General features: G+C 44.2%; 3 protein-coding genes across 7 annotated transcripts in view; all 3 read left to right on the top strand.

The window, feature by feature from the left end:
* Positions 1 to 1198: 1198 nt before the first annotated feature.
* Positions 1199 to 43108, top strand: Slc22a16 (solute carrier family 22 member 16). The gene is made up of 8 exons (XM_057759834.1): positions 1199 to 1251; positions 6229 to 6708; positions 10935 to 11052; positions 15537 to 16068; positions 18306 to 18433; positions 22893 to 23002; positions 32864 to 32954; positions 42854 to 43108. Exons 1-8 carry the CDS (start codon positions 1199 to 1201, stop codon positions 43106 to 43108), a joined length of 1767 nt encoding a protein of 588 aa, XP_057615817.1.
* Positions 43109 to 55291: 12183 nt separating this feature from the next.
* Ddo (D-aspartate oxidase) lies at positions 55292 to 72636 on the top strand. Of its 2 annotated transcripts, XM_057763226.1 has the most exons (5): positions 55292 to 55341; positions 56608 to 57216; positions 58410 to 58518; positions 62683 to 62859; positions 69703 to 72636. In XM_057763226.1, exons 2-5 carry the CDS (start codon positions 57045 to 57047, stop codon positions 70268 to 70270), a joined length of 1026 nt encoding a protein of 341 aa, XP_057619209.1. In that variant the 5' UTR covers positions 55292 to 55341; positions 56608 to 57044; the 3' UTR covers positions 70271 to 72636. The 2 variants fall into 2 exon arrangements, with proteins under 2 accessions (XP_057619209.1, XP_057619210.1); XM_057763227.1 differs by lacking the exon at positions 55292 to 55341 and having other exon boundaries at positions 56501 to 57216.
* A 36323-nt stretch (positions 72637 to 108959) lies between these two features.
* Positions 108960 to 144179, top strand: part of Mettl24 (methyltransferase like 24) — a 130264-nt gene continuing 95044 nt past the window's right edge. For 3 of the 4 annotated variants that reach the window (XM_057762312.1, XM_057762313.1, XM_057762314.1), the window contains exon 1: positions 108960 to 109373. In XM_057762312.1, the coding sequence (XP_057618295.1) occupies positions 109068 to 109373 (306 nt within the window). In that variant the 5' untranslated portion in view covers positions 108960 to 109067. Of the gene's footprint in view, positions 109374 to 113421; positions 113461 to 144179 lie in introns of those variants that run through there. The other variant, XM_057762315.1, reaches the window with a different exon arrangement.

Genomic DNA, 144179 nt, shown 5'->3' on the forward strand with positions numbered 1-144179 from the left:
CTGTCATGGAGATTATATCTTACAGAACTGAGATCAGGTGCTACATGTTGTATTACATGTGTGATCAGGTTGAAGAAAAATAAAAAAGGGGTAGCTGAAAAGAGGCTAGGCAGTAATGATGATTGGTGTTATAGGAGCAAAGTCAACATCTAAACCGTGGAGCGACTGAAGAGCCAAGAAGTTTCAGGCAGAAGGAGGAGTGAGGGTGAAAGTCCAGAGTTTCAGGTGAGGGCTGTGTATGAGGTTCGTGAGGAGGCCAGAGTGAGGCAGAGTATAGATGAGTCAGAGAAACATTGGACGGGGGATAGGGGTGGGGGAGGAAGGGAGGGAAAGAGATTCTAAGGGCCAGAGGTGTGTGTGTGTGGGGGTACCTGATCAAAACAGTATTGTCTGGGTGTGATAAGACCATTGTACCCAACAACTAATGGCCTCTGTGGTTCCCCATACAAGCACAGAGGGGGAGTTTACCAGTTCGTTTCCATTTGAAATTATCCATGTGTCTATATCCGAGTGTGTGCAGGTGCCTGTGGAGGCCAGAAGAGTGCGATCAATCCCCTGAACTAAAGTTAACGCCTCCAGTAGCTATTGCTCCAAGCAAGCGCTCTAACTGCTGGGCCATCTCTCTCTGGAATCTCAAGTTCTATTTTAAAGGTTGAGCAACAAGAATGTTCTTCAAGAAAAAAAGGGTATGGAGTGTGAAAGCAAAAGGGATTAAAAACCAAGTTGCCCTGCAGTCCTAACACTGAGGGCTGGTGTTGGGGGTGAGGAGTGGGCAGGGCAGGCAGAGGCAGGAGGCTCCTGAGTTTGACGAGGCCAGCTTGGCTACAGGGAGTGGAGTCAATAAATAAACGAGCACTTGAAACCCACTATACGGTGGATTCTTAAGCAAGACAGCTTAGGAAGCAAGGACGTGTCATGCTGAAGATGGGATGCTCTTGAAGACTCGAGGCTGAGTCGGGCTGGTGCTTTCCTGGATCATGGGGATGTGCCAGGAGCGTGGAGGATACGGGAAATCATTCGGCAAAGTTGAAGGCACATGCAATGGAGTATCAGGCTGTGCCCCGCGCTGCCACCCCAAGACTCGTGGGCTGCTGGGAAGGAAGGTGGGGGTGGGGCGGGGGGTGCAGGGGCATCCTGGGGGCAGGGCCGGTGGGGCTTGGCGCTCACAGCCCAGGGCATTCCGATCCGCCACAGGGATATGGAGTCCTGCAATGTGGAACTGATTTTTGACCACGTGGGACACTTTGGCAAGTAGGGAGGCGGAGGATTTGGGGCCAGAGTGGGTGCGGCACGCGTTGGGGCCGCAGAGGTGTCTGTTTCTGTCAGTTGGGATGGAGTTCTACAGCTTCTCCACGCCCTCTTTGCCCAGCGCTTGCAGAGGTCTCGCCCTCAGCCCATGGCCTGGCTTGTCCTCTTGGCCACAGGAGGCGCTGGAGTCCGCTTGGACTTAGTGGGTGCAGGCAATAGCTGTGCCCCTATGGGGAAGTTGGGACTTGGGGTGCTCTCTAGACCATCAGCTGGAAAATCACCATTGGGAGGAATGGTGACAGGGCCAGTAGAAACCCTGCCAGCGCACTGGCTTCTCTTCCAGTGTTCAAGATGACTGTTTCTGCCCCAGCAGGCTCTCCCTCTGGGCCTGGTCTGTTCTCTGGGCTGGTTGCCACACAGATACCCGACATGCGCCAGGTACTCTGTAGGGAGCTTACACACAGGTCTTAATTTGATGCTCACTGCAAAAGACGTGTTGGAGTCTCTGAATGACTGGGAAATGGAGGCTGTAGGGTTAAAGGCCCACCGCGGAGTCACATAGAGAGGAAGGGATCAGCGCCCACGTGTGAACTATAAATGGGCCCGAATGTTTCATTGGCTACTACTCATCTGTAAAATGGGGCTAATAATGTACTTTGGACGCTTACAAATAACTCTAGAAATAATACGGCCAGACATAGCACACACATGTAGTTCCAGTTTGGGGGAGGTGACAGACAGAAACTGACAGAAAGCTCTAGGCCAGCCTGAGCTACCTAGAAAGACACAGTTTTAAAAGGGATCGACAAAAAGAAAAGGTTAGCATGGGTTTCTATAGACATGTGGGACCCACAGCAGCCCTGTAAGACAGGAGGTATAATGCCTTATTTTCTCCTTGTGTTTAGGAGCTGGCTAAAGTAGGCATGTAGTAGTCAGTGTTTGGTTAAGGTTCCAGCTTAGAAATCACTCAATGGCCAGGTGTGGTGGCTCATGCCTGTAATCCCAGAGAGACTGCTCAGAGTGTTTGAGGCCAGCCTGGTCTCCACAGTGAGTTCTAGGCCAGCCTGGACTGCAGAGAGAGGGTCTCTCCCAAGTGGACTGTACCCCCAGATTACTCAGGGACCAGGCATGAGCAATGCTGCTGTCACCAGCAAACCCCCCTCCCCAGCAGCGGTTCCCATCATCCTCAGTGTCAGACACTGCTCCCTGGGTGGGAGAAGAGGATCAAAGCCTTTGTAGAAATGACTTGTAGTTGGCCACAGTGATTCAGGTAAAAGTCTTACAGTCTAGTAAGTTCTCAGTAAGTCCTGGCTTGCCCTAGTTCCCTAGTCTCTGTTATGGTGAGCAGGACTGACTCGGAAAGCAGCTTGTCAGATGCCTCTAGCAGAAAGTGAGGACAGTGTGCCCATTAGATGCCACCCACCTCCTGTTTTATCCATTTGTTCTAGTTGGCCCTTTCATTGTTTTTAAATTAACTTTATTTTGTGTATGTGTGGTATGGATATGTATGTATCTATGTGTGCCCATGTATGTGCAATTGGAGACCAGAGGTCAGCTGTTGGGAGTCTTCTTCAGTTGTCCTCCAATGTGTTTGTGTCCACAGAGGCTGGGGGCAGGGTGGGTGTCATATCCCTTGGAACCAGAGTAAATAGCATTTGTGAGCTGCCTGCCTGATGCGGGTGCTGGGAACTGAACCAGGGTCTTCTGAAAGAGTATCAAGTGCTCTTATCTGCTGAGTCGTCTCTCCAGCTCCTCCATCTTGCCTCTTTGTTTGTTTTTTTTTTTTTTTTGTTGTTGTTGTTTTTAATTTTTGAGACAGGGTTTCTCCGTAGCTTTTTGGTTCCTGTCTTGGAACTAGCTCTTGTAGACCAGGCTGGCCTCGAACTCACAGAGATCCGCCTGCCTCTGCCTCCTGAGTGCTGGGATTAAAGGCGTGTGCCACCACCACCCGGCTTCCATCTTGCTTCTTAAGATGGGTCTCTCACAGGATCAGGAGCTCACTGAGAGGCTGCCCGTGGTCAGCAAAGCCTTAATGTCTTCCTGATCACCAAAGCAACATCCGTATTATACCTACTGGCTGCCTCACTTGACTTTTTAAGAGAGTGCTGTTGATCTCAACTTGGGTCCTTGGTGTGGGAGGTCCTTTTGTATACGTGTTGCTTTTATTGGCTAATGAATAAAGAAGCTTCTTGAGCCTATGACAGGGTAGAGTAGAGCAATGCAGGGATTCCAAGCAGAGATAGAGGAGAAAAGAAGGTAGAGTCATAGAGATGCCATATAGCTGCCAAAGGAGACAGATGCCCTGGAACCTTACTGGTAAACCATGAGCCTCATGGTAAAATATAAAATAATTGACATGAGTTAATTTAAGATATAAGAGCTAGCTAGAAATACGCTTAAGCTATTGACCAAATAGTATTGCAGTCAATACAGTTACTGTGTGATTATTTTGGGTCTGGGTGTCTGGGGAACAAATGAGCAGTCCTGCCTACAGGTCCTTCAGCTTGTGTGGCAAGTTACTTTACCGATGGAACCATCTCTGATTCCACTAAATTTATGTTTAATGGTCACATAAAACAGGGCAGTATAAATCTTTCTAGGGCAGCATATCCTTATTACTTACAGATAGAAGAGGAAGCTGTGTGTGATTGTTTAGTTTCCTACAGAAAACTAGGGAACACACTATGTGACAAGCCCTGATTTCCCCTCTTGACTCAGTGGGTGTTGCTAGGGGAAGCACTATGTAAATCTCTGTTGAGACAGATGTGGAGTATCTCATCCAATAGGATGAGACTGGTTAGATACAAGCCCAAAGGTCTCAGGTAAACAGCATACATAGTTTTCTCTTATTGTTATGATAAAAATACTGACCAAAACCAGCCTGGGGAGGAACAGCTTTATTGGGCTTAAATATCTTGCTTGGGTCATAGTCCACTGAGGGAAGCCAAGAACTCAAGGCTGGAGCTCTGAGGCAGGAGCTGATACAGAGGCTATGGAGAGATGGCTTACTGGCTTGCTCCTCATGACTTGCCTGGTCTGCTTTCTTACACGCCCAGGACCACCCAGTCCAGGGATGGCACTGCCCACAGTGAGGTAGGTCCTCCCAAATCAAGAAAACCCACCAAATAGATGTGCCTACTGGCGAATCCGTTGGAAGCATTTTCTCCATTGAGATTCGCTCTTTTCAAATGACTCTTGTGTCAAGTTGACAAAAACAGTAATGGGGACACTGCTCATGGCTCTCTTTGAATTTCAAGCCCAGAGTCTGCATCTCCCAGGCTGTCAGTGCCTGCCGCTGTAACTTAACCATTCACTCACTGAGAAACAGTTAAGCTTTCAATGTTCTGTCAGGGACCAGCCACGACAAAAATACCTCTCGCCAGGGTAAAGGCTTGGGGATTAGAAATGTAGTAAAGAATATGAAGATGTGAATGAACATAATAAAACAGAGAAACATATAGGATAGTATCAGGAGGGAACTCCAGTGAGTACTGAAAATTCACCCGTGTTTAATTTCCAACTGCTTAAAATATCCCTGACCTTAAAAGGCAGGAGTAAGATAAAAGACTGCATTACCATGATACGAGGAAATGAACAGACAAGTTGAAAGTCGAAGGCTACATTCTGTTTCTAGAACAAAACAAGTCTTGCTTACACCCTAGACCAAAACTGTAGGCAAACCACTCCCTGGGTAGAATCCCAAGTTATCTCCATAAAGGGAACTGGAACTTGGATCCTTAAAGTCTTGTTTGAGGTAGGAACAATCTACTTCTCTATTCCTGGAGCACAAGGTCTTGCCACACCTTGAGAGAGCAGAACTCTCTGTTGTGTCTAGGTGGTACCTTTGTTTGAGGTAGAAGCACAATAACCTTGAAAAAACTAGAGGCAAGTCCGAACTCTCTGACCTTTGGTCAGTATGGAAATAGGCTCAAATTTTCGGGCCTCCACAACATTCTGTGGTTAGAGGCAGAACGAACAAACTTAAATTTGGGGCCAAGGATGTTGATCTCTGGTCACAGTGCGAGCAGGCTTTATTACCTTCAAGGGTAAATGGTGACACCCAGTGCTTGAATCACAGGTTGAAAAGTAGAGATACGCTCAAGTTTTGAAAGACCCGGATAAATTCAGACCACTCTAGCAGAAAGAGTAGAGCCAAAAAAAAATCTGGCGGGGAGAGAAGAACCAAAAATCTAGGTTAGCCAGGTAGTGACTCTGTTCCAGGAACTAGCTGACCATACAGTTAGATTGTAATCTTGAGAATCATCTTGAGAAACAGGGAGTTACCCCCTTGTGATTATCACTGTTATTTTTGGACTTTTCCAATGATCACTGGTATTTTCGGAATTTTCCAATTACACCCTCTCTATCCCCTTTGGGTTATTGGGTTATGGTTTCTTCCCTTAAATATCCCTTCTCCCAGCTACTCGGGGTCAAACTCCTCTACCCCTGCATGGGAAATGAGTTTTGGCCCCAGTGCACTGGTTTCTGTCCTGTCAATAAACCTCGTGGATTGGAGCAAGGACGGTCTCTCGTGAGTTGCGGGGTGGGAGGGATCGGGGGAGTGGGGGGTCGTATTATCCTGAGATTTGAGTGAGAGTCTCCCCACTCAGGGGGTCTTTCAGTTTGGTTTAGAAAAATTAGTACATATGAAGATTTTTAAAGTTAAATTGGCTTTCCAATCTTTTCTGTGACTTATTATGGACAAAGGTTGATTGGTCCATAAACTCGAGCTAGTTAGCAAGCTTGTATATTGGAATGACCTAATGAGATGAGGGTGTAACTAGAATTTGGTGCATTACTTGAAATATATACATATGTAATACATATTTCACTTGTATGAGAGAGAAGCACCTACAATTATTTTTGTATTTACCTATCTATACATGTATAAGTGTATTAAGGTTGACCAGACAGAATCCCTCCATACTTGTGTCCTTGTCCCATCCATAGGCCAGCTATAACAACCTCTTTTCTTTACAGGTTCCAAATAATCCTGTATATGATATGTGCCTACCAGAACATCTCCTGTGGCATGCACTACTTGGCTTCTGTGTTCATGTCGAGCATCCCCGAGCATGCCTGCAGGCCCCCAGGCAAGATTCGGAGGGCTGTTTTCCATAACTTATCTGCTTGGAGGTTGGAGGATGTACTGGCCCTGGGGTCCCCAGACCAGAGAGATCACATTACAGTGGAATTGCAGGATGGGCAGATCTGGGAGCTCACAAGATGTAGCAGGACCTGGAGGGAGAACAAGTCACACTTGAACCACGAGTCCAGTGGCTATGGGCTCGACAGCCCTTGCTCTGATGGCTATGTGTATGACCAAAGCAAATGGAGAAATTCTGTGGTGGAACACTTGAACCTGGTCTGCGAACGGAAATGGTATGCATACATGATCCAGCCCTTGTTTATATTTGGCGTGCTGCTGGGATCAATTATTTTTGGCTACCTTTCTGACAGGTAAAAATGAAATATTTAGCACTGTTGCACGGTGTAGGATTCAGTTTTCTGTCTGGGTTTCCTGGTGGGACAGAGCATCATGCCCAAAGCTCCAGTTCTTTTCACACACCCTGTCTAAAGTGCACCCTCCTGCTGGCCCTTCACTTAGGAGTGCAGAGTAGACCGTGTTAAGATGACTCACTGAGCAGCCTGTCTGGGTATGGATGCTGCTTGTGCTGCCAATCAGCTGTGCTTGCTGGGAAATCTGACTCACTCACCTGTTTCAGAATCCTAGTTTATAAGCTGAGCACCCCCTCCCCGCCCCACTTATTCCCCCTGAAGCTGAAGCTTTCTTGAAATGAGAAATACAGAAGAAACTACTTGGGACATATAGCCACTTGATGGATAATGGCTATTTCTTTGTTTGTTTTTCCCTTAAATAGACTTGATTTTAAAGAGAGCTAGCCTGGCCTTAGGTCCTAATATCTATAAATGTGAAAATCTGGCTGCCTGGTTTGTTGCAGTCTTTTTGTGCTGCCTTAGCAAGAATGCCACATACTGGTAATTTATAACCAGCAGGGATTTATTTCTCACTCTGGGGACTGGGACGTCTGAGATAAAAATGTTAGCAACACGAGGACTGTTCTCTGCTTCCACGATGGTGTCTTGTCACTGAAGCCTCCAGAGATACAGCATCCTCACAGAGAAGAAGGAACATGAGGACTGGAGAACTGTCCTGTCAGTCTTGAGACCTTTTATAAGGAGGACGGAGTCTTCATGACATGATCATTTCGAGCATTTTTGGGGATTGTATTTCACCATTAATTTTGGAGGGCATGCCATCTTGCAAAACACAGAATAGTCATATTTTTAAGCATCCACACTAAAATAAATGTAGAACTCTAAAACAAAGCGAACTTCGTGTGGAGATACAGACCCTGCTGCATGCCTTATGTGCCTCTGCCAAAACAGAGATGGATATTTGGTCTTCACAGCTGTGAGTTTATAAGCATGATTTGGGCCCTGGGGACTTAGAGACAGCAGCTTAGATCAGCAACCCTTGGCTCTAGGGAATAGCAGCCTAAGACAGCTGTGAAATCTGTCTGAAGAGAAATGTCGGGGCTCTGTTGTGGCCAGGGCCATTTCTATTCCTGTGAACGCTCATAGGTGCTGAGTATTGCTGTTCTCATCTGGCAGATGGGTGTACAAATTATCTTCTCGGCATTTTCTGTTGAAATGTGTTCAGCGCTCGAGGCTGAAATGAAACATATTTCAAGCAGATGCAGTCTGGGCACCGAGTAAATGTGCTGAAATTCCTCTGCTCCTAAAATCCCGCATCAGAGAACGAAAGATGTGAACTCAAAGCAAATTGAGTTCTTTCCTTTGTGTCTGGTAGATGCAAGGAAGGTTTGGATGGCAGAAGAAACAGGTGGATGCGAAACGACCAGATACAGAAGCAGGGCCAGCAGAGTTTACTTTCTAGAGATATGGGTGGTGCCGTGGTGTGAGGCGAGAGAGACCAGCTGGAATCAGCGACGTAAGCAACGGAGGGTTGAGGGAAAGACGAAGGCGTTTCTGGGAGGCATTTTTAAACTGAAATGATATAGTGATGAATATACAGGGAGCAGGGGAGGCTGGTGTGTGTGTGTGTGCGTGCATGTGTGCGTCCCATGCGTGTGTGTATGCATGCATGTGTGTGTTAAGGTTTAGAAGCCTGGGTAGCAGGTGATGTTGCCAGAAAATACCCGGAGAGAGAGAAGGGCATGTCTGGATACTTTCAACAAGTGTGCACTGTCTCTGGGTTATGGAAAGGATAGGGATGGGGGATTCAAAATTAATACCACCTATAGAGTGGGGAGGGTAACTAAGGCTGGAAGACATGAAGATAGGTAGCAGCCAGTGGTGCGGTCTGTCTGTTACTGATGACGAAGTAAATGCAAGGTTGCTGAAGATGCCTTGGATTCAAGAGAAGGTTATCATTCAGGGTGATGAGATTCAAACTGGAAGGAAGGGGCTAGAAGAGAAGGAAAAGAAGAACCAGGTAGATCGGGGCTAGGAGGAGGTGGAAGGTGCTGACTGTGCAGGCAGGTGGGCAGGACAGGAAGCTGAGGGCCGTCCTCTTTGATGGTCTGTGGTCATTCAGAGGTGGCTGTGCTCCTGCAGAGAGTGAAGACATTCGCGTGGTGGAAGGGCTTCCCAACAGCAGCAAACAATGCTTTTCAGTGGCCTTCAGGTCTCAGACAGCACTTCCCGGTGGGAAGCTCCCTACCCATGACTACAGCCAGTCGTCCCTGTCCTTGCTGATGTGTGTGGACACTGAGGAGCCCGAGGAGAGCTGTGCAGGACACTTTGTGTCAACTTCACACAAGCTACAGTCAGCTGAAAGGAGGGAACCTCAGCTGAGAAAATGCCTCCGTAAGATCTGGCTGTAGGGCATTTTCTTAGTGACTGATAGGGGAAGGCCCACCTGACTGTGGTGGTACTACCCCTGGGCTGGTGGTCCTGGGTTCTATAAAATGCAGGCTGAGCAAGCCACGGGGAGCAAGCCAGTAAGCAGCTCCCCTCCATGGCTTCTGCATCAGCTCGTGCCTCCAGAATCCTGCCCTGCTTGAGTTCCTGTTGTGTAGTGATGAGCTGTGCTGTGGAGGTGGGAGCTGGATGAATCCTTTCCTCCTCAACTTGAGAAGGTTCTCGACACTGTGAATCATTAGAAAAATGTAACTCGAGGCCATGGTGAGATAATGGCTCATACTCACTGGTGTGGCCACAGGGAACCCACAGGCATCGGTGAGGGAGTGAAGAACTGTGACTCTTGCTGCTGGCTGGATAGGAAAACCAGGGCAATCATCTCTGAAAACAGTTTGGCAGTGCTACGAAAAAGTCAGATGGAGTGGTAAAAACAAAATCCTTTCAAAATCTTGGTCTTGAATGCTCAGGACAGCATTGAAAGAGTTAAGCGTGTGCTCCCTGAGGGGTAGAAAACCCGAGGAAATATTACTGAGCTGTAAAAAAGGACTGAAGAGCTGAGTCATACCGAGAAAAGGAGTGAAGTGCTGAGTCATGCCGAAAAAAGGACTGAAGTGCTGAGTCATGCCGGAAAAAAAGACTGAAGTGCTGAGTCATGCCAAAAAAGGACTGAAGGGCTGAGTCATGCTGAAAAAGGAGTGAAGTGCTGAGTCATGCCGAAAAAGGAGTGAGGAGCTGAGTCATGCCGAAAAAAGGACTGAAGGACTGAGTCATTCCTTAAAAGGACTGAAGTGCTGAGTCATGCTGTGATAGGTGAATCAGGAGACCATGACACCGAGTAAAAGAGAACAGACAAAGGCCACATATTGTTTGCTCCATTTATATGAGATTTCCCAAAACAACAAATGAGAGAAAATGGATTGGTGGTTTCCAAAGGCTTGGAAGACAGGGAATGGGGTTGGTGTCTCCTAGGCACACAGGGAATGGGAAGTGGGTTCCTCAGGTCACATCTCCTGGGGAGATGATGTTTAGGTCTCAGAACAAAACAGAAACTGTGGTTGTCCAACTTTGCAAATCTACTAAAAGCCCCATGTTTACCTGGGAAGGCTTTATTTTAAGGTATTTGAATCATATGGAAATGTCAGGTTTTTTCTTTTTCACTCCCAAAAATCCCTCTCCCAGTTATAATACCACTCAGGAGTAGAAGCTAGCAAGATGTCAGTTTTGTTTGGAAAGATTTATTTATTTTAATTTTCTCTGTATGAGTGTTTCACCTGCATGAGTCTATGCACAGCATGCATTTGTGGTGCCACAGAGCCCAGAAGAGGGTGTCCCGTGTCCTGGGACTGGAGTTACCGACAGCTGTGAACCACCATGAAGGTCCTGGGAGGTGAATCCAGGTCCCCCACAAGAGCAGCCAGGGCTCTTAACCACGGAGCCATCCCTCAGGCCCCAGGGACCATGTTTTAAGGTGGTTAGCTGCTGCAGCCTCGATTGGTGGAATCAGCTAACAGAGAAAACAAACAGGGTAGAGGGCTGGGAAGGGGCGAAATTTCCCTTGGTCCTAAGTGCAAGGCCCAGAGTAGTTCCATGTGCATCTCAGTAGCTTAGCTGGAAGCCTCCCCGCCGAAAGGCTGGTCTCCTTAAGATGCGTGCTGACTCAAGATTTGTTCAAAACAGAAATGAAACGCACGATGTCAATGCTCGTGTTTCAGGGACCCTTCAGGCAGCTCAGACTGTGACAGCCACGCCGGCACTCCCACTGTGCTCTCGTTTTTCAGATTCGGAAGACGGATGGTTCTGTGGTGCACGAGCATCGCTGTGTTCTTCTTTGGAATAGCGTCCATCTTTATATTAGATTATTTCAGCTTCATGGCGGTACGCTTTTTCCTTGCCATGGTGAGTTGTGCTTATAGAATAGTAAGCTTAATGCCTTTAGGTTTGTTTTTCTGTTAAGAATCTACTGAAGGAGATCACGGGTCGACCAATCTTCATCCACTGCAGAAGACTTGCTGTGGATGTTAATCCCTTCTGTTTAGAATGGCACTCGTGAAAAATGCTGCTGCTTATTCAGGAGTAAATCTTTTTTTTTTTTTTTTTTTTTTGATTCTGCTTGGCATATGGCCTGTGTTAAGAAAGCAATAATTCCTAAGTGAGTGTTTTGGTCTAGTTGGAACCTGTGTGCATACACCAGACAGGTGAAGGGTACTCAAAGTCATTCATGTAATGACCGCGGAATGAATAGGAGACAAGGAAGCCTGTGCTGGTTATGGAGAATAGGGGAGAGCTGTACGTAGGTGTGGATTTGACAGCTTTGCCCTTCTGAGTACAGGTTAGTCCCTCTAAGCCACAGTTTATAGTCTATAAACATTAGATGATTAAACCCGTCTCATCGGATTGCTGATGGACTCGGTGGGAGGGAGTGTGAGTATCCACAGAGAGGGAAGCTGACACAGGGCAGGTGGCTGCATGGTACTGTCCTCGGAAGTATGTCAGCGAGCAAAGATACTTTTCCACGCTGGCTGAAATTCTAGACAGGTTTCCTGCTGCAGCAGCACTGATTTTTCTAAAAGATTTTATTTTTAAAATTGTGTGTTATGTGAGCATGAGTGCACACTGTTTTTTGGTCTCGAGACAGGGTTTCTCTGTGTGACAGCCCTGGCTTTCCTGAAACTCATTTTGTAGACCGGGCTGGCCTTGAACTCAGAGATCCTCCTGCCTCTGCTTCCCGAGCGCTGGGATTAAAGGCATGTGCCACCATTGCCTGATCGAGTGCACAATTCTCTTATGTCAAATAAATAAAATTTGCACACGAAAGCACACAAACTATAAATGTCTCAAGTCAGTGAGATAACTCAGCTCGTACTGTGGGTCTAGCCAACCTCCTAGGGCTGGTGGAATTTTCAACCCTTCAGGAGACTCGGCTGCCACCACTTTCCTAGCCCAACATAGCCCCTAACTGTGTTCTAGCACTGATCCTCATACCCACAAGTCTGTGTGTCTCTCACCCCATCAAAGAAGCCTCTCCCTGCAGCAGACACAGACCGCCACAGACACCCCACTCCTGGTCACAATGTAGAAAACAACCGACCACGGAGTGCCTAGCAATACCTAATACACCTACAACACCATCCGGGAATGTCACCGAAAAGGGGTGGAAAGCCTGGAAGAGCCAGAGGGTAGGGAAATCGGCTTTGAGATAATCTTCTCTACCCAACGGGGAGGTGTACCCACGAAACCTTGACGGCCTGGTCACCTAAACAGTCTTACACAATGACAGCAGCAGTTGACATTGCGATGTGGATGGAAATAGCCCAGGCCCCCATCCCTAGATGAATGAATGAAGGAAATGAACGACTACTGAGGGGCGGGGGGATGGGGGGACGACCGCGCTCTTTAAGGATGAGCCTCCCTGGGAGGTTATCAAATCCAAAGGGGTCAACCTTAAGCACAAATGGATACCAGCAACATCAAATTAGCTCAGCAGATTGTGTGTTTGTGTGCGTGCGTGCGTGTGTGTGCGTGTGTGCATGCGTGCGTGCGTGTGTCTGTAAAACAATAATTGAAGACAAGACCGTGAATTTGAGAGGGACATGGAAAGGGCTGGAGGGGAAGAGGAACAAATATATGGAACCTATGTATGAAATTCTCACACTGGAGGATGAGGAGGGACCTTTGGGAAAATCGGCGCTGCTCTAGGAGAATTTGGCAATAAATCAATATCTGTTCTAGTTTCATCTTTATTGCTGTGAAGAAATGCCTCCTTCCCCAAAGCAGCTTTAAGTAAGAAAGGATTTATTTAGCTTATGATTTCAGATTAGAGCCCACCATTGTGGGGAAATCAAGGCAGGGACTTGAAGTAGCTTGTGGCATCCGTAGGCAAAGGTAGAGATTTAATGTGTGTATGGACTGGAGAGATGGCTCAGCAGTTTGGAGCAGTGACTGCCCTTCAGAGGACTTAGGTTCAATTCCCAGCACCCACAAGTCAGCTCACAACTGTCTAACTATAGTTCTAGGGATCTGACACAATCTTTTGGCCTCCTTTGGCAGCGGGCATGCACTTTGGCTCACAGACATAGACAGGCAGAATACCCATGTATATAAAACAGCAGCAATAGTGAGAGCGATACTTACATGTCTTAGTTTTCCTGCTTCTCTTCGACTGAGTCCAGTCCACGACCTGGGGGAGTGATGCTGCCCACTTTTAGGCTGGGTCTTCCCATGTCAATGAACGTAATCGAGATAATCTGCCAGGCACGTCTGAAGCCCAGCCTGCTCTAGAGAATCCCTCACTGAGACCCACTTCCCATGTGATGCTAAGCTGTGTCCAATGGACAATTGAAACTGACAGCAAGCAATGCACACTTGCGTTCATTTCCCTCCGCTCCTGGCGGAGGAGACGTGGCTAGCTGTTTGAAGTTCCTGCACTTTGACTGTCCTGTTAAAACAGACTGGAACCTTGAATTGTAAGCGAAATGAAGTCTTTTCTACCCTAAACAACCCAAACCCAAACCAAACCAAAATCCTAGCAATTCCATTAATTTTATTTTTTGTTGTTACAGTCCAACACGAAATAACTATAAGAAAAATTCATATCTGCAACCTAATAATTCGTTTTGTATTTTTTCTGCTACAGAGGCTTACTATGCAGTCCTAGCTGGCCTTGAATTCAGAGAGCTGCCCCTCTCTGCCTCCCCATGAAAGTCATGTGACTCCGTGACCATCTAGAACTGATCATTTGATTCGATCTTTGCTCATCCCAAGAACACGGAGAACACTGCTTTTATAATCTGAGTTTTGTTAAATTAAAGTTAGGCATATTTTACCAGGGTTGGTAGTGCAGGCTATACTCTCAGCACTGGCAGGAAGATCACAAGTTGGAGGCTAACCTGGGCTATGTAGTGATAAACAAAACAATGGCAAAACAACATTATTTTCAAAATAAAACAATTAGCAAGTTTCTATTGAGGTAAGTTATATCTAAGTACGGTTGTCCTTTACAAGATCAAAACTCTTTGGCCATTAAACAGTGATTCATTCATAAGCACGACATTTTGTCTTTGCGATGCAGGCTGCTAGACACTATCTCCAGTGGTACAGGATAACTTTTGTTCTTTTGTAGCTCTTCTTGTTTCACTTGTGCAATATCCTCCAATTAATTTATCTTTAATATAAACCAGATTTAATTTGCATTTAAGACTGCCCAGCGGTTCTCTGTGTATCCACAGATGTGTGTATTCATCTGTGGATAGACATCCGGATTGCTTTTGTATTTCAGCCACTAGGATCTTGCTTCCCTTTCATTTATTGCAGGAAGTTATATACTAAGGAGTGGGATTATGGGATCTTGTAATATTTTTAATTTTTTAAGGAATTGCCATACTGCTTTCCACAGAGGCCATTTTACATTACTATCAAGGGCGCACAATGATTCCAATTTTTCTGCATCCCTTGCATTTCTTTCTTGTTTTTTTTTTTAAGTAGATATCTCTGAAAAATATTTATTTTTATTTTATGTGTATGGATGTTTTGTATGTCTGTGTACCACATGTGTACAACACCCTCAGAGGCCAGAAGAGAGCATTAGATCCCCTCAAACTGGAGCTACAGACACTTGTGAGCTGCCATGTGGATAGCGGGAGTCAAACCCCAGTCTTCTGGGAGAGTAGCCAGTGCTCTTAACCACTGAGTCATTTCTCCAGCCCCTGGGCCCTGTCTCAGAGGATGTGAGCCTGTGTCACCACAGATGTGGCCTGCATCTATATAGCAGTGATGTCAGATCCTTTGTATGTGCTTTTGGCCACTTAGATAGCTTTTGTGAAATGCCCTCTCAAAAGTCATTTGTCTGTTTTTGAACTGAATTGGTCTTCTGAATGCTTTGTTTTGCTGTAGGGGTTCTCTTCAAAATCTTTTACCAGACACATGTATTTTTCTCTACTTCTGAAGGAGGTCTTTTTACTCTGTTGGCAGTATTGGTAGTATTTTTTTTTTTTTGAAATACAGAAGTTTTGACTTTGATCAAGTCCAATTTGTTTACTGTTGTTGCCTATCAAAATAAAGCTTTAACTGAGTCTACTTTTCCTCCCATGAGCCCCCATAAAATCTTGTCCCTGTTTTAAGATTAGCGTATAACAACGACATACCGGTACATTGGTACGTGCTCTCAGGAGAAACTGAGAAATAAGTCTGCCTTATACTGGAACTCTTATTAAACAACATGGCATTTAATATGTTTATCATAAATAGCCTTTCAAGGTTGCTAATGAGGTAGCGAGGGACGTGCATAAAGAAGAACAGTATTTCTTTCTAAAATGGGTTTGTGAAGAACTCAAACCCCTTAGTCATTGTAACTGTACCCTAATTACTGTCTTCTTGCCTCTCAGGCTGCCAGTGGCTATGTTGGGGTGGCCTTTGTCTATGTGATGGAGTTCATCGGCAGGAAGTCTCGCACATGGGCATCCATGCATCTGAATACTTTCTTTGCTATTGGAGTAATACTGGTGGCTTTGGTAAGCTCCTTGGTCAACGCTTGGTGGCTTTATCAGATCATCCTGTGCACAGTGACCGCCCCTTTCATCCTGTGTTGCTGGATGCTCCCAGAGACCCCTCTTTGGCTGATCTCAGAGGGAAGATACAAAGAAGCTCAAGGGGTCATCAATGCCATGGCCGTGTGGAATAAATCCAGCCCTTGTGACCTGGCAGAACTTTTATCACTGGACATGAGTAGTTCCTGTGATGAAATCTGTCCAGGCTTCAGGAAACTCAGCCTGGCAGATCTGTTCCATGATTGGGATGTCTCAAAAAGGACGCTCATTGTTTGGCTGGTTTGGTTCACAGCAAATTTCGGATACTACATATTTTTCACGGAGGCTATTTGGAAGAAGGAAGATGAGCACCTGTACCTCTTCCTAGTGGGTGAGTGGGAAACAGATGTTCCTGATGGCCACGAAAGTCACATTTCTGCCGTGTTTTCATTATCTTCTGAAGCCCCGGTGTTGAAAGAACAACACCGGTGGCCGCATTAGTGTGATATCTTTCAGTGTCATTATTCTGTAGGACGAAAGTCATATTTGTCTGGAAAAAAGGACGAGTAACAAGGGCTTAGCTCCTCTCTCTCTCTTTTTTTTTTTCTTTAACTCCTCGTTTTCCTTCCTGGCTTGCTTCCTTCATCCCTAACTTGTAGTTCTTTCCAGAGAAAAAGTCGAGGATGTTTGGCTTGAACAGCCCTCAGCTCTCTTTCTTTGTGTCTCAACCTACATGCACACAAATGCTCCATGGCTTGGCTTGAAGACATCTTTTACTACCCACTGTTCAGTTGCCTTTCTTTTGATATCATCTGCCTTGAGGCCATCCATATGCCCTTAATTTGTAAAAAGAACTCCATTACAAGCAACTATTTATTTTAGTAGACGCTAGAATGATTTAGATAGGGCAGATTGTAGCTCCAAGGATAGCCAAATGTTAGCTAAATGGACAGGGTGGGGAGACATAGATAGACGTTAGAAATTTGTGTTTCTCCATCTGGTCTGCACTGGTTGTTTCTGTGTGGGCTGCTGCATTTTATATTATCCTCAGAAAAATATTGCTTTTACATTTTTGTACGTAGACATCGTACTTTCTCATCCAAGTACCCCGGTGACGCGTCTATTTTGTTTATTATCATTCAGCAAGAATTATGAGAAAAATTATTTTAAGAAGCACATGTTTTTGGGCAATGTAAGAAAAGCTCACCAAGCTGGGTGGTGGTGGCGGAGCACGCCTTTAATCCCAGTACTCGGGAGGCAGAGGCAGGAGAATCTCTGTGAGTTCGAGGCCAGCCTGGTCTACAAGAGCTAGTTCCAGGACAGGCTCCAAAACCACAGAGAAACTTTGTCTTGGAAAAACAAAACAAAAAACAAAAAAGAAAGAAAGAAAAAGAAAATCCCACCCCTATTCTGTCCATCAGTTTGAGAAATGATGTAGCTCTTCTGGAATGGCAGCAAACGGCAGCAGAGGCAGGGGGAGTGCAGTGTCCATGGAGGGGTTAGGAAGTTTCGTGGTACAGGCGTATCCAAGAGTTTCACGCTTTGGATCTAAGAGGCAAGCTTTGGTCCTATAAGGCAAGGGATTTTTGCATGAATGGATCTGTACATTTATGGACTCTGGCTTTCCTTTTCATTATAGTCAAGTAAAGAGAGATTAGAGACAAAGACCCCGCTGCAAGGAGATTATTAGATTTTAAACGGCTTTATCTTAGGTTTAAAATCTAATAAACGGGGATTCGGGTTATAGCTCAGTTGGTAGAGTTCTTACCTCGCATACTTGGAGCCCTGAGTTCCGTGCCCAGCCTTACATCAGTAAGGGTCTGGTAGTTTGCACCTGTAATTTCATCACTGGGGAGGTGAAGGTAGGGGATCAAAAGTTCAAGGTCATCCTTGTCCTTGGCTAAGCAGTGAGTTTGAGGCTAACCTGGAGATGCGTGAGACCCTATCTTAAAAAATGTTTATATATATATATATATATATATATATATATATATATATATATATATATATGAAGTAGTTGCTATTAATGTATTGAGTTCTTACTTTAGTTAGTAGCTTACTAATTTAATTTTGCCAAAAATTTAAGTTTAGGAGTTTATTGTTCAACAAAAAGATAGTTTTGAAGTGAGAGACAGCAGTGTTTAAAATGCAAAGGAGGAAGCATCTTGACCTCTACTATGACCGACTGGCTATAATGTAATGCCAACCAACGTTCTTTTCAGACGAGGAGTGCTGTTGAAGTGGGTGTATCTATGGTGGACTGGTTTGACTTCATCCATCTCATGACCATAACTATGTCAAACTGGCCTTGTGTTACTTTTGAGAGCAGAGACCGATGGCAGGAATCAGGGTGGTTGAACTAAGCTGTCTCTGGGCAGCACACAGGGCGCTAGCGAGCTCAGCTCCTAGGACAGCGTAAAAGGCTCCAGTGGATTTTGTCAGCCTAGTGATTTCACAGGAAGCACTTTGTTTTGCCCAAGTGAGGAAGAACGTTAGCCATTGTGCCAAGGCTCATTAGTGCTGGGAGTCAGGGAGGGGGCTGCCGGCTCCTTCTGGGTGGTGGGCCATTGTGGGGGTGACCGCGTGTCTGGGCAGCAGTCTCACACACGCTCTTCGGTTCGATGACAGGTGCTTTGGAAATTCCCGCCTACTTCTTTATATGCATCTGTTTGGATAGGGTGGGAAGAAGATACACCTTGACCTCCTGCCTTTTGCTGGCCTCCTTCATCAGTGTCGTGTACATGGCCACGCCCCCGGTGAGTCACTCTGTTTGTTTATGGAATGGCTGTGGCAGTTTCACGGAAAGACTTCTAGTGTCTTTAAGTGTGAAGATCAATTCAGCCACATAGACAGAAGAAACAGTATTTAAAGGTGTCTTCTTAAAAAAAAAAAAAAAACCATTCTTTGTCTTCATGTGTTTGAACCCCCACACTAAAGAGGGTGCCTGCGGTATTTTAGAAATGCAACAGTTTCCTGGGAGAGAGGTTGATTCCATCTTCCGGGGACTCTGGAACTTTGTTTCCTGTGGCTCAGGCTGGCCTCAGACTCAGTATAGAGCCAAGGGTGACCTTGAACTCCTCACCCTCCTGTCTCAGGATTGCAGGCTTACACCATTGTGCCCAGATGTATCTAGTGCTTGAGATTGCTCCTCAGGGCCTCACGCATGCCCAGCAAGCCCTCTGCCAACTGAGTCATTCTCCCCTCAGGCCACCGAATGGCGCTCGACACCATTCCCTGAGACACTCAGCAAGGGTGGGTCCAGCAAGAATCCTGCAGCGTGAGAAGACAGTGAGCCAAGGTTCTGTAAATGAAATGGAAAGCAAAAGGGACGAGGGCAAGGGAATGACTGCATATTTGTAGGAAGTGTGAATCAGAGAGGGAGGAAGGGGCCTAGGGCCATAGGCCTCTCAGAGCTGACACACGGTCAGCGATAAGCTAAGGAGAGCATTGTAAGAGCCTGCACTTGCTTACCTGGCCAACGCCACCTGATACGGCTGCGAGGAATTAGAATCAGGTCAGGTTGGAGGGCCACAGCATAACTGAGGCTGTGACAATTTTATTGAGAGCAATCGACATTTTAAACCTTTTTCAGAAACAGAACATAATGGCGATTGCCAGGGTCAATACAGTTGTAGCTGCCAGGATACGATGAACTTTGCAAGCCACACAGGGTACACAAGATTAATGTCAAAGACCAACTGTCCTGTCAAGTTTCCAGGCTTCCTTGACTACTAAGGGAACATACAGAGAAACACAAAGCTGCCTGGGTGCTTCACTGCCTGAGGAAGTACACTGGTCTCTCAGGACTGATGTCCTGATGTCCTGAGACACACTGTGCCCCAAGAGCCATGGACTCTAACCTGAAAACCCATGAGGCAAGCCTCTCAAGGCAGCTAGGTCAGGTCAACCCCATGGTTCCCTGCAGAGCACCACACAGTCAAGTAAGGGGGCTGGCACAGAATCCCATTCAGGTATGAGACCCATTAGAATGGATGAACCTCAAAGCTATAACTGGGCTTCAGGGTGGGAGGTGGGGCATTAGATAGAAACAGGACAGTGTATGCGCATCTAAACATGGTAGGGCCTTAAAGGAAAGGGGAAACTTCTGGAGAAAGGGGCTTCATTAATTGTGAGAATGAGAGAGAGAGAGAGAGAGAGAGAGAGAGAGAGAGAGAGAGAGAGAGAGAGAGAGAGAGAGAGAGAGAGGAGTCTCCAGCTCTTCGGAGCAGTTCCTTGACCCATGTCTCCCACCCACACCCTGAGAAATCTCTGGAGCAGTCACCTGAACAAAGCAGAAAGCTGGCTTTCAGAACCTTCTAGAGGTAGCAGGAAGTTTCCCATCATGTGATCTAGTTCAGCAATAATGTATGTGCCAAGGAGCATGGGGGAGCCAAGACCCAGGATTGGAGAGCTGCCAAGGGACAGCGCAGACTGACTTTGATCTCTGTCTCAGAGAGAGCTGCAGGAGGGTGTGTCTTAGTCTGGGTTGTGGGATCTAGCCTGAACACACAGGTCAGTTTCCTAAGAGTCAGAAACCTGAATACAGGAGCCGCGGGGACATCTGAATGACCTGATGAGTCAAATATTCAGATCATTTCTGCTGCCTTTCCCATAGCCAACCAGTGATTTCGAGTGTAACACACATCAATCATCTGAGAAACTTGGATTTGAATAATTCTATTTTACTACTTAAAAATTATATGAATGTGTGTGTATATGTGCCTATGTGGAGGCATGTGCATGGTGCCTGTGGGGCCTAGATCCCTCTGAAGCCAAAGTTATAGGCAGTCCTGAGCTACCCGATAGTGCTGGGTCTTGAACTTGGGTCCTCTACAAGAGCAGTACCCATTTCTAGCCAGGGAGCCATCCCTTCCGCTCCCTACCCCAAACCATGGCCTTTAAAATGCAGTTTAATGAGAGGGGCTCCTTGGCACAATGGAAGAAGCTTTTCCGCCCCTTATTTCGGTGAAGCACAGCACATACAGTAACCATGGCATCTGGAAGACCCTGGGCCAGTGCTAGGGGAGCCTGAATTTTAACCCCGATTTGGAAACTGTGGTTGCCACAGCTATTTTTTAGAATAGTTTGTATCATTTTCTTTAGAAAATATTGAATAATAATGCAGCAATGTTTAGAGCAAAGCATTTTAACTTTTGCATATTGCACGAAGGTCAGTTTAAGCTGTAAGCGGCATCCTTCCATGGCAACACGACCTAATTACCAGGGCCAATGAGCCAAATGTTTCACATCACTGAACTTCCAAGTGATTGGCACACAGTTACTACGAGTAAAACTACTCAGGCAGGGAAGTCGCTGCCTGCGTGAGAGAGCTTTATCCATCCCTTTGCAAAGGTGGCTGAGCTGGCTTAGGGGCAGCCGCCTCTGGATCTAGCAGATTCTCAAAAACTTTCTATTTCTTAGTAGTAGGGAAGAAAAGAGAGCTTTTGCTGGAAACTTCTAGAAATAAAACAGTGACTCGCAACTTTAAATATATTTCCTATAAGAGAATTTCTCCCTCAAAGATAATGTCAACATAGTAAAAATAATGATTTTTTTTTATTCATGCTAATTAGGGCTGTAGCTTAGTGGTACTGTGCTTGCTTGGCATGTGGTCCAGCACTGGGCAAGCAGAAACAAAACAGGAACCAATTCATTTAACAAATATTGCCCACAGTAACAGGGACACTAGCAGCCTTAGAGGCACCCCAAACCTTACGACGTAACATAATATGAACTATATATATGCTCAGAGGAAGTTCGTGTGGTGTACTGATTAGCTAGCCAGAGTTAGGAAGGTCCTACTTGGCTCCAAAGAGTCACTGGGTACTGCCGTTATTATTATTATTGTATTTCCTGTGTAAGGGTGTTTTGTCTATGTGTTTGTCTGTGTACTATGCGCATGTCTGGTGTGCTGGGATGCTAAAACAGCATGTAGTTCCCAAGAATTGGAGTTACAAATGATTGTAGCTGTAGTAGGAGCGATGGGCTGTGTCCTGCCACCCAGCTAGCTTTACACCCAAAATAATTACACGGAAACTGTATTCTTTTAAACACTGCTTGGCCCATTAGTTCTAGCCTCTTAATGGCTAACTCTCACATCTTGATTAACCCATTTCTAATAATCTGTGTAGCACCACGAGGTGGTGGCTTACCGGGAAGGATCTTAACCTGCGTCCATCTTGGAGAGGAGAGCTATAGCATCTGTCTGAGGCATCTGCCTCACTTCCCTTCTTCCTAGCATTCTGTTCTGTCTACTCCACCCACCTATGTTCTGACCTATCAGGCCAAGCAGTTTCTTTATTAATTAACCAATGAAAGCAGCAGATAGACAGATGACCCTCCTCCATCATGTAGCTGCTGTGTTGGTGCTGGGAACCAAACACAGGCCTTCTGCAAGGGGAGCAAGTGTAAGTTGTCCCCATCACTCATCTATCATGTGGCAGCATGGGGGGGGAGATGCCCCCATCAATGTCTGAGGCAGGTGGGAGAGCTGGCCCTGAGGTCACAAGAGTGGGAGAGCTGCCCCTGCCCCCCCCTTTGTTCTCTTCCCATCTCCCTCTTAGGCACATACTTACTGCCAAGGTGATACTAGGACTATCTTCTTTCAAATAAAACTTTGAAGGGCTACAATAGTGAAAAAACCAAAACAACAAAGACCCCAAAGAGTTCTCCAGCCTCAGGGCTACCATCTGAACACAGGAACCCTTAGGTTAGAATACTTGACATCTACCTACCAGATAAAGGAGAGTGCAGACCATGGACATCCTCATGAGGCACCCTGGAAGTGGAACACATTGGAGATGGCAGAGAATGGGTCGGAGACCGGGAGTGAGAGCTGCTGAAGGAGCTTGCCAACGGGTGTGTTTGGAGATAACTTGCAAACCTGGTGTGCTTTCCCCAAATGCACACTGTGCTCCGAGGGCTCCTCCCAGTCTGCTGGGTCAGTGACTGGTGCTGGTACCAGCCATCCGTACCATTCAGGTGACTCTCACCCCAAAGCCTTCTTCCTGACAGGCTTCCAGTTCCTCCAGGGTTAGGGGAGGGCGCCGTTTCCCTGAAGGTTCATGATAGAAAGCTTTTGCAGTCTATGATTTGAGTTTACAAAAGAAATCCAAATAGGAAAATTAAAACTCTTTGTTGTTACAAAACATATGGGTGGAATAGGAAAGTTTTAGGTCATTTTGATGATGTCATATTTCCCTTATGTGCCCCCAGAGTCACAAGACTTTGAAGACAGTGGCGGTTTTGGCTGTCAAAACTGCTACAGGATCAGCATTAGCCTTCCTTTTCATTTACACAGCGGAGTTGTATCCCACAATCGTAAGGTAAGGGGTCGTGGTTTTAGTTGGATTCCTGTTGCTTTTCACTTTGTCATTTCATCATGTTTGTCTTTAAGTACAGGCACTCTTTCCGTGGCTGGTCCCCATCTTTAAATACAGTTGCATTCTTTCTGTGAATGGTCCGCCAGAGCTCTGAGTTATGGGAATATTACACGATGGTGGTAATTTTGACTTCGAGGCATTGTTTAAAACTCATTAGCGAAGAAATTAAGGGATTAATATGAAGTAACACTGTTATCCTAACACCAAACCTCAAATAAAATAGGTGTCTGCTGTCTTTGGCTGTTTTTCTCAGATGTGCCTCTCAGTGTTCTGATGGTGGTCATATGAACTTGCAAGGGTGTGGGTGGCTAAACAGTAGACACTTTCCCATGCTTCAGTAGGCACAAAGCCTCTGGTCAAAGTGTCCGGATACTGGGGGTCACTCATGGCTTATCTCAGGCATCTTATCACCATGTCTTCACAAGGTCTGAGCTCTGCGGCCACTCTGGGTGGCTCTCTGCCTTCTAATGGGTACCAGTTCTATTGAGTTAGAATCCTTTATTTCAACATAACCTCTTCTTTAATGACCTTGTCTCCAAAGTCTAAGACATTGTGTGGGGGAAGAGTAAGGACTTCAGCACCTGCATTTTGAGGGGACATGTTTAGCCCCTGACAGCATGTCCCTGGGCTCCCCGAGATTACCTCATCGGGAACATCCCCCCACTATAAGAACCTCTGAGGCATCTGATATACAATCTCAGTCCTGGGTCTCCATAGTATACCCGTAGCCCCTCCAGGAGGAGAGCAGGATGCTAAGTATGAAGGTGATTCTGAGTTGTCACTGGCTGTCTTGGAGACTGTCTCAGCAATCCAGGAGTCCAGGGCCCTTCCAGATCTTGGAAGACTCTTCCCGCCATTTCTCATGAAAACGACACAGGTCCTTTGGAAGCTCTGGTCAGGTGCTGGAGTCTCCATTTGTCTCGGCTCCTTTATTCTGGGTTGTTACATGTCTCAGGTTTTCAGTGGCTTCGAAGAAACACCGTGACCTAAAAGCAACTTGAGGAGCAAAGCGTATGTTTGGCTTACGCTTCCACATCACTGTTCATCATTGAAGGAAGTCAGGACAAGAATGCAAACAGGAGAGGAGAGGAGGCTCTGCATCCTCAAGGCAGGAGCCGATGCAGAGACCATGGAGGGAGGCTGCTTACTGGCTTGCTTCCTCTGCTCAGCTGCTTTCTTTTAAAACCTAAGAGCACCAGCCCAGAGTTCTTTCAGTGTCTGCTGAGAGAATGTGTATAATATGCAAAAAGACAGTAATCTAAACAAACCATGTTGGTTGGCTTTGCCATTACGTATATGATTTTTTTTTTGTTTTTTGTTTTTTGTTTTTTGTTTTTCGAGACAGGGTTTCTCTGTGGTTTTGGAGCCTGTCCTAGAACTAGCTCTTGTAGACCAGGCTGGTCTCGAACTCACAGAGATCCGCCTGCCTCTGCCTCCCGAGTGCTGGGATTAAAGGCGTGCGCCACCATCGCCCAGCATGATGGTGTTTTTTTTTTATTACTTTTAGTTAGTTGGTTAGTTTACAGCAACAGGTACATGTCCTCAAAAATAAGCCTGCCAAAGAAGGAAAAAGGAATAAAGGAAGGAAGGAAGTGTAGTGATATTTTGTTTATGTTTTAACAAATAAAGCTTGCCTGAAGATCAGAGTGCAGAGCTAAGCCACTAACGGCCAGGGAGTGGTGGCATGCACCTTTAATCGCAAGACTCGGTAGACAGAGGCAGACAGATCTCTGCTAGTTCAAGGCCACCCTGGGCTACATGAGATTGAATAGGTACAAAAGAGAAACAGAGCTCATGGAAAGATGATCCCAGCCCTTGGGATAAGACACCTTTAATCCCAGAACTAGAGAGGTGGAGACAGGAGTGATATGGCTGGGTGGAGAGAGGAATATAAGGCGGAAGGTGACAGGAGCTAAGGGGAATCTGAAGTTTGGTGGAGACAGTTGCAGTCTGAGGTTTGGTAAAGACAGATAGAATCTGGAGATATAGTCTGAGGACAGGATTACCCTTTCAGTTCGAGAATTGGTAGAGGTAAAAGAAATCTCTAGTGACTGGCCTCTCTGCTTCTCTTCAGCACTAAACCCTATATTTGACTCTGGGTTTTTATTACTAATACCAATTAGAATTTGTGCTACAAGGAAAGGAGGGAAGGAGAGAGGTAGGAGAGCCAAGTATGTGAATATTTAATACAAGTAATCTTTAACAGTTCTGTAGGCGTCCCGAACATCTTAAGATTATCTGTGAAACTACTTACGTGTGAATTCTCAGAAGAGGGTCACACTTGAATAAGTTAGTTATTTACCGATGTGTATGACCTAGAAAAGATGAAGTACCACTGAATTTTTGTTGGCAGTGGTCCTTTGAGACAGACTCTCACACTGTACCCCAGGGTTGGCTAAACTTGTGGCAATCCTCCTGCCTCAGCTTCCTCACCAAATGCTGGGACTGCAAACATGAACAGCCATGCCCAGCAGTACCAGTGACTCAAAAGATTCATGTGGAAAGCCATCTTCATTGGGCTGGAGGGGGGGCTCAGGGCCAGAACATCTGTGTTAGATTCAGTTCAAAGCTTTCCCCAGTGACACCCTTCATCTAGCAAGGCTTTACCTCCTCAGTCCCCTATCTTCCTAAACACTGCCGCAAGCTGGAGACCGAGAGTTCAAACAGAAGAGTCCACAGGAGACACTTCCTATTGAAACCACAACATTCCTTCCCTGGCCACAAAATGTTTATGGCCTTCTCATGATGTTTAGCCAAACCTGAAAAGTTCTTGTAGTCTTTAATAGTCCCAACAGTGCTTAAAAGTCCCAAATCTCCTAACTGTGACACACTGTAAAAACAAACAAACAAGACCAAATTGTCTACTGTCAGTATATGCTGTCATAAAGTGCACATTTCCATTCCCAAAGGGGAAATTGAGACATAGTGAATTGAAAGATTGGACCAAAGCTAGCCTGAATTCAGCTAGACAAGCAACAAATCCTGTAGCTTCGTGCCCAGTTTCTAGAGACTCATTTTCAAAAGCTTAGGTGGCTCCACCCATCCAGCACTGTCGCCTGCAACACCCCTCTCTTTTTATTGTGCTGGCTCCACCCCGTATGCAGCACTCCTTGGCAGATACCCCACAGCTCTGGCATCTCACAATCTTGCATCTTTCGTGATTCCAAAATCAGAGTCATGGAAACAGCACTGACAAGTTCCGCTTCCAGCTGCGGGTGGAGGCCGGCTGCTGTGAACCACGGTTTCAGCCCCTTGCACGTGCTCAAGCTGGTTGAAAACTTCCCTGACAGTTGCTTTCCAGGGCCAGAAATGCTGTAGGGCTCCCTGTCCACACCCAGTCCACAAGCCTAGGACGGGGGCCTTGCCCTCAAGGTAACTTTTCCTGTTCCAGCGAAGAGCAGGCAGCATCTCTTTAATACAGCCTCTTTCTCAGAACATGCCCTGGCCACAAATGTAAGCTTCCTAGAGTTATTTCCCTCTCTAAGCTGCATATTTTTTGATTACTTTCTGCCCTATTAATTGCTCATTTTAACTACAGATCTGCAGAAGAGTAACCAATAATATCCTTCCACTGACTCAGTGTTATGCGGTCATGAAATTAGTCTATTATTTTTACATCTGGTCTCATGTAAATTCTTAGAACATGAACAGAATGCAGCTAGATCCTTTGCTAAAATAGCACATGAAGCTAGTTCTCAGCTCAATTCTCATTCCCCTCTCAATTCCTGAGCTGGGCATCCTTCTTAGTTAGGGCTTCTATCACTGTGACAAAACACCATGACTAAAAAGCAAGCTGGGGAGAAAAGAGTTTATTTGGCTCCCACTTCAGCATTGCTGTTCACCACTGAAGGAAGTCAGGACAGGAACTCAAACAGGGCAGGGTCCTGGAAGCAGGAGCTGGTGCAGAGGCCATGGAGGGGAGCTGCTTACTGGCTTGCTTCCCACGGCCTGCTCAGCCTGCTTCTTAAAGAACCCAGGACCACCAGCGCAGGGATGGCACCACCCACCATGGGCTGGTCCGTCCCCTATTGATCACTGTTGGAGGCACAAGTATCATACAGTAAATGTACAGCGGACAGATTCTTAGACAGATCTACAAGTGTACAACTTGTGGAGAACCCATAAGTTCAGCAGAACTGCAGGAACGCTTGTCTTTTGGATACGTCACTGTGAATTCTGCAAAAAATCTTGTGAAATCATGGCATTTTTCCCTTCAAAATAAGTTTCATTCCCAAAATACCACAGCAGTATAACCTCCTCCTGCACGGGCAATGAAATGACCTTCCATGAGGTGTTAGAATGATAGTATTTTCTCTTTGTTCTAACAGCCAAATTTACATAAATCCTCCAATCCCCCACAATTACCTTTGCTAACAGACCATATAAGAATTTCAAAAAGATAGGCGGACGAGTGCCAGACAAACAGGTCTGGGCATGGGTGAGTCCAGGGTTAAGGGATGGTTAGTAACTTTATCTAATGGCTGGGAATGTCAGGTATTAGCTCTTGGATGCTGGCTCTTCATGAGTGTTGTCACCTGTTCCCGGATCACTGCTTTGTCAGGTTCTACCTTCTTTTCTATGACTCTGAAATGTATATTTATATCATCATTTTTTCCTATAAAATTATTTTGACCATGTCTATAAAAACTAAAAACCTGGTGGAGGTCACCCCTTCTCCTTCTCTGTGATAGTGGCATTTCATTAGTATTTTAATAAATAGAGCTTACCTGAAGATCAGAGAGTAAAACAACCCCACTGCTCAGCCTTACAGAAGAGGAAGTGTGTACACACCTTTAATCCAAGAAGCCACACTAGTTTGAAATAGAAACTGGGTGGTGCATGCCTTTAATCCAGGTGATGCATGCATTTAATCCCAGCTTTAGAGAGGAGTGTAAGATGGGAGGAAACAGCTCTCAGACACAGTCTCATTCTGAGATTCTTTGAGGCAGGATCACCATTTCAGACTGAGGTTGAGGTAAGAGCCAGTGACTGGCTGCTTTACTTTTCAGATCTTCAGGTTGAATCCCAATTTCTCTCTCTGAGCTTTTATTAATTACACTTCATTTGGTGACCAACATTTGGGGCACTAATTTATGAAGAAGCTGTTCACCTAAGACTTTTTAGCTACCAGCCCAGGCCAGAGCTAGAATTGCAGTTTCAGCTCTAGGAATTGAAACCCAAACCTAGCCACCTGGATTTGGGAGGAACATTAGTGCCCTAGCTCCCATCCACCGTGGCATAGCTTCTTCCCCTCCTGTACCTGCCCTTGCTGCCACCCCATAGGGCACCTACATGACTTCCTACAGCCTTTGTGGATCCTGTAGTCCCATGACTTGCTCCCAGTCCCATGTATGTGGCTCTCATGTGGCTACCACAGCTTCCCCTGACTATTGCAATCCATGTGCAACTGCTTGCTACATGGCTGCCCCGTCCAATTCTTTTTAACAAAATTCTGTTCAGTTTGCTTTTTAGTTCTGCTTAGAAATTCTGCTGGTTTTTCTGTCCCACATCATTATTACACTTTAAAAGTCTCAACTAAACCAATGTTTTAACAGAAGTAAGCCATCTGCTAACTATAATTTTTTTTTTGCAATTTGTAAACTACTCCTAAGATAATTACAGATATATCCCCATCCAAGAATTTAATAACCTTTTTGTTTCTATTATGGTTGGAATTCTGAGAGGTGTAGGACCTGCCTGGGACTTACACATCCTTAGCCATAGCTGCTATCATTTTTATAATTCCTATTGTATCGTTAAAGAAATGATTTGATAACAGAGTCAAGAATGAGAAACTTTTAGAAATGATACAGACTTTATAGACTAGTAATGAGAAGTTGGATGAAAGGATTCATACCATTGAAAATGATAACCATAATTTGACAAATAAAATTCAATCCATATCAGTGGATTATGAAACCTTATAGGATGGTACTGAGAGATTATCCAAAAGGAGTCATATTGTTGAAATTGACAATGAAAATCTGTGGAAAAGTTATGACAAGCTAGCAGACAGAACGTCCCTCTTGAAAGGCAATCTGCATGCCATTCTCTCTAAGGGTGAAAAAATGTAAAATGTTGGACACTTGTGCAGAATGAGAAGCAAAAATTAATTGATTTGATGTAATCATTAGAAATATCCACAGGTCAGGAGACTCGGACTTTATAAAAGATGGTGATAAAAAGATTTGAATCAATTGAGGAACTTGTCAGAACAGATAAGCAAAGAGAGGTGGCACAGGCAAAAGACAGTAGTAAAGATTGAGCATCATCAGTACCTCTCAGAGTCCGAGATGACTTACCAAGAGCTTTGGCTCCTTATCCTGTTATTACCTCTGAAAAGCCAGCAAATACTCAATACCCCAAAGGATATACAGAATGTATATGGAAACCCATATGTATGATCTAAAAGATGTTAAGCAAGCAGTAGTATCTTATAACATACATTCACCATATGTAAGGGAGTTGGTAAAGACATGGGCTTCAAGAAATAAGGTTACTCCACATGATTGGATTCAACTAGTCTCAGCTGTACTAGGCCATGGTCCACAGCTTCAGTGGAAGAGTTTTTGGAGAGAAGAGGCTGAGGTCCTTGAAAATCAAGGTAGAGTCAGAGGTTTCAAGGCTTCCCAAGACCAAATTCTTAGTGAGGGCCTTTACGCTAATCCAGATAGTCAAGCTACATACAGCCAACACATATTGTCCCTATGCCATACAGCAGCCTTGAATGCTTGGCACAAGATTCAAGAACTAGGAAAAATAATTGAATTGTATGCTAAGGTTATACAAGGCCCAAGAGAACTATTTAGTTACTTCTTGCAAAGGTTAACTAAAGCTGTACAAATAGGGGTAGCAGATGCAGAAGTTTAACGAGTCCTTTATTAAATTTCTAGCTTTTGAAAATGCTAATTTAGGATGCAAAAAGATACTTGGGCCCTTAAATGTCAGATCAGCACCAATGAACCGATGGATCCTACACACACAGACAATGTTGAGTCCTTTGACTATAACATGGAAACTTGGGTAGGAGAAGTGATTTCCAAAATAACAAAGAGACATCAAAATACAAAATGCTTTAATTGTGGGAGAATAGGCCATCAGAGAAGGGATTATAGACAGGGCATTCCTAGAAATAATGTTTCTTCTGGGAATCACCCAAATGGAAGGCCTCAACCTCTAGGTTATGCAGAAGATGTGGCAAAGGCCGATACTGGACCAATGAATGTAGAGGAAAAAGAGACAAGGCAACCAGTTATCAGGAACCCCTTGAGGGACCCCCTCACAGCCTTCCATGTCAAATGTGGTCCAATCATTCTCATTCATTGTAAAATACATGCCTCTCCAGGAAAATTAGAAAATCCAACGTCTGTTATAAAAAATTGTGCTGCTCTGAATGATAGAATAACCATGGAGGATGAATAAAAATTCCAACAGAAAATAGTAAACGTATATTTTTGGTAGACTTCTATAAATGATCAAAGACCAAAGCTGAGAGTACAAATAAATAACATTATAATGGAAGGATTATTAGACACAGGTGCATATGTGGCTATTATTATTACAGAATCATGGCATCTGAATTGACCTCTTCAGGATGCAGATGTTCAATTCTTAGGAATTGGAACCCTATCTAAGGTAAAACAAAGCATGAGATGTGTTGAATGTGTAGGGCCAGAAGGACAGAGAGGAAGGCTAAGGCCATGTGTGGTTAAGATAGCAGTGAATCTATAGAGTAGTGATTAGTTACAACAATGGTATACCCAGATAAACATTCCTGCAGGCTCAGAAACATACAGCAACTCATGTTTTTGGGAAGGATAATATAAGGTACTATAAAAAATAGATAGTGGCCATTCAGGCAGTATACAACCACAGAACAATAACCAGCAAACTCTCAGAGGTACCAACGGCTCTACCTTTAAAATAGGTGACAGAAAAACCTGTATAGGTTAAACAATGGCCTTTAACAATAGAGAAACTGCAGGCTTTAGAATAGCTGGAACAGGAGCAATGAGATTCTCAAGCCTATTGAAGAATCAACCAGCCCTTGGAATTCTACTGTATTTGTTGTTAAAAAGAAATCTGGAAAATGGAAACCAGATCTAAGAGCTTGTTAATAAGGTTATTCAACCAATTAGTCCTCTACAATTTGGAATTCCTTTGCCTTCCCTATTGCCTAAAGGATGGCCTCTTATAGTAGCTGATTTAAAAGATCGTTTCTTCACTATACCTTTACAAAAAAAGGACAGAGAAAAATTTGCCTTCACAGTGCCTACTTATAAGAATTTTCAGCCTGCTAAAAGATATCAATGGAAGATTCTCCCACAGAAAATGTTAAATAGCCCCACCTTATGCCAATATTTTGTGAGTCAGCCATTGGAAATGATATGTAAGAAATTTCCTCAATCTATAGTTTACTATTACATGGATAACATTATGCTATCTGATTCAAATGTAGATGTTTTAGAAAGAATGTTTGAAGAAGTAATGAAAATTTTGCCTCATTGGGGATTAAAAATTGTTCCTGAAAAAATACAAAGAGGATATTCTATCAATGATCTAGGTTATAAAATAGGTTTATAGAAAATTAGAACACAAAAAGTGCAAATTAGAAGAGATTTATTGCAGACTCTTAATGACTTCCAAAGTTTGATAGGAGACATTTCCAATCTGTGGCCCACTTCTAGAATAAAACCTCATCAAATAATTCATTTAATCCAAACCTTAGATGGTGACAAAGACTTAAATGGTCCCAGGGAATTACCAAGCTGAGAGAAAACTGGCTTTGATCAAAAAGAAATTATTGGAGGCACACGTGAATCATGTGGCTCTGAATCTTAACTGCATCATGGTCATATTACCCTCCAAACATTCCCCTACAGAAACTTTAATACAAAGGGAAGATATTATCTTAGAATGGATCTTTTTACCACATAAACCGAGTAAAAACTTAAAAATTTATGTGGAAAAGGTCTCTGAATTAATTCTAAAAGGAAAATTGAGACTTTGTCAATTGTCAGGAATAGACTAGCAGAAATTATAGTACCTTCTCTACACTGTCCTCTTGAGTTATATCCTGAGTCAAAGGGTAACCTGTGCATCAGCCCTTACAACTTCAGATCATAACTGTAGCTCCAGGGGACCAAACACCTGCCTTCTTCAAAAAATAAAATCTCAAAGATTTGTTTGACATTAATAGAGCAGTCTATAGACAAATATTTTGTTCTTTCAAGTTACCATACCCTACCCTAAACAAATCTGTCTAGTCCTTGACATTAATCTGGGTCTGTATACCTATGGGCCTCATTTAAACAGCAGATTAAAGATGGTTTATGTCTTTCTTACATGCATGTTTGATGCGGAAAGCCTTGTTAACCAATAATCTTTAAGAGGTGGGTCTTAGTTAAGGTGCGGCTTTGCTGGGACCCAGGTAAAAAAGGTGTGCACCTCCATGTGCACCCTCTCTGCACCTTTTCTTGTGGGACATTGATGTGCTTGGATTTGTCGTTTCCTGTTTAGTGAGTTTTCTCCTTATAATAAATAAAACATAATTGCATAATTGTTTTATCCTTAGCTAGCCTGGTTATTTCCACACATGCTCATATACACAATTGTCTCACAGAATGAAGGTAGAAGTCATAGCTGACTTGGGAAGCGTCTGACTTATTTCCGAATTTTATAGTTTCTCCTCATTGTGGGAGAGTGAGAAGGGGGTGGCAAGTGGTGAATCCATCATCCTTGGCACCCCTTTGCTTTGCTTTTCCACTGTTGCTACCAGTGTCTTAATTCTTCTGGTGTTTTCAGGTGTTTGGCTGTGGGGAGCAGCAGCATGGTGTCACGAATGGCAAGCTTCATCATCCCTTTAACCAACCAAGTCTGGATCGTCCTGCCACAGGTCCTCATCACTGTCTAGACACTGGGATAACCAAGAGGCGGGGCAGCCAATAGATACTGAATTAGCAGAGAGGTAGGGCAGCCAACAGACACTGGATAACAGAGAGGCAGGGCAGCCAATAGATCCTGGGAAAGCAGAGAGGCAGGATGGAGCAGCCAATAGACTCTGGGATAGCAGAGAGGAGGGACAGCCAATAGACTCTGGGATAGCAGAGAGGCAGGATGGGACAGCCAATAGACTCTGGGGTAGCAGAGAGGCAGGATGAGATAGCCAATAGACTCTGGGATAGCAGAGAGGCAGGATGGGACAGCTAATAGACTCTGGGATAGCAGAGAGATGGGACAGCCAATAGACTCTGGGATAGCAGAGAGGCAGGACAGCCAATAGACTCTCAGAGAGATGGGATAGCCAATAGACTCTGGGATAACAGAGAGATGGGGCAGCCAATAGACTCTGGGATAGCAGAGAGGCGGGACAACCAATAGACACAGGGATAGCAGAGAGACGGGATAGCCAATAGACTCTGGGATAGCAGAGAGACGGGACAGCCAATAGATTCCAGGATAGCAGAGAGGCAGGACAGCCAATAGACTCTCAGAGAGATGGGACAGCCAATAGACTCTGGGATAGCTGAGAGATAGGGCAGTCAATTTTGCCATTTCTGGTTTTGTTTTTGGAGACCAGTATAACCATTGTATAATGGAGTTTTGTTGAAACAGGAGAGCTCACTAGTGGGTAAGTAAGGAAGTGGGGGTGGCTGACTGTCTTCAGTCCCTCTGAGTTATTATTCACCCCACTCTGCCCCTAGCCTGGAGCTACCAGCACTTCGGAGGGAGGAGCTCTGCCTTGTGTCAGCTCTCAGGTGTCTGCCCCACTACCTAGCTCAAACCTTGCCTCTGCACTTCCATAGTGGGCCTCTTGCTCTGGGAAAATCTTGGAGCCTGTCTGCTCCCTGCGGTGCCTTGAGAGGCTTTTCGTGGATGAGGCTACCTTCTTGAGTTCTTGTGGCCCTGGCAGTGTGAGCTGTTGACTTGTGTTTGGAGAGGGAGAGCAGCTGTGTTCAGAGCCACACAGAGGAACAGAGAGGCTGGGAAGTGGATGGATCATACCTGGGTTCTCCTGGCCCTTCCAATCAGGAGGAATATGGAGTGGGGGAGGACAGAGAGCAGATACAGTGATGCACGACACTGCATTCCAGGGACTTGGGACTCTCAGCATAATGGTCTCTTTCCCCCAGATGCTCTTTGCAGTTGCCCTTCTACACTCCTCGGCCTTTTAAAGCACCACTTCTTTTTCTGCCTGCTCCTTTCTCCAGGATTCCAACGAGCCTCTCCTACACTCTGCTAAGTTCTCTACTCTCTTCCAAGCTGCTGATACATGTTGTTGCTAGTTTTGTGACTATTCTGTCTGGATATCATTGGAGATGGTCAGCAATTTAAAGTCCATCCTCCTCCTGTCTTACACTTTAGTCATGGATAGTGACCTCAAGCACACTTGGACATGGCCTTTTAGTTATCCCATTGTGTGTTTGTGTGTGCGTGCACATGCAGGTGCATGTAAACTTTATGTGTGTGCGTGTGTGTATGTATGGTGTACGTGTGTGCATGCATATGTGTGCAGAGGCCAGAGGTCACCCTCACGTGTTCCTCAGGAGTCACTCATCTTCGAGGCTGTTATCACCCATTATACAGACATTACCTAGTAGTTTAGGCTGGATGGGCAGCAGCTCCCATGGATCTGTCCATCTCTGCCTCCCCAGCGCTGGGAAGACAAACACGCCCTAATACCTCTAGCCTTTCTGTATGGGTTCGCAGGAGCAAATTGAAGTCTGAGTGTGTGTAGAGAACATTTTGTTGACTGTGCTTTCTCTTCAGCTCCATACTAACGTATTTTTGTAAGAAACACTAGTGTGACCTCAGAAAAACACAGTGTGGAGTCCCACCTGTGTCATCTTGTATGCACAAGTGGAATGTGGATTTTTCTCTGGGAATCAATGGCCTTTTGGAGTGTCACCCACCTCCCGGGGCAAATGCTCAGTCCGGTCTGCTTCTGGTACTGGAGCCCAGCCTCTATCACCAGATGACTCTGAGGTTGAGAAATAGCTTTGGTCACTGTGGCTTGCCTTTCTTCTACTCTGGATATATGGGCAGCCGCTCTTGGTTGGGGACTATCCTGTACTTAAGTATTAAAGGAAAGTGGAAGGCACAGAAAACATGATAAGGGAGATGAGTTACTTCTAAGCTCCACACTGCAGAGTGAAAAACATTTGCTAGGGTACAAAATAAATCATGAAGACGATCAGATGAGTTAAGTGGAATTGGTCATCTCTGGCAATAATTGCCTAGTCTAGTGGTGAAGCGATGAGAATTAAGCAGTAAACCATGGTGGTGAAAATCGATGCCCACAATTACAGTGGTACAGGAAACACTACACTAAGTACCGCACTCTTAGTGATCAAAGTGATTTTGAAGTCATCGATAGCTTGCCAGAACAGAATAGAATAAAGTTAGCTATGCAAGTTTCAAGTGCAATAATACCCAAGAGGACTTGTTTATAGAAAAATGAAGACTACGACCACCTGGTGTGCAGAGATGTTCAGGGATATTAAGGCTTGGGGTTTTTGAAAGCATCTCCTTTAAGTGAGCACTTTGTATCTTAGAGGGAGGGAGGGAGGAAAAGAAGGAGGGGAGGGAGATCAAAATAGCCTTTAAAACAAGCAGCCAAACTCACAAAAGAAGACAGACAAATCCATAAAAGCAAACTGCTATAAATTCACACAAAAAACTAAATTGTATGGGAGGATATTTGCAAGGGTATTTTAAAGGCTATAGAATAAAAAGGATCTTTCATTTAACAGATGCTCAGGTGGACTTAGTTTTAAGTGCTTTGCTGATGCTAATTTTTGTGTAAAACGAATATATTGTTTCCTTCCTTTACAAGCAAGGAGAAAGACTTGCAGAAAATAATTAGTAACCTACGTCTGTCATCATAAAGGAGCCAGAGTATGGTCGTTGAATAAGATAGCCCTGTAGTAGAGTATGAGTTAAAGATGTGTGACATTTGTTTATGCTATGGAACATCTGTTGAACGATGCAAAGATGTGTTGCATTCATTTACGTTTTTAAAGTAATAATAAGTTTTTGTGTGTGTTTATTTGGGAGCTGGGTGGTGGGCCCCCAGAGAGTAAAAGATTTTAAAAAAATAACCATCTTTATGGCTCCCTTAGGCTCTTATATTTGAATGCTTGGTCATCAGGGAGTGGCGCTATTGGAAGGATTATGGGTGTGGCCTTGTTAGAGAAAGCCTGTCATTGGGGCTGGGTTTTGTGGTTTCAAAATCTCAAGCCAAGCTCAGTGTCTCACTCTTCCTGTTGCTTACATAAAGATCTGGATGTAGAACTCTTTTTTTTTTTTCTTCTTCAAGACAGGGTTTCTCTGTGGTTTTTTTGGAGCCTGTCCTGGAACTTGCTCTTGTAGACCAGGCTGGTCTCGAACTCACAGAGATCCACCTGCCTCTGCCTCCCAAGTGCTGGGATTAAAGGTGTGTGCCACCACCGCCCAGCTAGATGTAGAACTCTTAACTGCTTCCACAGCCCTATGTCTGCCTGTGTACCAACTGCTCCCCACCATGATGATAATGGACTACATCTCCAAAACTGTAAGAAGCCCAAATCAAACACTTACTTTTATAGGGGTTGCCACTGTGATGGTGTCTCTTCACAGCAATAGAACAGTGACTAAGACAGAAGTGGGTACCAGGGAGTTGGAGTATTGTTGTGACTGGCCTGATCATGATGCTTGCTGGAAAAATGTGGACTTTGGATTAGGAATGCAGTTGGACACTTTAAGTAGGGCTTAATGGTCCACACTAGTAGGAGTGTGGAAGACAATGTTGCTGAGAGCAATGTGTAGTTAGGTTTTTTTTTTTATTCTTTTCTTTTTGCTCTTTTGGGGGGTCCATCACCAAGCTCCAAATAATCACATGGAGGCTTATTCTTTTTCATGAATGCCCAGCCATAGCTTGGCTTATTTCTAGCCAGCTTTGCTTAAATTATCCTGTCTATCTTTTGCCTCTGGGTTTTTACTTTTCTCTGGTCTATATATCTTTATTTACTTTTTACTCTGTAGCCTACTGTATAGCTGGGTGGCTGGCCCCTTGGTGACCTCCTATTTATTATCTCTGCCTGCCAATTCTGCCTATCCTTTTTTCATGCTGAGCTATTGGCTGTTCAACTCTTGATTAGACCCATCATGTGTTTTAGACAGGCAAAGCAACACACCTTCATAGAGTTAAAGAAAAGCAACGTAAAAGTAAGCAACACAATGTTGCATCATTAAATATTCTGCAGCAAAAACAACACATCTTAAAATAGTATTCCACAACAGCAATGCATATTATAATGGCCCAGCTCAAGAGGTTTCAGACGGGAAGAAAATTAATGAGTGGTTTCTCTTCTTGTGATATTTTGGTGAGGAATGTGGCTGCCTGAGGATACATGGGAGAGTTTTGGATTAATGGTGTTGGCAGAGGAGATTTCAAGACAGCCTTGTATTGGCTGTTTTTCATGGTTGCTAGTGACCATTCTTAAGTAGATCTATAAAGAAAAGGAGCAAACTGAGCAAGGAAAAATACAAAATGTACAGTTTGAGGAGAAAAGGAGCATCAGGAAGGGTAATGGAGCTAAGTTCAGTACTCAAAGAGATAAAAAGTTTAAAGAAAAGCCCAATGCTAAATGGAGTAAAGGGAGTGGTGACTTCAGAGCAAGACCCCACCCAGCTAAGTTTTCCAACTTGTGAAAAGGAATTAAATGAAAGTTTAAACAGTGAAGGAAATTGTGTAAAATAGAAACTGATGAAAATGTATTTGGATGAGGTGGAGTTGTGAAGGTGAATCCTGGATTGTGTTGGAGATGCCAGAGCCATAGAATACCTTCCAAGGGAAGCTGCTAACAGGGAGTAGAACCAGCCCAAGAGAAAGGTGCATTACAGTGAGCAAAGTTAGAAGGAGGTGAAGTTCCAAAGAGATTTTTGACATCAGACATGGAGATAGAGTGTGGAATTTGCCCAGCTGGTTTCCAGTCTTGCTCTGGTCCAGTATTTCCTCATTATGGTCCCTCTACTCTGATTTGAAATGACAATGCATATCCTGTGCCATTAAATATTAAAAGTATGTGATCTTCTTGGCTTTGAGGTGTGTGAGGTTACTGATTGCCATGAGTATCAGAAGAAGCTTTGAGTGTTGAGACTGGGATCGACTATGGGAACTTTTACAGTTGGGCTGAATGAGTTTTTATATTGTGGCATAGCTACACGTAGAGGCAAGATGTCTTGTGCACACAGATAAGTTCTAGAGAAGCCAGGAAGGTTAAACACACAGCTCACCTCTTCAGTGGAGTAGGATGTAGCTGATCATCCTGGAATGCCAGGAATGCTGTAGTTTTACAACCTGCTGATTCTTTGCTGTCTGATGAGACAGGCTCTGCCCATATATTCCAGAATTTATGGTTTAACTTATCCTAGACCCTTTCCCCTAAATCGTGAGCATTGCTTTTAGACAATAAAATCCATTCTTTTTTTTTTTTTTTTCCGAGACAGGGTTTCTCTGTAGCTTTTTTGGTGCTGATCCGGAACTAGCTCTTGTAGACCAGGCTGGCCTCGAACTTCCAGAGATCCGCCTGCCTCTGCCTCCGGAGTGCTGGGATTAAAGGCGGGTCATAAAACCCATTCTTATGAGTGACCTGTGCTTTACAAAAGCCGAAGTGACCTATACGTTATCTTTGGGCCAGGCCAGTCCTGACTCCCACACGCATTCTGTTTACTTTGGTTATTCTCCCTAGACCCTTATTTTGAGCGTATGTACTTTGCTGAGAATGTCAATGTAAACACTTCTTAAGCGTTGTTCCACTCATGGGACTAAGTTAATTGTTATCTGAATACTTTTTCCCTCAAAACTGTGGTTGTACTTAAATATGGCTAAAATGATCTGGGCCAGGCTCTAGAGTCCAGATCCAGTGCTGGCTACGATAAAATTGGCCTGAGCCGAGTTTCATTCTTACCTCACTCTGATCCTTTATCCCTGCTTGCTATAAAGCCTGCAGGGGAGCTCTCACCGCTTCAGGCCTATGAGGGCCATTATGGTGGGTTGAATAAGAACAACCCCCAAAGTCTCAACCTTTGATTGCTTAGTCACCAGGGAGTGGCAGTACTTGAGAAGGATTAAGAGGTGTGTCCTTGTTGGAGTAGGTATGGCCTTGTTGGAGGAAGTGTGTCACCAGAAACTGTAAAAGAGCCCCCATTAAATGCTTTCTCTTGTAAGAGTTGCCTTGGTAATGGTGTCTCCTTACGGCAACAGACACTAAGACAAGGAGCTCGAACTCCAGCCCACACAGTGTCTCTGTTACATTAAGTCAACCAAACAAGAGATTGGTGCTAAAGGGAATGTGGCTGCAGTCAGTTCCCCTTTCCCTTCCTGCCCTGAGGGCCAGTTCCCTTCTCCTAGACAGTGTCTGGCTGCAGGGATTCATCCTTGTTTATGGGAGCCTCTTGAGAACGTGCCTTTGTGGGTACAATAGATTCTGCCTGCTCTGTGGGATGAGTTTTACAGTATGATTACTTTCCCCATTCAGTTTGTTCATTGATGTTAAATTGGTTGGGGAGCCAGTGTTTTCACTAAAACACCAGCTGAGAAGCTTTTATTTTCTCCTTCGAAGAGGATCACTTGTTTTGGTGCTTGTGTTATTGGCTATTACTTAATCGAACAAAGGGTGACCAATGAATTCATTTTTCTGTGCTCATAGGCTCACTTGTCAAGTTGTTGCTGTTGTTGTTTTTAAGGGAGGAAAGAATTACTTCAGCTCACAACTTCAGAGGGTTCAGTCTGTGGTCGTTTGGTCCCATGCACTTTGGTGGTATGTGGTGGAGGAGGTACTTCTGGGTGGGCAGGGAGCAGAGAAGGCAGCAATTGGATCTTCAGTGTTGATGCTAAACTAACCACCCTGCTAGGTAAAACAGAGCAAGAATGAAAGAGACAGCCTGTACCCCAAGATTTCCAGTCGGTGGAGACTGCAGAAGAGCTAAGATTGCCTGCCAAAGATATAGCTGGAGCACGGGGCATGGGAGTGAGCCACTAACCCAAGCTAGGTTCAGAGAGGCTTCCTGCAGGAAGGGATGTTGTCTGTATACAGGGACACACACACACACACACACACACACACGCAAACACACACACCAGGCACAAGGAACAGAAAAGCAGAAGTTTTGAGGGAAAGGCGCACTAGACATAGGTACTGTGGCTAATAACTTGTACAGAGCCTGGGTGGATGTCAAATAGTCTAGAAGAGTGTGAAAGTCACATATCCACCGTTTCTGGTGGTCCTTGGTGACCTGGCATGTGTCTGAGGCCAGGAGAAGTCACCGTAAGGGCTGGAGGGATCCCAGGAGAAGAGCCAGTGTGGAAGGAAGACCTGTCAATGTGATGTGGGCAGGGTTTCTGTCCGATGGCTAGAATGAGGCCCTGAGGTGGGCACTCCTCCAGTGTACACGCTCGGAGACACAGAGCCCAGGAGCAAAGATGTTAAGATGTGGTAGGAAGAGGAAGCCAGGAGGGGGCTGAAGGGATCAGTGTGTGGGGGAAGGGCTGACGAGCTGCAGAGGCCCAGGACCGGGAGAAGGGGAACACAGGAGGACCTGGGGACAAGGTGGGCAAGGGAAGCCAAACACATGTGCTTCTTGATAGGATGTCACAGCAGAACTGACAGAGCTTGAGCGTGTTTGTCATGAGACTGTAACGACAGCTGTACGTGTGGATTGTTTATGATGAGCCGGGCGTGTTCTCAGCCTTACTTACATAAATACCTTAGCAGTACTTGCGGGCAGTCCCTCTCTGTGTGCTGTGTATGTGTTCCCTGGAGCGCATGCACAGGCGTTGGATGTGTGAAGACCAGAGGTTGTCACCAAGTGTCTTCCTCAACTGTTCTGCACCCTCTAAAGACGTTGTTTGTGGGCGTATGATGTGTGCAGACGGGCGCACACACCACAGCCTGTGTGCAGAGGTCAAAAGGCAGCTCTGTAGGGCCAGTTCTCTCCTCCGGCCTTTATGTGGGTTCTGGAATTGGGTTCAGGTTGTCAGCCTCATATGGCAAACACCTATATCTGCAGAGCCACTTTGATGGCCCTCCACATTGTGTTCTGAGACAGGGTCTCTCTCTGGATCTTACTGATTCTCCTAGGCTGCTGGGCAGTGGTCCAGGGACCCAGCTGTCTTCAGTTCCCCAGGGCTGGAATGATGGATGCCTGCTACCCCACCTGGCTTGTTATGTATGCTGAGGATCTGACCTTCTGTCCTCGTGCTTGTGCGACAGGCACTTTATTGACTGAGCTATTTCATCAGCCCCAGTGGGTGCTGTCATTAGTCCCATCTTACAGACAAGGAAACCGAGGAGCCGGGATATTAAGTCGCTTACACGAGATCCCAGAGGTGCCAAGTGACAGGAACCCAAGCAGAGTGGGTAACAGCCACCAGGAGGGAAAAGGTCACGTGAAGTGGGAAGGAGGAGGACTACTGGAGGGTGACAGTGTGGCCGAGGGGTAAGTGAGGGACTAGAGTCTGACCAGAATGGAGGGATTTGTCTGACCAGGAGGCTGGAGAGGTAGGAGCCTGCTGGGGTGTTTTTGAAGTTTGTGGGGTAGCATGAGTTTTTGGGGCAGCAGCTTGGAGGAAAAACTGGGGACTTGGGGCTTGTCTGCTGTCTGGCCTGCAATTATTGCTACATGGCATGGTGAGGAAGTTTGCCTGGGATTTCAGAATTCTGGAGGTATAGGCAGGAGGATTGTGGATTTGAGACTAGCCTAGACTGAACAGTAAGATGCCATCTCAAAAACATCGAACTTTTCCTGGAAACCGGCTGCACACTTCCTCACAGCGCCATGCATGCGGCGATTCATTTTCACTATCTTTGTTTTCTTTCCCCCTAATCTCTGGAGGTTCTAACTCATTGTAAGTTTCATTTATGTATTTGTCCCTCTTCCTCATCATTTACTGATGTGATGGCTAATAAGACTCTATTTTATGCTCACCATCCAGCTGGTACCCACTACCTGTTTGTCTCTGACTCCTCCCCGGAAGACAAATTCCCAGTAACCCTGACTCAGTGACCCGCACCCAGAGATGTTCTGCCGTGACCATCTGCTTGTTATGTTATGGCTGACTGCTTTTTGGCTCTATAACCTGCTTATGCAGACATTCAGGTTGCCTGACTACCTAATCTTGGCAGAGTAAAACGGCTTTTGGCTTGCTTGAGTGGATATGCAAGGTGTTTTTGTGTTTGTCTCCTTTAAACCCCCCCCCCCCTTCTCTTGGCAACCTTGTTTGGCGCAGAGATTGTTATCCTGCTAGCAGTAATCAATAAATCCTTTAATTATAATTGGATTAAGTCTGTGGTCTTTTTTCCAGGGGTCAGGAACTCCCAAACCCTGGGTGATACGGCAGGGCCGATGAACTCGGGGCTCAGCACCTGGTTTCTGTACACTCTGGGGTCTAGAAAGAAATGCAGGGGCTTTTTCTGCCACAGCTTCTAAGACAGAGCCTGCAAGGGAACTAAGGCAAGCGGGAGTTGGCGCTTCGCTTCTTGGCCAGAAACCCTCTGTGGTTTGTGGATGACTGAACTGAGATTAAGTCTTGATGATGACAAAATGAACTTCCACCCAAGCACAAGTAACCTAAAGACCTCAGCAAGGACCCAAAGACACTAACTTTTAATGTCAGCCCCAACTCTGTTGTCCTCTGAGAAAAGGGTCCAGTAAGTTCTTATTCTCAGAAGGGTCCATTTCTTTTTTGTGTGTCACTTACTATCTTTGTTATTTATTTATTTGTTTGTTTGTTTATTGTAACATTTCTTCTAGGTTTTGTTTGGGATCCTGGCCATGCTGAGTGGACTGTTGTCGCTGAAGCTCCCGGAAACCCTCAACAAACCTTTGGCATCTACCTGGGTGAAGACTGAACAGAAGGTGCCAGAAAACAAGGACGGCTCGGGCGAAGCCCCGCCTACAGCCCAGAAGGGTGGTTCAGGCGAAACCTTTCCCACAGCCGAGAAGGGCCATTCAGGCGAAGCCCTGCCCACAGCCGAGAACACAGATGGAAAACACGGAAGTGATTAACCTGGGGGATACTGATGATGACCAATAAGTCTTACATGGCACCCAGCACTTGGGATGTTGACACCGGCGACTTTCTGTTAGAGAGGTGTTGTGTATCTGTATAAAAAATGCTGTGAGAAAGTTTGAAAGAATTGTTTTGTAAAAGCCAGTGAAATATAAACCGGTATGAAAATTCTAGTTCTTTGAAGCCGTGGATTGTTACTTATTTGTTCCTCATTGACTTTTCTTTGCGTTGGTTTCCCTACCCACTCCTTGCCATTACACAGGTTTGAGAGATCATGGAGTAGGCATCTCCATGGGTACCAGTGCTCCCAAACCCAAGGACTACCCCAAGGACCACCAGCTAGGAAGGGTGTATGTGAGAATTTTTGTTTCTTCTTCTTGCCCCATCCTCGCCTCTTCTGTCTTCTTTCTTTTCTTTTTGTTTTTTAAGAACAGAGTATCACACTGCAACCCAGACTGGTTCCAAGCTCACGATTGCCTCAGCCTCTTGAATGCTAGCGTTTTGAGTATGATATGCTACAATCAGGCTTTATGAGTTTTTTTTTTTAAACAACCCCATTTAAATTCTGATATTCTTTCCTTGTTTGTGAATCTCCCTCACAAAAGCCTTGTTAAAGGATGTTTGCCTTCACAATGAAACCATAAGAGGCCAGAATTACAAAAGGATGACCTGCTTTCCAGCACACTTGAAGGTGCAAGGTTTGGGTCACTTATATCTGCCAGGGACCAGGATATTTTTAGTCCAATATTTTAATTTTCTTCCCAGAGTTACTAAATTCTCTCTGGAGGTTTACTTGACAGTATGGAGAAATGGTGGTGTGCACACATACACATTGTGCAGTTAGCCCAGCATTCAGGGAGATTAGCTTTAGGGTCCATTTGACTCTGTTGCCAATGCTAACTCATGTGTCTTCCTGTTCTCTTAAGAGATCATATATGGGGGCTGGAGAGATGACTCAGGAGTTAGAAGATTTTAGTGCTCTTGCAGAAGACCTGGGTTTGGTTCCCAGCACTCTCAATGTTGCTAACAACCATCTGGAACTCAGGTTCCAGGGGACCCAATACTCTCTTCCCGTCTCTGTGAGTACTGCATGTAAGTGGTGTATGGACAGATGTGGAGACCAAATAGAGATCAGTAAATCTTAAAAATATTTCTCATTATAATATAACTTTTAGTTTATTTTTTATTTTTATTTACTAAAAATTGTCTCTTCAGCCTCACTTTATTCTAAGGTCTGTTACAAATAGCTTAACATCTTGGACATGGCAATTACTAATGATTTTGTAACCTTATCTATTAATGCATTTCAGATTTACCAAGCATTTCTCTTGGGTATGGGTGTTTTCCTGGTTATGATTTCATCGTAAGTTTGCTTTGTTTCTTTTGGAAGTTTGCTTTTGAGTATCACCTTGTGTTTGAGAACTGATGAAGGACTATGCCTGCAGAGCTAAGTCTGAGAAGCAACTATGTGGATTGATAAAGAATTGCTAAGGGAAATAAAGGAGCCATTTGACCTGAATTATTTAAACATTTTATATTAATCCAATTCCTGGGATAACTGTTTAGTTCTTCATCTGGACTTTACACTTGTAAAATAAAAGGTAAAACAAAACAAAAGGCTGTTTCTCCTCTTGTGAAATAGGCAAAATAAAACAAACAGGACCTGAAGAGAGAAAACCGTCCCAGGGTTTCCACTGCTATGATAAAAAATGCCATGGCCTGAAGTAACCTGGGAAGAAAGGGTTTGTTTCAGCTTACAGTTCCCATCACTGAGGGAAGACAGGACAGACACTCAAGCAAGCAGAAACTGGGAGGCAGGAGCTGATGCAGAGACCATGGAGGATGGCAGGAACTGGGAGGCAAGAGCTGATGCAGGGACCATGGAGGATGGTAGGAACTGGGAGGCAAGAGCTGATGCAGGGACCTTGGAGGATGGCAGGAACTGGGAGGCAGGAGCTGATGCAGGGACCATGGAGGATGCTGTTTCCTAAAGGCCTCGTTTTCACTCAGCCTTTTCTGGAAAGACCTCATCTCCGCCTGTAGTTACATTCTGGGGACTTTGAATTCCAACACAGGGATTGGGGCATTTATATTTTATTGCCTGATGTCTCAGTCAGCCTGGGTTGCAATATAAAATGTAAACTGGTTGGTTGAACCATCAGTGAGTTATTTATCACTGTTCTGAAAGGTATGAAGCCCAAGATGAAGATGCTGACAGAGCATGCATTATGAAGTCTCCTTCCGTATCCTACACATGAATGACATTTTTCTGTGTAGTTGCTGGAGAATGCGAGAGCCACCACTATCTCTTTTTACAAAGTACCCATACTCATGACCTCATGAACACCAGTAACCTCCCATGTTCCCAGTCATGTTGGGAGTTAGGGCTTTGGCAATGCATTATGAGGGACACAGATATTCAGGCCAGGGCATCATCTGTTCTCTGAACCAACCAATGTCTAGTCCAGATGATGCAAAGCAACCTGGAAACCATTCAAGACCTTTCAAGCAGAGATGGGTTGAATGCACGAACCAGTTACAAAGTGTAGAGAGGACTGACAGAATACACTGGAGTAGGAAAAGTTGCCTGGAGACCAAGAAAGCTGCTCACAACTGGGCTGGAGCCCGCTAGTCTGTTCTGCTTTTACTGCCAATGCTGGAAACACACTTCTGTTGCTGACCTGAAACCCAGGGGCCCACACTGCCCTGCTGCTAATAAAGCTGCAATCATGCTTTCAGCTTGAATTAAGTTGAAGTTTTCAGATTAATTTAGGGAAAACAGAATCTTTGTTCTGCCTTTAATTCTTCTATTAACGATGTGTTCTCTGTGTCTTAGGGTTGATATTAGGTTGAAACATCATGACTAAAGACACGATGGGGAGGAAAGGGTTTTTGTATCACTGTTGTTCATCAAAGGAAGTCAGGACAGGGCAAGAACCTGGAGGCAGAAGCTGATGCAGAGGCCATGGAGGTGCTGCTTACTGGTTTGCTTCCCATGGCTTGCTCAGGAGCTTCCTTCCTTCCTTCCTTCCTTCCTTCCTTCCTTCCTTCCTTCCTTCCTTCCTTCCTTCCTTCCTTCCTTCCTTCCTTCCTTCTGTCTTTCTGCCTTGTTTTTCAAGACAGGGTTTCTCTGTCAGAAGAAAAGTTCAAAGACAGCTTTGGAGCCTTTCCTGGAACTTGCTCTGTAGACCAGGCTGGCCTCAAACTCACAGAGATCCACCTGCCTCTGCCTCCCAAGTGCTAGGATTAAAGGCGTGTGCCACCACTACCTGCCCAGGCGGGTTTCTTACAGAACCTAGGACCACTTGCCCTGATGGTTCTAGGTTAGATGAGAAATAGATGGCACCACCCCCAGCGAGCTGGGCCTGCCCTCATCAATCACTGTGTTAATCACTAATTAATAAAATGCCCTACAGTTTGACCCTACAGAGGTATTTTCTCAATTGCGGTTCCCTCCTTTCAGATGACTCTAGCTTGGGTCACACTGTTGGCATGGGTTATCTTTTAATACCTCTTATGAAATACAATTTTATTCCAAAAGGTCTTGCACATTTTTGGCTATATATGTTGTATGGAATTCATATATGTATATATATGAATTATATATTATTGTGTGAGAATGTCATACATACTTAGACTATGTTTTGATCAGATCCACCCATGCCCCCCAACTCTTCCTCTATGCCCTGCCCAGTTTTCTTCTCGACTTCACTTCTTTTATTAGGCCCACTGAGTTCACACAGTGCTCCAGGTCTGTGGGTATGTACATGGATACAGGGCCACGTACATTCCTGAGGGAAATGTGCTCTCCCTCCCACTGCAGTTATCAATGTCAACAGCTCCTGGGCAAGCGGTGGAGCTTCAAAAGCTTCTCTCCCATCCATGCTGGGAGTTTTGGGCCACTGGATTTTATGCAAATCTGTGTATGCAGTTACAGACATTTGAGATGGTGTCTGCACAGGCCCTGTGGCCATGTCCAGAAAACACTGCTTATCAGTGGGCACCCACTACCTCTGGCTCTTATGATCTTTCTTCACTCTCAAGATGATTCCTAAGCCTTGTGTATGTGTGTGTGTGGGGATGTGATATACGTGTCCTAGTTAGGGCTGAGCACTCTCTAGTCCCCTTTTCTCTGCATGTTCAGCAGTTGTGAATATTTTTATTAATTGCCATACACTGCGAAGAGAAGTATCACTGGTAAGGGCTGAGAGATGTACTAGTCTATGGCTATAAAGATAAGAGCACAAGGAGCAGTTTAACACCATTAGTAGACAAACAGTAGGAGGTTGTCTCCTAGGGTGGAGGATGGACACAGCCATGGGTTCTTGGCCCGGTTAACAGTGGCAGGCATGAGTTCTTGTGTAATAGCATATCCTTCCAGGCCAATGTCATTGTAGCTTGCAGGGTTCACAGCTGGGTAAGACTATTGGTTATTTTTCTCCCCCAGTGGTGAGCACAGCCCCCTCCAGCAGCAAGAAAGCTAGGCAGTGGGGATGAAGCTTCCATATTGGTACCAGCTTAATTTCTCCATTTCCTATGATTCAGTTATGTGTGTCTTAGCAATAGAGCCTTACCATAAAGTTCTTTTTTTTTTTTTTTTTGTTTTTGTTTTTGTTTTTTGTTTTTTGGTTTTTCGAGACAGGGTTTCTCTGTGGTTTTGGAGCCTGTCCTGGAACTAGCTCTTGTAGACCAGGCTGGTCTCGAACTCACAGAGATCCGCCTGCCTCTGCCTCCCAAGTGCTGGGATTAAAGGCGTGCGCCACCACCGCCCGGCTCTACCATAAAGTTCTGAAGGGCACCGAAGAGCAATGGCCACAGCCTGGACTGTTTGAAGTGATCTATGGGGCCCAATTGATCAACAGTTCAAAAAGATGGAAGCCCCCTACAGCAAGCGGATAAGAGGGCTCTGCCCCTTGGCTGGGCAAGACAGTGGAACTGGCCCTGGTGGTGTGAGTGTGAACCGGACTGAGGGCCTGAGAAAAGAACTGGCCCGGTAACTTGTGACAGACTGCTGCAGGCTACGATGGCAGTACTGGAGAGCGTGCCCGGGCTCTGTGTGCGTGCGTGTGTGTGTGTGTGTGTGTGTGTGTGTGTGTGTGTAAACATGTAGGGAGTAAGGGGAGGGAGTGTAGACAATAGGGAAAAGCTGGCATCCAGGCCCAGGACCGGGACTGTGGATGGCACACCCCAACATCCATTGATGCAGACGGATGATGCATCTGTGTGAGCCGTTGGAGCAGGAGAGGGATGGGAACCTTTAGATCCAGGTCTGAGGAGTCTCCATGACACGGGAGGTCCAGGGAGCTGGGGAGCCAGGGCTGTGGTGTCTCCATGACATGGGAGGTCCAGGGGCCCAGGGAGCCAGGCGAGAGCTCATTGCAGATGGTGTTGTGGAGGAGAGAGGCATCGAGGCAGACTGATGATGCGTGGCAGTCGGCTCTTGTAGGTCAAGATGGAAGGACTGAAGAACAAAGTCACACCGCAGCTTCCATGGCGAAATTCTTTTTTCCTTTCTTCTTTTGCTTTGTTGGTCTGGTAACCCATAGCTGGGACCGGGCTTTTTGTTTATCAGCCTAAGGCATCTGAGAGGGGCGTTATCCACCCGTTAGCGTGAAACACAGCTGCTTCACTGTGTTAATGAATTGATTTATGTATTTCATGAAGCATCTACAGTAGTCAGTTTCCATATGGCTTTTCCCAAGGTCTCTAGTGTGAGTTCCTCTCATGGCCCCTCTGTATTCCCTGTTCTCCAGTCTGCCACCTCACATAACATCCGTTTTTCCCCTTTTCTTCTTCACGTCATCTGTGTTCTGTCCCCCGCCCCTTGAAATATCCCCAGTGGCTCCTAACTTTCCCAACCTCTTTGACTACATGAATGTAAATACATCTAAAGATTGAAAGATAGGATGCACTTCAAGCTGTAGGCACAGATGAAGACTCTGAATCTGACTCCAGTATCTCAGGAATGAATAGCAACCGTTGGTGAGAGGGACCTTATGAGGCCACAGAGCTTCTGTATAGCAAAGGGCACCATCTTTAAGTAAAGAGGCAGACTAAAGGGTGGGGAAAATGTTTAGCAGCCTTATTTCTGATAGTGTTAATGTCTAGAACATGCAAAAAAAACTTTAATACCAAAAGGGCAGCCCAATTTTAAAAATAGGGCACGTAACTAAATAGAGAATCCCAAAAGAAGTACAATCAGCTCAAAACTATTTTTAAAAATATTCAACATTCATAGCCATAAGGGAAGTGAAAAATTAAAACCCCTTTGAGATTTCATCTTATCCCAATCAGAATGGCTAAAATAAAAGAAAAAGAAAACCTTATTCCCCTAAACAAAACAAAACATGAATAGCAAATGTTGGCACAGATACGCGTAAAGGGAGACAGTTTTCACCATTGGTGGGAGTGCAACCTGGAGGCTGCTATGGAAATCAGCATGGTGGGGGGTCCTCAGAAAGCTAGTGTAGATCTAACATAGGGTACAGCAGTTCCACTCTGGGCAAACCCTCAGAGACATCTGTATCTTACTGTGGAGGTACTACCCACGGTCACTGTGCCTCCCGTCACCATAGTCAGGGGGTAGCCTGAATGTTCATCCATTGATGCATGGATAATGAAATGTGGTACATGTACACATTGGAATTTTAGTCATCTCTAAAAAATAAAATTTGAACTGGGCGGTGGTGGCGCACACCTTTAATCCCAGCACTCGGGAGGCAGGGGCAGGCGGATCTTTATGAGTTCGAGGCTAGCCTGGACTACAAGAGCTAGTTCCAGGACAGGCTTCAAAGCTACAGAGAAACCATGTCTCGAAAACCCCAAAATAAATAAATAAATAAATAAATAAATAAATAAATAAATAAATAAAACCTTGCAGGTAAAGGAATAGAGCTGGAAACAATAATATTTGGTTATATTTATTCTTAGATGTAAATTTTTGCTACAATTAAAATTGTTCAGGTTTCCAATGTTGGCTTTTCTAACTGCACATAACTGACAGAAAATTATTTAATTTTTATTTATTTATTTTGTCTCTTAAGGCAGAGTTTAATGTAGTCCAGGCTGGCTTCAAACTCACTAAGTAGCTGAGGATAACCTTGAACTCATGATCCTGCCTCCATCTCCCACATACTAGATTACGGGTACGTACAACCATGCTTGGAGGGAATGAGATCAATTTTTATATGTTTACCTTGTACTTAACAGCCTTGCTAAGTATTTTTAATTAAGAAGGATGATAACTTTATTTAATAGGAGAGAATTTAGGTCTTTCATTACAGAAGTTCACAAGTATTCATCATACATTAAGTCTTCATTCTTTTACTTTGCTGCATGGGCATTTCTTCCTCCCTCCCTCCCTCCCTCTCTTTCTCCCTCCCTTCTTCCCTCCCTCCTTTTCTTTTTCTCTCTACCTCTCTCTCTTCTTTTCTTTTTCTCTCCACCTCTCTCCCTTATTTTTTTTGTGAGTTTTTAAAGATAGTTTTTTTTTTCTTTTTTCTTCTTCTTTTTTTAATTTTCATCCCCAGCTGCCCCTGGAACTCACTCTGTAGACCAGGATGACCTCGAACTCTGAGACCCATGTGCCTCTGCCTGCCAAGTGCTGGAATTAAAGGCATGGCTTGGGGATTTCTTAAATTTTGATTTAATACTTGGAAAATAAAAATATACTGCCTCTGTAATACTTGATAGCTAATCATAACACATCAGCTCCATCCACTATTGTCCTAAGTATGCCAGGGAGCAAATACTGTAACTCTTTGACTTCGGCCATGCACCTGTGAGATGTTCACAGTTGGTCTTACCAGACACCCCCCTCCCACCCGGTTCTTCTGACCCTTACCGCCATTGGTTTTCTCAGCAGTTTATCAGATGAGCCATTATTCAAGTCACATTGCTAATCCTCTATATAATAAAGGCCTTCAGTGTTGCCCATGCTTCTTTTTCTTGTTTTTTAAAGGAAAGTAGAGCCCCAGCCAGGGGAGGGGGAGGTACCTTCCACAGCTTTCATTGTCATGGAATCCCAGCACTTCCAGACTGCTCCTGCACACTTTCCATGTGCCTCCTCTCTCTCCTCAGTAGCTCCCTCTCTCTCCTCAGGTATTTACTGAGGCTTCTGTCCTGCCTGGTTCCTGCAGTTGTTAAGTCCCAAAGAAAAACACAGAGGTCTACATTAGTTATAAAGTGATTGGCCTATTAACTCAGGCTTCTTACTAACTCTTATAACATATTAGCCTGTAATTCTTGTCCGGGTTAGCCCCATGGCTTGGTACCTTTTTCAGCGAGGTAATCACATCTTGCTTGCTCTGTGTCTGGGTGACAACTGCAGACTGAAACTTCCCTCATCCCAGAATTCTCGTTGCCCCGCCTCTATTTCCTGCCTGGTCACCCCACCTCTACTTCCTGCCTGGCTAGTGGCCAATCAGTGTTTATTTAAAATACAAGTGACAGGGTACAGACCATTGTCCCACAACTCTTTAAACAAGAACTCTGAATCAAATTTTCTTTGTTTAGTTTTTCTACTGACCATCATCCATAACAACTTGTAACCAACATTTTAAACAAAGGCAAACATCCATAGTACATTTTTTGGGGGAATGTGGGTGTAGTTTTTCAGGCTACTTCCTGCTGATTGGGGGCACTGATAATTTTATGGAGACCTAAAGAAAATTTAGAATTATGATCAAGTCCTGACTGGAGTATCCTGTGAGGCTTTGTCATCTCAGACAGCAGTCTTTGAACTGTTCTGGATGTAGAACTCAGACATTTGGGCCATTCCTCCTATCAGAGATTTCTCAGGTGATCTTCCTTGGTCAAACCTGATTTTTTTGAGCCTAGAATGAATCCACAGTCCCTCATTTCCTGTGGAAACAAAAGTAAAACATTTAAAGTAACATATCTTTTGACTTAAAATTTAAAGTCAAAGCATTCTCAAAATACATATATTAGATTAATCCAGCAGCATTTATAATCAAATATCTTTTAGCAACTGTTCCTCCTTCCTCAGTCATCAAACAATTTAAAGACAACACAATAACATACAGTATAAAGACTCTCTGTGCATTTTTCATTTTTACATGACTTTATTTTAACCCCTATTTCTTTTATTTTTATTTTTAATTTTTGACTTTTTGAGATAGGGTTTCTCTGTGTATCTTTGGCTGTCCTGGAACTCACTCTATAGACCAGGCTGTCATTAAACTCATAGAGATCTACCTGCCTCTACCTCCCAAGTGCTGGGATTAAAGGTGTGCGCCACTATACTTAACTACTCTTTTTCTTTCGTTTTTTATTTTAAGGACTTTATCCTTTTTTCTTTTCTCTCCCAATCCTACATATATTTTTTAACACACTGTAAACCATCTAGAGGTTTTCTTCATCTGAATCTATCTTTACTGTATACCTCTCTTTTTCTGACCATATGAGTCTTTAATTTGCTAAGCAATATGGCTAAGATTAAAGCCATGGCTTCGATGGCTATTCCTTAGCTTTCTGAAAGGCAGAGGTACCAACTGGAGCCACATTTATCGCCACAACTTTTTGGAGTTTCAAGGTCCCTGACACCACCAAAAATCATGCGGTCAGCTTTTCGACAACACTATTTGAGTGTTTTGTGGCAGGACTTCTTAAAAGAGCTGCAAGGTTTTGCAGCTAAAACTGAGTCAGGAAGCCTCTCTTAAATGAGAGCCCTTACTTCTAGTAAGCAGAGCCCACCTGAGAAAGAGCTGTTATCAAGAAGCCGTGCTTAATTCTATTCTTTTCTATCTAGAATAACTTCCCAAGCTCTCTCAGGCTTTTAAGTGGATTTGGTCAACCCCACATTGGCGTGCCATTCTATTTTTTTTAAAGGGGGAAGGGCTGTGGGACAATGGTCTGTACCCTGTCACTTGTATTTTAAATAAACACTGATTGGCCAGTAGCCAGGCAGGAAGTAGAGGTGGGTGACCAGGCAAGAAGTAGAGGCCAGTCAACAAGAATTCTGGGAAGAGGGAAGTTTCAGTCTGCAGTTGTCATCCAGACACAGAGAAAGCCAGACACAGAGCAAGCAAGATGTGACTGCTTCGCTGAAAAAGGTACCAAGCCATGTGGCTAACACAGACAAGAATTATGGGCTAATATAAGTTATAAGAGTTAATAAGAAGCTTGAGCTAATGGACCAATTAGTTTATAATTAATGTGGACACCTCTGTGTGTTTCTTTGGGACTGAATGACTGCAGGACCGGGTGGGACAGAAACCTCAGCTCTCTTCTTTCCTCAGTAGCTCCCTCTCTTTGGTTGGGCAATACTCTCTCTGTGGTTCACTGTGTAGGTTTCTGGCCTCTGCACCTGGCCACACCATCCACCACCCAATATATATCTTTCCTTTTCTTTGTTCATCTGGTCTTGGTGGTCCTTGGGGTCTTCCTACATTTCTTCCCCTTTCCTGAGCCTGCACAGCATCCATGTTTGTGCTGTTTATTAGAGGCCTGTCTTATTCTACCTGATATTAGAGGGACAAACAGCATATCAATTCCTTAAATCTCGCTTAAAGTCTTTGCAATGTCCCTCAACTGAGGAACTAAACAACAAGCATTTCCTGATTCTATCATTGTGGTTGATAAAATATGGCTATCGCATGGGATACCATACAGTCTACATATGGTTTTTATTCTCAGTTCCTGATAACTCCTAAAACCCCTTAGAACCTGGAGTGATAGGAACGTCTTTTGCATAGGCATGTACTGACTTGTGAATGAGGGCCTCCTTCATCAAAGAGCCTGGTCATGGAAAAGACCAAGGCATGATCAAAAGGCAGAGGCGCTCAACATCCTCCATCACTCTCCAGGGAAGAGAGAATTGATTCTCAATGACCAAAGAGGTAGCCAGCCCCATCTACGGAAGTAAGTCTACATAAGATCTGAAGGGCTTCCTTCTTGCTCCTCCCCTGCAACCTCTGTACCAGAGCACTCCTGAGTCCTGTGAGGTGCTACAGCAAATCAGTTAGCCCTGGTGTGGGCACTGCAAGACCCTAGATTTGTGGTGAAGCACAGGGCACCGCCTGAGGTTTGAGATTGGCATCTGAAGTTTGTCAAGGGGCAAGTCTTTAAGGACTGAGCCCTCAACCCGTGGCATCTGATAGGTAGACATCTCCAGGTCGAAGGTGCCAGAACGAAACTGAACTAGATGAGAATCCTGATGAACTGGATGAGGCACCTGATGGAGAATCTGTTGTATCGGTTGTCAGGGGTGTGTGTGTGTGTGTGTGTGTGTGTGTGTGTGTAAGAAAAAGCAGAAGTGTTCCATAGTGAATGACGGGGTCTATGGGTACGGAAAGGGAACACACAGTTTTTTCCTCTCTGACACCTGAACTGCCGTATTTAGAGTCTCACCTAGAGGAGCCCACCAGAGGAGCATAGCAACTTGCAAAGGGAAGCTCCTTTTCTGTCATTTTCAGGTGGGGAAACAGACTCAGAAGTCAGCTGACTGGCTCAAGAGAAGAGAGTAAGGACCCTGCTCTGGTTGAGAGCATGAGCCTGGAGTCTACTACCCAGACTGGCCACAGCAATTTAAATATAAAATAAATCTTTAGAATATATTATCACTACCATGATACATCAGACTGCCTCTCTAGAAACAAACGACTTTGATGTGATGATCAGCAAGTACTGCTTCCCTTCTATAAATACTTGGTTCCCCCTAACTTATTTTCTAAGTGTTTCAGCTGCCATCAGGCTGGCATCGCAGCTATCAGCAGCATTTCCCCGCCTCATGCCCTGATCGCCCCCCATCTGCAGCTGCCCACCAGAGCCAGGTACCTAACGGCAGATGGCAGACAGCTCTGGACAGCGCATCGGGGAAACAGGAGTTTGGTTCTAGCCAGAACTTTTTGGAAGGCAGACAGGCCGCTGTTATTTACCATACAAACAGATGAGCTGGAGAAGCTCCAGCGCAGTGGCAAGCTGAAGTGCCTGGAAGGCAGACAGAGACAGGCCATGGGGGATGAACCTTCCTTAGCAGGCTTGGCAGGGATGTGGCTTCACAGAGCTTGCATGCTCCTCTCTCCTGGCCAGAGGCTGCCGCAGCGGAATGAGCCAATGGAGGGCGAGCATAGGGAGAGTGTGCTTAATCATTTCCCCAATGGGAAGGAGTTTTGTTTTCTCTGTCTCTTAGGAAACCAGGCTAACTGGTCACTGGAAAACAAGTGTTGGTGCCAGGGCCTCCGGGAGATACAAGGTAGCCTTCTCAGAGGTATTTGAATCCCCACTTTTGGCTCAGGGGTCGTTTTGTCTGCACTCTGGGAGTTTGGGGGGTATGACTCGGTGGGATTGGAGCCAGAGATTGACAAGTCCTACCATACCAGGATCCTTCCTCTCTTTCTGGCTCTACTTCCCCTACCTGGCAGCTGGTTTATTCTTAGTCACAAATGGCTTTTGCCCTTGTGCCCTTACCAGAGCTGTGGAGAAAGCTGCTGGGCAGGCAAAGGCACTGTGGAATAGCGGGGCTAGTGAGGACATGGCTGTCTGTCTTCTATTACCCCCCTGGGCTCCAGGACTTCCCTCCTCGGGTCTCCAGCCTTCTCCACCAGACTCTCCTGGCCTGGACCACTTCTCGTTTTCCCCTCAGCTCTGGTGGTCTAGCGTCTCAGTTTGCCTGCCCAGAAACACAGACACAGCTCAGTAATAGAAACAGCACACGCAAAGCTCCCTGGAAGGTTTCAGAGGCTCACAGTGGGAGTCCTGTGGATCGAGGGAGGAAGAGACAACCCCCAGAGCCAGACTTCATGGCCTCTGCCATGTTTGTTTCCACCTGACCTAATGCCCTGGCTGCTGCTCTTTGCAAGAAGGGGTTGTACCAAGGGCAGATTTTTATGCTGACAGCCCAAGCAGCTGTTTGGATATTAAAACTTTGCCCCCCAAAGTGGCAGTGACTAACTGGAATAATTGTTTCTCTCTCTCTCTCTTTCTCTCTCCTTAATTTGGATTGAGCCCGACAGAGGGAGCTGGGCAGGGAGCAGATATACAAGACAAAGTAGTGAAGGCAGGTAGGGGCTGCCAGGGGAGGGTACTGAACCTTTGCTGCCTCTTCACCTCCCACACAGATGTCAGCCTTCGGTCCCCCACCACAGGCACCTGGAACCTATGTTTTCCCCATGCCCTCCCACAAGAGGCCTATTTGGGAGAGAGCCTCCATGGCCTCTCATTTACCACTGTAGGAGCTAATAGGAATGCATTTGGTCTCGTCTTCATGAGGGCATGGAAGCTGGAAGACCATGGGCCATTCCTTCATGTTATAGAACCATCCAGGGCACAGTCCAGGCAGAATCCCAGCTTCCCTTATTTTGAAAATGTGTTTTCCAGGTCGGGTAGTTCAGGCTCAGAGTTCTAAGAGTAGGAAGAGACAGTGATGGGGGTCAGGAGGCAGGGAAGAGGGAGTTGATTTCCAGAGCTGTGAAGAAGGGAAAACGGTGATGGTTTCGGTCAATGGAGCTCTTGGTGATGCTATCCTTCCAAACAGATGTGCACAAATGCTCCCGCTGGTCTCTGCGTCTGCTCCCCAACGGGTCTTAAGAGCAGAGGTCACAGCTCAGTACCTTTCCAGGCCTTGATTACCTCACCAGCACTCCCTAGGATGTGCCCGTGGCGGAAAAGTTGACGCAAGCGCACAGTGACTAGAAATCTGCGTCCAAAGGCTGTGTGGTGGTGAGCGTGGCGGCAGAGCTAGGCTGGTTTTGTCTTGGTCACTAACGCCTGTAGAGACCTCGTGGCTCACACTGTTATTTCATGGAGTAAGAGTTTAAAGATTTGCAGGGCTTCACCCACGGGAGCACAGGAAGGAAGTCTTACTCCGAGAGGGCTGCCTGATGTAAGGGAAGAATTGTCGCTTCGGGCTTTATCTGGGCAGAGTGATTCCCTAAACAAGGTGGACAGTTTGCATTTCGCTCCTCTAAGGCCATGGAGACCGTGCGCATCGCAGTCATCGGCGCTGGTGTGATAGGACTGTCAACTGCCGTGTGCATATCCCAGGTGGTCCCTGGATGTTCCATTACTGTCATCTCAGACAAGTTCTCTCCCGATACCACCAGCAATGTAGCAGCTGGAATACTTATTCCTCACACGTATCCAGGTGAGAAAGGGATCTATTTGCAAGATGCTAATTTTACATGAGGTGCTTTTCTTGTGATCCTCGCTCAGAGTCCCCTTGCTTATACCAGGCCCGAGTGAGTGAGCCTGAAGGCTGCCTGGTGTACCGCGGGCATCTTTAAAGGAGGGAGGGCTTTGTCACCCAAATCACAGGGTCCTCTGCTTTCTCTGTGGCTGAGTGCCTTGGTGTCCTGGGCCAGCGCCTTCATCTTTCTGCTGTTGCTAGTGGAAGGCTTTGCTCTGTTCCCCATATTTCTGCATGAAACGTGATTCGCAGCAGCATTAGTAATAAATACTGTTCTGCGCTTATCCGGTAGGCTCTTGTGAGGATCAGATGAGTTCCAAGCAGTGCCTTGCATAGAGCCATCACCCACCTGCATTTGCAATTATTCCTGCCGCTCCGGCTGCCATAGTTTTGTTTGACCGGCACATGAATATGCATTAGGTCACCATGCTTGCTCAATCCACAGTTGAACTGGAATTGTCTGTTATTTGGGGATGATTTCTGTAGCATATGGTTCTTAGCCATTATTCTGTTTTCAGGGTGCAGGGGAAGGAACATGGGAGTGTGTATTAAATCAGCTCTTCCCACTGATATAGGTCATTGTAGGGCATTCCATTGAGGTCTAACAGAATTCTGTAGTGCAATTATTACTTCATCTTTATCTCTAAATAAGCAGCCTGTCTGCAATTTTGGAAGAGAGTGTTATACAGGCACACTTTTCATTGATGACAATGGAATATTTATTTATTCAATATTAAAGGGTTATTTATTGGTTTTATAACCAGTGGTTTATTTAAAAGTCTTGCTACTAATATGTATTTATTGACTTGGGGCCCTGCTGCTCACCCTCCATTTTTCCAGTCCACTTGTAAAGAGTCTCTCAGTTCTTCCTGTTGTCCCAACAATGTCCTTGGTGGGATTTCCTAGTCGACTATACACTGATTCCTGCTCTGATTGGCATCTTGAGAATATTCCTTGTATGCTTCTGGCTGCGGTGTCAGGCTGCCCTGCCTAGTCTGTTTCTCTCCATCAGTAAATCATTACAAGAGTGGGTCAGATAGACATCAGCGTCGGAAACTCTGTGTATCCCGTCTGAACGCTCCTTCCTGAGTGCGTTAGTATCACAATCACGTCTTCTCTGCTGCCTATTGCTTCTCTCCATGACTCCGCAGACACGCCTGTGCCCATGCAGAAGCAGTGGTTTACAGAGACCTTCCAGCACCTGTCCACAATTGCCAAGTCTGCAGAAGCCGCGGATGCAGGCGTTCATCTGGTGTCTGGGTAAGAAAAGGAATCCGGAGTCTTAGAATTAGAACAACACAGACAGATACCAGAGGTCAGCAGGGCAGGCATATTTGTAAGAGGGAGGACTTAGAAACGCCTTCAGAAAACTTGAGAAACATTACTTAACAGAATTAGTTGGCGTTTTAAAACAATAAATAACAATTGCAATTTCTTATCCCAAATATTTTCTTCAAGGAATGTGAAATGGCTTGAAAATATGCAAATAAGCAAAGATCTCGAATAGTGAATAAACCTGAGTTTGGGTGTGTGGAGGAGGGTGGAGCAGACGGAAAGCAAAGCTGTGTGACACGGAATGGGCCCGGAGACCTTAGGCAGAGGGCTGTCTGATTTATTTGAGAATCATTAGAAAATGAGATGGCCCCCAAAAGTAAGTTTTGTAGGCGGAGGGCTAGTGTTGGAATTGAACCCAGGGCCTTGTGCATGCCAGGCAAGTGCTCTGAAAATGCACCATTTCCAGTCCTACGGCCATCTCTCGAAGTGCCGTTTGGAAAATAGAGCTCCTGTAATGTTTGATTGTTAATATCTGATTGAGAGGAAATGCATCCTTAAGAGAGGTTTGAGAACACAAATAGCACTTAAAACATGATAATTCCACCCTATATCCTCCTAGGCAGAGATGACTAAATATTTTAGCATCTTTAATGTAGGTTTCTACGTCATCAAATGACAAGATGTTTGTTGTCTGCACTATCCCATGTGCTAAACACGACCTTCTAAAGAGCAGATGTGTGCTTACCTTTGACGATGTTTCCAGGTGTTATTCTATCTTTCTGCCACCAAGACTATTTTAAAAGTACCTGTCTTGGAGTTGAAGAGATGACTCAGTGGTTAGCACACTTTCTGTTCTTACAGAAGACCTGGTTCAGCTCCCAGAACCCACTTGCTGGAACTCTAGTCCCAGGAGATCGCCCCTCTGGCCTCTGTGGACTCTTGTCCACGTGTAGTATACATAAAGGCATGCAGGCACACATGCATATACATATAATAAATAAGAACATTTTCCAAAAGACAGGAACGAAAAGTTCTAGGCTCCATGACACCTTTTCTAAGTGCATACTTCTATCAGAAGGATTTCTGCTCTTTTTCTTTTTGCCTTCTGTGTTGGTTTGAATAAAAATGGCCCCCCAGAGGCCCATTGAGAGTGGCACTATTAGGAGGTGTGGCCTTGTTAGAGTAGGTGTGGCCTTATGGGAAGAAGTGTGTCACTGTGGGTGGGGCTTTGAGGTCTCAGAAGTTCAAGCCAGGCCTAGTGTGATCTGCTGCCTGAGGATCTGGATATAGAACTCTCAGCTCCTTCTCCAGTACAGGGCCTGTCTGCATGCTGCCATGCTTTTTACCATGACAACAATGGACTAAACCTCTGAACTGTAAGTCAGCCCCAATTAAATGCTTCTCTTATAAGAGTTGCCATGATCATGGTGTCTCTTCACAGCAATAGAAACCCTAACTAAGATACATTCCCTTACCATATAATCCTGAGGATGGATGGTGATATCCTTACTTTTTCAAAGTCCCTACCTAAAGTAGCATGTTTTGCTTAATCATCAAGCTGTGAACTTTTTTTTAATGGAAGTTCTCTTTCCCCAAGGTTAGTTGCTGAGCCATATTGAAGCATAGTGTTCACCGTGTTATGGTCATGCTGAACATGTTCCAAAACCAATAGGAATTCATCAACATTTAGAAACAGACATGTCCCAATAGTCTTTCATTTCAAAATTAAGGTTTTATAAATGTCTTGTGTACCTTTGATATAACTTTAATTTTCAATTCATTCCTTCAAAAAGACTTTTGGTAGCACTCTCTGTACCTGGTCATCTAGGTCTTAGGGATATGACAATGAAGACTTTTACATATAGTAATGGCTTAATAAATATGTGTTAAGTAAATTTTACAAAAGATAGAAACAGTCCTGTTCTTGAGTGGTTGTGACCTGTGAGGAATGTCATAAACCTCACAAGTTACTAATGGGGCACCCGTTACCAGAGGCTGGAGTGCAGAGGGCTATGGAGACATATGTCAGGAGAAGGAACTTGCTCCAGGAACTCCTCAGGAGCTGTGTAGGAAACCCTCAAGATGAGTGTAAGTTAACACAGGTGAAGGGACAGAGAGAGGGTGGGTTTAGAGGAGACAGGCCCCAGGGACTGTGGTATGTTGAAGGACTCAAGTAAATCCATAGTATTGAAAAGGTCCTGGAGTATTTTGTACAGTGGAGGTAACTTTATATTTACATTGCAAAGACATTTTATCTGTAGTTTAGAGACTAAACTGGGGGAAGAGAGATGAGACTGGGACACATGGGTAGAATGGAGACAGAGTAGTGGATTTAGATGGGGTTTAGTAATTAAGCCGGGTGAATGCTTTTAAGCACTTGGGAGGCAGAGGCAGGTGGATCTCTGTGAGTTCTATGCCAGCCTGGTCTACAGAGTGAGTTCCAGGACAGCCTGGGCTACATAGAGAAATCCTGTTTCAAAAACTAAAAAAGAAAAGTTATTAGTGTGGGGAAGTAGGGACTAAGGAGGATTCTTATTATATCGGGGCTGGATGGTTAACGTTTTAGAATTGGATACTATGAGAGGGGAGGGGAGGTGGTAAAGTTCTGGTGGCAGGCACGCAGCCCAGGCAGGGTATGCATAATGATAAGGAAGAAGACTCGCCATGCCCAAGCGGTACTTCTATCTTCTCAGGGTTTGCTTTGGCTGAACTGCTCTGCTTAGAGACACAGACTCTGGTATGTTCACAACCACATGTTTAACTTTCAGATTTGTGTCTTGATGTTTTAGAGTAAAGGTGATTGCCAACCACTGATGGAAACAGCCCAGTATTTAAAAAGTCCGAATGTGTAGCTGGTATTGACAGTCTTTTACCAGCTTCTTCTCCTTTTAATATCTAAGTTTTTAAATTATTTTATTAATTCTTTGAAAATGTCATGCAATGTACTTTGATCAGATTCATTCAGTGTTACAGGCTTCTTGTTGACCACCAATACCACTATAGAGTGATCCACCCCCACTGTACTATGGTCTTCCCACCCCAATATGTTCTTCTGATGACTACTGACTTCATAGAAGTCACAACCTGCTTCCTTCCTATTATACAGGTCTGGTGATGCACACCTTTAATCCCAGCACTCAGGAGGCTGAGGCAGAAGGATCACTATGAGTTGAAGGCCAGCCTGGATTATATAGTGAATTCCAGGATAGCCAAGGTTACATAGCGAGACACTATCTCCAAATCAATCAATCAATCAATAAAACAAACAAACAAACAAACAAAATCCAACCAATGTCATGTTCAAAAACAAGGCTAACTGCAGATGGAGGCTGCTTGTTCATTTCTTGGCTGCCCAGACCTGAAATAATCACACAGAGACTGTATTAATTACAACACTGCTTGGCCTATTAGGTTATGCATATTTCTAGCTAGCTCTTACATCTTAAATTAACCCATCTCTATTAATCTGTGTAGCACCATGAGGTTGTGGCCTACCAGCAGGGTTCTGACAGACTCTGCAGATATCTTTCTCCTTCGGCAGTTACATGGCTTCTCTCTGACTCTACATCTCTTCTCGGATTTCCCACCTGGCTTTACTCTTTTAAGCCACTGGCTAAAAGCAGCTTCTTTATTAACTAATGGCAATAAAACATATCACAGCACACAGAAAGGAATCCCACATCAGCTAACCTTTGAATTTCTTATATTTTCCCTTACTTCTATACATGAAGTATTGTGCAAAAAAACTTTCCTCTAAAATACATAGTCAGCATGTAAAAAAGGAAATCATGGTAAAAACATTTCAGAGAAAAATAAATTAACTTGAAGATTTAAAAAGACATACTATTTGTTTTTTTGCCATGCTGGGGATTGGAAATCTGGCCTGGTGCGTGCCTGCTGGGAGCTCCATCACCCAGTAAAGCCCCAGCCTGAGAGCGCTTTACAAATGCCTGCCTGCCTCTGTCAGCCAACAGGCTCTGAACTCAGCCGTGCTGGTGCCTGAACCCAAGGGGATTGAAGAACTGATCTTTTCCTTTGGGTTTTCAGGAAGTGAAGTTTTAAAATACATGAGGGAATTTTATATGCACTTTCCGAAAAATACAAGGTTTCACAAAATTTAAAAAGCACCTCTTCCTTCCCGCGCCTCAGGTGGCAGGTATTTCGGAGTGTCCCCACTGAAGAGGTGCCTTTCTGGGCTGATGTCGTTCTGGGATTTCGAAAGATGACCGAGGCAGAGCTGAAGCGATTCCCTCAATATGAATTCGGTCAGGCTTTTACAACCCTGAAGTGTGAGACCGCTGCCTACCTCCCATGGCTGGAGAAAAGGTTGGTTGAAATGTCCCTGTGTTCCTGTTTGATGGGGCTCTTAAGGGCTCTCTTGGACTGTCCTGCAGCTCACAAATGGCTGGGGCTCTATAGAAGCCTCTGGAGAGTGTACATGTGGCAAGGACTCACGGTAACTTCGTGCCTCATTTGTCCCCATTGCCCCGGAGAAAAACCAGTTACTGAGAAATCTTAGTTTCTTTGTTCAGAAAACGGAGGCTTTGAGACAATGCATTTACAACTTTACTTCTTTGGAAGAGAAAATCTTATGTCTATCATAAATTGTTTTTTTTTAGTTTTTTTTCTCTTTTTTAGTAAAATAGCTTCATTATTATTATTTTGTTATCATTATTACTATGGTTATTATTAATTTGGTTATGAATAAGAATATTGAAATTGAGGGCTTATCTAATTACTTCCTTAAAATTCAGTTATTAAACCTTTCATTTTGGCTTGGTTTTTAGCACTTCCTCTTTCTAGCTTTTTAGGGTACACAGCGAGAGTGTTTTGACTTGAGAGCCATCAATACATCTCTCGAGGGTTTGCTCATCCATTGCATGAGGTTGGGGGCTTGGGAAACATAAGATCCATCAATCCCCAAATCTGGGAACTGGGTCAGTAACCCTTATCTGAAATGTTTGTGCACCAGAGGCATTTTAAAATTTAGTTTTCTTTTTTGTTTTGTTTTGTTTTTTTAAATCTACTTAATGAGCCTGGTGTGTGGCCAGATGGCCAATATGGTGGATGACGAAGGCTACCTAACCCCTTTTCTTCCATGAAAGACTTTGTGGAACAGGGGCAGGGCCTTGTTGCACCCCAAGAGGAGCCCTTTAGGTTAATGCAAAGTGGGGCAATGTCACTGTGAGGGAATGGGACATTTAGGGCTCACTCTGTGGGCTGGGCAGACCCAGATGGGTAGCCACACAGTCCCTGCTGTTCCTTACACTTGGGCCTGTTCCGTTGCCTCCTACGCCTCTTTCCCACAGTGTGAGTGCTCAGCCTTCTGTGTCCTCATTCCGCAGGGAACATTCCTCCCAGCATGCCATGTGGCAATGACTTCAGCCTCAGCACCTGCTAGGATGGTACGTCAACCCAGAAAAAAGAGATATTATTTTATTACAACTTAGACTGTTAATGTTTTCCAAGAACAGAAAAGCTCATCTCCTTTTCAAACATTGCCCATGGTGTCCAGAACAACCTGGCACACAAAAAGCCCCCAGAGGTTTAATCACCCATGCAGGTAATATTTTATGCCTTGGGACAGTAAAGTCACCTGCTTGGCTGCTTTTTTTGCTTGCTGTCCCAGGAAATAAATCACAGAGGCAATACATCTCCTGCCAGGCAGCCTACCTAAATAAATTACCCTGAAGAGGCCAGAGCCACCCTGCATTTGATGACATCTAGGAAGCCTGCTGGTCCCTTCCAGTGCTGGAGGCCTGGAATTTAGCTGGTTTCTTTCCAGGACACCAGGCCTTATCCCATGGCCCCGAGGTGGCCCACACAGAACACAGTGCTGATCTCCCTGGTCATACTGATTGGCACCTCTATTGTTTTTTTCTGGGCAGGCCTTGCATCCCCCAGTTTTGTGTGTATTTTTTTGTGTTTTCCCACCTGCCGACTCTTGTGATATCCTAGGAAGTTATATAAAAGTACACACCAGCATTGCACACCACCTAGGGACAGTTTTATGTCTGTCCAGCTTGCAAGGGTCTTTTCTTGCGTGGGGCAGATTCTTGCTTCTCCTGTCCAGTGCACAGTGGGTCTACTGGAACAAAGCCTCCCTCTGAAGTAGCCCTTAGGGTAGTGGTTCTTAACCTGTGGGTCACGACCCCCTTTGTGGGGGGTCACATATCAGATATCCTGCATATCAGATATTTACATTCCAGTTCATAACAGTAGCAGAATTACAGTTATGAAGTAGCAATGAAATAATTCTATGGTTGGGGGGTGATCACAGCATGAGGAACTGTATTAAAGAATTGCAGTATTAGGAAGGTTGAGAAGCACCATCATAGGGGTTGCCTCCATGTCCCACATCTGTTCCCCAGTGCCTGGTCAGGAGTGTGAGACCGCGGGCTCCAGCACAGGGTTGAATGTGTTCTCTGTTGGTTTTTCATGGGTGGGTAAGGACAGAGTGAGGGGACACTGTCAAAGGTGGCAGAAGGATGCTGCCTGTGTTTCCTGATGGTGGCGGTAAGGCTCGTAGGGGACAGATGAAGGGTGTGTTGGATGTAACGGCCTGGGTGGCTTTTTATTAAGATGCTCTAAGGCATCTTCCTGGCTGGACTTTCTTCCTCAACACAACACCTCCTCTATGGACTAAGGGAGCATGGCTACTTCCCTTTAGGACCAATGCCTATAGAAGCCCTGGACGATATCCATATACCCTCCTCCAAGGGACCAGAGGCTGCTTTACACCTGATGCCTGGTGTGGCCTGGAGATTCGTACGTATTCATGGAGTAGTGCCAGGCTGGGGTAGACACTCAGAGAGCTGTGCCACAGCTGGCAGTTCGTTGTGAGGGAGTTAGCGAGGGCCACAGTCAGCAGACAAGAAATGCTGTGAGGACAGAATTAGACTGAATGCATTTGGCTGCTTTGTAAACCTAAGATCCATTTTAAAGCTCTAACTAGGGGAACTTAAGTGGGGCATAGCGACAGGAAGTGTTGCTATGAAGAAACTGGGTTTCCCTTGTAAATCTGTATGCATATGACTTGCCAACTGAAATTTAAACTAGGCTTCTTTTTCTTCTTGTTTTTGAACAAATTGACTGAACATGGTTGATTTTTTTTTTTAAAACTCTGGTAATAAGGTGTCATTCTTTGGTTTGAGAGCAGGGATTCAGCTGGAAGGCTGGTTAGCAATGCACATATAATAATCCCAATATAACTCTCTAATGAAGTTCCATCCTTGATCCCAGTCCTGACTGTTCCTACCTCTCTTCATGTCAGATACTCTTTATCTTCCATGTTTCTTCCAAGCCCCTCACTGTGTCTCTCCTCTCCACTCTAACCTGTTTTCCCATGGTGTCTAAAAACTCAATCTGGTTGACTTTGGAGACCACCCCCCCGTCAGAATCACCCCTATTAATTCTAGAGTGAGAGGAGAGCTGATGACATATGGAGAGAGATATCCTCCATCAGTGCTGGAGTTGTTAGGCTCAGAGCTACTGGTGGCCCTACTAAACCATAATTGGCCCCATCCTCGATAAACTGATTAAACACGCTGGTGACAGTGAAAAGCAGAAAAAGGAGCGACGTTCAGTCTAGCCACATTGTGAAGAAGATCAAAGAGGCCTAGTCCACCCTCCAGAACCAGATCGACCTTCAGGGTGCTAAAATTAGGCTTGGGTTTAAATAGAAGGCCAGAGGTACATATAGCGGAATAGCTCGGTCAGGGTGTGGTCTGCTTTTCTTCATTGTGTCCAGCTCTAGTCTTTCCTGCAAGGTGGACTAACCAGTCGGGGCTGTGTAAAACCTCTTTCCAGAAGACACCCCCTCCACCATCTGACGCAAGGGTCTCAGCCTTCTTCTCCCAGCATGAGATTCCTGGGGAAATCTCAATTTCTTGGCGTCCATTTTTCATTAGTTTCATAGCTAAAATGAGAAGCACAAATGTCTCTAGATTATCTTCACTCCTGCCAAGGTGGGCTCCTTTAGATCTGAACCCCAACTCCAGGCATCCCTACCCTGCCTCCAGCCTCCTCCATGCTTTGGGAATTGGTGCCTGCACCCTCTGAAGGATGATGCTCAGCTGCCTAAGATGCCAGCTGGGCATGTGCACAGTGCCAGCCTCCATCCTCTACCAAGACATAGAATTTTCCAGGGCATATCGTCTGCAGAGGTGTAGCGCCAAGTCTTTCTACCTTCTCTCCAGAGTAGACGTACATATACAATACGAGTTTTTACCTTATAGCACGGCAATGCCGAGGGTTATGTAGATAACATTCGCAAAATAAGGTATAGCCTGTCTCAAAGGAATGATTGGCAGCTTGGAGCCCACCTGGATTTTAAGTGATTTAAAATGTCTATCATTCCTCATTTTCTATTCATTAAGTGTATCAGGGAGTTGATCCCATGTGATTGGGTCCCAGGGCATGGTCTATGCAGTTAGCTTTCCTCTTCATGGGGCTGTGCCCTCCCTCCTGTCCTGTTCCCTCACCAAAGGGGCCCTGCTCCCTCCTGCCAGTCCTCACTGTAGTATTTCCCACAGAGCCCCTCCTTCCCGCCAGGCACTCTTAGTTAATAGAGCTCCCTTTCCGCATGGATTATGGGGCTGTGGTGTGCTCTTTTTGCAAACTGGGGTCTCGCTCCATTGCCAGACTCTCCAGAGGAAAATGACTGAGCCTTTTCTGTCCCTAGTTGGTCTCCACAACTACTGTAATAGCAGCTTCATATGGTTGTAAAAGCAACTTCTAGGCACCTGGTCATTTAAGGTAATATCTGTCTCTGGACACAGTTTCCTCCTCTACACTGGTGTCAGGCTCTTACTGTATTTGCCGGAGATATGTAATGGGTGAGCAACATCACACACTCACACTGAAACAGGACTGGCTGACCTGTCTGGATATGTGCAGCAGGTTTCTTCCTGGGAAAGAGGTTCAAGAGGGACCCAGTATAGCATGTCTGGCCGAGCCTTCCAAAAGCCCAGTCGTACACCCATCACCTACCCCATCTCCAGTGACATGTTGGGCTTTCATCCCAGCTCCCAGTAAGGGCTGTTGAAATAGAAAAGAAGAATATTTGCATTTATTGCATTCTCACACAGACCTGACAACTTATTCCCTAGTTAAGGAAACAAGTTCAGTGAACTGAAGGATTCGCAGGAATCCTGAGACTGGTAGGTCCACTTGTTTCCCTGAATTAGAAAAAAAATAACCCTGAGTTCTGGTTAGAATGGCCGAGGACAAAACATAATGTTCAAAGACTAGCACGTAGAAGAAAAACAAACCCAAGACAGTGTTCAGAAGAAGGACTAGATAAAACCTTTAAGGAGTCTCCGTGGTCATAGTTAAATATAAGTGACACACAGATGTGCGCAGGCCTACCCACAGGTTACATGGCCGGGCTTGTGTTCTATAGGAATGTGGCAAACCCTTCATCCTTCTTAATTTTCTGGGAAAGCTCTGACTGAGCAGCTGCAGCTGTGGTATGTCACATGTTTGTCAGCCCTGGTCCAGACCTTGTCCCCTCTCATTTCCACAGTGAGCTGCTGAGGGCAGTCTCACAGTGACATGGAGGAAGGGAAGGCTGGAAGCCGAGAGAAGCTGGCCAGCTTACCAAGGCTATAGGGAAAGTGTGTGTGGGGAGGTAGATGCTCTAGTTCCCAAAAATCTTTCCTTGGTGCCTACTTTCTTTTCTTTGACAATTTCATGCATGTACGTCCAGAAGTTTCTGACTTTTACTTGGGTTTTCCTTTGCATGAAACCTTTGTTCATCTGGCACGGAAGGGAGGTGTGCTCAGAACCTCTCAGAGGTAGGGAGGGCACAGGCACCCACACCTGTTTCTGTTGTCAGTCTTAACTTCCCCACTTTCTCTGTGGGATGTACTTGAGGGACAGCAGACAGGGAGATGGACGTCTCTGGGCTACCACTCTTTGTCAGAGTTCTCCTGAGATGAAGCCAATGTGTGTTCGTGTGTGTATGTACATGTGTGTGAGTCTGTGTGCGTGTATATGTACATGTGTGAGAGTGTGTACATGTGTGCGAGTGTGCACGTGTGTTTGTGCATGTGTACATGTGTGTTCGTGTGTGTGTACATGTGTGTGTGTGAGTGTGCACATATCTGTATCTGTTTATTAAACTTTACCCTGTCAGCTGTCTACACTGCCTTCCAGTTCTCTTTCTGGCCCTTGAGGAAGGGCATTGTGCCTTCCAATATTTTTGTTCCCCTTAGCAATGTTTTGCTTCTAGATCACCAACCTGTATCTGTTGTACAGAACTGCCAAGATTCTCTTATATTAAATCCCCTGTAACCTATAAGGAACCTAGAAAAAGATTATAGGATTACAAGGGATTAAGATGATGAGATTGCCAGGGTTATTATTTTTTTAATGGCTACAGAATTTCCACATTGGAGATGAAGATAGTTGCTGGGATGGGTGGTGGCAGTGGTTGTACCGCAATGCGAGCTTACCTATTGCCACTTACAATACGCCTCTGAGTGTACACGGAAATATGGCCCAAGTAGTGAGGTTTTGTGCTGTGTATATTACCCTACAATTCAATGGTGATTACAAGGTTTACTGAGTCATTCCTTCTCATTAGTGAAATATTTGGTGAAAAAAAAAAAGCTGTTGTTTATTCCATCAGTTGTATATTTTGTTCCTTTTGTGAAAACATTCTCTCTCTCTCTCTCTCTCTCTCTCTCTGTGTGTGTGTGTGTGAGAGAGAGAGAGAGGGAGAGACAGAGAGAGAGACAGAGACAGAGAGAGAGACAGAAAGACAGAGACAGAGAGCGCAGCCATCTACCAGAGCGAGCTGACTAACACAGAGCCGCATGCAAGGACGAACAATGCCTGACGGGATGCGGAGGCAGCAGAGTCGGAACAAGAAGTGCTTGACAGTTTAAAGCACACTGAGTCAATTTGGCATTTATTTCGCATTTAGATATAGGAACTCTGTGAAATGTTTTAAGAGCAAGACATATGATTTCTTTGTTTTAGGTTTCCATAATAGGCTTTCCTTTAGGACCAACCATAAGAATCTTCCTTGGCCCAGGATGGAGCTAGACTGTGTTGCCGGGAGCTCTGGAAGCTCCCAAGATTTTGTTGTTCCCGTGGGCCTGTCCTTCATTTCTGGGAAGTGGTGAGAGATGGCTAAGGCTCACTCTGGTCTCTCTTTCCCAGGTTAAAGGAAAGCGGAGGTCTGCTACTCACCAGGAGAATAGAAGACTTGTGGGAGCTGCAACCATCCTTTGACATCGTGGTCAACTGCTCAGGCCTGGGAAGCCGACAGCTTGTGGGAGACTCCATGATTTCCCCTGTAAGGGGCCAAGTGCTCCATGCACAGGCCCCCTGGGTGAAGAATTTCATCCGAGACGGGAGTGGCCTGACGTACATCTACCCTGGTACATCCTATGTAACCCTGGGAGGAACCAGACAAAAAGGAGACTGGAATCTATCCCCAGATGCGGAGCTTAGCAGAGAGATTTTTTCTCGATGCTGTGCTCTTGAGCCCTCCCTCCACAGAGCCAGCAACCTAAGAGAGAAAGTGGGCCTGAGGCCCAGCCGGCCAGGTGTGTGTCTGCAGAAGGAGATCCTAGTCCGAGGGGGACAGAGGCTCCTTGTGGTCCACAACTACGGCCACGGGAGTGGGGGCATCTCAGTGCACTGGGGTTCGGCTCTGGAAGCCACCAGGCTGGTGATGGATTGGATCCGTACCCTCAGGACCCCAGCTCCTGTGTCAAAGCTGTAACTGACACCAGGCGTCAGCGAATAACCGCAGGTGATGTTGGTCAGCGCAGTTCAGGGTTCACGATGGGGCCTCATAATGTCTCCCTGGCTGGAAAGTTGACTCTGATCTTTGTTTTCACAATTAGAAATCATACAACACAGTAGACTCAGAAAGCTTGCTACTAACGACATATGGCACAAAACTCCATTTTGTCCAAATATGTGTTATTAAAAAATGTTTAGCTAGGCAATGGTAGCATATGCCTTTGATCCCAGCACTTGGGACGCAGAAGCAGGCCAATCTTCGTGAGTTCGAGGCTAACCTGGTTTCCAGAGCGAATTCAGGACAACCAAGTCTACACAGAGACACCCTGTCTTGAAAAACTAAAGCAAACTAAAACAAAACAAAAAAAACAAAACCTTGTTATCTAGGGTAACATTTGGGAAGGATCTAATGCTAATTTATATGAATGATATAAGTGATACGGATTTTTGTATCTTTAATCCATAAACCCGTACTGGGAGACAATGTGTAGGAAACACTTGGATCCCTGTCAGTTGTAGAGTTGTGTGAGATCCTCTTAGGTCAGAGAGCCAACCAAACAAGCCTTACGATCCCTTGAGATAAGGTCACACAGTGCGGACCGCCTGTCTTTAACTGGAGACAAAGCACGGTTATTGCCAGCGCAGGCAGCCACCGCTTCCTCCCCTCGGCTGGTAATGATGGTAGAAGATGGAGGTGGGGTTGCCTATGAAAACCTCACCAGTTTGGGAGCAGCTAGGTGTCTGTCACTGTGTGTGTTTTGTTGTTTCTGGGACCAAACACCCAACAGAAACAACCTAAAGAGTTCATTTGCTCATTGTTTTGGTCCACCATGCCAAGGGAGGGCCCTTTAGAACAGAGCTGTTCTGCTCAGGCCTAGAGGGGCAACAGGAAGTATCAGGGCCAGGTACAGCCTGTACACCCCCAATCCACTTTATACCTCTTCCAATCAGCCCCCACTTCCTATACTTCTCTTTTCTCCCAATAGTTCATTCAGTTCTTGAATTCATCAACAGATTAAGTCATTCATTAGGTCATTTGTAGCTACCCTCAGCCCCACCCAAAGGGGTGTTTTAGTAATCATCTAAGTAATCCCCCATCTTGTAAAGCTGACAATGGGGATCTACCATGGAAGTCACCTAGGGTGCGTATTCCATTCATAAATGACGGAGAGCCGGCTGACTGCAGGGTGAATGAGCATGGCTGAAGACTGAGTAGTCTGTGCAGAAAGCTAATTGGCTAATGGAGATGGAACAGTCGTTTTAAATGACATAAGATACAAAGTCTTCTTCGTGTTAAGTTAAAAAGTATTGGGGAAGAAAGAAATGTGTCTTGCAGTAAAATAAGTTTGAGAATTGCTGAGTTGAATAATTTAGTGTGATTCCCTAACTTAAGTCTGTTCGGAGCCTTTAGCCTGTGCCTGGGCATGTGGACCCTCAGGACCCTAGGAGAAGATGTACCTATTCACTGAGAAAAGCAACCCTGGAGGAAGTTTTGTTTCTGAATAATCAAGTCTATCTTGAAGGTATTTGAGGGAGGTGTGAGATTAGTCATACATACAGGGACAGGGCCTGAGAGATGGCTCAGAAGTTAAGATTGCTCACAACTTCCTAGAACTACAGCTTCAGGGAGTTCAACACCCTCTTCTGGCTTTTGTATGTGCGTGCGCGCGCGCACACACACACACACACACACACGCCCCTTACAGTGTTCTGTTGGTGTGAAGAGACACCATGATAACAGCAACTGGAGATGGCTTACAGTTTCAGAGATTTAGTTCATTATCATCATGGTGGGACATGGCGGCATGCAGGCAGACATGGTGCTGGAGAAGGAGCTGAGAGTTCTACATCTGGACCCATAGACAGCAGGAAGAGAGAGAGCCACTGGGCCTGACTTGGACCCTTGAAACCTCATAGCCCACCTCACACTTCGTCCAGCAAAGCCACACCTCCCAGCCCCTCCCAGCTCCTCCCAGGTACTGCTACTCCCTGATGACCAAGCATTCAAATATATGAGTCTATGGGGGCCATTCCTATCCTTTCACACACATACATATAGATGCACACACATATACATTAAATAAATCTTTAAAAATTATTTTAAAATGCAGAGATGAGAAGATTCCTAGCATAGCTCATGTTCATCTTCCTGTTGAGGTTTGCACGTGATTTTGCATGTGTTTGAAGGAGCGCTATGCCAAGCCTTCAGAGACTGCAGTATTTTGTTAAACTAAGCAGGGTTATTTCTATTAATTTCCACCAGGGGGTGATATTGTATCAAACTCAAATAAACTAGACTGGAAATTTAGAAATGACAAGAAATAAAAAGTAGGTAACTCCGTGTGACATGTGTGAGGATTGTGTGTGTGTGTCTTTCTGTGTGTGTAGACTTTAGCATTTCTATTGCTCAAATCCAATGATTCTGAATTTTATTTAAAGTAGGCAAGAAATGCATGTGCTTACATCACAAAACACACGCATCACATGGGAAATATATCACGATAATGGGTATTTTAACATGAAAAGATAACATTTTTAATGGTTAAAAAATAAAAGCAAAAGCTGCAGCAAGCACGGGTCGTGTCTTGCCCTTCACAGGGCCATTATAATATTTTTCATGCAATATGTTTGATTACGTTTTTCACCTTCCCCAACTGCCCCAAGGTCACCCTCATTTCCCTACCCACACAACTTTTTATTCTCTTTCTTTCAAAGAATTAAAAAAAAACTCATGAAAACACAAAAATGAAAAACAAAACAAACAAAAAATCCCCCCAAACCCAACAAGACAAAAAAAAATATTCAAATAAAACAGATCAAAACAAAAACCCCAAGAAAACCGCAGGAGCTTGTTCTGTGTTGGCCAACAAGGCCTGCCTTGGAGTGTGGTCGGTGAGCCCAGTGACACTCAGTCGGAGAAAATGGATGTTTCCTTTGCCAGCAGGTGTCAGCTGTAAACAGCTTCTTGGGTGGGTGGGACCCTCAGAGTGCGTCCCGCTCGGTGCTGGGGCCCATCTGGCTTGGGTCTTAAGCGCACTCATTGTTTCTTGCACTTAGTCAAGGCTGCGGCCTTCTCCCTTCGCCTCTCGAGTCTCACACACCTCTACTTAGTTGCTATTCTAGTATAGCTTCACTTCATTTTCTATTTCTCAAGCTCAGCATTGTAGGCCGGAAAGACCAGAGGCTTCCTGGCCACCTGCCCTGTTTTCATTGTCACTAATTGCTCGGTGCTTCCATGGTGTCTCTCAAAGGTTATTATTCATGTTGGTCATGAGCTTCCAATCTGGGCTGCATCTTGAAATCACATTGGAAGCTTGCGGAAAAGACCCCCCCCCCCCCCCCCGCCACATGCTCAGCCTTGCTTTGTTACAGCAGAATCTTTAAGAGTGGGGGGGTGGGTGGGCGTGGGGAGGTGGTGCAGCAGCCATGTGTGTTCAGAGCTGTCCACGGGGCTCTAAGCCTTGACCAAGAACCACAGTGCCATCTTTTCCTTTTCTCTTAGAGCTCTCCGCTGCTGTAACCATTGCCTCACCTTTCTCCCTTGCTGCCGTGGTGCAGAGCGGGGAGAGTGTGCTGGTTTAAGAGGTACAAATCAGACACGCTGGACAAGGTGGCCTATGAGAATTAACTATCTCCCAAAATGGCTCTTCAGATAAGCTGGGAATGTCCTTGCTGCCTAGAGGTTAGCTGCTGGGAGACAGATGCCTGTTTGAAAGCCGGGAGATAGGCTATGCACGTGGACGACAGCCTGAGCGCGTAAGACGTCGGAGCTCTCGGAACCGCGGACCTGCAGCCTTTAATCCAGGAAACCATCCACTTACCCACAAGGCACAGCGCAGCAAGTCAGTCTGCTGTGTGTCAGACTTGCGGGGCATGGGACCCGAAGCCTGTCTCTAGTGCCAACCCAGAGACCAGAACGATCCCTTCTGTAAGAGGTGACAGACACAAGATGCTTGGGACAGAGTTAATAACCAGTATCTTCCCTAATTTTGTCTCTCCTTCTAACTTTGAATCAACCAGAGAAATCGAAATATGCACCCCTACCCAGTGACAGTGGGTGTCTTGCCTTTGTCAACCTGCTTGCTGTTTCCCATGCAGAAGGTCTCCAACCAGGGCATCACTGAATCCTTCCTCCCCCGCCACTCCCCCTGTTTTTTTATGCTCTAACGATTTCTAACTCCTCTGCCTGCCTTTGAGTACCTGCCAAATGCAAGAAATTCAGGCTGACTCCCACACAGGCACTAAAGAAGCGGCCGGCAGCCGTCAGTTTTCTTTTGGCTGGGCTATTAGTCAGCAGAGCTCTATCGCAAGGAGGCAGGTCAGATCACGTGACCGCGGAGGCGGCTGGGCAGATGTCTACAAGATGGAGGTCTAGGAAAGCTCGCGATACAGCCTCAGTCCGAGCCTGAAGACCGAGAACCGGCACAACTGCCGTCAGACCGTGCAGAGTCAGAAGTCAGGAGCACTGGTGTCTGGGAGCCGGAGAAGATGAACAGCCCAGTTCAGGCGGAGAACAGACTCATCCTTCGGCACCTTCCCGCCATCCCGGCCTGCACTGGGTGGCTCATGCCACATTCGTAAGGGCGATGACCTCAGTCTGAAGTCAGCCTTCTGAGTCAGTTCCTCATCTCTGGCCAGAAGGATGGCTCAGTGTGTGCAAAAAGCTCTTGCTGTGTAGACCTGAGAACCTGGTTCAACACCCAGAACCTCCAGCAGAGCCATGAGAGGAGCAGGGCGTTCCTGGTGCTCATCTCTTCTGGAGATAGTCCCACGCCCACATCCATGTCCACAGATAACATGTAACGAGCATTTTGGGCACCCCTTAGGCCAGGCAAGCTGGAACATGAAATAAACCATCACATCCGGTCTTTGCTTCTGTGAAGATTTCTCATTTGCGTAAGCGGAGTGCTTTTGATTGGGAAGTGCTACGACCTGAAAATGAGCCACCTGTTTTATTTCCTTGTTCCCAATTTCAGGACATCATCATGGTCTTTGGTGCTTTGTAGACGTAGGGGGCAACTGGTTTCTGTCTTAAATCCTTGCTTTTAAGTGTGGAGCCTTTGTGGCCGAGTGCATGCCTGCTGCGCTCTGACCCAGGGGAACGGTCATTGTCAGCGTGGTGCTTCTACAGACAAAGGTTGTGTTCAGAGTTTAAGATTTTATTCACTGGGAAAGAAAAGATGTTGAACAGAAAGGCCATAACCCAGTTGGGTGCAATGTATAAAGCTATTTTTAAAACAGCATATACGCCTATTACAGGATAGACACCTCCATTCAGATGGGCGCTCTCTCGCTCCTTTTCCCCGTTTCTCTTTCCTTCTTTTTTTTCCTCTTCTCCAGTCTCCCTCCTCCTTCCCTCCCTCCCTCTCTCTCTTTCTTCCTTCTTCTCTCCCCCTTCCTTCTCTCTTCTTTTTCTCCTGACTTTTCCTCTCCTCCTCCTCCCTTCCCCTACTCTCTTCTTTTTCCTCTTTCTAATTTTGATTTTTTTGAGACAGGATCTCACTGTGTAGCTCTGGCTGTCCTGGAAGTCACCATGTTGACCAGGTTGGCCTCGAACTCACAGAGATCCACCTGCCTCTGCCTCCCGAGTGCACCACCACACACAGCCTTTCCTTTTCTTCTTTGAAACAGGGTGTTATTTAATTTCTCAGCCAATTAAGAGTTTCTAGAAATGAGGAAGAAGTCAGGGATGGGCCCCTGTCTGTGGGGTGTTGTGGGTCCTAGAAACCAGCTACAAGACTCTTCTATAAGGAAAAAGAGAATGGTGGACCCCTGCCTGCTGGGAGTTGTAGTTCTTACAAACCTGCTGCATGACTCCCCCAATGCCAGATATTTGAAATGAGCAGCCCTGCTAGTATTTTTTTTCCCGCAATTTCTCTCATCTTTCTTCTTGAACGTGTGAAGGATGGAGACACATTTGAAGTCTGTTTCCTCCGGATATCACTCACTGGAGAAAAGCTGATTGAGATGTTTAAATGGTGCCTTTCTTCTTGAAAAATCTCAGCAGCTTGCCACCAGGCCTGGGGGTTTTATTATCCTAAGTGACTTTGCTGTCTATAAATCACAGCCCTAAGCAGCCGAAAGGAGCATGTTAACCAGATCCCTTAAAAATACAACCAGGGCTTTCTCAATTGTTAGCAGAGCAATTGACTTCCATCAGCTCAGGGCACCTGACCTGGCCTGCAGCTGCCTCTCACAGCACTGGCCCTTGAATTAAACTTATCTCTGCACACATTGTATGGTGTCTGCCCACTCCCAGTTTTTCCATGGCTTTAGTATTTCCCTTCATTCAGACCCAGCTCATCTAGATGTCGCGTACATTCTGCGAGCATGCTGCCGGTTCTGCCAGGCCCCTTTCTGGAAACCTTCAGGGACCCATCTCATTTCACCTAAGCCCTGGATCCCTTTGTGAGGACAAGAACATCAGACACGAGTTCAGCTGCAAGGAAGAGAAAGCCTCCAAGTGTTTGGGTCAACGAGCATTAAAGAAGCAGTTCAGGGCTGGCGTGGGGTCTCTGTGATCATCAGCGACAAAGGCGTCTTGGAAACGGCCCTGCGCTAGTGAGAACGAAGCTGCAGGTGTCACATCGTTATTCTTCCCTCGCGGAGGCCCCAGAAGACTCACATAACATTTTTGCCTCTGTACGTTTGCACAGGATTTAGCCCACGGGTTCCACTGAGATTTAAGGGAATGTGGCAACTTGCTCGCAATGGAAAGGTCAAACTCTCAGTTCTGCTTAACGTATCAAACTATAAATCGAGTTTCATCAGCTAGATTAAGAATTTGTACTAAGTGGAGGCTTTCGGAAAGATGGCTGAGCTGTTAAAGAGAATTGACTGCTCTTCCTGTGGTCTGGAGTCAGACTCCCAGCACCCATGGGGTGCTCACTGCTCTGCTGCTCCAGTTACAGGGAATTTGATACCCTTTTCTGGCCTTCATGGGCATCAGGCACTCACATGATACCCAGACATAATACAGACAAAACATCCATATACATAAAATAATAATAATAACAATAATAATATAATAATTTGTGCCATGGGTGGTGGCACACACGTTTAGTCCCAGCACTCAGGAGGCAGAGGCAGGTGAATCTCTGTGAGTTCAAGGTCAGCCTGATCTGCAGAGCAAGTTCCAGTACAGACAGAGTAACACAGAGAAACCTGTCTTGAAAAAAATGTACTACAGGGTTCTGTAATGATATCCTGGAGATTGCACATTCTGGGAACATGTTGGTTATAGCTGATAACCAGGTTACTTGGGATTTATGTGGAGGAGAGCAGGCAAGAGAGATGAGCAGAGACGGAAGTTTGACGAGGGCCACAGAAGGTCTGAACAGGCATTGAGAATGGCTATAGATCCTGACCCTGTGTGAAGTCTGAATGGACAGAGTTAATTCTACATTCCTCAGAAACTTTACATCTCGGAAAACAAAGAGGCAAGGAGGGGTGAGGAGAGAGAAGAAGGAGGGAGACAGAGACAGAGAAAAACAATTTCAGATTCCCTAAGAAGAGAAGAGGTGTCTGGGCTGGAAGTTATAGCTCAGGGGTTAGGAACATACACTGCTTTTACAGAGATCCAGAGTGTGGATCCTAACACCCAGGTGGCTCACAACTACCTGCAACCCCAGTTTCAGAGGATCTGACACTCAGTTCTGGTTCTCATGGGCACTTGCAGTCACATGTGCATGCGCACATACACATGCACACATACACAGGATTAAAAACAAAATACATCTTACAAAAAAGAGGTTGCTTTTCATGGGGCCTGGGGGAAAGATTCAGTGAGGAAGACGCTTGTCCTGCAAATGACAAGAGTTCCAGTTCCCAGAGCCCACATCACAGCGGGCAGGCATGATGGCTGCTTGTGCTCCAGGGGCACAGACATGGCGTCCTTGGAGCAAGTTGACTGGATAGACTAGACAGAATTGATGAGCTCTGAGTTCAGCAAGAGACCTGCCTCAAAATATAATGTTAAGCACCATCTAGAAAGACATTGAACACTAGAAGTATGTGGACATGAACTTGCATACCACACACCCACACAAAATATAAGACCTTTTTTCTGTAGTAATTTCAGTAAAATGGGTGTTTTTGTTATTTTTTATTTTTTTTTTTTTTTGCTTTTGTTTTTTGAGTCAGCAATTCTCTGTGTAGCCCTGGCTGTCCTGGAACTCACTCTGTAGACCAGGTTGGTCTCCAATGCAGAGATCCACCTGTCTCTCCCTCCGGGTGCTGGGATTAAAGAAATGCACCACCTCCAGCCGGCAATATGGATGCTTTTTTATGGTGTTAAATAAAAATTACAGGAGGCAATTGTTTCTGTCTAAGTCCCTGTACTATAGATCAGATTAAACTGAAAATGAAATCACTTGCAGTAAAGATAAAACTAAGCAGTCTATCTGACCTTTCAAGAAATTGGGGTCACAGGCGCAAAGGCCAAACTTTCCACAAAAGCCTGTGTCAATTGATATGATAATGAGATTCTCTGAGCTGCTGCTCCTAAGAGGAAACAGGTAATAGAAAGTAAGTCCACGTTAACCCGTCAGTTATGTCTTGGTTGTCCTGAATGACCAATAAGTTCTTTTGTTTCTGATATTTTTCAGTCGATAAAATCAACATCTTCTTCTTAGCCCATCAAACCACTTCATCTATTTTACAGAATGGAGTTCTGCCTAAATCTAGAAGGAGAGGAAGGCCAGCTGTGGAGTGGTTTGAATAAGAATGAACCTCATAGGTTTGTGTATGTGAATGCTTAGTCACCAGGGAGTGAAATTCTTTGAAAGGATTAGAAGGATTAGGAGGTGTGGCCTTGTTGGAGGAAGTGTGCCACTGGGGGTGGCTTTGAAGTTTTGAAAGCCCAGACCCAGACCCAGACCCAGTCTTTCTCTCTCTCTCTCTCTCTCTCTCTCTCTCCCCTCTCTCTCTCTCTCTCTCTCTCTCTCTCTCTCTCTCTCTCTCTCTTTCTCTCTCTCTTCCTGCAGATCAGGATGTATCTCTCAGCTACTGCTCCAGCGCCATGTGTGTTGCCATGCTCCCTGCCATTATAGTATTGGACTACAAGCCTCTGAACCTATAAGCAAGCCCCCAATTAAATGCTTTCTTTTATAAGAGTTGCCAAGGTCATGGTGTCTTTTCACAGAAATAGGACAGTGACTAACATGCCAATGAAAACCATTTAACTGAGTTGTTGTAAGTCTGTCTTTTAACACTAGCTAGCTCAAGGGTAAAATAGTGCAAGCTCAGCATTTGGTGACATGTGGCTTGCTCTAAAGATCTTGAGTTCATCATTTCCTATCACCAGAAAGGACTCACTGATATGTTTTGTCTCATATGTATTTATCATCACTCACCGCTAGGGTAAACCAAAGCTCGGTTACCCAAATAAAGCCCTGAGGATGCTCAGGCAACAGTGTTTGCTTCCATGGCACTAGCCCTGGGAATGTTAAGATTCTTGGTTGGAATCTTATAGCCAAAAGTAACTTGAGTAATGCTGATTCTGTTTTGGGCAGGGCATGCAGTTCAATGGTAAAGGGCTTGCTTGCTCGGGTGGGTGATAAGAATCAAAGAAACTTGTCAAGTAGTTTAGGGCAGGGACCTGAAAAATGAGCAGACCTGCTTCTTGTCCTTAACAAACAGTTCTCTCTTGTCTAGAAGTCAGAAACGTATTTGGTTCTATGATGTTTTGTCCTGGCCAGAGGTCAGAAATACCAGAAATGTTTAGGAGACCTGGTTTGTGTTCTGGTTTCTTGTTATTTTTCTTCTCCTTTTTTACAGCAGCCTAATGAATACAGTTTATTAAAAATAAGTGAATTGCTGTGACAGAAACAGTTCAGCCCTCTACCAGGATCAGGGTTGACAAATCGATTTCATAAAGATCCTGATCACAAAATATCAAGGCTATGTAGTCTACAGAGGCTCCTTTGTAACCACTCGATTCCTCAATACTGGCATTGTATCCTGAGAACAGTAATAAATAACGTGTAAACATATGGCTGTAGTTGCGTTTCAATAAAGCTTTATTTACAAAACAGGCAGAAGGCTATCGTCAGCCTGAAGGATATTGTTTTGTCAATTTAGGCTTTAAGTTTCATATGGGCAGGGACACGTGTGATTTGTTCAACACTTTCACACTGAACTGGAGGTGCCAAGCCTGGTATATGGTAACATTTGTTGAATGACTGGTTGGGAAAATTATCAATGGACAAATTACCCAACTTAAGTTGAAGTAAAGTAGTTAAGACCCATTTATCAAGATTTCTTGTTAGCTTTCTCATTGATTTTCCTCAAGAACTGTAAAAGTCTATTACTAAAGACCTCACAGCTGGAGTATATCACAGAGAATACTACAATTATGGCCAGAATTCTTGGGTAGCTGAACTATGTAAGCACCCTAGAGGACTATACCTGTAAGACCTTGGGAGGAAAGCTACCATCTCTGCGCTCCACCTGGCTCTACATCCCTGGCTTGAGTCTACAAAGCTGAGATCATGGAATCCCAGAGGTGGCAAAAAGTTGTGGCTTTTCCCTGAGTCTGTGTTCTTGTTAGCCTCCAGGCCTGTTATACCTGGGATTCAGCTCCTATCACAAGATGAACAAGATGGAAACATCAAACCTGTGTCAAGAACCTTCTTTGACCAGAAGGCCTCCGGGGTAAGAGTAAGACTGCTGTGGCATCTAAGCACAGCCTTCCCTTGCATGCATCCTTGAGTCCTCCTGACCACCGACAGCACTTACAACAGAGCTACTCAGAGAATATGTGGGACAGCCAGCAGAGAGCAGAGGTGTGGATAAGGGTCTGCTGGAGCCCTCACCTGATGATCCCCTGATGTCCTTGACAGCATTGTGGGGAACCAAATTGTTTGCTCAAACAAGTGAGAAATTGTATCATCAGTAAGGGGAGACCTCTGTGACCTCTGTTCTGGTTTATTTCTGGCTCTGTGAAAAACCTCTCTGAGAAAAGCAACCTTATTAGCTCACAGTCCCATGGTGGGGGGGATCCCAGTGGCAGGAGCTTGAAGTACCTGATCCTGTTCCATCCAGTCAGAGGAGAGTGGTGACTGTACGTCTGTGCTCAGATCACACTTTTCGCCCTTATACAGTTCAACATCTCCTGCTTAGGGAATGGCGCCGCCCAAAATTGAGGCCCTCCTACCTCAATTAAAGCAGCAAAGATAATCAGTCCCCCACAGAAAGGCCCATAGGACAACTTAACCTAGACAATCATTGAGATTCTCATCCCAACTGATTCCAAAATGTGTCACATTGACCAAATGAACTACAAACTCAGACTATGGGCTCATTCTATTGCTCACTAAGAGATGCCTGAAGGTTAATCAGTGCCTTGACTCTGAAAATTAATTAATTAACGAACAATGCATATTTATTAAATTTCAACAGTGTACCAGGTGAAGTTCTCAAACAGAGGCATGCTGAACAAAAGCTGTCTGCACAGAACTTACATGTGAATGAAGGGGACACAGTGCATACGTGCACATTCTAAAGTTACGTAGTGTGTGCTGTGAAGAAGAAAGGATTTTCTTTTAAGTAGGGGACCACTAACTCATGCTATTATAGCACTTTGGTTAGGTTTGTCCTTGAACAGATAGATGCTTGCATGAAGTGTGGGGACAATGGTCTATGTGAAGAGACGAATGAAGGACATTTCAGGCAAAGAGAAACACAAGTGTGAAGGCCCTAAGAAAGGGTGAAGTGTGTTTGATATGCATGGGAGCAGCAAAGGATGCCAGCGTGGCAAGGAGATGGGAGATGACCAGAGCACAATCCAGATCCAGCTTAGGTCACTGAGAATAACGCGGTGTAGATCTTATGTTAAGTGCAATGGGAAGCTGTTAGGGTTGAGACTGTGACGGCAAGACGGGCATGACTCTGGTTTATCTTTGGAGAGTAAACTGAAGAAGGAACAAGAAAAAGAAAGGAAAGACAGGACAAGGAACCCATTGCAATAATGCAGAGGGAAGCGTGGCGGGAGTGGTATTTTGAAGGTAGTATAGGATTTGCTAGGGATTGGATGTGGAGTGTGCAGCTTAAAAAAGAGGTGGTGCTGACTCCAAGGAGTTTGGTCTGAGCAGCTGCATGGGTGAAACTGCTGGGTTCTGAGACAGAGAGGAGAGCACTGAGCTGCAGGGCAGGGGAAATGGCTAATCAGAAGTTTGAGGTATATTATATTTGAGAATCGGTGGGTATGTGGAACATGCAGGCAGACAGGGGCAGGGTGGAGGTATACATTTTAGAGCTGTCAGAATACTTGATGTTATGGGATTTTATGGGTCACTTGGGAAGTGTAGTAAAAAAGGAAAAGAAGATGCCTGAGAAGGCACCTGAGGTTAGTCAGTGATGTGGGACGTCTTTCTGTACACTGTGAATATGTGTTGCTTTCCTTGGTTGATAAATAAAGCTGCTTTGGCCTATGGCAAGGCAGGATAGAGCCAGGTGGGAAATCCAAGCAGAGATACAGGAGTCTGGGAGATGCCAGCAGCCTCCCAAGGAGCAACAAGTCAGATCGCCACCAGTAAGCCATGGGCCATGTGGCGATACATAGATTAATAAAAATTGGTTAATTTAAAATGTAAGAGCTATCTAATAATAAACTTGAGCCACTGGTCAAACAATTATAATTAATATTAAGCCCCTAAGTGGTTATTTTAAAAGCAGCCGTGGGACCAGGTAGGACAAAAGGCCTCTGGCTACAAATGGTGTACCAATGTGGGACTCTCAAAATCTATAAGGCCCAAGGAAGCTTATAAAGGGGCTCTAGTCACACATAAATGGAGCCAAAGCCACTTTCCTAATTGTGTCTCTCATGCAGGCCAGGGTACAGAGATGCTGCAGCATGCTGGCTTGAGCATGGCATGACAGATTTCCGCCGTGATACACAGAGGTGTCTCCAACTCGGCAGCATGATGCATGTAAGGTTTAGCTTTTGCTCATGTAGACAAAAGGCTACAAGTTACACAGTAAAAAGATGTCCAGACAGAAAAACCTCTAAACAGGTTTCAATGTACATAGGCTTAAGAAAGGAAGAAAATAGGTACAGGCAGTTATAGAAAGAAATAATTTTTTAAATATTTATTTATTTATCTATTTATTTATTTATTTATTTATTTATTTATTTATTTATTTATTTATTTATTTATTATGTATACAATAGTCTGTCTGCAGCCCAGAAGAGGGTGCCAGACCTCATTACAGATGGTTGTGCCGGGAATTGAACTCAGGACTTTTGGAAGGGCAGGCAATGCTCTTAACCACTGAGCCATCTCTCCAGCCCCAAGAAATAATTTTTAAAAATAAAATAAAGTCTTTAAATAGACAGTAAAATTAATATAAAAGGAAAAAGGCACATAAAGATTAGACACACACAGGGAGTCTGGGTCCTATATGTTATTGTGTTGATTTTGAATTTTTTGATGGCTGATGGACAAGAGACATCTTCTGGGAGACTTAGGATTGAAAGAGAGTCTCATAAAATATATCAGCCAAAATATTTTTAAAATGCCTTAACATTAAAACTGAAGTTAAAAATACATATTTATAAAATGGAACTTAAAAGATGCACTGCTTGGAAAAGCCGTTTTGCTTTTGTTTTCATGGGAAACAAGAGGCTGTGGATTCCTTCCAGGTTAGGAGGGACCAGTTTTGATCAAGGTAGACCTCCTGATACTTAACAGGTGATATATTTCAGTAAAGATTACCACTTGTCTTCCCAGGACAAGGTCATTATCTCAGAGACCCTAAAGATAACTTTGTCCACAGACAACAGGAAGCAGTTTGGAGAAAATGACATTCACATTCCCAAGAGTTGGAAGGTATGGATGGTCTTGGTTATTTGGTGGGTTATAGAATATGGGATGGTATAATGATACAAAATTATAGTTAATTTTGTTACACTGTGTTTATCTTTCTATTCTTGTTTAAAGGACTTTTTGTATATTATTATAAATTTAAGATGATTTTTTGTTATACTATATATATGTTTCTACTTCTGTTTAAGATATTTTTGTATATTGATACAAATTTAGGGTTATTGTCTCTATACCACACACCTGTTTCTATTTTTGCTTAAGGTATTACCTATACAGCTCATACTTAGACAGATCGGTTAATTATGCCAAATGAAGTTTTAGTCCTTAGAAGCTATTTAGGATAATAAAGAATACAGGCTAATAGTCACCCATTATCTATCAAACTTACAGGCTAATAGTCACCCATTATCTATCAAACTTACAGTCATGCTAGTTAAATTTTTAAGGTAATACAGAGATATATTTCAGATAGATAGGTAGTCTTCAAATACTTCAAAGACCTACAGAATGTGGCATTTAAAGTGTTTAAAGAACTTAGACTGTTCTTGACAGTGAGACACATCTGCTCCTGGCATCACCAATTACTTCAAAGATGATGTTGAGCATCAAAGAAACTTCTTATGGAGTTGTTTTCATTGTGGCAAGATTAGTCACTGGGCAAAGAAATTGCTCTTGCCTTTGACTGTTGACAATGTGCTGTATGAACTGGACATACAGGACCCACAGGAAAATAATTGTTGAACTTTGTCAAAACAAGGTGGGATGGCCCTTCAGGGTTTTTGCTTCACGGAAGAAACTACCAGACATTCTGCAGGACACAGAGGAAAGTGACAGACAAACTGCCAATGTTGGTGGGAGAGTGTTTCAAATTTCCTGTTTCATCGAAAAGTCTGCCAGATACTATGGGCCTGTAGGCAAAAGATGAGTGCCCCAATGTTACAGAAGAACTTTGGGTGGCTGTCCAGGCAGTGAGATGCCTCTGTTAAATCTAGAGTTTTAGAAGTTGCTTACAGTGCACTTCCTGTTAACTTAAGTAATATTATATCCTTCTGGGGTCTTTGATGGACTTGAAGACTAGATAGTTATAATTATAGTTTTCTTTAGTTATGATAAAAGATAAATTAGATAAAAAATTTAGACTCACAAAGATAGCATACATAAGAGTATTTTCTTTGCCGGGCAGTGGTGGCGCACGCCTTTAATCCCAGCACTTGGGAGGCAGAGGTAGGCGGATCTCTGTGAGTTCGAGACCAGCCTGGTCTACAAGAGCTAGTTCCAGGACAGGCTCCAAAGCCACAGAGAAACCCTGTCTCGAAAAACCAAAAAAAAAAAAAAAAAAAAAAAGAGTATTTTCTTTAATTTTGTCAAATACAAATAGAATAAATATTGTAACTGTAATTCTTGATAACCATTTTGTTATATGTAATTTTACTATGCTAAAGTTAAAACCTTCCTTTTTGATTAGACAGAAAAGGGGAAATGATATGGGATGTCTTTCTGTATGATGTGACTATGTGTTGGTCTCATTGGTTGATTAAAAAAAAAGCTGCTTTGGCCTATGGCAAGGCAGGATAAAATCAGGTAGGAAATCCAAGCAGAGATACAGGAGAGGAAAGGTGGAGTCTGGGAGACTCTGTCCAGCCTCCCAAGAGATAACATGCCAGAATACCACCAGTAAGCCACAGGCCATATGGTGATACACAGAATAATAGAAAATGGTCAAGTTAAATATTGAGAGTTAGCTAGTAATAAGCTTGAGCTATCAGCCAAACATTTATAATTAATATTAAGCCTCTGAATGGTTGTTTTAAAAGTTGTTGCAGGACTGGGTGGGATGAAAGCCTCTGGTTACAGGTCAACACTTAAATGTGGGATGAGGAAGCGGTAACAGAGTAGGAGACAGAGAAAGATGCTTCCATGGGTTGAGGAAAGCCTGGGAATTGGTTCTCTAGAGCTGAATGAAGAAGTGTGTGGCCACCCGTGTGAAACACTATTGGCAAATGAAGCCTCAGGTTTTGGTAGGCGAAATCACTGGTCGTGAGAACTATTTCTCTCAAGTGTTAGGGGGAGATTCTGACTGGAGTGGGTTTAAGAGACAGCAAGGAGAGAGGAAGTGGAAACATCAAATGTGAGACAACCCCTAAGGGCTTTGTGATGACCAGGGACAGAGAGAAAAACTGGCATCCTGAAGAGGTAGCTCAGAGAGCCAGTGAGCTTTTTCCCAACACAAAGGATGTGGAAAGTGGCAACTAGGGAAGTTCCTGGCTGAGGGACGGTGGGGTGAGTACCATTTGAGTGTGTGTGTGTGTGTGTGTGTGTAGTATGTGTGCGTGTGCGTGTGTGAGTGTGTGTGTGTGTGTGCATGTGCACATGTGTGTCTGTAAGCAATACTGCCTGAGGCACTGCTCAGAGTCCCCAAATTGGGTTCCCAAAGAGTGGGTTGGATGGGATGGCCAAGGAGGGGAGGTTGTGGTCCTTGGGAAGAGGGAAACAAAGGAAACAAAGACAGGATGTTGTTTCTGTACACCTTAGCCTATTTCAGGTTCCTTGTAGTTTCTTGAAGTGTGAGTGCCCTGCAGTTTTAAGTGATTGACTGTTAGATAGTGAATCAACAATGACCTATGCCGGATTCTGCCTGTGAGGCTCTTAGATATTGGAGGTTTGGGAAGTTCGGGGTTTACACACTTGTCTTCATTCCCTCACAGTTTAAGATTCTGGCAAATATCGTGGGAGGAAGACTGCGCACTCGAGGAGCCACCCTATAGCTGTACGCCTTTGACTTTTAAGGACCAAGATTATAAGAGTGTTCTTACTGCCTGTAACTTTCTATGTAGCCTCCTGGCCATACTCCAGCACACAGCAAACTCCTTGTAAGGGAAACCAGCTACCACTGAGGCTGACAATTGTTTCCCTCAGTCTCGGAGGGTCCCCGGAAATATCACTTAACCCCCCTGGTCTTAACTGACACATCAAACCAATGACAAATGTTTCCAGGGGAAGAAAATCTCCCAGGAGTTTCCCTTTTGTCTGGAATTCAGCTTTTCCATTCTTCAGTCTTTAAAGCTCCTACAGGTCTCATCTGATGTCTTTTAGGAGTTTTTTGGTTACTATAGCATTCTATGAGCCATGCACAGGGAATGAATAAGACATAAGAATATGAACAAAATGTACCTGAACAGAAAAGAGAGAAGGAGAGGGAGGGATGGAGGGAGGGAGGGAGGGAGGGAGAGAGAGAGAGAGAGAGAGAGAGAGAGAGAGAGAGAGAGAAACGATGCTTCTGCAGTCTATCCATCATCTCTTGCCTTTGTTCTCGGACAGAGCAAAAGCATCATGCTCTCTCTTTGGTTATACTAATGAAATTTGAACCCAGGACCTTGTAGCACAAATTCTAATTGGTCTTAATAATAAAAATCCAGAGTCAGATATCAGGGGGTGAAAGCTAAAAGAACAGAGAAGCAGAGCAGCCAGTCACTAAAGTTCTTACCTCTATGGAATCTTCAGACCGAAAGAGGCTGGAGCTCCTGTCTCCTCCTGCCTTATATTTCTTCATCTGCCCAGTTTCCTGTCTGTCTGTACAGACCTCCAGACCTCTATGGTTAACTAGTGGATAGCTCCACTCTCTGATTTTCAGGCAAGCTTTATTTGTTAGAGTACAAACAAGATATCACCACAGAACTTCACACATTTTAGGCAAGAGCTTGACTACTGAGTTCTATTCCCAGATGACTTTTTTTCCTTAATCTTGAGACTGGGTCTAAGTTTGGCTAGTCTGGCCTTGAACTCATGAGCTTCTGAATAGCTGGGATTATAAACTTATGCCACCAAATCTGGCTTCTAAGTATCACTAAGCATGATTCAGGAACTGCTACACTGTGAACCTTTCGAGGGTGGGTCTGTGTGACACTACTTCCTATTGTGTGGGAGGAGGGCATGCGCAGAAGCTAGCCAGCCTATGCTATAGCTGCTGTGGGTTGAGCCCTCTGAGCTAGGAAGGCTGGTCTGGAACTTCATTAAGCTCTTGCTACTGATTTTCTGGTAGGCAACACAAAACAAAGGGGATCTCTGAGATGGAACTGGAATGAGAAGATCTCTTGATATTTTATGAAGAACAGTCTTCTGTGTCTTCTAAGGGTTCTGGTGCCAATTTCTGGCAGGCAAGATGTAAGCTAGTGGCCATACACTCTAGTGACTAAGGCAGAAATATTCAACTATGAGACAAGAAGGGAAATGAGGGTGACAATGATTTACCCTTTGGGGCTAGATTGTGATTTTCTAGATTAAGAAAGTTTGAAATTCACAAGATCTTACCTGCGATAGCTGTCCTTGGTTGTCAACTTGACTCATCTGAAACTAACTAAAGATGCAAGCAGCTGGGCACACCTGTGAAGGGTTTTTAGTTCATTGGATCATGGGAGTTCTGAGGACCCACCTTCCATCCCAATCATTTGAAACTGGAAGACCCGTCCCAAATCTGGCCTACACCTTCTCTGGCCCACAGCCTACAGAGAGGACAGGGAGGAACGCCGGGTTTTGCCTTTTTTCTTCTTGTCCTCACTCTCAGTGGCAGGTGCATCTATCCTGCTGCCGCATTGTTGCTTCACTGGTGGCAGAGCCTGCTTCTTCGGGACACTGACATACATACACCGAAGACCACCTGAGCCATCCAGCCTCTTTGACAGGACAGCTACTGGATTCTTAGATTTTTCTGTCGGAGGACAGTCATTACTGGGCTAGCTGGGCCACAACCTACAGTCGGTCTAATAGGTGTCTCTCTCTTGCTCACGCTGCCATCCTATCAATTCTGGTCCTTTAGGGAACCCTGACTAAAACGCTACCTCTCCTGACTTTAAAACCAGACTCCTGTAATTTGGAAACTAGACAACTTTTGTGCTCTAACTATTCTTTAGTCTGCCTTAGTTTTCTGTTAGTGATACTTGAAACAACAGGTTATTAAGGCTACACCAAGAAAACCCAAAGAGAGTTGCTTGGCACTCAAAGAAAAATACTGTGAACATTGGCAAACTCTGGGAGAGGATTGGGAGAGGTAGAAAGACAAGGGAGAGGTGGGGTAGGGGGAAGAGAGAGAAGGGGAAGAGAAGCAATTAGACTATTGTGCCTTCCCCTTTGCCCCCCCCCGTCTGCTGGGGAGCAAACCCCGGGCCTTTGGCATACTAGACAAGCGCTCTATGACTAAGCTACATTCCCAGCCAATCTTCTTTTCTTTTTAATGAGAAGCTTGATAGACAACTGGCCTATAGTCCTGAGAGAAACCCTGGGTAGCCAACAACCTGTGAGGGAAGAGACAGGAAACTAACGCAGTACTTGCAGGGTGTTCAGCTGAGGGGACTCTATCCCTTCCTGTCTCGATAGTTATTAAGGACATGGCCATTTTGTACCACAGTGAAATGCATGATGTTTATGAATATGGTCTAGGGGCTATCCAGGGAAAATAAATTACACTGTCTTTTCTTTCTTAAATGAATCCGGAAGGAGTAGAAGGTGTGGTAGGCCACACGTGACTCAGTTTCCATCCAGAGTCCTGTCTAACCCATAAATCACTTGAGACCAAGCTTGCCTGCTCTGCCTGCATCTTTGGGGGCTGCGAGAACGTTCTGATTAAGTCCACGGGAAAGGGCATTTCGCCTATGAGAAGTAATACAGTATCTACTAAGACTCAGGCTGGTGAATGCCAGCTGAGGGCACATCCAGACAGAAGGAGAAGCTGCTTGCTCACGGACAGGGATAGGTTTGTGGTTAGACATACTGACTGCCTAGGCTGTACTTTATTCTGCTTCTGTGTATAAGCAGACTCTGAAATAAACTTGGGGCTGTTCAGAGGAAGCTGGCAGTCCCCCCCAGTCTACCCTGCATTTTCCGTCTCAATTTTTTTCAATCTAACATTTCTTTAGCCTCAGCGTCCCCTTCCAGGTACCCTGGCTAATTCTGTCGGAGCAGGCTCTGACAAGAAGGAACTTGAAATAGTTCACAGTTAAAGTGTTTTAATACTTTGACTGATCTTCAAACTTCACTAACTAGAAAAACTACACAAGAGATCATGTGAATTGCGGGACATTTATTTCAAACTCTGTATTATGGGGGTTTTCTATAAAGTCTTGAAAACTGAAACATTTCCTAAGCTTCCTTGTGGCTAAGACTCCATTTATGACTTAGTTTCCCTTGGACTAATGCCTTAGCCTAAAGCTGGTATTTGGAACTGAGTGAAGCGTGGGGAGAGACGGGGCTAGAAGCCTCTACTCCTACTGATGCAGAACAGGGCAGAGGGCCACTGTTCAACCTCAGCCACTTCGTGGTTCTGCTGCGTGCTTAAGGCTGGGAGAAGCTGTAATAATACACAGCGCGAGGTGGGACCACGGATTCCCATGGTGGAGGTCAAACACGCCGTCAGGCAGAACTTATGTGGAAAGTTTATTGAGGGACAAAGAGAGGGGAGAAAGAGAGAAAGAGTCAGAGAGTCAGAGAGAAACAGAGATCTGCCTCCTAAGATTATGGGCAGAAAGAAGAGAGGGGGGAGTAGGCGGGGCTTGTCTCTTAAAGGGACAGGGTACTGTCTGCCATGCCAGCAGGCATGATGCAGGGTGTAGGGCGAGACGCACTGTGCCAGGTTCCCAAGGGACAAGGCCAAGGTGGGCCTGGATACTCTCAAGGGCTTTCCCAGCAGGGGCAGAGGCATCAAGGAGTTGACCCCTGCCACTCACCTTTCTGTGATTTAAAGTCACATGGTGACTACTTAACAAGGACTTCCATTGGATTGAAAGAAGTCTAGCTCAGCCTCTGTTGCCTACAGTGGGTACCACGCATGCCAGATGTCTGCGAAGATATCAACCATATCTGTCTACTTTGTTCTCAGGACGTTGTTCCAGGCTGCCAAGCTAGCTTGTCTGTGCACCAGGCTACACCCAAGTCCAGTGACTCTGAGCTTGAATTGCTCTTCCGTTACAGACTTTCCAGTTCTAAAGCTTCTGAGGTCTCCCTTTTCTAATGAGCCTGGCTGTAGTGCAGTACACCCCGTGGACTGACTTCTTCACATATTTTTTCGAAGGTGCAGTTTCCGAAAGAGACATCGGCTATTCCCAGTTTCTAGTGAATGTTGTAGGTTTCTGCTGGAGATTGTTTTTTGATAGTGTGAAATTGGGAGTGGGAAGGGCTTCAGGGTAAAAGATAAATGCTTGGGAAACTCACACGCATAGGGTATCTGCCGGAGCTAGAAGCTTTGTTGCTTAGGCTGATGGTACTTGACACACGGAGGTTTATGAAGACAGGTTCAGCTGAAGGAAGGTCGCACCACTAGTAACTAAGGCTTCAGTGACAGAATAGACAGTAATGATATGTACAGATGTGAAGAGGGTTTATGAATGCACATGCATTTGCTAGTTCTTATATTTGGAGGCGACAATACGGCATGCTTTGTGAGAACAGGAATGAAGGGGTAGAAGGGATTAACTCCCTCCCAGTCCAGGCAAGGCTGGTGGAGATGCTCTCCTGAGGAATCTGGGAAGGGCTTGGAGAGACGGTGCGCCCCTTCCCATTGCTAGCATCATGTATTTAATTCTTTTAGGGTATGAATGGAATGATTTAAAGAGCTATCCAGAGACCAGGGAAGCAGCTCCTCGGTCAGCAGAACTGAGAACTTTTAATGGCTGAGACGGAATCAGTAGAATCCTTTGAAGGTTACAATGACACGTTCATCCACGACGCTCTTCTTCAGTCTTTCTTAGGAGACTTTGGAGTGATCTCACAACTATCTAATTTTAATTTCCCCAACAGTCTTGTGAGGTAGGTAAGAACCCTACTTACGCTTTTTTTTTTCAACAGTTCATAAAATTTCAAGACAAGTGTTTTTCAAAGAAAGCACATGGGGCCGAAGTGTGAAGTTAGCGGGAGAATTTTGTCTCCTCGCTGTAAGCTGTGATTCCTGCTGCTGGAGGTGGTCTTACTCTGTGTTGTCCTCTTTCCATTCCGACCCCTGGGCCACCAACGGCCCTCGGTGCAGTCACACAGGGCTTGGCGCTGACTGTAGACCCTAGGAACATTAATCATAAAGACTTTCTTATGGCACCGGCCATGGTCTGTGCAAAGAGAATGCTTTCATTAGCTGGGCATTTAGAGAGGTCTCAGAGTTGCAGAAAAAAAACTTTTGAGACATAAAACTCTGGACCCTTTAGGGTGGTCTTTGTTGGGCAACTCAAAAAGGCCTTCTCAGAGTAGGAACTACTCAAAAAAAGCAGGTTGTTTTAATGATGTTTGTCATTGCCTGCTATAGAGAAAATGGTCTGTCAGTTACGCTAGGCCTTAGCCAAAGTTGGTTGCTTCAACAATCGTCTTCTTACTGTTGGACTAGATGCCCAAACATCAGGGAAGAGTTGCTCCAGACACCATTCACATAACCACAAATTGATGCAAAAGCAAGAGGATTTTTATTCTGTCATGACAGGGTCCTTCAGGTTCGGGATATTAAGGACATCGATAGCTGTTACAGTTCATCTTTTAAAGCAAAAAGTCACAGACACAAGGGGGGAACCTGTAGGTTGTTTTCCAACTTATTAGATTGGCTTATTCAAAGGGTTACTAGCAATGATTGGTCTATTCCAGGTCAGGAGAATAGTTGCGTGGTCAGGTGATAAGGGAGAGCATCTGTGGTCCATCCTGACCTTTGGTTCAGTGACTAAATTATTACATCAGGAACTGAGTCAACATCTGTGGGTTGTATTTGCCTCAATTCCCAAAATGGAGTTACGTTTGAAGATTATTCACAAGGACACGGGAGGATAAGCAGTCCAGCATGTGTGTGTGGGCGACTGTCCCTTTTCCAAGACAGAGTGAGTGTAAGGGTTGAGGGGGCTTACAAATGCATTTAGAGCCTTTCATTGCTACTTCTATTGTCTGAGGAAAGAAATAATTCTGCTGCTCCGCTCAGCTAAATTTACTCCCCTCAGCAGCAAAAGCTGGCAAAATTTCTAGCAAACTTTAAACAAAATTTCTAGCACGGTAATGACTAGCAGACACAGTCAGTGTGTCTGAGATGGGTAAGGCCGGAAAGAGAATGGAGCTTCTTCCTCTTTTTAGCCTAGGATTTGAAAGAGGCTACATGGAAATAGCTGTATTTCATGAAAGCAGGCAGCCTTGTATGAGACTGAATTTCTGTTTTAAAGAGGTCAGGTTGCGACGGGCTGTGGATTTAGTTTTGATTTTATTTCTTATTGACGAATGCTTAAGGCATCTCCTTTTCATATGTAATTGCTAAGACGAGCTTAGGGCTGGAGTCCCCTTGGGAAGTTAATTGCGTCTTTGCTTTTAATCTAGAATTTGCGAAATGAAAGGCTTAAGGGCGTGTGTAATGCCCAACGCTTGCCAGCGTCTCACTTCAGCTGGAAGGGAACTCTGGAAAAGGTTGATGTGGCTTCCAAACAATTTGTTTTATATTGCCCACAAAACTTAGCAGGTAAGTAAACTACTAATGCTAAATATACGCACGTGAGACTCTCTTAAAATTTCATTAGGACTGGAGGGATTGGGGAGGAGCCCTTGTGTATGCAGCAGGGGGTGTGGTGTTATTGATCCATTCTTTGTGGATGCTGCAAAGCTGAGGGGATTTAGGTGGGAATAAACTTCACCAGATCATGATCTAACTTTGTGCTGAATAGGTGAGCAACGACCACACTATTTTGTTAAATCTTTATGATCAAACCTTATGAATTTATGGCAGGATACTCTGCACTAAAGGAAACCAATTCAGCCTTGTGTGCTAATGAAAAGTCCTTGTTTACAGCCATAATTCTTTTCCCAGAGGATCCAGAATCAAGTTGCCATTTCCCCCATAGAGCCATCATAGCTAATGTTTTGTGTTCTCAGCAGTTTGGTGCTGCTGTTATTTTGAAGTCTATAGGACAGAGCTTTGCAAGAGCCGTTGCCTGCCCATTTAGGTCAATGGAGGTCTTCGTCGGTGTCTTTTCCAAGTCATGCCAATGTATTCTGCTTAAAAACCCTCAGTGGCTTGGGGCTGGAAGGATGGCTCTGAGCTAAGAGCACCTGCTCTCTCTCGGAGGACCTGGGCTTGGTTCCCAGCACCCACATTGTACCTCACATGATCATCTGTGACTCCAGTTTCTGGGGATCTGAAGCTCTTTTCTGGCCTCCCTGGGTACTGGGCACCCGTGTGAAACAATGATGCGTGTAGACAGAATGCTCATATACATCAAATAAAAATTACCCCCCAAAACCAACAGTGACTCCCTGTGCCCAGAGTAAACCCACACCCCCAGTCCATCCTTTTTCAAACCGACTGTGACTGTCTCACCTCTCACACAGGCTTTTTAGTGTTTTGTTTCAGGTACAGAAAGTGACCAGAGTAAAGGCTTAGAGGCAGGAAATCACAGTGAGTCTTGGGATAGAATGAATGAAGAGGCCTGAAGATTGGTCCTGGTGTCACATGTGGCATTGAAAAGCCCCCGAAATTCTCTGTTGCATGTATTGTACCGAGTTACTGCCAGGGACAGGGAGGCAAAAACGATGATTCCACCATGCCTAGGCCAGACCCTTTATATGCTGTGGGTTTAGGGCTGGTGAACAGTCAGCATAGATGCAGTTACGGCTTTGAGAGGTGTCGGGTCATGGTCTTAGCAATGATAAGCATTGTTTCCTTGATTAAATAAATATATACTATATATAATTTTCCCATATTATGGCAGGATTTAAAAACCACAAAGACCTTAAATAAGATACTTGGCCATTAGAAACTTAGCAGTGACCTACACTTTAGTGGCTGAAGCAGCACACACTCATGGGGACACACATGGGGACACACACACACAGATACACACACCCACCTCTGCTCTCTTTGCCATCCAGCCTAGATAGCTAGCCTCTCTCCTGGCTATCATTGTGACAGGAGTGATTTCTCCTCTCTCCTAGCAACAGCAGCGCTCCTTCAGAAGGCTTCTGTCTCCTCTTCTGAGGGACTGGCTCAGTAGTTGGGGAAGGTGGAGGAGCAGGCCATGAGGAATGGGAAGCTCCTGCTCCCTCTTGGCGGAAGCTGCTCTCAGCAGTCTTAAGGTTTGGGAAATTCCAGAGGGAGGCATTGGAGGATGTGTGCTCTGCAAGTGATCTTTGCCAAGGCGGCTCTGGGAGGCAGGCGGAAGGCACACAGAGGTGATGAGGCTGGAAGTGCGAAGTGTCTGGGGAGTGAGCCTCAAAGAGGGAGGAAGTGTGCTGTGAGCCCAGGAGCAGGAGGGGAAAAGGAAGGAGAGAGGTGAGGCTTTGTGGCTGCAGGGCACACAACAGCCCCAGGGATGGAAATGAATGAGACCTCTACAGCCACAGTTCAGATCAAAGGGGAAGGGAGGATCTGAGTTAAGTCTGGATCGATATGCTTTCTCAGAAATGTGGGGAACTTTGGAGAGCCAACCCCTGGCAGAGGGCAAGGCCCCCCAAGGAGAAAGACCACAGGCTCAAGGTGGGGGGGGCAATACCCTCTTATTACTTCAGGCCAGCTGAGACCCTGGGAGTCCAAGCCCCAATAATTCAACTGAAGGCAAGGGAAGGAAAACATAAATTGCTGCAAAACACAAAATGGAAGCAAATATCCTTTCTGATCCACAGAAAACAATGTCAGTAACAAATTATACAACATTAGCACTGTGGCCAGGCACAGTCCTCAAATCTCTATAAATATACAAACACACGCGGGCTCAGAAGCACTAAGCAGTTGTCTGGTCAATAGATGAGCTCATTTAATCATCACAACGACCCCGTGAAGTCATTTTTGTTATTCTCTTTTCTAGACGGGGGTGCTGAGGGGCTAGAGGAAGGCAAACTTCTGAGCTGCGGGGTAGTGGGGGTATTCCATCTCACTCAGCCGGGGTGGGCTGATGTCCTGTGCAAGTGCTGGGGGATATTTGCACACTGTGGGAAGGTGTGTTGCTGTGATTGGTGTAATCAAAACTGAATGGCCAATAGCTAGTCAGGAGGTTTTAGGTGGGACTTCTGGCAGAGAGAGGAAGTAGGAGGAGGAATCTGGGAGAAAGAGAGAGGGAGGAAGGGAGGGGGAGGGAGAGAGAGGGAGGGAGAGAGGGAGAGGGTGAGGGAGAGAGGAGCGAGGAGGAAGCAGGTTGGGCAGACTGATACAGAAATGCCTACTCCACCTCTGGGGAAATCTGAGGGCAAATTGGGAAAGGAAAAATGGGGGGATGGAGGCAGGGAAGGGAGACAAGAAGGGAGTGAGGGGGTTCTCTTTTTGGCAATCTCTTCACCTCCCCGTGAGAAGAGATGGAGAAGGGAAAGCTGCCCAGCAACCTCCAGAACTTTCAGACATGAGGACGCCTTGTCAATGCTGGGAACTTGGTTAGTGTTTGTACTTAGGGGACTCGATGGAGGACATTTGTACCCACGGATACAAAGGAACCTTGTGAAAACCACTTCTCCTACACGTTCTGCCACCACAGTGAGGAACAGAGTGCCAAGGCAGCTATAGATTTGACCCTGGGCCATGTGCCGCTTGTTTAAAAAGGCGTCCCCCGGGGTTTGCCTCTGACTGGAACTCCCTGAGGTGGGACTTTTGAAGCTGCAATTGAGCAATGCCCCAGTGTGATTCTGAATCATTCCTGGGTTTGAGAGCCTGTGCATTCTGTTCTGAAAATAATACAGTTCTTATGTTTTCCCTAGGGCTATTTTTGCCTTAATGTGGGGAGAAAATGAAATGGCCTTTGACCTCAAAATTTTTAATATATTCACAAGCCGAGCTGAAATGACAGAAGCCCTAGACTTTTGCTTTTGAGCAGGCTGTGCCTCTCTTTATCCTGTCGGTTTCCTGGTGATCTTTTCTGACCTTGAAAGGTTTGGTGAGCCCTTCGGTTTGGGAAAGTTTAAATCAGGACTATTTTTTACTTCAGAGTGATCTATAGCTGGGAGATTATCTTTGGTGTGTGTCATAATGATAAGATTTGTGGAGGGTGTGGGAGGGAAGCGCTCCCTAGGTGGCCCTACAGAAAAGGATGCATTTTGTTCATTCTTAACCCAAGTTCCTTTATTGAAATCTAGGAGTGTCTCATTGTGGAAGCTAATTTATAGAAATCAATTTTTCTAAGAATGCTTTTTTCTAGAATGTGTCTAGAAAGTGTGTGTGTATGTATATATGCATGTATGTATATATGTTGGCCTCTTTTGTAGGCAGAGACTGCTTGTTTGTTCCTGGCTGCCCAGACCTGAAATAAGCACACAGAAACTATATCAATCACAACACTGCTCTGTCAGTAGCTGAGACATATTCCTGGTTCATATTTTAAATTAACCCATTTCTATTAATCTGTGTATCGCCACGTGGTTGTGGCCTATTGGCAAGGTTCCATTCAGTGCTTGTCTCCTGCGGTGGCTATATGGCATCTAGTTGATTCTGCCTTCTTTCCTCCTCTATCTGCTTGGAATTCTCGCCTTATTCTGTGCTGCAATAGGCCCAAAGCAGTTTCTTTATTAACCAGTGGTAATAAAACATATTCACAGCATACAGAGGGGAATCCCATATCTAGCTTTGTCAGTAAAACTTCCTGTCAGAAACTCAGGAGCTAGGACTGACTTAGCAGCCACTGGCCACTGTGGCTTCCACCCTTCCAGAGCTCTGTATTGCCACAGTTTCTTTGATCTTTGCCTGTTTTCCTCCTAGTGACTTCCATGAGGACATTTTCGATTCTTCCCCAGGTTCTGCAGTGCAAGAGGTAGGGTCTAGAAGTGTAGTCTGTGAGTAGGCAGGCTAGGTTTGGCTGGGATTCTTATTTGATTGAGATGGATATGATCTACATGATAGAAGAGATGTGGTGTGTTGCATTCAATCCCTCCACAGGGTGGTTGTGGGAAGATGCACTGGAGATAAAATCTTTACCCCTAAGTTTGAGAAACATCAAAGGCTACAGCAAGTCTCCAGGTGTTAGACTGACACCAACAATGTGAGAACACAATGTCGGAGGTTTCAAAAGAGACAAGCAGGTTCTTGTCAAGCAGACCGGGGTACCCAGACACACTACCCAGGTGTTTCCTAAGGCCAGCTCATAACCAGCTTCCTTAGGTTGAAGTCTAGGCTGTAGTATGATATTCGGCAAGGCTCTGGGTCTCAAATAGGTCCAGAGACAGTCAATCTGTTACAACTTTAGTTTTTGTCTTGAGAACTTTCAACTTGGTGGGTTTGACCTTGAACATGGAAGCTTCCGATGCGTGTGTGAGTCGTGTTATGCTATGACTCCGGAAGATGTTGTGATGAGGGAGCTAATTGATGAGCAGTGAACACAAATCCCGTCTGAAATGTAGCCTTGAGGAGGCATTTGAAGGGAGTTTAAGTGAAGAATTGGAGGAAGTAGGAAACCAGCTGTCAACACTGCTGAGGTCATTCTTCTGTTGGGGGATGGCTCAAGGCTACTCCTTGATGTTTCTAAATCATAACAGAGAAATAGTTTATGGTATTTAAGTAGGATTAGTACAGCCTTTTGTGGTATGCTTAAAATTAATAAAACATATTTCATCAAAAGACAAATTTCCCTAAATTAGCACTCTACTCTTAGGATTTAAGTATGACAAAATAATTATAAATGCCCAAAGACTTGATGCTCTATTTGATTTTTATTTCAACACTTATTTCTCAAGCTACTAAGCAGTTATTCTAACTATTGGGGTTATAGAAATAACTAAAATAAATAAAGTTCTTGAGTTCATGGAGCTTCTACTCTGGCTTGGGAAGACACAGTAAAAGACATCACACTGTCAGTTCTCGTGGGGAGTTTTCCTGTCTGTCTCCTAATAGACTCCTCAGCTTCTTCACTCTACAAGTACGTTTTCCGCTTTGTGTCACTGCGGGCAGGCTTTGAGGTTTCAAAAGTCCATGTCAACCCCAGTTATCTCTGCCTTGTGCTTGTGTATCAAGATGTAAGTGCTCAGCTACTGCCCAGTGTCATGCTCCCCACCACCACGGTCATAGACTTTAACCCTCTGAAACTGTAAGCCCTCAATGGACTCTTGTGTCTATAAGTTGCCTTGGTCATGGTGTCTTATGACAGCAATAGAAAAGTAGCTAAGACAATGGCTTCGGGGACCCATATTTTCTTATCATATTGCTTATCTATCTCAGGGTCTAGATTGAACTCTCCTTATGTTTATGCCTTTAAATTTGTGAATATCAGAGCTAAATTCTCAAAAACATCTTACCTTCTTTCTGCTCTATGCTGATGGTGTAAAGTCATGTTACTGCTTCTAGGAATTTTAATTTCAAGTCCAACTGCTTTTTACTCTGCTTCTGCACCTTAATGTATAGATAGGCTTTCCAAACTGTATAATCAACCTCTTGGTTTTCTTCCTCAAGAGTCTTTCCCTTTTCAGTCAACGGCAACTTCATTCTTATAGTTACTCAAGAAAAATCTTGGAATCATTCTTGACTTCTTTTTCTCATACTCTTTATCCAATTCTTCAGATTTAGCTGCAAAAGTATTCACCATTGTGTTGTCTTAAAATGTAGAAACTTGAAAATAATGAAACTTCCACAACAATAGAAGAATGGTTAAATCATGGTACTTCTAGCCATTAAAATGATATTGCAATAACTAAGCCAAGAAGGTGCATTAAAAACTGCTATGCGATCCACAAAGATGCTGTTAAAAAATGAAAAGAGATAAAGTCTGTTGATAACAACTGTAGGCGATGATGTGGGAATCTCAAGCTACTGCTGGTGAGATTATAGACTGGTACACTGACAATGGAAACTGTAGGTGGAGACTGCTTGTTCACTTCCCGGCAGCCCAGACCGGAAATAATTATAGAGAAACTATATTAATAACAACATTGCTTGGCCTATTAGCTCAGGCTTCTTATTAACTAGCTATTACATATTGAATTGACCCATTTCTATTATTTTTGTATTTTACCACAAGGCTCGTAGTTTACTGGTAAGGTTCCTGGGGTGTCTGTCTCCTTCGGTGGCTACATAGCATCTCTCTGATTCTGCTTTTTTTTTCCTCCTCTATCTGCTTGGAATTCTTGCCTTACTCTATTCTGCCCTTTTGTAGGCCAATGCAGCTTTATTCATTAACCAATAAAAGCAATACATATATAGAAAGACTTCCCACACCAGAAAACTATGGCAAAAACTTTTGCAGAAATTAAAAGCAGGGATTTACTAACCTCAACCCCTCTTCTGGGTATATACCTGAAGAAGACAAAACCACCACCTTGAAAAGATACTTTATCCCCATGTTTTCTGCTGTATTGTTCACAATAGCCAAGGAACATAAATGCCCACCAACAAACATGTATAAAGAAAATGTAATGTATTGATCAGATGGGATGATATTGCCCTTAATAAAGGATGAGTTTCTGTTAGTTTTCCACAGCATGGGTGGTCCAGAAGACATTATGCTAAGTGAAAAAAGCCACAGGCAGCCATAAAAATGTTACATGATTTTTACTACAGCAGAGTTCAAGTACACAGATAGTGGTTACTATTAGTGGAAAAAGAGAGGAAAGAAAGTGGGGAGAAGCAGGTTAAAAGACTCAAAATACAGAGATGTGTGGTGACCAGCTTTAGAGACCTAATGTCCAGTGTGAAAACCGATGAATGGACTTGCACTGACTGCATCATGTTAGGTATTCTTGCTAGAATAACATACTATCCATCCCTTACCTGACTTTTGATTATATAGTTTCAGTTTCCTGAAGACAGTGTAGGTGGGAAAATATTTAGTGGAAAATTCCAGAAGTAACCACTTCATAAGTTGTCAATTACATGCTGTTTTGGGAACATAATAAACTGGGCATCGTTTTCCTGAATACTCTCTCACCAGTCATAGTGATGTCTCAGTAATCAGACTGACTGTTGTGCGTCAGCAGTGTTTGTATAGAGCTTGGGTCTATCCAGTTTGAGTACCCATTGCAGGTCTTTGGAGCAGGTCATCTGTGGGTGAAGGGCATCTGGACTATACTATAAATTTTAGACACTCTTGGTCTCCCCATATAGGAACTATGAGAGAGTACAGATGTCTCAATCTTCTTTACTATAGTGACAATAGAGCCACCCAAATTCTCTAATGTGTTATAAATATGAACGGTCAATTTTGTTTTTGAGAGATGTAGCTAATATCTCACAATTTAAAACATGTGTTGCACATAACTTTAAACATGCTCAGTGATAAAGAACTGGAAGTTCATTACCCAGCTTTAACAATGATCAACTTACAGTTTTATACCCCAATTCATCCCCTTCCTCTCCCCACAGGATTATTTTTAAAGCAAATCTCATATGCATTATTTACAAGGTGGTGGTTTTGTCTTCTTTGGATATATATAATAATTTGGGTATGTAATAATATAAATACTATGTTACAAAAGAAGATCACAGTAGGAAGTACATGGCTTCCCTTTGGTAAACAGGGAAGTCTGTCAGGATACGCACCTCTGAATAGGAAACGACAGTTTGCACCTTCTTTGGCTTGTATATATTTCTCACAGTGTACATGTGGAGAAAAGATGACAGCGGTTGGAGGAAGATGTTGATGCCAACACTTCAGCTATATTCTTCTTGAAAATCTAATTTCTGTGGTTCAGTGTGGGTGCTTTTTGCGGCAGAGCAGGCATAACCCCTCTACAAAGGCGAGGATCGTTTCTGTTGGTCTCTCTTTTCTCCTTGGCATGTCAGTAATTTAAAATTTTGATATCAACATCTATTATGACAGTGTGGTTTTTCATAGTCAGCTCTCCTGACATCTTGTGCTGGAACATTCTTTTCTGTGGAAGGTTGTCTTTTCCAGTAGAGAATGATTAGTAGCATCCGGCTTTTTACCTTATTAGGTGCTAGCATTATCTTCCCATACCAGCTGCAATAGTCAAAAGTGTTTTAGACATTGACAAGTGTGTCTTTGTAAAATAAAGTTACCCCTGGCTGGAAATCACTGCACTCCTGTGTGTGTGTGCATGCATGTGTGTGTATGTGTGCAATGTATATATGAATTAAAATACATAGTGTTGGAGATCAGCAATAAAAACTTTTTCATTCATTTTATTGGCTAAAACCCCATTGAGAATATAGTTTATGACCTGAAAAATGTTGCTGTTGTGTTTTGCTGATACCCACATCTAAGTAACAAACCTAGGACACAATGGCTAACAGTCATCTGCATATTTGAGATATCCAGGAACAACCTTGACCAGGTCAACTTTGAGATAAGCAAAGGTCATGAATGACAGATCTCTTGTCAGCTATGACAGTGGTGTCTCCAGCTTACCAATGAACTGTTTCATTATCATTCACAACGCAGGGAAATATTGTGTGGAAGTTAAAAGTGGGAGATTTCTGCCTAGAAAATTAATGATGTTACATACATACCATAGGTCTTTTGGTTAGTAATTAACACATAAACATGGTTGCCAAATATAAAGAAAAAGGGTGTTTACACATTGCACATAATTTGGAGGGTTCCCCCCATAATGGAAACATTTAATTAGAGAAGAATTGATCTGAAAAGTCCTTCTCTATATGTGTTGCTTTTATTGGTTAATGAATTAAGCTGTTTCAGCCAGTGGCCTAGCAGAATAGAGCTAGGTGGGAAAACTAAACTGAATGCTGGGAGAAAGAAGGCAGAGTCTAAGAGAAGCCATATAACCACTGATAGAGACAGATATACTAGAACCTTGCTGGTAGGCCATGAGCCTCATGGTAAAATATAAAATAATGGAAATGGGTTAGTTTAAGATATAAGTGCTAGCTAGAAGTACGCTTAAGCTATTGGCCAAACACTATCGCAAATAATATAGTTTCTGAGTGATTATTTCATGGTCTTGGCAGCTGGGAATGAAGAAGAGGCCTCCTACTACAGATTAGCACACCAACGTATGCTAACTAAATCCACATAAAACCTGAGAAGGCTTGGAAAGAAATTCTAGACACACACACAAAAAAACAAATTTTAGCTGCGTTTTTTTTTTTTTTCAGATGGGCTCTGTTTGCTTGCAGTGTGCCATAGCTCCTTTAAGAGAGGTGTTCCTGATTTAGTGGTAGCAGGGAAAAAAAGGCAGGGTCTCAAAAAGGCAGATTCCTGGTCCCTGCTGCCAGATGAACTCTGGCTCTTTCAGGAGGCTGAGCACTTGAATGGGATTTGTGAGCAGAGTGCTACAACTTGCTTACTGGCAATATAGACCCACTTTTTGCCTAAAATGGGGCAATGTGCATGGCTCTCAGAGACAGCGAACATGCCTCCACCATGTTAGACTAGGCCAAGCAAGCAGGATGGGGGAGTTGGTCCTCATCAGGCCCACTTAGCATTTAACAAAAAAAAGTGGTCCTGATCAGAAAAGAATTACAATTACACAATAAAGACAAATTCAGATGAAAAAAAATCTCTAAATGTGTCAGGGTGTTGGATAAATGTATGTAGGCTAGGGATAGAGAAGAAAAAGAATATAGATAGTTATAAAAAAAGAAGTAAATGGTTTTAAAAAATAAAGTCTTCAAAGAGACAGAGTACAGATAGTCATAGATTAAAGGAATAAAGAAAAACAAGTCACATAAAGATGGAAAATATACAGAGATTCTGGATTATGTTTATTGTGTTTTCTTTGCATTTTTGGACTAAATGAGCTAAGTACAGAGAGACATTTCATTGTATGGGCTGCTAAGCTAAACCAATGTACATACTTTAAAGATATCTTGACTTCAAAATTTGGGTCTAAGAATAAGTTGCTTTGGAAAACAGGTTCTGCTTTTATTTTCACAGAAGAAGAGAACCTGTGGATTCCTTCCAGACTAATATAATTTGATGGACCAAGACCATCTGAAAGGCCTCTGTGAAAATCCCACATAAGAAAATAATTTGCCCAACGAAAAGCAAGAAGCAGTTTGGAGAGAACGACACCAAATTTCCATACATGATTGTTTATAAATGTTTATGTTTAAAGGGGGATATGATATAGAGACGGATATGTTACACTGGTCTAGATCTTGGTTTATTGATGTAAATTTTAGGTCAGTTTTGTTATATGAATATTTCTGATCTTGATTAAGGTATTGTGTTTGTGCAGCTCATTTAACAATGTAATGTATAATTAAGAAATAGAGGTTAATAGATAGTCATTATAATAGCCAAGCTTCTAGTCATGTTAGTTTTTTTAGATATATAGAGATACAGTTCAGTTAGATAGGTATTCTTCAATTCTTTCAGAAACCTTCAGAAATGCCATTTAAAATGTTTTAATAACTTAAGTCTTTCCATGACAATGAGACTCATCTGCTTCTGGCAGCACCAATCTACTTCAGTAGGATGATGGGCACTGAAGAGGCTCCTTATGGAGTTTGTTAGCCATTTGGGAAAAAACTGTTCTTGTCTGGACTGCTTGTTGTTATGCTGAATGAACTGGACATGTAGGACCCACAAAGAATTGACTGCTGAACTTGTCTAAAGGTGAGATGGTCCTTTGGGATTCCTGTTTCATGAAAAAGTCTGCCAGACATTCTGCAGGACACAGAAGAAAGTGACTGTAGGCTGAAGATGGATGCTCCAATGTTACAAAACAACTTTGGGTGACTGTCCATGCAGCAAGATGTCTCTATCAATTCTAGAATTTTGGAAGTTGCTTACAATGTACTTTCTGTTTAATTAGATAATATTATATCCTTCTGGAGTCTTTGATGGAGTTGAAGAATAGTTACAGTTATAGTTTTCCTTAGTTATGATAAAAGATAAAGTATATATAAATATTGTAACTGTAATTTTTGCTTGATACCTGTTTTGTTATATGTAATTTTACTATTTTAAAGTTAAAACCCTCCTTTTTATTTTAACAGAAAGGGGAAAACAATGTGGGAAATCTTTCTGTATATGTGTTGCTTTTATTGGTTAATAAAGAAGCTGCTTTTGGTCAATGCCTTAACAGAATTTAGCCAGGCTGGAAGAGATATATAGGGAGAGAGTAGGTGGAGTCAGGGAGAAGCCACGGAGCTGCCAGAGAAAAAAAGATGCAAGCTGCCAGCTGGAACCTTGTTGGTAGGCCATGAGCCTTGTGGTACAATATAAAATAATAGAAATGAGTTAATTTAAGATATAAGAGCTACCTAGCAATACTCTTAAGCTACTGGCCAAACAGTATTGTAATTAATATAGATTTCTGTGTGATTATTTTAGGGGTCTGAGCAGCCGGGAATGAACTAACAGCTTCCCCTAACAAAGCATAAAATGAGAGAAGGGAAAATATGAAATCATCTTGCCCATTCTCTTCAAAGGCTACACTGTTCTGCGTGTATCCATGCCTGTGCTGTGTACTCCTCCCAACTTATTAAATACCCCATTCTAGTAATAGAGGGGCATCTTCCTGAGTCCTCTCTGTAGAGAAACTTGCAGAGGGCATGTGTTAGTGGCACTGCAATCTTGAAAAGATTGCTTCTTTACTTTACACAATATGCAAACATTGTGTTAACTGCTCAGAAAAAAAAAACACTAAACTATAAACTAAACTAAACTAAACTACTTCTAGTGAAATCCACAGCAGACATTGCTGAACCAGATTTAGCAAACCCTATACACGTTGTTTTAAATAATGCTGTGTAAGTATATAATTCGTTAAAGAGCGTTTGTAGAATCTTGAGTCTGGGGATGGAGCACAGGGCTTGCATGTTCTAGGCAAATGCTCTTCCATTGAGTTACAGCCCCAGCCTCAAGATCATGAGTTTTACATGTTCTTGAAACTGCTGGTGTTTTAGTCGGGTTCTCTACAGGAACAGAACCAAGTATATAAATACATTATCAAGCAAGCTTTAAAATAATGTAGTCAAGTCACATCTGAGACTCTGAGAACCCAGTATTCGGTTCTTGAGGCTGGGTACCTTAACAGTGGGAGTAGTTCAGATAGCAGTCTCAGACTGACAGTGTAGTTACCCAGTCCCCAGGGGAGGAACCTCAGTAGTACCAGTCTGATGTTAGAGGCTTGCAAAGTTCCTGGAGAGCACTGTCCTGATGGAGGAGGGTCATCTGTCTATGTGTTACTTTCATTGGTTAGTAAAGAAACTGCCTGGGCCCTTTGATAGGACAGAAAATTAGATAGGCGGAGTAGATAGAACAGAATGCTGGAAAGAAGGGAAGTGAGTCACAGACGCTATAGCTCTCCTCTCCAAAATGGATGCAGGTTAAGGTCCTTCCCGGTAAGCCACCATCTCGTGGTGCTACACAGATTATTAGAAATGGGTTGATCAAGATGTGAGAATTAGCCAGTGAGAGGTTAGAGCTAATGGGCCAAGCAGTGTTTAAAAGAATACAGTTTGCGTGTAATTATTTTGGGTAAAGCTAGCCAGTGGCCGGGAGCTGGGCGGTGGGGAACGACCGCAGCTCCTTCTACACTGTCCCTATTCCACAATGAAAGCTTGGGAATGCTGGTTCTGCTGTGGTGGAGAAATCAGCCCCTCTGCCCTGGGAGCACAGCAGGGTAGATCAACTCAGAGGAAGGTCAAGGAAGCAAAAGGTGGGAAATCATGCATTCTGAAATACTGTCATTTAATCTGGGCCACTACCCAAAGGTGTCACCCACAGTCTGGGTGAGCCATTCCACATCAATGGAGACAATCAGAGTTCTTCAGGTGAGGCTCCCTGCCGAAGTGATTCTAATCTGTGGCAAGACAACATTAAAACCAACCATAATACTTAGCATATGCTGGTTATACATAACAACGGGTGTCAGATGGTGTTTTCATACATATAAAGAATGGATTTTTATCATATTAATTTGAAGTTCCTAAGTCAAGAGAAGATATTTATAAACCTCAAGTCAATGGTGTTTATAGATCACCTTGTCTTTTCTTGTATTTTCCATTTTTAAAAAAATGCATACTGTTTTATAACAATATCCAGAATTTTCTTTATTGGTAAATGATAAAAAAAATAGCTCCCGAGGGCTAGGTATTACTCAGGCACGGAATATATAATAGTTATGTGATGTTCGTAACCTTCAATATAGGTCTATCTCCCCACAGGAAGCAGAAGCTCAGACAAGCCAAATTCTTTGTTTAATGTCTCCTGTCGCTCAATGAGAGGGTTGATTCAAACTCAGTTCATGTAAATAATCACAGGATGTGAGACTGTCTCTTACAGTTTGTGTGAATAAAAAGGTATTTGTTTATATTCTTTAAAACAGACTTTATCTGCAAGTTCCCTGGAGGTAAGCAAGTGAATATCTGTTTGTTTGTGTATCTATCTATCTATCTATCTATCTATCTATCTATCTATCTATCTATCTATCTATCTATCTATCCATCCATGTATCTATCTATCTATCCATCCATCCATGTATCTATCTATCCATCCATCCATCCATCCATCCATCCATCCATCCATCCATCTATCATCTATCTATCCATCTATCCATGTATCTGTCTATCTATCTATCTATCTATCTATCTATCTATCTATCTATCTATCTATCTATCTATCCATCCATCCATCCAACTGTGTATCTATCTATCTATCTATCTATCTATCTATCTATCTATCTATCTATCTATCTATCTATCTATCCATCCATCCATGTATCTATCCATCTATCTATCTATCTATCTATCTATCTATCTATCTATCTATCTATCTATCTATCTAATCTATCTTCCAATCATGTGTGTATGTTTTCAAGCATAATGAAACCTTCAGGAGCCTGAGAACTGGAGTGGCCAGGGAATGGTCAAGATTGGGTTGTGAAGTTCTGTGTCTGGAGGAAAACAAGTTAAGTTCTCTGTGACAAAGAATAAATTAAGTCTTCAGCTAAAAACGGATGGGCATTTCGGAGAGCAGAGAGCCCTATGGAAAAATCTCCAAATTCAAATGGGGCAGGGGTGGGAGCAGACTTCATACTAGGTCTCTGTTGTCTATGTTGCAGGCTGGGGGAGAGAACGAACAACAGAGACAGCCTGCAGAGCAACATGGGAAATATATGTGTGTGTGTGTGTGTGTGTGTGTGTATGTGTGTACCTGACCATAGTTTAAAAAAGCAAAGGACCCAAAAGAACCCAAATGTAAGTCTAGAAATCAAACTCACCCCACACAGGTGGAGGGAAAAAACCCTAACAATTGAAAGTGGAACATCAACCCCGGGCTTCTGAGAGCATTTAGGTTTCACTAATTGAGGTCAAGGTGATGATGGCAATACCAGCTGGGGAGCATTTTTGCCCAGAGACAAATTTGTCCTTCTGCCTTTCTGCCAGGCAGCGGGGAGGTGTGTGTGTGTGTGTGTGTGTGTGTGTGTAGCTAAATTAATTTGATTTCCATCATGCCACGGTAACTTCTGTTCCCTCTTCCCCGGCTGTCAGATGTCTTAGCTGGCTTTCCCCTTCCCTTCTCCCCCACACATTTCATAACACACAGAGAAAGCACGGATTGGCTTCGGGCAGAATTTAGAAACGAAATAATTCTAATTTGATTCTTCTGCATGGAGTGCTATTCTCTCTCTCTCTCTCTCTCTCTCTCTCTCTCTCTCTCTCTCTCTCTCTCTCTCTCCCTTCTTCTTTGAGGGAGAGAAGTTGTAGACCCGAGCATAAGTATGCTTTATTTTTATATCAAGCTTAATGGCACAACACCGCTTGATAGAACTTTTTCTTTGGTGCAAAACCTGGCACCTTACCTTTCCTCCTCCTCTGTGTCTAATAGTAACACTAGCAAATGAAACCAGAGCCTAGCACCCCAGAAACGTGTTCTTGCTGTCTCTCTGTGGCTGTCCCCAGGGTGCGCGCCTAGCCCACCGCCCGTCGCTCTTCCTGCTGGGCAGGATAAGGTTACACCGGGGCCTCCTCTGTGACAGAGAGGAAGGCGGGCCGACACCCGGCCCGCTGGGGAGTTGCCACAGTTGGCAGCCCGGAGCCACTGGGGACGCTTCTGTGCTGGCTTCCCGGAGCTGAGGGTGGGACCTAGAGTGCAGCCTGAGGCCGGGGTCCCCCTGATGGCCACAGCCAGGCCTCCCGGGCGCGGCTGCGGAGTCCTGCCCCGGTGGCTGCTCGGTGCTGCCCTGCTGCTGGGCCTGCGGCTCTGCATGGAGTTGTACCGTGCGGGTTCCGGACTCCCGGGTCTCCGCGTTCCCCCGGAGCTGCCCCGGCCGCACCTGCTGCCAGCACCCGACCCTCCGCGTGGCTCCAGAAGGAGGCAGGTGACCTACGTGCGCAGCGGGCGCCGAGCACTGCCCCGGAGTGGCGGGAGCACGACGCCTGAGCCGAGCTGTTGCGCCCCACGCGGGCTTTCCCGCAGGAAGGTCAGTTGCAAACGGTGCAGACCTGTACTTTGGTATTGAGAAGGCACCCAGACAGCGCTGGGGAGCCTTTGGCCCAGGCCGGTGGACCTCCCCACTGGGCCCTAGCGACTCTTCCACTTCCTTCTAACTGCTCTCCCTGGAACTTTAGTCTGTTCAATGGCCCCATTGACTGAAGTGGAATTGAGCAGAGTCCATCCACACCCAACCACTGCTAAGCGCCCAGTTTGGCAGGCCTCCTTCCAGGAACAGAGCACCCAGAAACCATACCCATCCCAGTGAGGGAGGGGGCGCTGCGTAGCAGTAAGGGAAAGCAAAGGAAGCATGGATGTCCTTGTGTTTTCCCACCCAGGCTTGATGGGTAGATTCTGTGAATGACTCTTTCACCGGGTCTAGGTGATAGTGAAGAGCTGTCCTCCAGCTGAGTTCCCACCAGTCCCTACCCAGGGGTTGGGACTGGCACAGGGTGAGAAGACAAGGCCCCAGCACTGCTTAGTGGGAAAATATTTAGACCCTCCACGGTCAAACCTAGGTTTGTCTTGCATCGCTGGCTAGGCTCTTGCTTCCTTGCCTCCTTAACTTCCTGCCTCATGCTTCATTGAGTAGGTCAATTTTAAGTTCTGGTTGTTGAAGCCTGGACTTCCCACCTTCTTTTGGGAGCTCATCATTTACGTGGTACTTAAGAGTGGAAAGACTGGGAACTAAATGCTGGAACTTGCCAGACACTTACGCCCATCGCCCATCACTCCTGCTTCAGGCCGCATCCTCTGAAGCAAGGCTGGATGTACTGGCTAGAGTCGTCTCTTTTTCTTGATGACATCTGTCCCGCCCCCACTTCTGCCAATCTGCTGCTACCCCAGCTTTGGTTCTGTTGCCCCCTCTCCGATTCTAATACCCTCCCCCATTCTTCCAGGGCTTTCCTTCCCCCACTTCCTCTACGTGCCTTGCCCTCCGTCTTCCCACACGGCTGCAGTTACTCAATATGCTACCCTGTTATCTTCTGGGAGAAGCACATACCTGTTTTCTGTCTCTAAAATGTGCCTCCTATAGAAAGACTTAGCGAGGCTTACTCTAAAAGATCCATTCCCTTCTCACGCTGCCCGTGCAGTTCCCGTGATGCCACGTTAATCATTCACAACTCTGGTCAAGGGCTTCCACTAGATGTGAGGTCAAATGCTGTGAGCACAAACTGAATTCTAAGTGGTTGGGGGCCCAGCAAAGGAGTTCTATGTGATGCAGGCCTTGAACCTGTGAAGGAAGATCCGAAAAAGAACAAAGGGGACATTTGGAGCTGGGACGATGTTTTTGAAGAGCCTGGCGTGCTTTGTCCCTCTGCGGATGTCCTCAAACACTCTGTCTTTGGTACTCCTTTCCCTTTCGGAACCTTTTTCCTTGCCGGTCGTCTGCTGTACAAGGAGTCCCAAGGTTTTGTCTCCATAGTTGTTGGTGACTAGAGCCTGTTTTACAGCGTCAAGGTTTGGAATGTGTAGACTCAGGTCACTGGGTGTGTGTATGTATGTATGTGTGTATGTATGTGTGTGTGTGTGGTGGGGTTCACCTCTATGCCCTATAGGAGGCTGGAGCAGAGACCCATTCTGGAAATGGAGGCAGGAAGTAGATGGGGGTGGCAAGAAGGGGAGGACATTGGCTGTGTTTGGAAGGCACACGGAGAAGCAAGTGGGTTCCATTTGCCTTTGGTGGACTACAGAAAGGAGGTCCCGACTCCAGACAGCTTCAAATATCCTTTAGATAGTCAGTTGGAAATGTCAAGTAGATAGTCAAACACTGGAGGCAGTGTCCAGGCTGAATTAGTGATTTGGGATCATTGCATGCAAGTGGTACTACAGCTATAAGATTGTGTGAGATCAGCTGGGGATGAATGTGGCTCACGGGACAGGAGTCTGAGCGCCGGTGTTCAGTCATTATAACTAAATCAGAAAGAAAATGTTGGTATAGTGTCTAGCATGTTATAAACACAATATAACAGCGTTTATTTTCTCTAGGTTGTCCCAAGTCTTCAGCCTTAGCTGTTTCTCAGTTGTGAATGATCATAGCTTGTTTGCATTCCTTTGCCATACCCGGAGTCCTGTTCTGTGTGGCCCATCTTGCCAATCTTCTGCTCTTTCCTACTACAAACATTCAGGTCAAGGGTCATTTCTATCCATGACCATTCAGGTCAAGGTTCATCTAGAATCTACTCCTATTTCTATGCTGATCTCTCTGTAGTCTGCAGTGACAACAGCAATGCCTTCTGTGAGATTGAGTTGCTTTGTTCATGTGAAGACCTGAGAATCTATCTCAGGTGGAAGTGTTCTCAACTGGGAGGGATTTAATTACCCACAGTGACCCTGGGAAACTCCAGAGACACTAACATATGAAAAATGAATACCATTATATCTTGTTTCTCAAGGGTGATTCTGAATAAATGTCATTGGTTAAATGATATAAGAAGTAGACTTATCACTGTTGTACATATTAAGTTCTTAGCCTCCTATGGAATCATTGTCCTTAGATTATCTTCTCCATGGTCATTTACTTATTTTAAGAATATATATCTCATTTAGCCTGCTTCCTAGGCAGGATTCTGGATTTATTTCACTTCGCTAGTCTTTTACAGCTGAGTTAAAATCGTCCTCAAAACTGGAAAGGCCAATTATTTGTTTTCTGACTTCTGTGTAACTAGAGGTTTCTCTCCCACCTGCCAGTTCCTGAATAACCACTCAGAGGCTTAATATTAATTACAAACTGTTGGTCTATTAGCTCAAGCTTATTGTTAACTAGCTCTTACAACTTAAATTGATCCATTTCTATTGTTCTATATTTTACCACAAGGCTCATGGCTTGTTACTTCACATCTTGATTCTCTGACAGCTATTGGCATCTCTCAAACTCTGTGTTCTTTTCTCTTGTATTCAGTTTGGCTTTCCAGCCTTGCTATATTCTGCCCTGCCATAAGCCAAAAGAGCTTCTTTATTAATCAATGATAATAAAACATATTCACAGCATACAGAGGGGCGTCCCACATCACTTCTGGTAACAGAGTTCACCATCTTACACCCCTTTGGGGATAAACCTTGCTCCTTTTGAGCATTACAACACATGGTATAATTCAAGGTGAATGCACCATTGATAAACTAAAGTTGAGTTTGGAAGTTACCTGTTGAAATTTTATGTTATATTTTACTATTTTAATTTAATTGCTTGAGAATACTGATTAACAGTTTGTCTCTGGGCAACTTCCATGTTGGTAAAAGGAGAGCACATTCTGTTCTGTGGGCAGCTTTCTGGGTGATGAGAGCCTACATGGAATACTCACAGGGTTGCAGAGTGTTTCTTGCCACCAAGCTTTCTTTGCAGGACTGAGAGGTATAAACAATTCAGCAATTAATTGCCACCTTAATCAGAGCTTATGCTACCTTTAAAGGAAACAATCGAGAGAGACAGAGACACAGAGAGATGGCATAGTCTTCTTGTAATTTGCTCCCTTTCCCTGTATCCCCCTTTACCAGGCTGTAGAACCATATAGAAGTCCGTTTGCACACCAGGAGTTCTAGCCTTTGAGCACTGGGAGGTGGGGATGGATGCGAAGGTGGGTAAACACTGCCCCTTTTGATTGTGGCAATCTTGGAACCTGCCTATTTCTGTGAGTTACAGACTCCGAGCATCTCATCAGTGCTTGCAACCTCTCAACTTTGCACAGTGCGGCTCCATCAAAACATCTCTGACACCCCTTTCTCTGCTTTTTGTTTCCTGCATGTTTCTGGATTCTGTTGTTGCTTTCTTATGATTCCCGTGGGTGAAGTTCTTGGGGGTATTTATTTACAGAGGATTATATGTGGTTTCTGTGATGTAGGCTTCTTATATACTCTTGCGTGTATATGGAACCCCTTATAGGTTGGCAGCCCATCTACAAGGAAGCAGCTTTTTAACATCTAAGCCTTGCTTGTTCAGGGGAACTTCACTCATGACCAGGCTTCCAGGAGAAATGTCTTTTCAGAGCGATGTCACTTGACATTTAATATTCTGGCAAGCAAAGTGACTTCTGAGTCACTGGGCTACAGAACCCAGCAATGTGCTGCTGTCTTGGCTGGTGAGTTACAGATCCTTTGGAGCACTGTGTGCGCGTGTGTGTGTGTGTGTGTGTGTGTAGGGAGGGGTACTGTTTCCTCTTCTGAAAAACCATATGGCAAATGTGGGCTTATTTCTTGTCATCTTAGTTTTCTAATTCTGTAGCTGTCAGCAAGAAGATGGGGAAGTGTGTGTGTGTGTGTGTGTGTGTGTTTACCCAATTGCCTTAAGAGCCTTATTGTTCTCAGATTCCTTGAAGGGTGGGTTGAGTTGCCTGTGGCACCAAGAGAAGGCAGATTTCTCCTGTAATAGCTCCCTCTTCCTTTATTCCCTTTACCATGCTGTATAGAACTAACTCTAAATATGACGTCCTCTTGCGCATCAGGACTTCCAATCCTCAAGCCCTGGGAGATGAGGACGAATGACAGATGGGGGGTAAACGCCAACTCTTTTGATGGTGACAATCTTCGAACTCAGCAGTCATATCCAGCCCTTTCGGTTTTGCATATGTACCCATACTTCTGACGTATAGGGAGCAGCGTGAATCAGCCCTCTCCCACTACCCAGGAAGCTGAACATTTTCATTTGAAACAAAGTTGGCGGAGAGGATTTGAATGGGCTCCAGCAGAATGTGGGTGTGAAATAGCAGTTGCTTAGTTTCATTTCAAAAAGCGGAGTTTTATTACAGTTTTGATGTGCCTTCAGTGGGGACCAGGGCTCTGCTTCTACCCAAATCCTGCAGTTTGTTTCTCGGAGAGTGTTCTGTGGGCTGAGGGCTGCTAATGGAGGCTCTATTGTTTCTCAACAGCCAGTGGTGGAGATGTTAGGTTTTTGGGTATAATTTGTACGGTCCATTTTCTCAAAGGAGAAAAATGACCTGCCAGTTTTCTCGAATAGAATTGGATTTCCTTTTTCAGTCTGCGAAGGGAATCAGGGCCTCATAGTTAAACGGGAGACTGTCAAGGGTGGAGGGCCCTTGAGTTCTTCCATCTGTGCAATGATAGCCTTGCAGGCCTGTTTCTGAGAAGTTGGGCTCTTGGTTCTGCGATACGGGGGAAGTAACAGGAGCCTGCTTCATTTACCACGAGACAAGTCTCAGCATAGCAATCCGCCAGCAGTGATAAGCATCTTTTTCAAACAGCACCTGGGCCCTCTAGATATGTCACAGTGGACCCATCAGTGTCCTGTGGAGGTTTCTGGAAAAGGAGGATGGGGAAATTCGCTCTCCAACAAGCATTTTTATCCTACTCAAGTGATTGAAGGAAAATTGAATTTTAGAAGCCTTGCAATTTAGGGGCATATGTAATTTAAACTAATAGCAAGCAAGGCTGTTAGTTACTCAGGAGGTAAATCTAGCCAATGAATTTGAATCACAGTTTTTTTTTTTTCTGGTATTGGGAACTGAACTCAGAACTCATACATTATAGGCAAGTGCTCTATTACTGAGCCCCACCTATTACCCTCGTGTAAATGCTTTAGGTGAGTTATCCAGTGGGCTCCAGCACTGAGCCCCACTTTGGGGCTCCTAAGGTAAACTTCTTTAGATGGGGTACCCTGTGGGAGCCCACTTAGCATCCTCTCTGTTCTTTTTATCTTTATAGCCTCAGAAAGCATTTGAAGTTACAACCTTGAGCCAAATGTTTGCAAAATGAGCAGGTGGTTTTCCTTAAAAGTGACAAGAAAAGTTAATACTTCTTAGTTCTGTGACAGTATGGCATGTCCATACCATCTACAACAAAAGAAAAGGTCCCTTTGCATTGTCATTGTTAAGAAAGATGATGTGATGATGGTTGACCTTCAAAGCCAACTAGACTGGATTTCGAGTAATGGAGGAGGCACACTGGGGTCATAGCTGTAATACTGACCCATATTGATACAGGATTTTCTGAGGTGGGAAGACCCACTCTGAATGTGTGGGGGGGGCACTGTTCCATGGGCTGGGAACGGAGAAAGACAGACAAATCAAGTACCTTAGTTACCTTTCTGTTGCTGTGATTAAAACACCACAGCCAAGACAACTTGCAGAAGAAAGAGTTTATTTGAGCTTATGGTCCTGGAGGGTTCGAGTCCATCTTAGAGGGGAGGAGGACGCAGCAGACACGGTGGTCAGAGTAAAATGCTGGGAGCCCACCTCCATCATGGTAAGCACTGAGCAGGGAGAACAAAGTGCAGGGAAGTGAGGCTTCTTACACTCAAAGCCTGCCCCAGAAATAAAGTTCCTTTAGCCAGGCCTTGTCTCCTAAATGTCCCCAAAAAGCACAACCAACTGGGGACCAAGAGTTTGAATGTCCAAGACCATGGGAGCTAGCATTCTTTCCTCTCTGTTTCCTGTTCCTGATCTTCAGAGATGTGAGGAGTCCAAATTCATGATCCTGTCACCATAAACTACTCCATCCCGCCCTCTGTGCTTTCCTCATCACAATGGGTGGTACCCACGAAGGACGATACCCAAGAATGATGGTACTCATGATGGGTGGTACCTATGATGATGGATGGTGTCTGTGATGGATGATACCCATGACAGATGGTATCAACGGCAGATGGTACTCTCTGAAACCATAGCCAGAGTGAATGCTTCTTGTGTTAACTTGCCTCTGTTGTTATTTTGCCCTAACACTGAGAAAATGAATGGATATAGAGGAATCATTGAATCATCCAGTGCCAGAAATGGATATTGGGGAGGGTATTCATATATATGAAATGTTCAATATATGAAAATTTATTTAACCAGTGTAGCACTGTTTGGGTTTTATAACACCACCCTCCAGTTTTTGTTTTTGGCCTAACTTAAAATAAAACAGAACGGGAAACAAAAGAAAAGAAGTAAGGAAGTATGTTGGGAGACGCTGGAGATTTCTCACTGGGTTGGAGGAAGAGTTCAATCACTTCATTTTGGAGGAGGGGGCTGTTCAGAAGACCCCAGTTTTCAGATCCCGTTGTCTGTCTTTCTGAAGGCCCACCAGAAGGCTCTCCTTGCTCCACTCTGGGGCTAGTCCCAGATGTCCACTTAGAATCAGTTAGTTCTGAGCACTCGCTCTAAGCACAAGGTCCTCTCCTGTCCTGCAAGCCATGCTTAGAGTAAGTTGCCCTGAACAGCTGAGCCCTTGCTGCTCCCTAATGACTCAGTATCATTTTTTCAGTTTTCCCTTCGGCTATTTGTTTCTCATATTTTATATTATTCCAATTGACCCATTTTGGAAATCTTGAACCTGGGACCTAGAAAGAGATTGTAGGGATTTTGTTTTTACCGAACCCAGACATTGTCCTCTATATATGTCCTGAGAGTTTATATAGTTATGAATGTCTCTAGCTATCTTCATTGTTTAAATATTTAATGGTATTCTTTGGTGTGTATGTGTTATGTGTCCCTATGTGGAGACCAGAAGTTGATGTCTTTTGTCTTCCTCTATTGCTTTGCTTTTTGAAAAATAAAGATTTATTTATTTTTATTTTCTGTGTATGAGTGTTTTGCCTGCATGGATATATGCATCACTTGCCGACTGGGTGCCCGAGAAAGCCAAAGGCATCGGATCCCCTGGAACTGGGGTAACAGGCAGTTGTGAACTGCTAGGTTGTGGGTGCTGGAAGTTGAACCTGGGTCCTCTAGAAGAGCAGCTAGTGTTCTTAACTACTGAGCCACCTCTCTATCCCTGGTCCCACACCTCAGTTTTGAGACAGGGTCTCTCACTAAAACTGGTGTTCATCCATTGGCTAGACTGTCTGGACACAAAGCTTCAGGGATCCTTCTGTCTCTGACTCCCTAGGCTGGAATTATGGTATGTGATGCTCAGCTTTCTGCATGAGTGTGGGGATATGAACTCGGGTTCTCATGCTTGAGTAGCAAGCATTTTACCCATGGAACCATCTCCCCAGCCCCTGTCTATTATTATCCTATTTCCAGGTGGTATTAGGTAGAAAGCTGGCATCTGGGGCACAAGATCTTTCAGCCAATAGGTTGAAAAATACACAAGATTCATATGTTGTGTCCCATTCATTCTTCTATCCCCCATCTCTCATTTTCTCCCTCCCTTCATTTCTTCTTCTTTTTTTTTTCTTTTTGCAAAAAGTTACTTGTGAGGACTTGTGGTAGAAAAGTAAATAGCAATAGTTGGCTCATTACCTCAATTCAGGTTCTCAAACCTTATAATATTTGATTTCTGTTGTTGCTGTTGTTAATGCAGTTACTTTTCAAAAAACATCCAAATTATTGCTCAGCACATCTGGCCTGCATCTTTACAGCCTCCGCTCTCACTGGCTACTGTAGGATTCCTTAGTGTGAGGCTGCTTCTGCATCAGTTAGGACTCTGGGATTGTGAGTGACTGGCCCAGTTGAAACTAGTAAAACCAGAGACTGGAATGGTCTAAGAAGACAAAGAAGAGCTACAGAACCCAGGAGGGCTCTGGAAAACCAAGCAGGAGCTAAAGCGAGCCTGAATACCCCTGCCATCCAGATGACCCCTACCACAGACGTGGTGGGTACCAACCTTTGTTTTGGTTTTTACCTTTTCCTCCTCCTCATCCTGTGTTTACAGAACTATCTAGTTTTCTAAGAAAATGTTTCCGTTTGCATCTGATGTTCCTTTACGGGACCCCAGCGTCACCTCTCACACATACCTGTGAGGGAGTTTGGATGGTAACTTACAGATAACATGAGGATCACAGGGTAGCTCTGCGGCCAGGGGTCTGGTGATGGGGAAGTGGGAGGTGCGTGGCTCCCCTACTCAGTCTGTCCTAGTGTAGACTGCGTCACAACACCCAGTGTGCAGTCTACACTAGTATGTCTGAAGTGGTGCTCCCGCCCTTGGGTAGCTGTAAGCCAATAAATCTTTAATCAATTCCCTTTCTGCTTAACTAGCTAGAGTGGTTTCTGTTGCTTACGACAAAGAACCTTGACAGAGCAGTAAATTAGAGCTCACTCTTTGGAGGGTTAGAACTATAACTTTCCCTTTTCGGTTTTACTTGGATCTGTTGAATTCAGGGCTTGGAACATAATGGGCGGAGTGAACTATGTGTGGAGGGATTTCTCCCTGACAAGATGATGACATTTAGTTTCAGATAACAAATTACGCAGATCCTCGGCTCATCTCCAGAGACACCAAACAGTGTTTCATAGTGCCATTTGCCTGCGGTAGCAGGGAGGAGGGGTCAAGTGCACGCAGCTGCCACAAACAACACCGCAGGCTCAGGGCTCACACTATTACAGGTTCATTTCCGGAGGGGCCACATAGCCCTTGTGGGTTGGATGGGTATGTGCCGTGCTGCCCTGTACTGTAATTGTCCTTCCCCTGGACTCCAGGCTGAAAGTGCGGCCACCATCTCTCCATTCACCTGAGCAGAGGGGTGGGGGCTCTCGTGGGTCTTGCCTGGCATCATCGAAAGCCCAGCCTGGGGCCTGGAAAGATGTCTCAGCAGTTAATAACCAGGTGCTCTTTCAGGATACCTGGGTTCAGTTCCCAGCAGTCTCAAGGCAGTTCACAATTACTAGTGACTTCAGTTTTCGGGGTTCTGATGCCCTCTCTGGCTTCCCTGAACTCTTGCATGCACACAGTGCACATAAACATATGCAGGTATACATACATACATACGTAGAAATATATGCAGGCATATACACATACATATGCAGAAACATATGCAGGCATACACACATACATACGCAGAAACATGCAGGCATGCATGCATATATACATACATATGCAGAAGCATATGCAGGCATACATACATGCATACACAGAAACATCATATGCAGGCAAACAAGCATACACATAAATATGTTGAAAGGAACCCAGCTTGGAAGTGACATATCTTTCTCTTGCACACAAAACCACGTCCAGAGTCACCAAAGGCCAGCAGTAGCATCTTACCATGTACCAGAAGACAGCTGGAATGTTTGGTGAGCAGGACAATGTTGTCACAGAATGTAACTCTCAATCATGCATGTCTATGTGGACACAGTCTAGGCATGTTTTGTGTCTCTGTATTAAGCTGCTGGCTGATTGGCTGTTTGACAGTACTTAAGGAAGCATAGTTATTGGTTTCCAGGGGCTGAGATCTGAAATGAAGCAGCCGTCTATATTTAGTAGCACTCTTCAATACAAACAGACTCACTGTGTAACTTACGAACTGTGCTGGAGCCAGTCCTGGAATCTGTTAGACACAGTAATTCTTGTTGACATTGCTATGCTCACTCTGCTCAGGGCCTATGGATGAAGTCAATTATTAAATACGCCGTGAAAGCAAAGGACTGAAGGGATGGCTCAGCAGTGATGAGTGCTTGCTGCTCTTCTAGAGGACCGGAGTTTGCTTCCCAGCACCTGTGTCAGGCAGCTCACAACTGTCTGTAGCTCTGGCTCCAGGGGAATCTGATTCTTTCTTATGACTTCCAAGAGTATTAGTATGCATGTGCTCATAGTCACACACAGACACAGACATAGACACACATAAACACACGAAGACAGACACACACATACAAACAAACACACAGACACACAGACAAACACACACAGAGACAGGCACACAGATACACATGCACACACACAAACACACACAGACAGACACACAGACTGACACACACATACAAACACACAGACAGACACACAGACAGACAGACACACACAGACAGGAACACAGATAAACACACACTGCACACAGACACACATACACACACAAAGACAGACACACAGACTGATACACACATACAAACAAACACACAGACACACAGATAGATAGACACATACAGAGACAGGCACACAGATACACACACACAAACACACACAGACAGACACACAGACTGAAACACATACAAACAAACACACAGACATGCAGAGAGACATACACACAGACAGGCACACAGATACACACACACAAGCACACACAGACAGACACACAGACTGACACACACATACAAACAAACACACAAACACATAGATAGATAGACATACACACAAAGACAGGCACACAGATACACACACACACACACAAACACAGACAGACACACAGACTGACACATACATACGAACAAACACAGACACGAAGACAGACACACACACACACAGACAGGCACACAGATATACACACACTGCACACAGATACACACACACTACACACACACAGACACAGACACACAGACACACACACACACACTGAATCTCTAAAATAAAAAGCCATGAATATAAAAGAATGGAAGGCCTCTAGTAAGAGGAGTCAAGTGCCATGTCTGAAACCAACATCACAGTGATCATTCTCTCATTTTTACTTGGAATTAAGGGAATGACGTCCCAATGGGGTTCTAGAATGTGGCCACAGGTCAGCGGCCGTACTTGAAGCTTGTATGTACAATATGACAGCAAGTAATTTAGTTTATTTCTCGTCTACTCTGAGTGTAGTACAGAGAATCACTTAAACATCCTGCCTAGTAAAATGCATGACCATTCAGAGCTCAGAGTGATGAGATTCTAGAAGTGGTCTCTCTGTCAGCTCTCTTGAGAGTGGCCTATGGAAGAATAACAATAATACATGAGATCCTAGGATTCCTGTGGCATAGATTTATTCAAATGTCATACAAATACTCTGATAAGTGTAGCTTGCCTGTGAGATGGACTTCTGGATTCTCTGGTCTTCTGTGTTAGAAGTCAAACCCAGGGACCTATATATGTTAGGCCTAAAGATCCTATTTTTATGCTTGAGATCAGAAGGTTGAATTCTGCTTTCATACATGTTGAATGTGTAGAAACACAAACACATATATTGAACAAGAGATGTATGTTTTCTGAATTTCAATTTCTTTTTTTTTTTTTAAAAAAAAGGTTGAAATTTAGTATTTTTAATTATGTATGGGTGTGCATGTCTAACTGTGGGTGTGTGCACACAAGTGCAGGTGCCCTCCAAGGCCAGGGGCAGTGGCCCCTCGGAGTTACAAGCCACTGTGACTGCAAGTTGTTGGCGGAGGCTGCTTGTTCATTTCTCACTTGCCTAGACCCAAAATAATCACACAAAAACTTTATTAATTAAAACACTGCTTGGCCTATTAGCTCAGGCTTCTTATTAACTAACTCTTACATCTTAAATTAACCCATTCCTATTATTTTGTATTTTACCATGTGCTGTGGGACAATGGTCTTGTACCCTGTCACTTGCATTGTTTTAATAAAATGCTGATTGGCCAGTAGCCAGGCAGGAAGTATAGGTGAAATGACCAGGCAGGAAGTAGAGGCAGGACAATGAGAACAGGAGAATTCTGGGAAGAGGAAAGACTCAGTTTGCAGTCGTCATCCAACTGCAGAGAAGCAAGATTAGAATTCCCTCACTGACAAAGGTACCAAGCCATGTGGCTAACACAGACAAGAATTACGGGCTAATTTAAGATGTAAGAATTAGTTAATAAGAAAAGTCTGAGCTACAAGGCCAACTAGTTTATGATTAATATAAGACCTCTGTGTGTGTTTTTGAGATGGAATGGCTTCAGGACTGTGCGGAACAGAAACCTCTGTCAACAAATGGTGACAGTGTGGACAACTGCATCCACATGAAACCTGAGAGAGTTTGAGAAGGAATTCTAGACACAAAAGAACATGGTTAAGCATGGCTTCTTGGTAGCAGCATTTTCTCCAGTGGCTCTGTTTGTGAGAGGCAAATGCACCTCATTTAAGAGAAGCTTCCTGACTCAGCTTTAGCTGCAAAAACTTTGCAGCTCTTTTAAGAGGTCCCAACACCAAATATTTAAATGGTGTTTATGAATAGCTGACAGCATGCTTCTTGGTGGTGACAGGGACCTTGAAACTCCATAGAGTTCTGGCAATAATCATAGCTCCAACGAGTACCTCCACCATGAGGCTAGACTCTCAGAAAGCTAAGAAATGGAATGGATCCAGCCATTAAAGTCATGGCTTTTTTACTAGCCCTATTGCTTAGCAAATTAAAGATTCATGCGGTCAGAAAAAGAAATATATAGTAGAGATAGATTCAAAGACGAAGAAAACCTCTAAACAGTTTACAGTGTGTTTAAAAATATATAGATCAAGATTCATATAAATGCAAAGTATTCATCTCTATGTCACATCCCCCTTTAAATGTAAACAAACATTTATAGACAATATTTGGGAATTTAGGCATAGTTCTCTCAAACTGCTTCCTGCTTTTTGTTGGGTGAAGTATCTTGGGGGGTTATGGAGACCTTTCGGAGGATCTTGGTCCACCAAACTATATTAGTCTAGAAGGAATCCACAGGTTCTTATTCTCTGTGGAAACAAAAGCAGAACCTCTTTTCTAAAACAAAATATCCTTAGACCCAAATTTAAGTCAAGAGACCTTTAAAACATTGATGTTGGTTTAGCTTAGCAGCCCCTACAATGAAATGACTCTCTGTACTTAGCTCATTCACAGTCAAAAAATTTACAGAAAACACAATAATATGCATAATAAGACTCTCTGTGTATATTTCATCTTTATGTGGCTTATTTTTCTTACTCTTACTTTTTCTATAAGTTTAATGTTTATTTTATTGTCTTTACTCCTTTAATCTCTGACTGTCTGTACTCTTATAGCCATCTATACTCCTTTTCCTCTCTCTCTCTCAAGCCTATGTACATTTCTCTAACACTGTGACCCATTCAGAGGTCTTTTTAAATCTGAATTTGTCTTTATTGCATGCGTATCTGCAATTATTTTCTGACCAGGAGTGCTTTTTTAAAAATGCTAAGCTGGCATGGCTAGGACCAACTCTGCATCCCTGCCCATTGACTCTGCCCAGTCCAACATGGCTGAGGCATGTTCACTCCCTCTGAAAGTTATGTATACTGCCCCAACTCCAGGGTTATAGGGGGTCTATTAAGTAGTTTGTAACACACTGCTCACAGATCCCATTTAAGTGCTGAGCTTCTTGAAATAGCCAGAGCTGTTCATGCAGCTAGCACTAGCTAGGAAGCCCTACCCTAAAGAAGCTGTGCAACTTTGCTGCCAATGCTGAGTCAGGAAGACCTCTTTTAAAGGAGACGTGGCACCCCTGCTTGACTCCAGCAAACAGAGCCCATCTTAAAAAAAAATATGGCTACCAAGAAGCTGCGCTAAACTCTGTTCTTTTGTGTCTAGTATTCCTTTTTAAGCTCTCTCAGGTTTCATGTGAACATAGTTGCCTCATATTGGTGCTATTTTGTTGGCGGAGGCTGCTTGTTTGTTTCCCAGCTGCCCACACCCAAAATAATCACATAAAACTATATTAATTAAAACACTGCTTGGCTTATTAGCTCAGGCTTCTTATTAAGTAACTCTTGCATCTTAAATTAGCCCATTCCTATTACTTTGTATTTTACCACAAGGCTAATGGTTTACCAGTAAGGTTCTGGGGCGGGTGTCTTTCTCCTTTGGCAGCTACATGGCATCTCCTCGATTCCGCCTACTTCTTTCCTCCATCTCTGCTTGGAATTTCTGCCTTACTCTATTTGACCCTGTCATAGGCCCAAAGCAGGTTCCACATTAACCAGTGGTAACAAAACATATTCACAGCATGCAGAGGGGAATCCAACATCAGTTAGCTGCCCAAATGTGGGTGCTGGGAACTGAAGGAGATGTTTGGGTTCCCTACAGGAGCAGTGAACACTCTTTAATTGCTGAGCCATCTCTACAGCCCCCCTGCTTCTTTGTAAAAGAAGATTAATAGTACATTGTAGTTGTTTTTTTTTTTTTTTGTATGCCAGCTCAAAAAAGAAACAACATGGAAACTTATTAATTATAAAAACTGGGTCTTAGCTTAGGCTTGTTTCTTATGTTTAACTCTTATGACTTAAATGAACCCATTTCTATTCATCTACACCCTGTGTTGTAGCTTGTGGCTTTTACCTCTCCTCCTGCATGTCCAGCTTCTTCTGTATCCAGCTGGAAACTCTACATTTCTTCTTCTCTGGGTCCTCTCTGTCCCCAGAAGTCCCACCTAACCTCTTCCTGCCTGGTTATTGGCCAGTTGGCTCTTTATTAAGCCAGTCACAGTGACACATCTTCACACAGTGTAAAGGAATATCCCGCAACAGTGCATACCTCACAGGGCTTCTGGGAGGATGAAATGGGAGCACGGAGGCAGAAACACTAGCAGGCGTCCTGCAGGGCACAGGGACACACTGCTCTGCGGTGTCAGAAAGTTTCAGGTGTGGCTACTGAGGCCCAGTGTTTGCTGTAATTTTGTTTCCTCAAAACTAAGCATAGGGTTTTTTAAAAACTTACAACAAAGTGCTATTGAATAATTTTGATTTGTAGTAGTGTTGTAATGTGATTCCAAATTTTGGCAATGTAATCTTTCCTCAAAAGTATTTATAAATCAATTAGTTGCTATATAAGCATTCTACTACTCCCTTAGTTCAAGGGAGGTCAACTGGAGCGCTCGGGTTACAGAGTTAATTGATAGATTGTTTTTCTAGCTGAATTGTTCATATTTTAGCCAAGCTGAATAAATATTATTATACTCAGTACTTTACATGCCTTTTAAAGTTAAACTCAATCTAGAATATCAAACAACATGTACACATGAACTTTGTGCCTGGCATTGTGGGGAATACAATTCCTTCAAGCAACACATTAAATGAACTGGGAAGAGTCCGTTGTGCTCGGTAGGAATGGTCCTCATTCTGCACACAAGGAAGCCAAGGCTAGTTAGAGGAATTAGATCACTGCGGGCCATAGGGGCCTCTGTTTTGCCTTGGCCTCTTCCCATCTGCTCCTTTCCCCCTGCATTCTGGTGCCATGATGGGAATTATGTAGCACAGCCACATCCTCTTTAGATTGACACCTTTGAAACAAGGAGCAGCAGGGATATCAATCCTTCAGTTGCTTCAGCCTGGTATTTGGATGCAGTGATGCAAAGTCAGCTATCCACCAACAGGAAGAAAGGGGAGAAATGAAAAGCAAGCAAGGGTTTGGTAGGGATTACCACTGGAAGAAATGCCTGTGGAGGCAGCTCAGTGGCAGAGGGATCACTCAGGGCAAGTAACGCCCAACTCTGCCAGAAAGATTTCATTATCACCAAAAAATTCCCAAAGTACAAAAGAACGAAACGACAGAAAATAATGTACACATAGCTAAATGTGGTCCACTCTACTAATATGCCGGGCAGGCAGATCAAAATAAATGAGAATCTAGTTCACCCCCGTCTATTTGGGAAAAAATATGACACATCTGATGAAACCCGGACCGATGATTATGTGGAGAAGAGCACATGGTATCCCTCTGCTTTACTCAGGGTGAGCCCAGCTCCCATTCTTAGTACATTTATTGTCTCCACAACACCACCACGCTCTCTCTGTGTTTCTGTCTCTCTCTGTCTCTGTTTCTCTCTCTCTCTCTCTCTCTCTCTCTCTCTCTCTCTCTGCCTTGCCTCTCTCTGTGTGTCTCCGTTTCTCTCTGTGTGTCTGTCTGTCTCTGTTTCTGTCTCTCTCTGCCTTGCCTCTCTCTCTGTCTCTGTTTCTCTCTGTGTGTCTGTCTGTTGTCTCTGTCTTTATGTCTCTCTCTGTCTTTGTTTCTGTCTCTCTCTGCCTTGCCCCTCTCTCTGTCTCTGTTTCTCTCTCTCTCATTCTTGTTTGCAGTCTCATCCCCATGAATTTAGAGGACTCTTCTGACTTGCTCACAGATCTACAAACTGACTGTGATCATATTAGCACATAGTAGGCACTCAGTAATACTGGCTGCAAGAATGCTTCTCTTTATTGCTCCTGGCACTAGCCAGTGGGTTTGAATCCGTTCAGTGCTGCTCTGCGTTCCCTTTGAGGTCACTCATTTTCAAGACAGGGTGAAACACTGCAGATCTTGGCACAAAGCAACCAGCATTTACTTGCTTCAGACTGCAAGATCAGGCTGGGAGCCACATCCTCCCTGTACCTGTCCTTGTGTGGTCTGTGAGCTTAGAATTACTTTTACAGGCAGACATTTTAATGTTAGAAATATCAATCCTGAATACCCTTGAGACAAAATAAATAATAAAAGTTCTAGTTTTTTCATTAGTGTGTCTGCATTACTAGAAATTGTGTCTAATTGCTGTTATGGCTTGCATTCTTCACTAGAAATGTAAAATGGTTCTTTTAACTTGTCTAATAAGAACCTAATTAATATCCTTAATTTTGCTCTTGGCTCATGAAGTGTTTGTACCTGACTTTTTAAATTTTTTTTAAAAAGAAAACAAACTATCCTTTTTTCATTATACATACAAATCCAAGTTTCCACTCCCTTCCCTCCTCCCATTCCCTCCACATACCCCACCCCTATTGCTTTGGGGAAGGTCCAAGGCCCTCCCTACTATATCTAGACTGAGCAAGGTATCCCTCCAGAGAGAATAGGTTCCCCAAAAGCCAGTACACAGAGTAGGAATAAATCCTGGTGCCCCTGCCGGTGGCCCCTCAGTCTGCCCCAGCCATGCAACTGTCACCCACATTCAGAGGGACTAGTTTGATCCTATGCTTGTTTCTTCCCAGTCTGGCTGTTGTTGGTGAGCTCCCATTAGCTCAGGTAGATTATTTCAGTGGGTGAACCCATCATGGTCTTGACCTCTTTGCTCACATTCTCATTCCTCCCACTCTTCAACTGGACTTTAGGAGCTCAGTCCAGTGCTCCGATGCAGGTGTCTGCCTGTTTCTGTCAGTTGCTGGATGAAGGTTCTATGGTGACGTTTAAGATATTCATCAGTCTGACTACAGGGCAAGACCAGTTGGGCACCCTCTCTTCTATTGCTTAGAGTCTTAGCTGGGGTCATTCCTTGGAATTTCCCTAGAGCCAAGTTTCTTACTAGCCCCATAATGGCTCCCTCAATCAAGATATCTCTTTCCTTGCTCTCTTCTCTGTCCTTCCTCCATCTTTGCTATCCTGTTCCCTCAAGTTCTCCTTGCCTCTCTCCTTCTTCCCTCCTCTTCCCCTTCCATTCTCCTTTCTTCCCCCACCCCCATGCCCCCAATTTCATCAGGTGATCTTGTCTACTTCAATTTTCCTGGTGGATTTATATATGTTTTTCTTAGAGTTCACCTTGTTACTTAGCTTCTCTAGGATTATGAACTATAGGACCAATATCCTTTGTTTATGGCTAGTCTCCACTTATGAGTGACTACACACCATATTCATCCTTTTGAGTCTGGGTTTCCTCACTCAAGATGGTGTTTTTTAGTTCCTTCCATTTGCATGCAAAATTCAAGATGTTATAGTGTTTTTTTTTTTCCTCTGACTAGTACCCTAATGTGTAAATGTACCACATTTTCTTTAGCCATTCTTCAGGTGAGGGGCATCTACGTTGTTTCCAGGTTCTGGCTATTACAAATAATGCTGCTATGAACATAGCTGAACAAATGTCTTTGTAGTAAGATTGAGCATCTTTTGGGTATATGCCCAAGAGTGGTTTTTGCTGGATCCTGAGGTAGAGTGATTTCCGATTTTTTGAGAAACCGCCATACAGATTTCCAAAGTGGCTGTACAAGTTTACATTCCCTCCAGCAATGGGTTCCCTTATTTCGCATCTTCTCCAACATAAGCTATCATTGGTATTTTTGATCTTGGTCATTCTGACAGGTATAAGATGGTATCTCAGAGTTGTTTTGATTTGCATTTCCCTGATGACAACAGATGTAGAACATTTCCTTAAGTGTCTTTTGGCCATTTGAGATTGTTTTGTTGAGAATTCTCTGTTTAGTTCTGTTCCCCATTAATTGGCTTATTTAGAATTTTGATATCTAATTTCTTGAGTTCTTTATATATTTGGAGACCAGTTCTTTGTCTGATGTGGGGCTGGTGAAGATCTTTTCCCATTAAGTAGGCTGCCATTTTATTGTATTGACTGTGTCCTTTATTTTACAGAAGCTTCTCAGTTTCAGGAGGTCCCATTTATTAATTGTTGCTCTCAGTGTCTGTGCTACTGGGGTTACATTTAGGAAGTGGTCTCCTGTACCCATGCATTGAAGACTACTTCCCACTTTCTTTTCTATCAAATTTAGTGTGCTTGGATTTATATTGAGGTCTTTAATCCATTTGGACTTGAGTTTTGTACATGGGGATAAATATGGATCTATTTTCATTCTTCTACAAGTTGACATCCAGTTATGCCAGCACCATTTGTTGAAGATGCTTTCTTTTTTCCATTGTATAATTTTAGCTTCTTTGTCAAAAATCAGCTGTTCATAGGTGTGTAGATTAATATCTGGGTCTTCAATTCAATTCCATTGGTCAACCTCTCTGATTTTATGCCAGTATCAAACTGTTTTTACTACTGTAGCTCTGAAATAGAACTTGATGTCAGGGATGATGATGCCTCTGGAAGTTTCTTTATTGTCCAGAATTGTTTTGGCTATCCTGGGTAATTTTTTTCCATATGAAGTTGACTATTGTTCTTTCAATATCTGTGAAGAATTGTGTTGGGATTTTAATGAGGATTGCATTAAATCTATAGATTGCTTTTGGCAGGTTTGCCATTTTTTATTGTGTTGATCCTACCTATGCAAGAGCATGGGAGATATTTCCATTTTCTTGTATCTTCTTTAATTTTTTTCTTCAAAGACTTAAAGTTCTTGTTGAATTGTATTCCACTTCTTTGGTTAGTATTGCCTCAAGATAGTTAATGCTATTTGTGGCTATTGTGAATGGTGATGCTTCTCTGATTTCTTTCTCAGCTTCTTTATCATTAGTATATAGGAGGGCTACTGATTTTTTGAGTTGATCTTGTATCCTTCCACATCACTGAAGGTATTTATCAGCTGTAGGAGTTCCCTGGTAGATTTTTGGGGTCACTTATATATACTATCATATCATTTGCAAATAACGAAAGTTTGACTTCTTCCTTTCCAATTTGAATCTCCTTGATTTCCTTTTGTTGTCTTATTGCTCTAGCAAGAACTTAAAGAACTATGTTGAATGGATATGGAGAGAGTGGACAACCTTGTCTTGTTTCTGATTTTAGTGGAATCACTTTGAGTTTCTCTTCATTTAATTTGATGTTTCATAGGTTTGAGTATGCTGTGCCTTCATTTTTGCTTGCTGTATATTGCTTTTATTTATTTTTTAATTAATTAATTTATTTAATTATTAAAGATTTCTGCCTCTTCCCCGCCACCACCTCCCATTCCCTCCCCCTCCCCTAATCAAGTCTTCCTTCCTCCTCAGCCCAAAGAGCAAGCAGGTTTCTCTGCCCTGTGGGAGGTCCAAGGACCACCCACCTCCATCCAGGTCTATTAAGGTGAGCATCCAAACTACCTGGGCTCCCACAAAGCCATTACGTGCAATAGGATCAAGAACCCATTGCCATTGTTCTTCAGTTCTCAGTAGTCCTCATTGTCCATTATGTTCAGCGAGACCGGTTTTGTCCCATGCTTTTTCAGTCCCCGGCCAGCTGGCCTTGGTGAGTTCCCGATAGATCATCCCCATTGCCTCTGTGTGTGGGTGCACCCCTCGCAGTCCTGAGTTCCTTGCTCGTGCTCACTCTCCTTCTGCTCCTCCTTTGGATCGTGAGACTTCAGTCCAGTGCTCCAATGTTGGTCTCTGTCTCTGTCTTCTTTCATCGCCTGATGAAGGTTAATATTCAGAGGGATGCTTATATGTTTTTCTTTGGGTTCACCTTCTTATTTAGCTTCTCTAGAGTCACGAATTATAGTCTCAATGTCCTTTATTTATGGCTAGAAACCAAATATGAGTGAGTACATCCCATGTTCCTCTTTTTGGGTCTGGCTTACCTCACTCAGGATAGTGTTTTCAATTTCCGTCCATTTGTATGCAAAATTCAAGAAGTCATTGTTTTTTACTGCTGAGTAGTACTCTAATATGTATATATTCCATACTTTCTTCATCCATTCTTCCATTGAAGGACATCTAGGTTGTTTCCAGGTTCTGGCTATTACAAACAATGCTGCTATGAACATAGTTGTATATTGCTTTTATTATGTTTAGATATGTACCTTGTATCCCTGATCTCTCCAACACCTTTATCATGAAAGGGTATTGGATTTTATCGAATGCTTTTTCAGCATCTAATGAGATGATCATAATGTTTTTTCTTTCAGTTTATTCATATGATGGATTACATTGATAGATATTCATATGTTGAACCATTCCTGCATCTCTGGGATAAAGCTAACTTGATCATAGTGGATGATTTTTTTAATGTGTTCTTGGATTCAGTTTGTCAGTATTTTATTGAGTATTTTTGCATCCATGTTCATGAGTGAGATTGGTCTGTAATTCTCTTTCTTGCTTGACCTTTGTGTGGTTTTGGTATCAGGATAACTGCAGCCTCATAAAAACAGTTTGCCAGTGTCCCTTCTGTTTCTATTATGTGGAACACTTTGAGGAGTATGGGTATTAGCTTTTCTTGAAAGCTCTGGTATAATTCACACTAAAACCATCCGGCCCTGGGCTTTTTTTGGTTGGGAGTTTTTTATGACAGCTTCTATTTCCTTGCAGTTTATAGGTCTATTTAAATGGTTAACCTGGTCTTGATTTAATTTTGGTATATGATATATTTTTCCAATTTTGTGGCATACAGGTTTCAGTAGTATGATCTAATGATTCTCTGAATTTCCTCAGTGTCTGTTGTTACGTCCCCCTTTTCATTTCTGATTTTGTTAATTTGGATGTCCTGTCTCTGCCTTTTGGTTAGTTTGTCTAAGGGTTTGTCTATCTTGTTGATTTTCTCAAAGAACTAGCTCTTTGTCTCATTGAGTCTTTGTATTGTTTTTGTTGTTTCTATTTTGTTGATTCAGCCCTCAATTTGATTATTTCCTGTCTTCTACTTCTCCTGGGTGCATCTGTTTCTTTTTGTTCTAGAAGTTTCAGGTGTGCTGTTAAGTCACTAATGTGACTTTCTCCACTTTCTTTATGTGGGCACTTAGTGCTATGAAATTTTCTCTTAGGACTGATTTCATAGTGTTTCATAGGTTTGAGTACGCTGTGCCTTCATTTTTGCTGAATTCTAGGAAGTATTTAATTTCTTTATTTTTTCCTTGACACAGGGGTGGTTCAATAGTTCACTGTTCAATTTTCATAAGTTTGTAGGCTTTCTGAGAATAGTGTTGTTGTTCAATTCTAACTTTAAACCATGGTGATCCAATAAGATATAGGGGGTTACTCCAATTTTTTTGTATCTTTGGAGGTTTGCCTTGTTATCGAGTATATGGTCAATTTTAGAGAAGGTTCCATGAGGTGCTGAGAAAAAGGTATATTCTTTTGTGTTTGGGTGAAATATTCTATAGATATCTGTTAAGTCCTTTTGATTCATGACATCTGTTAGTTCTTTTATTTCTCTGTTAAGTTTCTGTCTGGTTGATCTATCCATTGGTGAGAGTAGAGTGTTGAAGTCTTCTACTATTAGTGTGTGAGGTTTGATGTGTGACTTAAACTTTAGTAATTTATTTATTTGTTTGTTTATTTATTTATTTATTTATTTATTTATTTATTTATTTATATATACAATATTCTGTCTCTGTGTATGTCTGCACACCAGAAGAGGGCACCAGACCCCATTACAGATGGTTGTGAGCCACCATGTGGTTGCTGGGAATTGAACTCAGGACCTTTGGAATAACAGGCAATGCTCTTAACCTCTGAGCCATCTCTCCAGCCCCAGTAATATTTCTTTTACATATGTGGGTGCTCTTGGATTGTGACATAGACATTCAGGATTGAGACTTCATCTTGATGAATTGTTCCTGTTATGAGTATAAAGTGTTCTCCATCTCTTTTGATTGGTTTTAGTTTGAAGTCTATTTTGATAGATATTAGGATAGCTACATCCGCTTGCTTCTTGGGTCCATTTGATTGGAAAACCTTTTCCCAACCTTTTAATCTGAGGTAATATCTGTCTTTGAGGTTGAGGTGTGTTTCCTGTATACAGCAGAAGGCTGGATCCTGTTTTCCTATTCATTCTCTTAGCTTGTGTCTTTTTATAGGTGAATTGAGTCCATTGATATTTAGAGGTATTAATGACCAGTGGTTGTTAATTCTTATTATTTTTGGTAGAAGTGTTTGTTTTTTTCCTTCTTTGGGTTTTGCTGGTGGGAGGTTATCTGTTGCCTGTGTTTTTGTGGGTGCAGTTAGCTTCTTTGGGTTGGGGTTTTCATTCTAGTTCTTCCTGTAGGGCTATGTATTGTTTAAATCTGGTTTGGTCATGGAACATCTTGTTTTCTCCATCAATGATGATTGAAAGCTTTGGTGAGTATAGTAGTCTGGGCTTGCATCCGTGGCCTCTTAGTGTCTGCAGAAATCTTCCCAGGACCTTCTGGCCTTTATGGTTTCCATTGAGAAGTCAGGTGTAATTCTGATAGGTTTACCTTTATATGTTAGTTGATCTTTTTCCTTTGCATCCCTTAATATTCTTTCCTTATTCTGTGTGTTTTGCATTTTGATTATTATATGGCAAGGGGACTTTTTTTTAATCCAGTCTATTTGGCGTTTTGTAATCTTCTTCTACTTTCATAGGGATATCTTTCTTTAGGTTGGGAAAGTTTTCTTTTATGATTTTGTCAAATGTATTTTCTGTTCCTTTAAGCCGGAGTTCTTCTCCTTTTTCTATCCTTATTATTCTTAGGTTTGGTCTTTTCATGGTGTCCCAGATTTTCTTGATGTTTTGCATTAATAATTTGTTGGATTTAATGTTTTCTTTGACCAATGAATCTATTTCCTCTATAGTATCTTCAACACCTGAGATTCTTTCTTCTACCTCTTGTATTCTGCTGGTTATACTTGCCTCTGTAGTTTCTGTCCATTTACCCAGATTTTCCATATCCCCGGTTTATGTTTTCTTTATTGCCTCTATTTCAGTCTTCAAGTCTTGAACCATTTACTTTACCTGTTTGATTGTTTTTGTCTTGGTTTTATTGGGTTTCTTTGAGGGATTTATTAATTTCTTCCAACTTTTTGTTTGTCTTTTCCTCCATTTCTTTAAGGGAGTTTTTCATTTCCTCTTTAAAGGCCTCCATCATCTTCATAAAGTTACAGTTAATGTCATTTTCTTCTGCTTTTTCTGGGTTGGGATGGTCAAGTCTTCCTCCATTGGGTTCTGGTGTTTCCATGTTGCTTTTTAGGTTGCTGAATGAATTTTTGCATTGGCACCTACCCATCTCTTCCTTCAAATAAGGCCAGCAGTGTCTTTTCATCTTGGTCCAATTCTTTCAGTGGCTGTCTGAGTCTTTGGGAATTGTTCTTGGTCTGCTCTGTACTGTCAATGTCTGTGTCTCAGGGAGCCACTGAGGTCTCTCTAAGCCTGTTCTCTGTCTTCTCTCCTGGTTTGCTCTTTTGAACCTCTCTCTTGGTCTCCTCAGTGTTGTAGCAAGCTGTGTTTCAGAGTATCACCAGGTTACAGGAGGACAGGCAAGTTTGGGGGTGGGATGGGACTAGTAGTTTGTGGGGTCTGGTGCATGGAGGTGGGTATTGGGGCAGTCTACCTGCAGGAAACTCTCCTGCTGACTGGCTAGAGAAGCAGAGGCAGTTGGGAGAGGGGTCCAGGGTTTTGTGCCACTATGGAGGTCCAGAGAGTGGGGTGCCAGCCTCTTTTGTGGCTGTGGCCTCAGACCACCTGAGTATGACTGGTGTGGGTGTGAAAACAAAACTTCAAGGGTCCCACCAAGTCTTGGAGATACTCATCCCAGAGTTGTATCATCTTCTAAATGAGCAGAATGGTCCTAGACTTCCAACAAGATGCTGGGAATTCATGAGACCACCTCCATAAAGCCTTAAAAGTCTTTGTCATGTGGCCATAGCTCTGTTGTAAGCATCAAGTGCTTTACAACTGGTTTGGCCTACTAGGACCTGCTCTTGACTTCTAACACAATTGTAGGGTTGTCAGACAGAGTTACTGGGGTTACTGTTCACTTAATACTTACACGCAAATGGCATTAGCCACGCAGTGGGGAGTTGGTATCCTTCTTTGTGTGTAATATTCTGATAAGGTCTGGCTTACATTTTCTGGCCACATCTCTAATTCCTATGGCTAGTTCAGTTTCTCTTCTCTGACCTGCATGGCCCATTTTTTATACCAACGCAGGTCTAGAGAGATCAATCAGTTCAAACCAAGCACCATTCTAAAATCAATTCTTCACAGTTTTCTCGGTTGTGGGGTCTTAGTGGCTGTCCTTTCTTCTCAGGCTCCTACTAACAGTCCTTGCCTTCTCTCATAAATCCACCAGTTCTTTTCTTCCATTGTCAAGCTTTCGGTCTCTCACAACCCTCTCTTCTCTGAGCTTCTAACAAACAAATGTCCAGCATATGCCCTTTTTGGTCTTATTGAGCTTGAGTGATTTATCTCCCTGCTTCCCCTCCCCTTGCAGGCATGGCCTAGTAATGAGCTATGCTGCCACAGTGGCAGTAGGCAGAATAATTTTATTCTTTGGAGGTAATGGGGATCGAACCCAGAACTTGTGTGCTAGACAAGGGTTTGACTGTTAAACTAGACCCCTGCTCTAGCAAGCATGTGGAGGTCATGGGAAATCCTCTGTGTCTAGCTTTGCTTTTTGTCTCTTTTGAGATAGAGTTTCCTGCTGTTTGGTACTGCGTGTGCCAGACTAGCTGGCCCACGACCTTCTGAGGATTCTCCTGCACCCATCTCCCATGTCTCCACAGGAGCACGGGGATTACAAAGTGTGATACCACACCTGGCTTTACATGGTTTCTGGGGCCTTGAGCACAGGTCCTATGTGTAGTGATATGAGCAGCGTGCCACTTCTCGCCGCCCGGCTCCTGCACAGCTAGCTTTACCCAAAATAATTACATGGAAACTGTATTCTTTTAAACTCTGCTTGGCCCATTAGCTCTAGCCTCTTACTGGCTAATTCTCACATCTTGATTAACCCACCTCAAACAATCTGTGTAGCACCACGAGGTAGTACCTTACCAGGAAGGATCTTAACCTGCGTCCATCTTGGAGAAGAGAGGCATGGCATCTGCCTGGAGAGGAGAGGCATGGCGTCTGCCTCACTGCCTTCTTACCAGCATTCTGTTCTGTCTTCCCCGCCTACCTAATTTTCTGTCCTATCAAAGGCCAACCAGTTTCTTTATTAATTAACCAATGAAAGCAACAGATAGACAAATGACCCTCCTCCATCACCTATACATGCAAGGCAGTGCTCTGCCCTCTGAATAATCTCCCAACCCTATAAAATATACTATTTTTTTTTTACACAAAACATGTCCAGGAAGAGAGCAATATTATAATATCCAGAAATAAGAAACCACTCGTGTGTCTCTCAACTGATTAATGAATAAGTAAAATGTGGTTTAGCCAACCAGTATTATCAGGATTGATGTGTACTAAAATGCAGATAAACCCTGAAACACTGTGTTAAGTGAATGAAAACAGTTACAAGAAGATTGTGTATCCTATCCAATGACAAATGTACAGTCAGGAGCTATGCGCAGGGAGGGATAAAATGATGGCTCTTGGGAATGGTTTCTTCTTGAGAAGATGAAAGCAGTCTGACAGTGGCCGTGGTGGTGTTCACACAACTTGTGTTCATACAAACTATGTTGGAATGCACGCTTCAGAATGGCATGTTTTGTGCTATGTGACTTAGAATGATTCCTAGGAACCCACGAGTGATAACAGATGTGAGACTCCATGATCTGTTCCGTTCAGATAAAGATAAGTGAACCATGAGTGGGCCCTGGTACCCCAGCCGCTGGTACTCACTGATTGGCATGACCAAGTTCATCAGGGATGTGCAGTTTGTGTGTTTGCCTAGCTACATGGTTCCTGGTGTGGCCTCTCAGAAGTTCCCAGTGCTTTTCAGGCCTAGCAATGTATTGCAGAGTTTGGCACACCCAGCCCTGTGTTTGGAGATGAAGGAGACCTCAAGGTACCGTTATGAACTTGCTGGCACTAATGTATTCAATTTTGGTGGAAAGAATGGCACAGAGCATTAGGGTTTGTAATAGACAAATAAACAGTGTCTGCATTTGCATCTCTTAGACCAGCGACTTTTCACTCGGCTCACACCGGCTTAGGATTTCCACTACACTGACTTTCCTCATTCTCGTTCTCACCTAAATGACTTCTTGTGTTTGCAGTGGGTTTTGTGGGAAGGCCCAGCCAGCCCTTCCTACCTTACAAAGGTTTGCTCTGTTACCCTACCGGGGCTTATATAGGCTTTTGTGTGTGGTGGGCATTGTTCCCCTTCCATCAACCGGGAGCCTGGCTGCATCCCTGGTTCAGGATGAAATGAGTGTGTGACCGAGGCTGGCCGAGGTCAGACGGTGTCATTTCTACTCTCTGCTATCGGTTATTACTGTTGAAATCTAGTTTGCAGAGAACTATGTTGGTTCCTGTAAATTTCAGGTTCTGTACTGAAGTGGGCCATCTAAGATACTTTCCAAGTCAACTAACATATTTTAGAGTTTGGCTTTAGCTATTTCTGTTAGGTAGAATTTCAAGTGTGCCTTACATTGCTTAAAAACAAATTTGAGCTGATTATGTAATCATGATGGGGAATGTTCTTTTGAGTAGCGAATATTCATTTTGCACAAAAATAGGGGGGGAAAACTAGCTTATTTAACTAATGTGCTCTTAGAGGACCCTCAATCAGGAACAGGCAGCTACGTGAGTTTCATTTGAAACTGAAATGGCTTGAATTTATTTGGGTACCCTGGATACAGAGATTGTTTTGGAAAACCTGACGCCTGGATCTTATTCTTGGACAAGGAATGTTCTTATTTACAAAAACGGAGCCAGAGAAGATTGGCATTATTTAGCACACACAGCATCAGTTTCTTCCTTGTGATGCACAGAGACAAAAAACATGAGAAGATGTACTATGTGCTTGTATAAATTGTATTTTGAAATAGAGGAAAGACCCAGTCCTGAGAGTTAAAATAGCACACATGTGCAGTCAATAAGTTCACAGTAAAACCAGAGAGTACTGTGTTTTTCTTTCTAATGCTTTAATAACAAAACCATACAGACATGGAAGGAGTGGGGTAAGGGACATTGGAAATTCAATTTTCTATGTCTTTTATCCAAGGATTTCTTAGGTTAGAGCTATTTTCAAACCAAAAATTTCAGTTTAAAAATAGAAGTGAAGAAGTAGGAACAGATTGCAGTCTGCAACAAAAAGAGAGAGAGAGAGAGAAAGAGAGAGAGCGCGCAACAGAGTGAGGAAACTGTCCGAGGACACTTGTGTCTCGTCCCCCTCAGATGTCCTCAGGGTGGTGCCGATACATGGGTGGTAAAGAAGACATGGACTGATTCACAGCAGTGGTTCACTTTTTTTTTTTTTTTTGAATTACAAAAATACAATGAAGAGAATTTCATGCTACGGAAAGTGTTGAAAAATATTGAAGTCATACACAAATTTACACGCATTCACATGTGCATATATACATACATACTTCATACGCACACACACTCATACAAACACACTCTCACTCACGGGCACTCAGGCAGACCATGCCCAAGCACACTCCACACTCTCACACACTCAAATCCACACTCGCTCACACATAATCTCTTATGTACAGCTCACATGCACAACCACACTCACACACTTATACACACTCACTTGCTGATAGTCACACCTGCTCAACCACGACTGTCCATGTTTTAACCTAACACTCACGTCCCCGAGGAGTGACCCTTCATAGAAACCCCTGACTAGGTGAAGCAGTTAGTCCCATTGTGCCGGCGTGAAGGCAGCTGTGGCCCTCTTGACGCTGTAAACTCTCAATGTGGAAGAGGTTCAGAGTGACTCATGGGACTTCCAGAGCAAAGATGTTTCGCCTGGTTAGGGATTTCTGTGAAGGGTCACTCCTCAGGGAGGTGGGTGCGAGGCTAAGACACGGGCAGATGGGGTTCAGAAGGCTGGTTCCCTTCACTGAGAGTGGCCCCCATACGACCGCCGTTTCTCTTCAGGACTCTCTTCCCTGTGGGCTGGGTTTAACTGAATGAAACTCCAGAGAGGTGAAGCAGGCTGCTGTGGACCACAGACTATAAAGTGGGGGGCCATTCCCCACCATCTTATGATGAAGGCTCATCTTATAGCTTCCTGGCCCTAAGATCCTCATCCTACAGAGGGCCAGGTCTGTGTGCCTTGGCCTCTGGAAGCTATACCAGGAAGAAGAGCTGTGTTTCCTTTTTCTTGTCAGAGTAGAAGCCCGTGCCCATCCACCCCAATGCGATTGATTTTCGTGTTATTTCATTTGTAAACGAGCGCTTGTTCTATGCTGTAAAACTAGTCAATGCTAAGCAAATCTTTGAAGGTTGACAATTTCAGTTCTTGTGAAAGTAAATAAAGGAAGTCACGGGCCATCTCTTCCGTCTTGCGTCCTTGTTGATTTATGGTTCTGTTTCTCCAGTCACACATTCACACTGGGTTGGCATCTTCCTGTGCGGGTCAATAGCACTGCAGCATATCTGGCTAGCATTTGTGCAGTCCTCATGGCTATCTGTTAACAAGCTGGGTCAGAGCCTTGTAGCCACAGTCACCCACTTGCAGTAATTAGGCCGGTTATGGAAAAGGTAACGAAAGGTAGGTAGATCACAGAGGCGTGAGGTCTACTCTAGCTGAAGATGGGCAAGCATATTCATTTGCCAATATCGCTTTACAACCTCTCTTGCAAAAACTCACTGAAACTTTATCTCTCATCCTTTCCAGATTCCAGTTGGTTTCTGCAAACAGAGCAATGGTTTGGCACTTGTGAGGCAGTGTAAGTGCAGAATGCTTTGAGATTGTAGTGATTAAGATACACTTTCACGGTCCGTTCACCCATACCTAATACAATATTTTAGAATGGGCTCCGTGAGAAAATACCTGCCAGGAGCAGCTTAAGGAAGGAAAGGGCTGTCTTGGCCTGTGCCTCAGGGGTTGCAGTCCATGGCAGTGGGAACCTACTGGAGATACGACGGAGGTCCATGGCAGCCAACTAGAGATGTGACAGAAGTCCATGGCAGTGGAGCCTACTGGGGATGGGAAGGAGGTTCATGGAAACCTATTAGAGATGCAAATGAGGTCCATGACAGTGGAGCCTACTGGGGATGGGATGGAGGTTCATGGAAACCTATTAGAGATGCAAATGAGGTCCATGACAGTGGAGCCTACTGGCGATGCTGCTTACAAGGTGCCAGCCAGGAAGCAGAGAGCTGGGCTAGAGCAGGCAGCTATGACCCCGTAGCACAATATCCCAGTGACCCCACTTCCCCAAACAGCACCTCAAACTGGAAGCCAAGTATCCAAACTCACAAGCCTATGGGGGGACATCTCAGAAACCGTCAGGAGTACCTACCTTCACTGATGCCATTTTTATGAACCCATGAGCCTGTGTGGGTCATTTCAGAAACTGTTAGGATTACCTACCTTCACTGATGCCATTTTTATGAACCCATGAGCCTGTGGGGGACATCTCAGAAACCGTCAGGTGTACCTACCTTCACTGACTCCATTTTTACCAGAACCAGAACCTGTTCTTTTCTATGCACACACTTCATGGACTTAACTGCCTAAGGTTCAATTAAGTTGTCATTTCAAAAACTTGTAAAACTGATGTGAGCTGGTCTGGGGATGAACCAGATGATTGCAGGAGAAAATAAGTTGTTTGCAGCAGGAGCTCACAGCAGAGATACTCCAAATGTCAGGTAACTAATGTGGAGACCGGCTAGAGAGTTTTCACATTGCTGTAAGCCTAGAGCCCCAGCCCTCTGGAGGCCAAGGTAGAAGGATCGGAGGTCAGCCTTCAGCTATATATGCACAGCTGAGACTACTCATCCTCCTAAAGTGTTCCCACTATAATATATAATGACTAATATATAAGGGTTTAACTTTTAAACATTTATGAAATTAATTTCTGGTTTTGGTGATGCTGGAGGCTCAAACTTCAGCATCCTAGGAAATCAGTGCACCCCTAAGCTATAGCCCCAGACCAAGAAATCCCTTGTTTGAATTCATGTGTGTGCATGTTTGCATGTGTGTGGTTGCATGTGTGTGTGTGTGTGTGTGTGTGTGAGTGTGGAGGCCCAAGGTTGACCTCAGGAGTTTTTTTGATGGCTCTCCACTATGCTCATTGAGGCAGGGTCTCTCACTTGAGTTCAGAGCTTGACAATGTGGCTAGTCTAGTTAGTGAGCTTGACTATGTGGCTAGTCTAGTTAGTGAGCTTGACAATATGGCTAGTCTAGTTAGTGAGCTTGACAATATGGCTAGTCTAGTTAGTGAGCTTGCTTCTCGGATCCTCTGTACAAAGCAGCTGCCATACCCACTTGTCATATCTCTATGTTCTGGGGATTCGAACTCCAATATTCATGGCAGCAAGCACTTTAGTTACTGAGCCGCCTCCCCAGCTCATGCATGCTAATCTTTCATGGCATACCATGTTCTCCAAATTGGCTTTCCTGAAGTCTCCTCAAGGTTTGGGCTAATCTATTTGTCATCTTTGAATTCTTTAAAAAAAATTATTTATTTGTTTGTTTATTTTTATGCATGCCTGCATGTGTGTCTGGGCACGATGCTCCTGCCTGGTCTTGAGGAGGCTAGAAGAGGGTGCTGGATCCCCTGGACCTGGAGTTACAGATGACTGTGAGCCGTCACATGGATGCAAGAATCGGGTCAGCGTTCTCTGGAAGCACAACCAGTGTTCTTTATAACCGCTGAGCCATTTCTCCAGCCCTGATTTTTACTTTTATGTGAACAGAACTGAATCAGAGACTTCCGGAATTCATAAAAACTTATTTCTGTCTGAGTAAAGAACAGTTATGTTTAGCTACTTTAAGGTATTCCTACAAAGCCCAGTTAGTGAATTTTCCTATCCCGTCCCCAATTAATAAAAAAGCTGTTTTTGACTCCAAGAGATGTATTATGGTCTTTCCTCTCTGGCATTTAAACCAATGCAAAAATGTCTCTTGGAACCATTTCTGTGGGGGATTGCCCGGGAAGCAGGACATGTGGTGTCTTCATAAGACTCGTAGCCTAGTTAGGTTGACTCCTCTGCATCAGATCATCACAAGCAGTAAGTACAAAGTGAGAGGCAAGAGGAATAACTGCAAGACATCTGCCCTGCTTGTCAGAGGCTGGGGGATTAGGACTTTTAAGAGTAGCGATAACTAATCCGTACCTGAAAGGATAAACAAGATTTGAACTGATTCATGAATAAGGAGGGGGGTTCTGGGCAGGGGTGAAAGGCCTGGTTCACTGTGGTACAGGTCAGATGTGCTTCGGAAATACCAGAGAGAAGTGGTTTTGTTACTGAAATTTCCTTCTGGGTTTATTCTGAGTGCTTCTTAGCTTCCCTGAGTCTTGACACTGAATGGTCTTTAGTTTTATTTCTTTTCTTTCTCTATCTAAGAATCTCTCTATAGCCGATTTCCATCCCCCCCCTTTATTCAATCTCAGAAGGTGTGGTATGATAGTTTGAATGTAACTGGCCCCCATAAGCTCATAGGCAGTGGCACTATTAGGAGGTGTGACTCTGTTGGAATTGGTATGACCTTGTTGGAGGAAGTGTGTCACTGTAGGGTGGGCTTTAAGATTTCCAGTGCTCAGGATACCACCCAGTGTCACAGTCTACTTCCTGTTGCCTTCTGCTCAAGATGTAGCCAGCACCATGGCTGCCTGCACGCCGTCATGCTCCCTGCCAAGATGATAATGAACTGAACCTCTGAACTGTAAGCAAGCCACTACAACTAAATGTTTTCCTTTATAAGAGTTTGCATGATCATGGCAATAGAAACCCTAGCAAAGACATATGTCATTAGGGAGACCCTGTAAAGATTTGGTCATAACAGTGGTAAACATCTTTTACCTCTTTGGTGCCTGGTCAGGGCCTGCATCAGTCAGGAAAGGGTAGGTGATGCTGCAGTAACAAACACTCGTGTGGATTTCAAATTTGAGAGAATTAAAATAACACATTTTAATTTCTCACTCTTGTGACATGCCCAGAATGGGTTGATGGAGGTGGCAAAGAACAAAGTCTCATTTGTTGCTGTTATTCAGGGGCTCATGTGACCCCAATGTCACCACCCATCAGCCTACGTGGGTCCTTTCAGTGAACAGTTTAACCCTTCTTAACTACTGAGCATCAACTATCCATGGCATTGTCAGATCTGCTAGTGAGTTTCTTAGTATGTCCCCTATCTTATGGATAAACAGTTTTATAAATTTGTTCCCATTACACCAAGGAATCTCTCAGTGCAGGCTAGTCATTGTGGTTTTATTTGCGAGGCTCTTCTGGAGTTGCTATTAGTATGTTCTGTCAATAGGACCAAGAAAATCATGTGTGGGAAAGAGAATAGGCTGGAATGGGGGCAGCACGGCATAGAGAACAAGTGTGGTATTAGTGTCCAAGTGTCGCCCCTGCCACCTCCTACGTGTGACTTTGGTTTGTCACTTCACCTCTTTGAGCTTCATTTTCCTTAATTATAATATGAAAGAGTTGGTCAGGTCATGTGTGATGCTCCTTTCAAGGCAAGACAATTATCCTTTACATGCATAAGACAAGTAAAATTTAAAGCCAGAAGTAGACTGTGTTCTCTAGATTTACACACACACACACACACACACACACACACACACACACACACACACACTCATCTAGTGTGTGTGTTTGGTTTTTAAGTTCTTCCTCGTGAAAGAAAGTTATTGTTTTCTTCTTTAATAGTTTTAATTTTCGAGAGCCTTGTGCATGAACCATCCTTTTCTCCCCTCTCCAATTCCCCCAGGGTCCTCTCCTCCCAAATACATGATCTCCATTTTAATTATTATTACTTATGTGTGTGCATGCATGCACACATGCTTGTATGACCTACTCAGCCCACTTAGCTTTGCTCGTACGTACATGTGTCTAGGGCTGAGCACTTGGGATTGGACAGCCCGTGTGGGCGCCCCTGGAGGAGACTAGTTCTCACTCTCTCAGCAAAAATCGACTGTTTCATCTAGACGAAGTTACTCTTCGTCTAGACGTGGGGCCATGTGGAACTTCTCCTGTCCATGTTGGCCTGTCAACTATTATTATCTTTCTATTAATCTTATTCAGGCAACCAAATTGTTGGGAGTTCATGGGTTTGGCTCCCCTGTCATATATAGAAGACACAATCTTGTAGCAGAGGACACTGTTAAAATGCTTACAGAATCTCCTTGGATGCGATCTGATCTGTTCACTTGCACAATCCGTCCCCTCTGCTCTTGTCTGCAGTGGGGAAAAGGTCTGGGAAAGTCATTGCCACTGGCAGCATCACTTCCAACTTTAGAGAGTCTCGCTCTCTTGCAGCAAAGAACCCCAAATCCAGAGAGTTACACAGCGGCAAGCCAATTCTAGCTGACCCCAGAAAGGTCTGCTTCCTTTGGCAATTCCTCATGGTCAGAAAAGGGGTACTTAGGGAGAAAGATGGCACATTTTTCTTTCCATTTAGGTCTGAGGCTTAAGTGCTGTGGGTTCCCGAGGCATGCTGCCAGCCCTGCCTGCCTTGCTTCACACTCTTGGCAGTTGCCCACAGAAAACCTTCTCTGGGCTTTTTCTAATGTGTCAGGCACTATAATTTATAGTGCATTCAGGAAGAAAAATGTCCAACAAATATAGAATCATGCAAAGAATGTCCTGGAACCAGAGTCTTATCTCCAAGTGTAAGGATGGATTTCCCCAGTCTCCCACATACCCTCTCCGTATCTAAGGGTCAGAGAGCGATGATGTGAATGCTATAAAATGTGGGCAATATAAAATGAAAACTAATGGGAATGAGTGTACATTTAACCCTGAGAAATGTACGCGTGTGTCCATATACAGCTATGTGCATCTGGTGACATTTCCAATGGGATGTGTGGGATGTGACCGTTTTG

This window comes from Chionomys nivalis, chromosome 2 (genome assembly GCF_950005125.1).
Source record: "Chionomys nivalis chromosome 2, mChiNiv1.1, whole genome shotgun sequence".
In the NCBI taxonomy this organism is placed as follows: domain Eukaryota; kingdom Metazoa; phylum Chordata; class Mammalia; order Rodentia; family Cricetidae; genus Chionomys; species Chionomys nivalis.

Bases quoted from the DNA above. Each gene is read 5' to 3' on its own strand.
- Slc22a16 (XM_057759834.1), top strand. From the start codon at position 1,199: ATGGAGTCCTGCAATGTGGAACTGATTTTTGACCACGTGGGACACTTT. The intron at 6,709-10,934 runs GTAAAAATGAAA...CTCGTTTTTCAG, and splicing joins TTTGGCTACCTTTCTGACAG to ATTCGGAAGACGGATGGTTC. The intron at 16,069-18,305 runs GTGAGTGGGAAA...GTTCGATGACAG, and splicing joins CCTGTACCTCTTCCTAGTGG to GTGCTTTGGAAATTCCCGCC.
- Ddo (XM_057763226.1), top strand. From the start codon at position 57,045: ATGGAGACCGTGCGCATCGCAGTCATCGGCGCTGGTGTGATAGGACTG. The intron at 57,217-58,409 runs GTGAGAAAGGGA...ATGACTCCGCAG, and splicing joins TATTCCTCACACGTATCCAG to ACACGCCTGTGCCCATGCAG. The intron at 58,519-62,682 runs GTAAGAAAAGGA...CCCGCGCCTCAG, and splicing joins GGCGTTCATCTGGTGTCTGG to GTGGCAGGTATTTCGGAGTG.